This window comes from Falco rusticolus, chromosome 3 (genome assembly GCF_015220075.1).
Source record: "Falco rusticolus isolate bFalRus1 chromosome 3, bFalRus1.pri, whole genome shotgun sequence".
In the NCBI taxonomy this organism is placed as follows: domain Eukaryota; kingdom Metazoa; phylum Chordata; class Aves; order Falconiformes; family Falconidae; genus Falco; species Falco rusticolus.
The window spans coordinates 27,417,464-27,561,642 of record NC_051189.1 but is presented as its reverse complement, the minus strand read 5'-3'; the positions used below and the strand labels follow the sequence as shown (position 1 = coordinate 27,561,642).

The 144,179-nt window shown below is 44.4% G+C and overlaps 1 protein-coding gene across 4 annotated transcripts; it reads left to right on the top strand.

Moving 5' to 3' along the window:
- Window positions 1-65,307: 65,307 nt before the first annotated feature.
- Window positions 65,308-136,919, top strand: GRHL2 (grainyhead like transcription factor 2). Of its 4 annotated transcripts, none has more exons than XM_037381674.1 (16): window positions 65,308-65,754; window positions 78,745-78,934; window positions 81,867-81,934; window positions 83,500-83,884; window positions 87,298-87,350; window positions 90,910-91,066; window positions 93,566-93,677; window positions 99,180-99,274; window positions 108,254-108,412; window positions 113,940-114,027; window positions 114,115-114,254; window positions 116,453-116,484; window positions 117,958-118,052; window positions 123,775-123,860; window positions 131,132-131,196; window positions 132,423-136,919. In XM_037381674.1, the coding sequence occupies exons 1-16, from the start codon at window positions 65,330-65,332 to the stop codon at window positions 132,535-132,537; spliced, it is 2,265 nt and encodes a 754-aa protein (XP_037237571.1). In that variant the 5' UTR covers window positions 65,308-65,329; the 3' UTR covers window positions 132,538-136,919. The 4 variants fall into 4 exon arrangements, with proteins under 4 accessions (XP_037237571.1, XP_037237574.1, XP_037237573.1 ...); XM_037381677.1 differs by having other exon boundaries at window positions 90,913-91,066; window positions 132,423-132,537; XM_037381676.1 differs by having other exon boundaries at window positions 114,118-114,254; window positions 132,423-132,537.
- Window positions 136,920-144,179: the final 7,260 nt, after the last annotated feature.

Genomic DNA, 144,179 nt, shown 5'->3' with positions numbered 1-144,179 from the left:
GTGCACAGTTGATTTCCACGTTCTGTACTTACTGATCGTTCTTACAGCCAGCATTTACAGAACTTGGCAAAGGCTGTTAGGGTGAGTGTTCTGGCTGAATCTGAGTTTGTGCTACAGAGAGGCATTCTTCAGTCACTTTGTTGTCCCAGCTGATTAACCGTGAGGTAGCAGTGCTCCCCGACTGCATGTTCCCTAGCATCCTTACAGTGTGTAAAGGTTCTTCCTTTCCTCAAGCAGAGGTTTTACGTCAGACAAGACAGCAGAACCTCGGTAATCAATCTGCTGCTAATTTGGTGGGAAATTATCTGGTGAACTACTCTGAGAATTAATGTGATTCTAATTTTGTACCTTAGCTTTATTAACCTTTGGCTGTGGAGTCTGTGTACTGTGAAGTCTTGTGTGTCCAGACCAGCTGGACATCCTTACCAGTGCATTTGGGAATAAATGCATTTTGCAAAATGTTAAACTTAACCCAGAGGTTCCTAAGTGAGCTCGTTAATTACAATGGCAGAATTCCAGCGGCTTGGCACCAGCCCCCCAGAACTGAGCGTGCAGCTGTCCTCATGAGAGTGTCGCTGGCCTCAGCCAGCCATAAAAGGACAAGTGCTGTGTAAGGTCACACACGCAGCTTTCCCAGCAGCTTGCCATCTTTATCTGCAGCATGCTCTATTGCACTCCTGGGCCTAATTTGCTGAGCTGATTGCTTAATGTGCCGTGCTCTATGGGAGGTTTGAGACACATAAAAAGGGACTGTGACAGGTCTAAACGCGCTGTCATTGCTGACCTCTTGTAAGCAGCACACAGGCTACAGGATGGCAGTGACACAACCACCACGCAGCCACGGGTTACAGCCATCATGGATCTGCTCCTCAATCAAACACGCTTCAGCGAGGCCTGAGACAAGGAACAGCAGGTGGGAACCCCTGAAGGCACCCAGACTTCGTGGAGCTGGGGCAGCCACAAATGGCTGGCGGTGATTTAGCCTGTCCAGCAAAGATGTCGCAGCTCTGTAAAGACCTCACTTCACTTGTGGGCTGGTGAGCCTTCTGGAGCCTGCAGTGTCAAGTCTCCCTATTAAGATACTCAGCATTTACGTAAAGGCTTCCTGAAATAATGGGTAACAAATGGAAATCAAGCATACATTTGAAAAGGCTCACTAATATTAGTTTCTACAAACGAGCAAGTATTTTTGTATGTAAGAGTGAAATAGGTATAAAATGTTCTATTTTAATGTAAGGGAGATCACACGGTTCCTGCTTATGGAATAATAAGATCGTTTAACCATGGACTAGTTTGGCATGTTTGTGAACTACATAAAAGAGATGTTTTAGCATGTCCTTATAGGGTATGAATGAGGATAGCGTATTTGTAAAACCTTTTACAACCCTATAGTTCTAGTAATACTGTAACATAAATATAGTACCTAGTATGAGAAGCTGCATTTTGGGAAAGTGAGCCACCATATATGGTCTACAAATGCATAAGCAAATTTTATACTTTTTCAAAATCATCGAAGCATGTATTTGGGTAGATTAAAGAGAAATCTGATGTCATTTAGTTACTGCTATGGTTGTGATACAAGAACTACTAAGGATCTGGCTTTGTTAGGGTAGGATTGAGCTTGTATCTTCCTGGTTTATACTGTGAAAGCATATGGCGTGTCCTATCACAATTCTAGTAACAGTCCCGTCACTATTTAAAAGGATGAACTAACTAAAAGTTCAAGCCTAGACATCAGGAAGCGCTGGGGTCCTGCAGAAGATACTGGGAGGTACTCTGGACCTGAGGCCCTGACAGGAATGGCTCCCTCAGGCTTGCACTGTTTACTGAAAGTCATTTCACCGAACTCTGCAGCTGGATGATTGATTCTCCAAAGGGGGATTCTTTTGGTCACATTAACTTAGCAACGGGGAGGTACACTGAGATATATATGCTGAACAATAAATACGTTACAGCGGGATATTGAATTTTCTACCAACTTGGCACCTCATCCAGATTTCCTGCCAGAAACTTAATACACTGTAAAAACTGCAAAGTTTGGAAGTTCAGAGAAATCTGTGTTTTATGCTGGTTTCCAAACTTACTGAAGCCTGTTAACAGTGTGCAGGAGTTATAATCTGGGCAGCTTACATCTGGAGTGAAGTGTTTGCCTTGGCTATATTTTTGGCACAGCGTATACGGCCATCAAAGACAGAGGAGAAGAGACAGAGAGCAGGCTATTTACATGACATCTGAGAAGTTAACAAATGCAGTTAGCTGACAGCATGAAATACCTGCACGCTAATTTCCAAAGCTAGTAGTACAAATTTCAAAGCACTAAAATGAGCATGCAGTGCTCAAGACTGACATAATTCAACCTCACTGCTTCCATGGCTTGTTTATCACTTATGGTGGAGATGGAACATAACTACATCTACATGACAGCAGTACCCTGAAGCCCCAGCTGCTTGCTTCCCTCCCACTGGGACACACACTGAACATTGCTGAATATCTGGCTCCTGACTATGCGCGTGCATCTCTAGTCTGAGTTATGTACTGTTTTGATTCTTGCTAGCTGCCCTAGTGAGAAGTGAGGTACAATTCAATGTCTTGCTTTTATTAAAATATCAGAGGTCAAAACTGGTATTTGTTTCAGTTGCCAACATTTATTTCCAGTCATAATTTCTGGTCAGCTTTGACCTTATTTTGGTTAGTCTGTCAAACTGAGGTTGTAACTTTATCAAAAAAGCTGAATGCTGCCAAACCAGCTAATCAGAAAATTTGGAAAGAACGCCACAGACCTCCTGGCTGGCTACGCAGTAGCAGGCTATGGGTCAGATCAGCACAACTCACCAATAATGTTTTGTGCCAATAAACTAGCCTTCACATAGCCTGTGGGCTGTTCGGTAACATGGCACCTCTCACCCCAGTTAGGCTTGAAGGTTCTCATGGAGTTATTCAAACACATTAATGAATCAGAAGCCCTTTCATTTAAGCCGGGGGAGCAGGATCCCTTTGCCATGGGTGTGGGACAAACACAAGGTGAAGGTCAGCTCCTGCCCCACAGGTACTACATTTGAATGAGCCAAAGGTGAGAACAGAAGTAAGTGAGGCAAGTCCTACAGGTGGAAGTTCCTCATTGCTGCCAGTTCAGGCTTCTGGGCACTGCACAGCAATGCCTAACATTGGAGCTCCGGTCCTTTATTGATTCACTCTGTAAAAAAGAAGAGTAAGAAATAGTTTATTTTACTAGAAATTATAACCTATGTGTCTGAGAGACACAGAAAGCCACCACTAAATACGTTGGCATGCAGGAATTGCTACAGCTGACCAGAAATTATATCTTGTGGGTCCAAGAAAGCATCAGCACATTATCAGTTCAAACTTCAGGTTAAATCCTCGCAGGCCTTTCTTTCAGTGAGCCATGGCAGAAACATGAGTGCTGCTGAATCTCACTGCAAACAGAAGTAAAGCAGAAAGACTCACTCTGCTTAGACAGCCGATCTATGGGACCTCAACTGGAGCAGCAGTTTCTTCTGGAAGCCTTGTGGTCTACTCAGTTTCATGCTACAGTGGAAATGGTCTTCCCACCAGACACTCCCAGAGAAATTTCTTGTGCTATTGGATAGGCAAGATAGGAAATCTCAGGAGCTCTCTCCACAGTGTGTTACTGATTTGTCATGGGAACTGCATGGTAACATGATTATATGAATTTCTATGAAAGGAAACTGGTTGTTACATTGTTGTGGATATAGGATTATTAAGATCTTCATTGTATGCCCTATGAAGCATATTTGGATTACCTTCCCATAGCTGACTGAATCTGTTCTTGAAACCCGAGCAGTGTTTTCTTGTGCATCATAACTGAACATAAGAGAAAACCTGCAGCTCACTAAAATCTTGGGTTTCAGGGCTTGAAATTGTTGCTGTGTTTATGGGAAAAATCAATCCCAGATGCCAAACCCATACAAGCAAATGTTTCCACCATCTGCTGTGTCTCCTCTCCACCCTGCTGGCCCTTATAGAGAGCCCACTCCAGAGGTTTTCCAGAGCTCTGCTATCATTTTCAGTTTGTCAGTCTCTAATTTCACTCAAACTGAAAATTATTTTCTTCTTATCCATCCATACAAGGCAGTCTCCCAAAAAACACAGCTTAGTCACTTCCCAAACCTAAGTTTTCCAGAGACAAAAAGCAGCTCATTTTCATTGCTTCGGTATTTGCTCCTCACTGAAAGAAACCAGGACAATCAGAGGCTGCGATTTTCCTGACTGTCCAGATAAAATGCTTCCCTGCTGGAGCTCTCCAATACCCATATATCTCGAGTGAACTCCAAAACTACAGCAGAAATATTAAAATAGAAACAAATGAAAACCACAACTAAAGACATGTAACAAAGAATGGAAGGGAAGCGTTCTTTCGGTATAAATTTAGTCAAAAGTCCTCAAAATAAATGGCTTGAGGCGTAAGGAAAATGGGATGTAACAGCTACCGTCTCTTCCTGCTTCTTGCTGGAGACAGCAGAGCGTGACTGGGTGTAAGAAAGCCATGCACTGTCAACTATGAACTGCATATTTGTTAGCTCCGGGGAATTGCTTGCTGTGCAGACAGACGGAAACTGTGTGATGCGGATGCAAATGCCATGAGTCTGAAAAGAGAGAGGCTAGAGCGGAGATGGGGCATGTGGCTGCAGTGGCAGCGGCGGCAGCGCTGGCAGAAGCGAGCCGAGCTCCCAGCAGGTGGTGGTCTCTGACAGCGCAGGGGAAGGAGCTCCTCAACTACTGTGGCTCAGAGAAAGGGAAATCCCTGCTGGAGTCCGATTTATTTATTGGTGGAAAAGAAGCGGGATGGATTGGCCTACATTTCTAAGACTACTGCTGTGGGCTTGCAGTGGGTGAAAGCTGGCTTCCCTGATAGAAGTCAAATGTCCTGGGGGGTCAAGTCGCCGAGACCACTGCAAACTGAAAATAAAAGGCATCGTTGTATGAATTACAGTGATCTCTTGTATTTTGGAGAGGCGATTTTTTTTTTTTTCCAATAGCAGAAAGTACTGGATTCTTCATGCCCACTTTAGGTTTGCAAACATCCAACATCTCACAGACTGCAAAATTACCCACCCTGCTCATGCACATGAAGAACACGAGCCCCCCAAGCCAGTGAGAAAAAGTGGCATGGCCAGCTATCAAAAAGGCAGAAGTGTGGTCTGGCTGCAGGCTGAGCTCCTGATGCTCAGTCACTGAACAACACTAAGCTGTACAGCTCCCTGCCTCTGTCACTCCAGTTTCACTTGGACTACTATGGCATTGATCTTTACACGTCCAGGGCTCCTGTCGTCATGATAGGGACAGTACCACAGACATGAACCCCATCCAACCGAAACAAGACAACTGTGGTCTAGATGCACTTTAATGCACATGCACAAGGGGTGGAATGATGGTTGCACAGCCAACCTCCATGTTCGGCAGTGGTTTATGTGGCTTTGTGACCTTAACGTTAACTTCTGTGAATGTTTAACTGCCCGGGCTTTTAGATGGAAAACAAATCCACCATATGGCCTCGCATCTACACCTGTACGGATTATGAGCGGGACTGAAACATCTCCTGTACGATACCCTCCTCTGCTTGAGCAGAGGGTGTAACCGCCCCTGAGCTGACGGCACTGAGCTGCCACTCTGTGAACTATCACTAAGGGCAGTTATGCACACAAGCCACATGGAGTGATGTGAGGCAATACATTGACAACACACTGGCAACCTGCAGCGCAGCCACAAGCAGCACTGGCAGGCAGTCTCCTTTACCCACGGTGGTCCTACGTTGGAATGTAATGTATCTCCAAGGATTTTAGCCGCCAAATTCTAAAAAGCCTCCACTGAGAAGAGTATTTTCTACAGCTTTTGATGTTGTAATAGTTTGGGCTAAAGTTACATTGCTGGCTTCTGGCCAAACTCATGCCTCAATGTATGGAGTCGCTCTAGTTTGTACAGATTTGTGTTGTGACGGCTCAGAATGACTGTATATGATTTTAACATGGGCAAGAACAAGTGTTTCACCACTAACCGGTTCTGGTCCTGGCTGAACTATTTTTAGGAAAATATCAAGCTGAAAAGCAGCCTGAAGGCAGGCAAGTGGTATGAAAAAATTCAAAGAAATTAAGTTTGGCAGGGAAATGGGGCAGAGCAGCCCTCTCCCTACACCCCAGCATCTGCAAGCTCTGAAATAACACCGGGGTGCATCTGGCTGTTATGAAATCAATAGAGTGCAAGAAAGTACTTTCTCCTATCAGACGTAAATTTGCCTTTGCAGTTTTAAAATTTCCTCTGATCTTTTGGTTGGTTTTTGGTTTGTTTGTTTTGTTTCTGGTTTTGGTGGGGGTTTTTTTTGTTGTTGTTTGTTTGTTTTTTTCCCCCAGTTCCCAATTTTCCCTTACTAAATTCTCCAGGAAGATCTTAATTTCGGGGAGGGGGGAGGCCGATCTGCCTCTCGCCTGAATGAACCACAGCAGGCCGCTCTGCCAGCCCGCCTCAGCACAACCTGGCACCACTTACCCGAGGAAGCACGTTTGTGCTCTTTCCCTTCGTTGGGTTTACTACCCCTTTGCTCCCGGTCCCTCTTCTCCCTCCCTGTGCTCAGCCCTTGCCGGCCCTAACCCGAGGCTCCCTCACAAACAGGGTATGCGCGGTGAGCACGGCTCCCGCAACGCCCCTGCGCGGCGGCGGGCCCCGGGCCCCGGGCGGCGGCGGGGGCCATTTTGCCGCCGGCGGCGTGTGCCGCGCTGCCCGCCGCGAGATGGCGGCCTTGCGCCGCCGCCGGCCCCGCCGCGCGGGGGTGCTTGGGGTGAGCGGCGGGGGGGAGGCGGGCGTAGTACCGCAAACCGGGTCGCTCGCTCGACCTCGCGTCCCAGCCTAGAGTCACCCGGGGCAAAGGAATCACCGCGGGTGGCTGGGGAGTGGGGGGGCGGCCGCAGGGACGCGCTGCGGGCGGTGTGGCGAACATGGCGGCCCGGCGGCACGGCTGCGGCTGGCGCTCGCCGCCAAAGCCTGGGCGCTTCGCAGGCGGCTCCCGAGCTCTGTGCAGCCTCCCTGGAGCTGAGGCTTGAGAAGTGCCAGGAAATGGCTTCGTCTAGGTGGAGGGGAGCTCCTGAGGCACGACACTGCGCAAAGCCAGGGTGGGCCTCGTGCTGCCTTCATGGGGTAGTGCCTCAGCGGCCTCCTCGGTCCTGCATTTCCCTGGCAGCGTGGCCCACAGAGTCCAACTGCGAGTCAGAAGCTTTGAGATCTGTTTGTATTTATGTTTTGCCTAAACCAAGCCATTTTCCTCAGCCTCGCCCTTCATCGGAGGCAGTAAGAAGCAGCAGCCTCTGAGGCTGCCAGGCCCGGCCGGACCTGGTGTGCTGCGGATGCCCTTCCTGAGGGAGAGAGGGGCTTGGTGGCTGGCTCTCCAGGGCTGGCCTCCCCTTCCAGACAGCTGGGCCAGCAGCCTCCAACTCAGCCACCCTGGACCATCCTCTTACACAGCTAGTAGAAATAGTTTGTCCATTAAAAACATTAATCTTCATGAAAATTGTGTGACTCGGGCCAAGTGTCGCCTTTTTCCATGAAAAATAAAACCACATTTTTGTTTCACATGATTTTTTGAAGTGGATTGGTTTTAGCCTACATACCCTACATTCTTTCCTCATGTATCTACTGAACTACAGTTGCCCTCACCTCCCTGACTTTTCTCTGAATAAAATACTCGCTTTACTCCAATGTACTGCCGCTTGCTTTTCCTGCTCTGTGCATAAATTACTTTCCCATAATTGTCTTTCTAGACTCGTAGCTTGAATCTGCAGGTGCTGAATCTTCTCTGAATGGTACCAAGTGGCATCATTCCTGCTGACAGCAGTTCAGGAGGCAAATAAGCCCATGGCTGGTCACAGGATTAAAACCAGAGCAAAAAAAGGCCCCGAATAGTGTGAAGCAGGGGTTACTGTCTTTTGGGAAATCTGAAGGGCAGGTACCATCAACTGCAGGAGTGAGCTACTGCCAACTAGTTATGTATTTTGTGTACCTGCGCAGTGGTTTGGCTGTGGAAAGAGCTGAGTCAGCAGTGTAGATTCAAGCTGTCAGTCAAAAGCAATTCCATTTGAGAGGTGGGAGAGGCTGTGTCTTGAGTCCTCTGAACATCTGAGACAGATGTTGCCAAATGTAGCTAAATTTGAGAGTATTTCTGCCTTTCTGAAAAGTGCAGCTGTTTGTAAATGCTGTAGAGAGTTGCAGGTTTGGGAATAGTGATCAGAAGAGAGTTTTGGAGTTGGACGATTCATGGTAGTCTGCGGGGCACTTGGCCAAAAGAACACTTTAAAAAATGTAGCCTAGTAGCTAATAATCCATCTAATTTAGTAACTACTGAGAGCAATGAAGCATCCTCGTTTTTTATACAGAGCTAGTGCCAAAAATAGTCTTTTGTAAGGTCATAATTTACTTCTATATTGCTGTCAGAAGAGATAGAGGTGTGATAATGGAGTGAGTTCTGCTGCAGCCAGCCTATCAATCCTTTACTGGCCGAACCTGGCTGTTTTCTCTGCAGCAGTAGTGTTTCATTGGAAGTTCGTTCTTCCAAGTGTGCAAGTACATTTTTATTCCTTCATTTAGAAATGAGATGAGAGAGCAGTGGATGATGACAGCCACAGTATCACCTATGAAAAGGGCATGATTTCAGGTCAAAAGCCTCTTGTAAACATGTCCCCTTGGTAAAATGGGCTAGTGAACACTTAGGCAACTGTTTATTGGGTGGAGACATAGATGAGTGCCTCCTTTTGTCAGAGATTGATTCCTTCCAAAGTCTTAGAAAAAGAACTGCCATAATAATTATCACCAGTTCAATTTTCTGTTGTTTTTTTACACAAAAAGTATTACATAGAAAACAGCTCCGGTGTGGGCTATAATGCAACAGTATGCAGAGCATTTATGGAGGTGTGGGCTAACAGCTCTGAAGGAAATTATACGTAAACTGCTGTGAACAAAAGTCTCAGAATAGCCCGTGTCCAAAATAGAATTGTTTCCCCTGAATGTATCAGTATCATACTGTACAGCATGTTACCCTACATTAGTAAACACATATATGTATGCATTTTTTTAGAAAGACTACATACATATAAAGTTGCACAAATTTAAATCAAGAGTAACCAATTCTGTTCGGTTTGGCAGGAGGAGTGTATGGAAGTGATGGGTTGGGTCCTGCCCTTGGGTCACAGCAGCCCCCTGGAACGCTACAGGCTTGGGGCAGAGCGGCTGGGAAGCTGCCTGGTGGGAAAGGACCTGGGGGTGCTGGCTGACAGCCAGATGAACATGGGACAGCAGTGGCCAAGAAGTTGGCCAAGAAGGCCAGTAGCATCCTGGCCTGTATCAGAAAGAGTGTGGCCAGCAGGACAAGGGAGGTGATTGTCCCCCTGTACTCGGCACTGGTGAGGCCGCACCTCGAATGCTGTGTTCAGTTTTGTGCCCCTCGCTTCAGGAGGGACGTTGAGGTGCTGGAGCGTGTCCAGAGAAGGGCAACGGGGCTGGTGAAGGGTCTGGAGCACAGGTCTTGTGAGGAGCAGCTGAGGGAACTGGGGTGGTTTAGTCTGGAGAGGAGGAGGCTCGGGGGGGACCTCATTGCTCTCTACAACTGCTTGACAGGAGGCTGTAGGCAGGCAGGGGTGGGTCTCCCAGATAACAAGTGACAGGACAAGAGGAAACAGCCTCAAGCTATGCCAGGTTGGAGGTTTATATTGGATATTGGGAAGAATTTCTTCACAGAGAGGGTGGTCAAGCATTGGAATAGGCTGTGCAGGGAGGTGGTTGAGTCACCATCCCTGGAGGTGTTTAAAAAACACATAGATGCGGTGCTTAGCAACAGTGGTTTAGCGATGGACTTGGTAGTGCTGGGTTAATGGTTGGACTTGATCTCAATGGTCTTTTCCAACCTAAATGATTCTATGATTCTGTGATTCAGGATGAGCAAACAGAAGAGGCTTAGTGTTGGCAATCATTTGTCTGTTCATTTGGCAAAAAAAGGGTGCCCTTGATTATGGACATTGGTAATTAATGTCAGTATGAGTTGTTATAAAGCTCCAGCATCCCATTCCCTCTGACTGCTTTTCACTGAGGGCTGACATATGGTGGATGAAATAATGAGTTGTATTTTAAAACCAGCTCCCAACCCACTGAAGTCCAAAGCAGTTAGAGGAGACACCAATAGTTTGTGCACCTGGAAGGATCGTTAAGCAAAATGTTTTCAAGTGAAAGGCTCAAAAAGAGTGAGGAGCTCCAGCATACTTGGCAAGGATGAGGGGAGCAGTGGCTCTAGAAGGAGGAGGGTGCTTTCTCTCTGCTTCTACCTTCTCTCCGTTCCTGTTGCATTAATTCCAGATTATTGCTCACTGGCCTCTAGAGCAGATCTGCAGCACCACCAAGTCCTTTCCAGTTGAGGCCTTTTTGGAGGAGAGGATGCTTGGCTAAATCTGTTCCAGTCCTGAAAACACATCCGTCACACAGGCTCGGGTGACCTGTTAACATCCAGCACACAAGCACAGGTGACATGACTCCTATGGCCATGACAAGATTGTTGGGTGGGATAGAGAGTGCCAGCTAAAGCAAAGGATCTCAGGAGATGGGCAAGGTCATCCAACTCTGTCACGGAGAGGGGAACATTGTGTAAACATCTTTTCTCCTGCACTTACAAAGAGCAGAAAATTAGAAATCTTGCCCCCATAGGCCACCATGCTGCTCCTTTTTTTTTTTCTTTTTTTTTTTTTTTTTTTTCTGGCAGGCATTACCTGTAGGTGTGAGCATGAGCTTCCCACAGGATGTGTTTTCTGGCAGCTGTTCCCTATGTGGTGCTCTGAGAGGGGAAAGAAACCTTTACTTACACGTACTTTCAAGTAATCTTATGGGTAGTCCAGTTATACGTCTGCAAGGATTATAACGGTAGTTGCATGCTTAAATCACAAAGCACTTTTTATAAAGGAAATGATACATTATCCCCATTTTAGGTGCCTCGGTTGTTTTTGTACTAGTCAACAAAACATGCCCAGGCTCGCTGTTGAGCACAGAGGCTGACTGGCATGGAGCAGCCTGTGTTCACTGTGTTTCCCTCCAAAGCGGAGTGGCTGCCTTCTGCATGTCTGCTGGGGATGGCCTTGGGTTGTGCTGACTCCTGAGCCGTGCAGGGAATTGTCTGGGACACTGCCAGCTGGCTTCAGCGAAACTGATGCCAAGGATTATGTCAACAGTTTATAGAGGATTGAATTCCAATGCCCTGGAACATCCCCTGGCAGGGTTTAATTTATATGATAGACCTAGCCAGAGAAAGACTAAATGCTTTTCCCAAAGTCATGTATGTTTTGAGCCTTAATCTTGGGAGATCCCTTGGAAGATACAGTTCTCTGGGCCACAGTACACTAAATATGTCACAGTTCTTGTGTCTACGCCTAGACTTTAACATAGAGAGGTACTGTCACATGGAAATGCATTTTTTGTGTTTTTTCCTGAGTCTTTTCCCAGCTCAGGAACATGCAGCAAGCAAAATAAACTTTTGGGAATGAAAGCAGCGGAATTATACCAGGGCTAAATTAGGTTGTTGTATGAACCACCTTTTAGAAAAAGGGGTTTGCTGAACTCTCCTGGGGCAGTATATACCTTTGTCTTTAACACCTAAGCTCCAAGGCTTAAAACCAGGCATGAAACACACAATTTGAAGCACACTGGAAGAGTGTCTTCCCATATTTAGCTAAGTTAATTTAAAATTCCATTTAATGCCATTTCTAATTTCTAGCCCAATAAACCAAGACACTTTATTGCTATTGTGACATAAAGCTCTTGGGTATCTGTTTTACTAGTACCTTTCAGTGGGAGTCAGAGTGCTCGAAACTGGATTATGATGCAATGTAGATGCCTTACCTCCAGAAAGCAATCCAAAATACCTTCTCTTCAGCACAGCCTAAATATAAAGCACCTATATTTCCTAGCTCCCTAGGCATGCAGAAAACGAAGGGAATGCACTGAGAAAGTAGGCACATGCAAATTCCCTCAAAATCTAGACTTTAAGCATGAAGAAACCTGAAATCCACCAGTTTCTAGCCTGTTTTTGCCTGTACACGTATCTCTGAGTTCACTGCAAAGCACTGTAGCTGCTATCGCAAGAATGTGACCCTTACTGGTGGCAGTTCTGCTTGCCACTGGGAATAAGGATAATGGCTGGCATGCTTGCTTAGCATTGGGAAGCACCTGGATCCAATCTCTTCTCAGCCTGAAGGCATTCAAACCCACAGTTTTCATTATGATTTATATTCTCTAACCACCAGTACTGGGGGTGGCAAAAGCAGAGCTGGGCTCAGACAGGAAGGCAGATCTGGAGCAGGAAGAGAGAAAGCCTGAGGGGATATGTAGGTGGGTGGAGGAAAGCCTGGATTATGATCATGCTGAGGAGGGGGAACTGAGAGGTAGTCTTCCATTTTGTGGGCAAGTGCTCTCCAGTCACTAAATTATCATGTAACAGGGTGATGGTCATCTCTGCCTTCTCCTTTGGCTGTTTTGGGAAAAGTAGTGCTCAGATCAGCCAAGTGTCTCCTTTAGGAGAAGACTCCGAACTTCAAGAAGGCAAAGAGGTACAGGAAAGAGGAGAGGGTCAGGATCTCAGGCTGCGCCTTGTAATCCTTGCCTAGCGCATGGGAGCACTGCATCACCTGTGGAGACACCCTGTTCCCTCCACTGACCTTGCCAGGGGCCTGCCTAACTCTGATGCTGTCAGTCGCTGTGGTAGCCCTGGGCACACATACTTTAGGGGATGCACTGTCTGTGGTAGGTGCTGAAAACTGACCTCCCAAGCTTCCCTGTGCCCCCAGTCCTGCCATGCAGTCTTCTCATGACAGCCAAGGTGCACAGCCAGGGCCCCTCTTACAGGGCATTAATGACACAGTAGGAACAGGGGCTGGCACTCTGTGCCCTGAAGCTTCTGTCAGCTGCGGTGGTAATATTCGTTGCGTTTCCACAGCACCAAGAGAAGAGTATGCTGCTTTCCAAGTAATACGCGGTGGTGGTTCAGCTGAGATCTTCAGCTCACAACTGACCCCTTGGAGAACAGAAGACCCTGTCTGCTCTGGTATTACCCCAGCCGGCAGCTGTTGACTCTCTCTCCTGACATGGGTCAGAGGTCTAGAGCTAGTTTAATTTAATTTTAATTAAAGGTGTAGACTTTGTGTAATTGCTGGAAAAATTAATGAATGTCTTAAGACATTATGTTGTTTTCTGACTTTATTTGCCTTCCCCTTCCACACACAAGCATGTACATGCTCACACAAAGGCCCAGATCCAGGTCCTCAGTGAGCCTGCACCTGACTAGCTATGTCCAGCTTTGGGCTGAAGAAATCCTGAAGGATAGCAATTCCACTGAAATGTCTCTACCAAGCCCTCAGAGCAGTGAACAACACACAATACCATCTCTCTGTGGATGCTCCAGAAAAACATTGACTGAAATTTTTTGGTCATGACTTGTGCCCTTGTGTATGTTGGGACAGTGCCCAAGTCCATGCATGCTCTATCCTGATTCGAGTTACAGAGAGGCTCCAACAGAAATGACAGATAACATCATCTTCTTGAGAACTTCTGTCAGGTGTTATTCCCCATTCAGATTTGCAGATGTGTTTATGTGTTTGGTGCTGCTGCAAGTTGGTTGATTTATTATACTTATTGTGGTATCTGTCTTTTTAATTGAGTGTTAAAAGGCAAGCAAGATTAGATTAAGCTAGAAATTACTGGAGGGTGATTTTCTGAACTTAAGGTAAATTAATAAGCATATGGTTGATGGTTCTAATGGCAAGTAGGACTTCTTTTTTGTCTCTTTTTCTCTGTCATCAGTGCAATCAGCATACTGGATTCTGTTTCTCATCTATGGGTGTGTTACTGGAAGGGTGCATAGGATGGTCAGGACACTCAGTGTGGTGTCTTTGTATTGGTTTAGGTGTGCAAACTGTGGCTGAGCATAAGATAAAAGAGTTGGTACAACAAAAGAAAAACGGCAATTAGTTTCTTCTGTATGGAAACACCACCCCTGGAAGACTCTTTGCATCCAGTAATTCAGTTTCATGGGTTTTACTTGAAGAAATGATCTTTCATAAATCTCAGTCTTGTACTTCTGGCTAGTTTGTGCTTGATCAATCATTGAATGAATCCATGGGGAACATAGTGCCACATTTAAAAAAAAGGTCTAGAGAGAGCTGGAGTAACAAACAATTTACAGCATTCACAAGAATGGAGAACAATCATTAAACAGCCGTGCGAAGAACACAGGGGCCCACAGCTTTGGAGTACTGTTGAGTGCTTAGTCTATGCACATCAGCTGAACCCAAATAATCCTTTGCCCCAATGACACAGGTTGTTTTCTGCTTCTTCCAAGCTTTCAGAACATCAGTGACACCAGCAGCCAGAGCCCGTTTGCTACCCTTACCTATGTACATATGAAAAAACGCTGCTGGTGGATCCCTGTGCACTTTGGGCTCCTTGCTACCCCATGGCCCAATCCCACTTTACCATCCAGATGGGATTTTGGTGAGAAGCTGCCTCTAAACCTGCTCTGCACCTGCAGGGGTTCTGATTCCCTCTGCCTTTTGTCTTGCTGTGGACAAAATCACCCAGTCATTAAAAACAAACCTGCTGGGAATATTCATAGGCTGTGGTATCTGAAGATATGGGCCAAGTCTACAGTGCAAGTACAGCTAATCCTGCTGCAGGGTAGGCAGTGGGCTGGCTGATTTCCTGAGGCTCCTGCCAACTCTTTCTTCTGTGGCCTTCTGGTCAGATAGAAGATCATTTCTAGGGGAAAAAACACTGCTCTGTGGTTATGACCATAATGATGGTCAGACAGAAGGATGCTAGTTCATCCAGCAAAGTGTAGGACAAGAAGTATCCCAGATGCAGCTTGCAGCAACCAGAGATTCGGGTCTAGCTGGTTTAGTTAATGAAATTATGCCAATTTATACCAGCTGAGAATCTGGTCTCTGAAGTTTTCATCTGTATTAAGTCCTCAAGGACGGGATATATTCTGGGAAGGGCACGTTCTCTACTCGAGCAGTGGTAGCAAGCCAGAGTGATCTGATTGGCCTCAGACCACAGCCATGTTTTCTTCTCCAAAAGGTTTTTGTCCACATGCTGGATTCCATTTTTCTATCTTTTTGAATGAAAACATGTTCTTTTTCCTTGCCACCAAATTGTGTACTGGGAGAAACTCTATTGCTATGGTCAGCATAGACTGGATATCACTAACTGAAATGAAGGCCATAGGTTGGAGCCTAGCATCCGGGGTGGCCATCATGTGACAAGAGGCTTCTTGGAAAGTACAGAGCTAAGTGAGATTTGGCCATAAAACATTTTCTTATATAGGAAGGCAGCTTGACAGCTTGCCTTGGCAAAGCCAGAGGCAGGAGGAGTGGGACTCTGGACACTCCACACTGTTATCCATCCTTTCTCAATCTACCCAAGCTGACATGTAAAAATATGAGTTTTGTGATAACTTTATTCTCATGCTCTTTTCTCTTTGCAAGGTCATTCCCAGCATATTAACTAGCTGTTTAACGAACTCCTTTTTCTCTGAAATGCCAAGCTGTGAAAATGTTGAGAAAAACAGAACTGTCCCTTGCTGCCATACACAGTATCTTCTGGGGCAAGATCCTCTTACAAATCTAGCACCTAGGAGTCATAGTTTATATGGAGTGACTAAGTCCTGGTTGCCGAGGGACTAAACCAAATTGAAATAAAAGTGAGGGAGCTCTCAAGATGTTTTAGATGAACCTTTGTAGAGATGAATGCATTTTTATGTTCTTTTGCTAAAAGTCATAGTCAAAATGTCAATAGTTTTGGGACTGTTTGTTCATTGTTTCATTTAAAAGCTCGTTAACTGAGGTGGATTTCAGTGCAGTTGTTTAAAGATAAATGTTGTTAAAGAAACCTAGAGCCAATTATTTTATTATAAGCTCTCCTAGTGTTATTGTCCTGCCTTATTTGAAGTCTGCATGTTCTGCCTCATTATCGTTTGTCATTATCTGAAGAGAACACCGTGAGTGATATGTCAGCTCTACTTAACAAAGTGTGAAGAGAAACCAGTATTTGGGCAAAATCACTTTTATATTTCTTTACCACTTGGCTGTGAGGGAGCCAGTACATTACTTTCATGGCAGGAAGGAAAATAATCTCTTCGCAATGTGTTTAAGTTTGCTTTATAAATAAAATGCTTATAGATTACCCAATATCAAAAGTGTTCAAAGGTTCTACTCTATTTTGTGATAATTATAAAATTCAAGCTTATAAAAAGATTAGGTAAGAATTGTCTTGTATTTTTTATTGTTACTGTTGATGTTCACTGAATGTTAGAAGGGTTTGCACTCATGGAAAGTCCTGTCAGTTTAGGAAACAGCAGCTGGATAAATACTTGTAGGCTGGTTTTGAAGGACTAATCAGTCTTAAACTGCCCTCCCTAGGCATGTTGCGTTCCACTGTAGGCCCCTGGGGAAGAGCACTGCAATCTGCAGAATACACACATAGCTTGAGACTAAGAAACTGTATGAGTGGGGTGAAGGGATGTCATTGCACCACTCTGCTTCCTGCAGGGGACCTGGCTCCAGCAGCAGTCAGGAGGTGCCTGGAAGCAGGCCCATTGCGGTTTCTCCACCAGCAGCTGGTGGGAGAAGCGGAGAAGCTGGCACTATGGTGTTGGTAAGTGAGGGGCAGGTGCCTGAGTCAGTGCTCACTGCGTTGCCTGTCTGCACACAAAGCTTTGCGCAGGCAGTGCTGCCCCGAGCGGCTGCAGGCACTAAGAAGGCTGGGGTAAGACATGCTTGGCAAGAAAGACAGTAGCTGCCTTCTCCCTTGTTCTGCTTTCCTGGTCCTCTGCTTTTCTGGCCCGGTTGTTGGGAGACTGTGCTGGCCACTTAGCTTTCTTACAGAATCATAGAACCATTTAGGTAGGAAAAAAGCCTTAAAATCATTGAGTCCAACTGCTAATCTAGCACTTGCAAGTCCACCACTAAATTGTATCCCTAAGTATCACATCTACACATCTTTTAAATACCTCCAAAGATGGTGATTCCACCACGTCCCTGGGCAGCCTGTTCCAATGCTTGACCACCCTCTCAGTGAAGAAATTCTTCCTAATATCCAATCTAAGCCTCTCCTGGCACAACTTGAGGCCGTTTCCTTTTGTCCTGTCACTTGTTACTTGGGAAAAGAGACCAACACCCACAATTTCCACATTTTAGTCTATTGAACTTTTCATGAGAGCCACTTGCTCCATCGGCTGGCCTGCCCTCTTGTTGTAGTATGGCAGTATCTTCCCAAATTGTTGCAGGGATTTGGAGCAGCGGTGGGAAGAACAAACCCATCGTGTTCCAGTGAGGATTTCACTGCCTCCCTCACCGTTTCAGAGGGGCCAAGCTGGCTTCAGAGCAACAGAGCCTGAAGGTTGAGTTAAAGATGTGAATATCTCACCAAAATCCTTACCTGATACAGGACACCAAGACCTGCTCCCTGAGGTAAAGGGGACACAGTCTGCAAGGTGATCTTGTGTCCACTGGAGAAGATCTCACACTGTGCCCAAAGACCTCCTCGCACACTCCCTTCAGCAGCTCTTGATCCCTCTCCTCTTGCTGGAGAAGGGAACAGGCTGGCAGCTGGGACAAGGCTTTCGGGCTGGCTTTGGCAAGGAGAAAAGGCCAGAGCAGAATGGGGCTCGGGTCAAGAGTGTATTGGAAAGCTGGGCCCACATTTGCACTCTTGGGGCAATGGGGTAACATGGGTAACAACAATCACTCCTCCCACACCACTACCCAGCTTGTGGGGCACACAGGGTTTGGCTGTCTGGGCTGCACCCTTTACTGAAGCACCCAACCCCAGGCTCCTCTGGCCCAGGGGAAGCTGGTGGTGTATTAACTGCTGGTGCCCACCATCTTGGCACCCCTTGCTGCTGGTGTGTAACACATGGCTGCGTGCCCGAGGGGCAGAGAGAGGAGGGTGTCCCTGGGTTACGTGCTGCACCGGTGCCGTGCTGCTGTGCAGAGCTGGCTGTGTGCGTGGTGCATCTGCCAGGTGCATGCTCACAAGGAAGCTGCTCCCAGCGAGCTGCAGATCATTAAACCCTCCTCCACGTCTGCAGCTCATCTGCTTACATGCCCTAATCAATAGACACCATCCTTTCCTTAAGCATCAACAAGTTGATACAGAGCCTCCTTGCTCGCTGAACCCAGCACACATGCTATACAGGCATGCTCTTGCTTGGCACGGGGTTTACACAAGAACTTTCCCACGCTGTCTGCTTCCAAACACAGTATGTGGAAAGCAAACCATATCTGCGCACCCCCACGCTCCTCAGAAACAGCGTGTCTCTGCAACGGAAGTGCACCGTGGAGGTTACAATGAAGATGCAGCCGTGGCCCTGGTGGAGAAGAGCAATGCTTCACCTGCGGTGATATCTTCTCTGGGACAGTGGCCAAATGGTACAGAGAATGTTAAATTTACATCGTGCACCTAATCAAGAGCCTGTCAACTGAAGAGGTCATGTCCTCCTAGGCCAGTTAGAGAACAGTTTATGGAGTATGAAGAAAGATAATCCTTTTAATTGTCTTTCTTTTAATAATTGTTAGCGTTTCATCTCTATCTAAGATATTTGACTAAGCCCCTCAGGCTCCGAGTTTCATGAGGCAACAGGTTCTATCAGGAAAGATGCACAGTCCGTGCTCCATGGGAGAGCTTCATGGGAGAGCTCATGACTTTACTCTCTGTTTTGTTCCTTCTGTTTTAGGCTGCCAGTGTGGACTCCACCTGCAATGTCACAGACACAGAGCAAAATACAGGGAGGAGTTGAGCACCAACTCTCTTCTCTTTTTTCCCCTCCTGCTTATGCATTAGGTATGTGAATCAGCTGGACACAAAAACTATGCTGAAGGAAAGAGACAGGAGATAGCTGGAAATGGGATGAAATACAACATGAATTTGCTAAGGGTAGATCATGCCAAATTAACATGGTGCCTCCCTTTTATAAGATAACTGACCTTTTCAGACAAGGCAAATGCAGTAAATTTGTACTAGGAGATTTAAATAAACCAAATAGATTATTTCTTGTACTGGAGAAACGCAAATTTTAAGATCATGAAAGCACTAACAAACAGAAAGATCATGATGGCTTATGATAGAATGGGAACAAACATGCCAGAAGCAATTACTGGTGGAATTCCTCCAAGACTGGACTTGGAATGGACCTCATTTAATGTCTGATTCCCAGCTGTCGCACCAGAAGTCAAAAGGAGACAATGACATTAACTGATGACACAGTGTTGAGTACTGTCTGTAATGGGGCAAATGAGGTGCTACCTACAGAAATCTTGTTGGTTTGAGCAGTCAGCAATGGAGGTTAGGAATGGAAATGAGGTGAAATGTAATAGTGCAGAGCATAGGGCCTGGTCTGAGAACTTCCAGCAAGAAGCCCTGCCATCAGCTAGATAGATGCTCTTCAGCTGTGACTACAGGGGTGAGGGTGGGGAAGATCTATGCATGTATTAGTCCAGGGCAGTTCAAACTCGGCTGCAACCAAGACTTGGGACACTTCCCCTCACTTCATAGGTTGTGACAGTAACAGCTGTGGGTAGGCCTTTGCTGACCACACCACGTCACCTCTTGCACGAATACACTTGCAAGAGGACAGGCTGCCCTGAGAGCACTCCTTTTCCCTGTGGCTGGACATGACAGCAGCTCCAGCTTCTGTTGGATGCTCCTTCTCCCTGTAATAATGAGGCAGGAACTCCAGCCATGCACTGCGAGAAGGTACTGCATTTTCCTGATTCCTTCTCCGATGCACAGGGGTAGAGCAAGAGCTATGGGCTCTAAGCTGGCTGCTGGTGAAGATGTTCAGATCTTGGGCACCATTTGCTACAAACCCAGCCATTTAGCATGGGGAGAAGAGAACTGACTGAATGGGAGTGTGCTGTGCTGGATCTGGTGCACAAGCTGCATCACGCTCCATTAGTCAGTCACAGCATGACTATGAGCCACTGGTACGCAGGGAGCGTAGCTCAAGTGCATATAAAATGTAAGACTGACCAGCAGAGCAAGGGCAGGTTTAATGCCCTGGTGCAGGGCTCTTTTGAGTGTCGTCTGGAAAGATGAGTTGGCCTTGCATTCACAAGGGATTTGTTGAAGGTGCGGAGAAGGGTGTCGCAAATGGACGGGGGCTGGAAAAGCCTATGTTATAAGAAGAGATCGAAGTGTCAGGCTTGTTTCAGCTAGCAGGTCGAGGTGAAGGGGCATATGGCTGCTGCCCATCAAAGGGTCTGGATGGAGGTGAGGCAAGACCAAAGGTAAAAGACAGAGCTGCCCATGCATAAATCAGGACAGTGGATTAGCAGATGTGGTGCCCCATAGGCTTGATTTCTAACAGTATGGGGTGAGCGACCTAACATGTTTTAAATGGTGCTTGATTTTTTTATGAGCGTTTGTATTATGCATTTACTATGACGACTGACAACAGGGCTCAGGGCAAAGGTCCCTTCCTGTCATATATCTTCTAGTTCTTTGTGAGTTGCTGTTACTTCCAGCTGGGCATGTTTTGAAGATGTGAAATTTCAAGCAGTCAATCAAAGCTTACAGCTGTCCTTGTATACATATGAGAAATATTCCTGTCTTCCTGAAACACCCAAGTCCCTGGAGTATCACAATGGCAAGGAGGAAACGATGCATCTCCTGCTTTAGTGTCACTGAAGGAGCCATGTGGCCGCTGGTTCATAAATCCTATCCAGTCTTCAGCCAGTGCTGTTTCCTGGGTACATATACATACGCATGTTCATCCGCAGGGCTGAGAATGGCCCAGCAGACACTGGGATACCATACCAGCAGTAACACTGCATTGAAGTAATAGGAAAAATAACATGCTGTGTGTTTTTTCATACCAATACTTGCACATACTCACGCTGGTGCTTCTGAAGTCTCATTTCTATGCTTCTGAAGTCTCATTCTATGATTTTGGCCAGTGTATGCATGTATCTTTGTTCACATGTATTTATATGTATAGGCATCCAAAATGAGTGCAGGGGTAGCGAGGAGATCATAGAATCATAGAATCACAGAATGGTTTGAGTTAGAAGAGACCTCTAAAGATCATCTAGTCAAACTCCTCTGCCATAGGCAGGGACATCTTTCACTAGGTCAGGTTGCTCAAAGCCCCATCCAACCAGGCCTTGAACACCTGGGTGTTTAGGTTCAAATGTAGATATACTAATTTTACATGTCTGCACCACAGGACATGATAATTTCAAAGGCGATCATGCTTCTCCTTCTGGAGAGACCACTGGGAAGATGTTGTTGTAGTTAAATTGCAGACATTAGGACAGTGTAGCCCAGAAGGACATTTCCATGCTTCCTTGGCAATGTCCCTTGTGACACCAGGGCAGCCCGTAGGTCCAGTCCACCTCAGAGATAAACAGGTGATCCAGAAGGATGATGGAAATCAGTGTCCAAAGACCAGGGCAGGAGGGGCTGTTGTGATAGGGGAACTCCTGCGTGACTATATCTTTGCAGGTATTAGTAAGACCCAGCTTTCAAGTGAAGCTGTCACATCCACAGTTCCTGTGACACATGATTACACCAGCAACAAAAAAATACTCCATTGTTTTATTTAAGGAGCCTCCTCAGGCTGTACCCATACTTGGCAATTTAATTGTATTGGCACAGCTACCTACAGTTGTAGATGGACAGCTTGTAGTGTGTACAAAGTAGAGATCCTTTTCCCCAGAGGCAGCATCAGTTTTCCCAACCCTTCCCACACAAAGGGGAGTATCTCTATTGCTCTGGTCCAGCCGCTTGTACAGCTGCCAGACACATCTCTGTGAGTACCCAGTCCTTGCCGTGCTGTGCCGAAACGAAGACGAAATGTAACCAAAGACACTTGCCTCAGTGAGATGAGTTTAGATTTAATGTTCATGAACTTTCAGATGTGCTGAAGCTATAAAGCTTCTACAATTAACAAAATAAACTCATGTAGTAGATTTAAACTGCTTATGTAGATTCAATCCTTTTTCTAAGATGGATGGGCCTTGTATTGCTCACTAAATCCATTTGTGAGAAAGGCCTAGAGATGCCTGAAATTTTGCCTTGATAGTACCATTTCTGGTTAGTTATCCCTTGCCAAATATATAGCTTTTAATTTGAAATGTTTTATCCTAAATGTTGGCTTTTGTATGATTTCAAAAAAGAAAATAGTTAAATTGAATTATTGAACTATTTTTCAGCAAAGCTAGAGAAAAGCACATGTTTTCTGGCTCTGGGAAATTATTGGAAACTGCAGAGCCTGCTATCGGTGGGAAGAAAAAAGATGAAAGGAAAGAAGTCACATTTCCTTAAGGCACATTAAAAAATTGCTCAGTTACCAAATTTTGGAAAAAATGAAGGTAAATAACTTTTCCACCCCTCCTCTTGTCTTTCTTGGTAGCGCTTCAACTTTTTTGGCTGAAATTATAAACTCCAGATAAGTAGAAAAGTGAATGAAACTGCCTGAGGCAGCATAGAAAAATTTCAGCCCAAAGAGGCAGAGGCTGGCAGGGCTGTAAGGGAGCCATGTAGGAGGAAGTGTGGAGCAGCCTCTAATGAGAAGGTGCTACCAGCACTGCTTATCATGCACGTGCATCTGGGTGTGTGCACGTGCGCTCACCTGTGTGTGCACGCTGCAAAGCTCACTTGTGCTCTTGTGAGAATAGCTATGAGGCCAAAGCTGGGATTAGCCCAGATCGGGCAAAACACAAGAACATTGTTTACATAGCTTAATTATTTTTCTAACGCTTTATGGAGTCTCTCAGCTGGGAAGGGCATTTTCAGCTAATGGAAGTTTGCAACACACAGTAAATGTGTGACTTGTTTCTATGAAATTTTAGCTAAGAAACACAGAAAGCTGCCAGGTAAAGAGAGGAAAGATATGATGAGAAACACTTTCTGAAACCCTCTTCAGGGACAGGAGCTGTATGAAGCAGCAGTGCATAGCTCAGGTCTTTATTATTTAAGTTCAGCAGAACACAGTTTGATAACTGCAATCCCCAGTTTCTTCTAGCACATAATAAAACCCTTCTCCCCCGACACGCAGCCAAATAAATGCCCATTTATCTCCTTTTTCTGCTGCTGGAGGTCTTCAGGCTGCCTCCACACAACTCCTACGCAGACTGCAGAGAATATTTACAAGCAGGCTCTCTCTTACATGTCTTAGTACATGCACAGCACTTGTTTCATTGAGCGTAGGAGGTTTCTACTTTTGCATTAGTAACTTCCAATAAGCTTTGCTCTATCTCACACTGTATCATAGTTTTTATGTGTTGTGGACAGTCTAGAATGATAACAGGGATGTAACTGCAAAATGGCTTCAGACTTCCCATTCTAAAGGACTAAAAGGAACTGTCTGCTTTTCATCCTATTTTTTCCATGGAGGCTTCCAGTAGCACTGCAATTGGACAACTGTTGGATCAGAACGGTCCATTTATAGTGCCCTGACTCTCACACCGACCAGGGCCATATATCTCAGAGCTGACTGTGGGAACTGCTAGGCCATACGTATAATTTCTTAACACCCCAACAAGTGAGTGGGGAGCTTTAACTATTAAGTCTGAGAATGCATTTGCTAGGAAGGGTTTTTTGGTGCATGAGACATTAAATTTCTATTCAAGAGACCCATTATTTTTTGTCTGGACCACAGATTGCCAAAAAACTTCAGGGAATTCACTTTTGCTGCCTCTTAGTTTTCCATTTGTAAAATTCCCTGTCTCACTGGGTCACTGGGATGTATTGGGATATCGAAGCGATTGTGTCCATATAGCTCCCAAAAAGTTGTTAGGCTGCCAAGAGGAAACTCCACAATGTTATGTCCCTTGGTAGGGCTTGGTGTGGCAGGCAGGAGTACCCAGGGCACATTCTGGTTGTGTTTGCAGACTGCAGTTACTTAGATTTATAGCTCCATCAAAATGGGCTTAGGTGACAGATTTAGCCACACTGTTATGTATATATGGGCTTTGATTAGAACTCAAAGTGATTAGGTGGAAGATTATCTTTCCATGCCCAGGGGAGTCTGGGCCTCTTCACAGAAGCAACCTCTGTAGCTGGTTGTGACGCAATGCTCCTCCCATGTGCAGACTCACTCACGTTTTACATAGGCCTCTGGAATCAGTGTTAAATGTGACGATTTATGGCCACTGCTCAGCCAGCCTGGACTCCTTGAGTGGATGAGTGACCTTGAGCTAGTGGATTTTGGACTCTCTTGCCAGTTCCTTGAACTGTCCCCCAGATAAAGTTTATTGTGAGTATCTGTCTTACCCAATCCAAAGGCAGGAAAAGGTGTTTAGCTAACTAACTGCAAGATATTCTCTACGTTTTTTTTGATGCTTGACTGAAGTAAAATATGACCTTAAAAGCATCAGTAAATACTGCAGCTTTCATGTAAACACATCAGATACACATCTGCTATTTCTTTGTTCTTTACTGATAATAAAGAAGTTGTAGAAGGAAGGCATGTGCATACCTTCCGCTGTGTGGGCTCCCTTCAGCAGTGGCCTTTTCCTACCAAGAAGTCTTTCGGGGAGCTTCCTGTGAAGGAAGAAAACAGGGCAAAGGAGTCTGGAGAAGCTGAGTGCTGCTCTTGCTTTTGCCAGGAATGTCTCCTCTTTATGAAGTCCTTGGGAACAGATCGTACCTGATGCTATGTGCTTCCAGGGTGCAGAGGATGCTGGCAGTGTTTGCAGGTAGGACTGCCCTAAGAGCAGTCATTGCTGTACAGGGATGCTGAGCTGTGCTTCCTCCAAGGAGATTTTGGGTTCAGTCACTCAAACTAAGCAAGGTGCTGGCTGCTCTTCAAGCAGAAGTCATTTTAGGCAGAGAACATGGGTGGGGAGGCTGAAAATAATTTCTTTCCTGTCTTTCTTACACATGGGGTTGCACAGATCCCAGTGACCCCTGCACAGCCTGCCTGTTCTGAACTTGTCCTGTGCCTCCTCATAGCCCTGCCTTGGGATTTTGCAGGATGGGGGACACATAGCTTGAATCTTCTACAGCACACTTCTGAAGGAAGCATGTCTGGGGACAGCAATCCACCATTGAAGAAGTGCTGTGTAATCATACACTCATAATAAGCCTAGGCAAAAGGAAAAGCACTAACTAGTTACCTTCCTCGGTAAAATAAGCTCTATCATAAAAAAGCCATGAGGCTGCGTATATTATACCTGAAAACTCTGAGAACTCATCTAGGGAAAAGGCCAAAGCCCACCAAGTCCAACACGTTGCACTCATAGAAGTTACAACAGGTGCAAAATTAAATTCTATGTCCTGGTCTCAAAGTATTCATTGCACTTTGAAGGAAGCAGGATAAACACGATGTTCTGCAGGATAATCCCAAATGTGGTAGTGGAATGTCAGTCAAAGGCTCTGCATCCTGGAGAAACGGTGGAGTAGGAAGGACAAGGATTAGGCAGATTCCCAAGCTGGTGCCTCATATATCTTTTAATTTTTACCCTAGAACTAAACACTAGATCAAAGATGGCATCAGCTGTTGATAAATCAGTGTCTCTAACATCACCAAAGCTCACGCTTTCAGGCAGACCACATGGCTGAGATGGCAAATGGGCAGCCTCCACTGAATCACTGTAGGGTTTGTCCTCAGGGTGCCGCATGGATACATAACCACAGCGGTCCTGATCCTCAGCAGCTTGAGATCCAGGCCTCAGTTCATGACCTAGCAGCCAATGCAGAGTGCTGTGGAGTGGCGTAACAAAAACACTGCCTGTGGAGAGTGCACCCATGAATGTGAAACTCAAACAACCTCTTGACCCACAATCCACCTATGGTTCAATCCACTCCACTCAATCAGATAGAAACCGCTTGCAGCTATGCAAATAGTCCATCCTACCTGTCTTGTTGGCCTTCCCTCTGCCTGACCTAATTAGTGTGGTGAGTAAATAGAAGAATGAGGTCAAATACAGGGCTAGATTTTCCTTGAAATGGGTCCAGATATGGCCAGGCCACTCGATACCGTGGTATCCAAAGAGCCTGCTGTGGGAGCAAGAGCTGCAACAGCTGCCCATGCAGAGGCCAGATGAGCCACAGTGGGGTGGCAGAGTTGTCAGCCCCTGAAACTTTGGGATGAGGGTTGAAATAAACAAAATACTATCTGTATCCACTGATCTGTATACCAGTATTTCCCCTGTTTGAGCTCTGGACTTGTGCTCACGCATTCCTTTGCTTCAGATGCATTTCCAGGGCAAATTACAACAGTATCTGACATGGTAGGTGCTTTTTAATACGGCATCAGGAGCCAGGTGATTTTTTTTTTAAGTATTAAGTCAAGACAGTCTGCTAGGGAGGCAGGCAAGCCTGGTCAAGTTCTCACATACTCCTCTATGGTATGAAGCCAAACTGTGAAGTTTTCCAAGTATTTTAATGAGCGTGTTTCAGACTTTTTTATTAACTTTTAATGCCTCTTTCTTTTGGCAGTTCCAACTGCTATGCTACAGGAAAGGCCAAGCCACCCTCCAGTGCTGTTCCAGATAAATAGGCCTTAACCACAAATTAACATGTACATCTTGTACTGCTTCTGAAGTTGAAGGCCCCATGGTCTGCCTGAGAATTGCTGTTTGCAGTTTCAGGTTGTGATTTTGCTGTGTGAAGCCCCAGCCAGCTGAGGTTCTAGCAGAAAGCGCTCCTTCCTTGATGCCCAGGCACTGTTGTCAGCTTGGAGGGAGATACAGGAACTGCAGCATCATTTGTTGGGCTTGCTTGTAAAGATTTTGGGGGCAGACTCCACTTTTGTGGGCTGGGCAGCAGGATGGGGCAGGAAAGGGGCTCATCAGAGGAGCAACTTGGAGGATGGGAGAGAAACACTAAGGGTCTGCCCTGCTCTGAGCCCTCTGCACATGCTGTTGCTGTAGCTCCAGAGGAGAATGATGCTCGATGTGCTGCATCTCTGGGCCTCCACTTGCTTTCTGAGCAACTCTTTCTTCCTTACTCTGCCAGTTTGCTTTTGGATTAAGAGGTAGGAGAAGGATTCAGCAGTCTTGAAGGTGGAAGGTGTCCATAAAACACTGCCTTGCTTCTTTCAGAGATTTGTTTCCAGATCCCCTTTGGGGGCAAACTTCAAAATTGGGATCAGCATTTCTATTTCTCTATAAAAGAGCTTGTTCTGATCCAGGCCTTTAATCACTCCCTTTTTACCTAGAAAGCAATAAGGATATAACATCTACCTCCCCAGAATGCCCCCGAGCCAGACCTCTAGACATGATTTCAACAAGTTCTTCCAACAGAGACGGGCCAGGCTGGAACTGCTGGAACTACACACATCCTCTTAAGTCTTCTGTTACTTTGCCAAATCTAGGAGATTTCCAGTTATGAACAAACTGGACACATATAAATGCAGTTGAAAGACTTTGTTGTCACCTATTGGCTTGACCCTAATCTCCTCTACCTGGCTTCACCCAGTGGAATGGCACGTGACTCTTGGGTTTAGCTAAGAAACCTAACTGCAGTGAAGCAAAAAAAAACATGCAAAGAAGCAGCTTTGTCCATTACATAGCATGTAGACAATAAATCTGGATTTACATAGAAAAATATATGCATTTGAACATATGCTGTGATACAGATAAAGTAACGCAAACTTTGCAGATGTAATTACCAGTATAAAGTGCTTATTCTGCTACAATCCTTTTCCATGTTGGAGAAAAGACATCCTTTTTCTGTGATCACTTTATCTGCTTAAGGCTTACACTACTTCAGTAAAGAAAACTACCTGCTTACCTGAGATGGCTGCAGTGACATCAAGTTTGTGAGCAGGATTTAGGAACAGTTTTTTATGTTAATCCAGTCCACGCACCGCTGGGGCCAACAAAATGCTCCTGTGGATTCTCACAGTAACAGTATAAATATCGACAGGACCCTTCCCCAGGCGGTACAGGCTCTGTGTGGGAAGTGCTGACACCTGAAGTAACTCTTGCCCCACGAAGCCTCCTGCTTTGGAGAGCTGCTTGGCAGCAGTGCAGTGCCAGCCACTTCTGGCGTGGCCCTAGAGGGAAAGCTGGCTTATGGCCAGGAACCTACCACATTTCAGAAACCTGTTCCTTCTCAGTGCCTACCCACAGATGCTGGACTTACTTTGGATTCAGACCAGCATAACTGAAAGGCAGCAGGGATCCACTACAATTTCAGTCTCCTCATGGCTATGTCTTAGAAAGTCTTCTCTTGGTACTCTGCACATGACAAACACCAAACGAAATGGATGTTCTTGATGTTTGCTCTTTTCTTTCTGCTAGCGTATGATGGAGTGGCACAAAAATTAAAAGCTACCTCAAGATGTGTGTGGCAATCAGGAGAGGTTCCTGAAGACTGGATGTCACTTCTATCTTCAAGAAGAGCAAGAAGGACCCAAGGAACTACGGGCTGTTCAGCCTCACCTTGATCACTGGGATGGTGATGGAGCAACTAATCCCTGAAACTACTTTCAGACACACGAAGAACAAGAAGGTGATTTGGAGTGGTCTGCATGGATTTATGAAGGGGAAATCATGCTTAACCAACATGGTAGCCTTCCACAATGATGCAAATTTGCAGATGACATGAAACTGGGAGGAGCGGCTGATGCCCCAGGTGGTTGTGCTGCCATTCAGAGGCACACAGGCAGGATGGAGAAGTGGGTCAGAGGGAAAGTTCTGAAGTTCAACAAGGAGAACAGGCAAGCCCTGCCCCTGGGGAGAAATCCCATGCACTAGTACATACTGGGGGCCAACCAGCAGGAAAGCAGCTTAGCAGAGAAGGACCTGGGGGTCCTGGTGGACCCCAGGGACCAAGGTGACCAGCAGTCAGTAATGCATCCACACAAATGCAAAGAAGCCGGTGTGTCCTGGGCTGTATTAGGCAGAGTGTTGCACTCATAAGAAAACCCATTTGTACTGTGCAGCTGGTTCAACACAGGCATGTTGCACAGAGAGGCCGTGGCATCTCCATCCTTGGAGACATTCACACTCCAGCTGGACATAGCCTTGAGCAGCCTGCTCTGGCTGACCCTGCAAGAGCAAGGATTGGGCTGGACAGTCTCCAGTGGTGGCTGTCAGCCTCAGTTGTGCTGACTCTGATCCTGTCCCATAAGGGCCTCCCATAAGGTGTTCCCCTGGTCACTGTGGTCACAGATCTGCCCCCAGTGAGGTGCAAATCTTACCCAGTTTCCACATGTGCAGAGAGGAATGTAAGAAGATGTCAGTGCAGAAGTGTTTGCTTGCTGTGTTTTATCTTAGCATGTGTTGTGCAATTAACAAAACTGTCAAGGGATTTTGCAGTGGCATCCCTGAAAGCCTTGGAAAGGTTTGCTTTTTATATGTTTCTGGATTCTCTTGAAAAATTAATCCTTTTTCCTGCATATTCAAAGCTCTGATAGATGATACAGATGTAGACATAAGTATGGATGGTCATCATGTTTTCCATTCACTTGCCAACATACATGCATGCAAGTCTTACAGTAGTTCCTTGTACTGGCAGTCATTCGACCCCACTCGCTAAACTTCGTGCTTACGTGACTGAAGCTGCCTTGAATGTTTCACCTCTGACTTCAGGGTTTGAGGTCTTCTACGGGTTCTCTCCTTACCTGTCCCATGTCCTAGTACCTCTGTGCTACAATTACATCTATACTGGCTACATTTCTCCAAGCCTGGTGAAACACACCACTCGCCAGGCTCCTGGTCAGCCCGATGGCTTTCTGTGTATGCGTTCCTCGCTTTTACAGCCACAGCTTACTGCCAGTCCCCACCAGTGCCGGTTCACCGGCCGGACATTCCTAGGATTCAGACATTCATTGCTGCTGTCTCTTCTCCCTGGTATTTCAAAAGACTTTTCCAGCTACATTTGAGTTTTATCAGTTCCCAGGTCATTATATTTTTCAGGTTAGCTCTTTTCTAGTGCTGATCTCTGGGTGCCCACTGAGAGTAAAATCCCTTGTAGACTCCTTCAGCCACGCTAGGGCTCCTGAGCCAGCAGTGTGTGGGGCTCAGCCCCTGCTGCAGCTCCTCCCTTAGGTTTATACAGCTCTGATACCCGCAGATTTACTGGGCTGGTGTCCTGGCTGTGCTGGGCAATGGGCTCAGTGGTTGTGTGGCTGTGTAGCTGCCCTTCCAGCCCAAGGATGCACTTGCCAAGGAGAAAGGTGACTTTGGGCAATGCCATTGCCACACACCCCTACAAGGCACGCAACCCTGCTCACCCCTGGTCTTATAAATGCAAACACAGATGTGGGACCTGCTGATACCTCCTCTTCATAGTCCTTTTCTCATCTGTCCTTGTGACAGCTTTTGTCTCAGCTTCTATTTGAGTTAATGTTTAAAGCAGGGATTTTATTTTTTTTTTTGCCTGAGCAAACTGCAGGGATGCCTGGCCAGCCACAGGCACAGCAACCCTCCGGCCAGTGCAGTGGGATGGCACTGTTAGCAGGAGAGACAGATGAGGTTGCCACACTTGCTGTTTTGTAAGGTGCCTCTGCCTAATGAGAATTAATTACAACATTGATATTAGATTTTTTCCCACCAATTAGCTGCTTTTGAAATGTTAGCACAAAGTTACAAAGCATTATAGCAACACTGAGAATATAAACTGCAGCACTTGTTTCAAAAGGATTAAAACTCGATAGAAGAAGCACTACACAGAGCACAGAAAATGAAACAGTAGAAAGTGGAGATACATGAACTTTGTGCCACTTCCTGCAAATTGATCGTGGTGGCGTAGGTTAGATAGACATGACAAAAAATTACCACCTAGTTAAATATTTTACCAATATTAAAACTCGTAAACCATTTTATCTTATAGGTCTTTATGTCTGTTACCTTTGTCTTTATCCTTGTATATTTCTATAATCAGAATTTTCTAGCTTTATTCTATTGGTTAATAGACTACATCTACTTTAATTAAAGCAATGCAAGCCTATTGCGTCAGTATTATATTCAGAAATATAATTCATTGTGATATTGCAGTTGTATGACTCTTGCTGTCTTCTTTGCATCATCCCTGCTGTCATCCAGGCAGAGACCATGGAAGTTTGTTTCCATATTTAGCTAAATCCAACAGGGAGGGCCGGCTCAGTATTTCTGCATGTGGCACAGGGCTGAACATGTATGGTTGTCTTTGTAATGTCATATGCATTATTATAATTTTTAACATAATTTAAACTGCTTTACAAAACTCTCATGATAACACTTGGATTTGCCATATAATTTGTCTAGGGCTTGAAGCTGAAAGGACAATTGCGACAGATACATCTTAGTGAGTTTTTATCATCTTGCATAGGTCATCTGGTTTCTACTCAGGTCTCTCTCTCGTTTTCTTTTTTTAAAAATAATTTTCATTGTTTCAGCAGTTCTCACTATGTACCACTGCTTTGTTCTGCTCTGCCAATAAAAACCTCAGTGAATTCAAGCAACTTAGTGAGGTGCTCTTAATGCTTTTCTAAGTATTTCTCCAAACTGATCTTTAAAGAGCTTTTAAGACTTTCCAGCAATGGATTTCAAACTGACTAGATGTAGCCTTGGTTTGCCCTCAGGCTGCTTTCCCGGAGCACTTCTTTTTGTTACATTTTCCAGTCCCAAGGGATTTCTCTTGAACTTCTGAAAAGGTTTGCTGAAGTGTCTCTAATTTCTTTCCCCATTCCATTCAGCATGCCTGCATATGGCATTTCCCTTTTACTGGTTTTATGGATACCAAGCTTTTTATTAACTACTCCTGATCTCATCTCCCAGTTTCTTAATTCCTCATCATCTGCTCTCAGTAATTGGGATCTTGCTTAAGAAACTATCTTTTTTCCATCAGCCAGAGATGCGAAGTAAGTGTTAATATCTTCTTTGCCCTTTTCGTTTCTCTCTGACTATTTTTTTAACAGCCTTAAGAAAGAAAATGCCTTCTCTGTCCTCCTTCCTTTTTTGCTGTTTGTGCTCTTTCAGATGATCCAGGCTGATCTAAATATAGTGAAATATATCAGTGTCTCCCCCATCAAGCATGTTCAGCTGTAACTGAAATGTGGTTTTGCTCCACTGCCTTCTAAATGTGCAAGCGCATCAGCAGGGACTGCTTGCACAAGGTTTCTGAGCTCGTACCCTTGAATGAAATCAGCAGTAGCTGAATGCAAACCCGGCGCAAAGGCCTGGCTCTGTAGGTAATCTCGGTTCTGACTAAAAGTGGATGCCTTGCGCTTTGCTATGCCAGAGCAGCCCCCTCCGTGGAGTATGAGCACCCCCGGCTCCACTTGTGAAAATAGCTAGCACTGTCACACATGCTGGCAGAGTAAGGAGCTTTGACTCATTTTTGCGAAAAACAATGTCCGTGTGTGAATTCTGTATTTTTGTTGCAATGCTCACTTGCTTAAGCTGTTGCTTGATCCACATTTCAGATCTCATTGGCTGATGATTACTAGACTCTGCAATTAGAGGTTGACTGAAAGCAAATCCTAAAGTGTTTGGACTTGTTTCTCAACATGTCATGTTAAGATTAGCTCCTGGTTTAGCGTGATGCAGTCAGCTTTGGACACTTGTCATTGCTCTAGCAGATGCTACTGGAGCTTTTTAACTCTCACAGAAAGAAGGCGGACACTTTTTAATGGGATTTGCACAAACATTTCTTGGTGTATCTTGGTTGTGGGTCCTAAAGGCCTGTCAGCCGCTGAAAATGACTGGTCTTTTCTGCCTTTGTACTAAAATTATTATTTGAAGCAGGAAAACAGCTGACAGAGATGCTTGCTCTGGCCCTGGCAGCCTGAGGGGGTCAGCAAGAGCAGCACACGGATGTGGTGAGGCCTTTCCAGGTCTTGCGCTGGTTTAGGCTGGGATGGAGTTCATTTTCTTCATAGTAGCATGTATGGGGCTGTTCTGGATTTGTGCTGGGATCAGTGCTGATAACACAGGGATGGTTTCGTTGCTGCTGAGCAGGGCTTACCCAGAGCCAAGGGCTTTTCTGCTCCTCACCCCACCCCACCAGCGAGTGGGCTGGGGGCACAAGGAGCTGGGAGGGGACACAGCCGGGACAGCTGACCCCAACTGACCAAAGGGATATCCCGTACCATGACACCGTGCTCAGCATATAGAGCTGGGGGAAGAAGGAGGAAGGGGGGGACGTTCGGTGTGATGGTGTTTGTCTTCCCCTGTAACCGCCATGTGTGATGGAGCCCTGCTCTCCTGGGGGTGGCCAAACACCTGCCTGCCCATGGGGAGGGGTGAATGCATTCCTTGTTTTGCTTTGCTTGCACACGGTTTTTGCTTTACCTATGAAGCTGCCTTTATCTGGACCCATGAGTTTTCTCACTTCTGCTCTTGTGATTCTCTCCCCCATCCCACTGGAGGGAGGGAGTGAGCGGCTGTGTGGGGCCTAGTTGCCAGCTGGGGATAAATCATGACAGGTCTCCAGCCAGCTCAGGTAAAGCTGGCTGAGATTTTTCTGCATGGTGCTTGTGAGACCAGAGCAACCAAGAACTCCTCAAAAGTGCTTTGCCAGACTTCAACTTTCTTCCTTGCTCTTGCCAGCTGTTTCATTTCTCTGGGCTAAGAAACCTGGGAGCCTGCAGGGCTTTAGGCACAGCCACCAACCCAGAACAGGCAGGCAGGCAGCTGCTGAGGACCAGGTCATCTCCACTTATACCTACAAACTGCAGGTTCTGTCACTATCTGTGCTCTCCCTTGAGAGCCAAACCATGATTATTACCTGCAATCAGTCCTATAGGAGCACAACAATCAAAATAAACCTGAATCGCCTAACTGTTGTGTCGTGCCTTGATGCTGCAAAGACTGCTTTGATTAACCTCTGTGGCTTTGCTTTTCCCAAAAAGATTAAAGCTGTCATCTTTTGCACCAGGACTGGATGCCGTAGCAGCAAACACCCTGTTTGGAAGTACAACCTCTGCAGGCAGAAGACCCTTTTTTGCTATGTGTGAGATTATCAGCATGGTAGAAAAATAAATTTTCCTTATGTGTGTGTCACCTCCTCCTAAAATGTAGGTGGCTGTGGAAGTCAGGTTCCCCTACTTCTCTCACTTGTAATGCTATAGGCACCCCTTTTCAATGATGCCTATGTATCTGCTTTGCATAGGGCCCCAGCTGGAGCCAGTGGAAAAGTGGAGGATGCCCACATACTGCCATTGATAACCCATCTATTCCCAGTGTGTAGCCCTGTGCTTGATTTGTAACTCCCTAATTAAACCCTGCTGTGAACCTGGAATTGCTTTTCCTCTGGGCTCTCCTGTAGTGCTCCAGCCCTGCACACAGATATGCCCCACAGAGATCAGTGAAATTATTCTCTTAACTGCTTGTGTCAGAAAAAACCAGTATTGCTACGGCTTTAGAAACAGAGGCATAAAAAAGTGCACGTAGGCTGTGTGGTGTCAGGACTGGGGCCCAAGCAGAGACGGCAGTAAGTGTTCACATAGTCTTGGCTCAAGCCGAAAGCACCCTCCCAGGTGCTGTCCGGGCAGAGCTGGGGGTGGCCTGAGCAGGGGTCCATGTGGCACGGGTGCTTACTCCATCAAGCCAAATAGCTTCCCCTGTAATTTTTTTTGAGTAATGTGCTTTGTATTGTCACCTGAGTAGTCTTCGAAGAACAATTTCCAAGTTGTTGGGCTTTTGAAGAGCCAGCCCCATTTCCTTTGGGTGACATCTCACCAGCGGGGCCGAGGGTCACCGCCTTGGACGAAGGTACACCATCGGCCAAAACCATGGGCTATCATTGCCGTTGATCCAGGATTCTGAGAGAAATATTGTATGCAGTGATGTGTGAGCGTGTGCGTGGGCATGTGTCTGTGTGTCTGGCTGTTTATCTGCCTGTCATCCCCTGCTAAAGCTGTGAAGCCACTGGCTGATTCAATCAGATGTCACACATATCATTAACTCCCTATTAGTTTCACAAAAATAAGGGAGTAGAGGAAGGAAAGGGATTTTAAAAAATCCCAGACTCTGGAAAAAGTGGTCACAGGAGCTTGTAATGTGTCACTCACCAGAGGGTATGCATAGCGTAGTGGTTTTCAAAATGTTCGTGCTGCAGAAAAGCCTCCAGTTGGCACTTACTCATTGCTGGAAGCCAGATCAGTCATGAACAACACAAAACCCCACAGGAAATCGGGTCCGCTGCTTTTGAACGGCTTATAGCCTGGCTGGGTTTTGGTGGATTTTTCACAGGCACATGGAGGGCCATGTCTCATGCCAAGCTGCAGCAGCGATGTGAGGATGTCTCAAGGGAAAGGTGCTAAAACTGTGTGCTCTTCCCAGGGCGAGCACTCCAGTGCCTGGCTTAAGTGTCTTCTTGGAAACAGCTAACCCTTTCCACTAGTACTGCCTAAGTCTCAATGCACACTAGAGGCAGATACCCAAAGGACAATTTCAGCTTAAAATGGTTGAAAGTTGGCAATGGTTATCAGGAGCAGAGAGGAGCAGGTGACACTGGGGAGTTATCAGATGACCTGAACATTAGCCGGTGCTGCAATAGGCTCTGGAGTGGTGGCTTGGAGGGAGCCTGGCACTGGGAAAGAGCAGAGCTGTGCAGGGCACTGCATCCAGGCTGTTCACACAAGCAGGCATCGGATGGGAAACTGGGGATGCCTCTGTTACTACTAGTAAATACAATAGTACTGGGTCTGCTTTCTGGCTTGGGGATGGGCCGTTCAGCACAGCTCCTGTCCATATGGTGAGGTCCCCTCCCGTCCCCCAGAAAGGGTGGCCTCATCGATCCCACTCTCCCCTGCCTGGATCTGGGCCCTGGTAGGGAGAGGACAGGACAGATCCACATCAGGGAGTCCGCAGTATGAAATTATACCCTATTGAAAATACATGGCCAGGGCTGAGTCCTTGCCCTGGCTCTCTTCTGCTTGCCAGCAGCTGTCCAGAGGGACACCCATGCCATGCCTCCTCCACGTTGCAAACCCTAGCCATGGCCACCTGTCCTCTGAGGTCTTGTGCCAAAATTAAGCCCTTTGGCACAAAAGATTGGGAGGAAAAACAAGGAGAGCAAGTGCTGCCAGAGGCAAGCAGGAGAGAGAGAAAGCTGCCATAGGTGCGTGTCTCTCTGCTGGGCTGCGGGGTCAGCTGCTTCATCAGGGGCATGGCAACCCACATGCCATTGCAGGGGGAGCTGGGGAAGGGGAGAGGTCTCCCAGGGGTGGGAGAGAGTGGGCACCATGCTGCAACACACAAAATCCCGTTCTGCATGATAAGGCCTGAGGAAAATTGGCAAGCGCGATGGGGCCGGAGTTAAAATGTGCGAGTAGTGGAGGGAGGGGGACTTAAGCAATTATCTGGGGCATGAAGCAATGCAAAAATATTTCCAGAGAAGCCCTGACACACTATGTGCTGCTAAGGTGCTTCCTCACGCATGCCGTGGCTCTGAGCAAGGTCTGCCTGCTGCATTGTGCCAGGCAAGGCAGCTGGTGTGCCCGGAGAGGCAGGCAGCAGGCAGCTGCTGCCAGCTTTTACCCGGAGATCACCCCGCTGCCCGTGACGTTACAGCAACCCGCAGAGGTCCCATGCTTTGCTCACTAGAAGTGGTTTCAGTAGTGGGACGTGAGATCTCACCTTGCTTCCTGGTGCCGAAAATACATTTGAAGACTTAAAATCCTGGCAGGCTTTGTGTATCTTTATATGCAAATAGCAGTGATTAATTTGACACCAAACATGCCACGGTCCCGTGGCCTATCAGCCTGCGCTCGCAGGAGAAGGGGTGGAGATACACAGCACTTGGGTAGCTGACGCTCATCCAATTCACACAACATGCTGCAGCCAAAGTCATCCTCCTCACCTCCGTCAGAGTCCAGAGCTGAAAAAAGTAACGTATTTTTATTGTTGGGAGGCCCGTGTTACTTGGCAGCAACTGCAAGCTCCCTGTCCCCTTGCCAAGAGGAGCTTTGCAAACAAACGCCAGCCCTCCCGGGATAATGCTAACAACTAACATATTATTTGAAGATCAGACATGGAGATGGAAGAGGCTGGTGGGTGAAGGAGCCTCCAGCACCCTGGACAAATGGGTGGGGAGCAAAGGCAAGAAGTGCGTTAGTGCATTTCAAACCAGACTAAACCCGGAAACTCAGTATGCTCTGGACCATCAAGACCAGGTAGGAGTGTGCGAAAGCAAGGAAAAAGGGACATTTGAAAGTCACTTCGGTACTGAAAAATCTCAGTTAAATGCCAGCGGCATTTCTAAGCAGCCTTGGGCAGAAGTACGGAAGAAAGCAGTGACACTTGCAGCGTGCACCTAAAATACAGGCAGAGCTAAGTGACAGAACTCACACTGGGAACAAGGGGAAATAAGGCTTCTGGAGCAAAGGCAGAGGCAGATGTGGGTGAGCCAGCTAGAAAAAAACATCTAGTTGTTCTAGGTGATTATTCACATGAGCATCATTCATGAGTTCACACATTCGGCATGACTGAAGAACACTGCAACTAAAAAGGAGGCATGTGTACACAGTCCTCTTTAATCAGATGCAGCTACCTGACGTATCATGTCTGATAACCGGCCGCAGCATGATGACCGCAAATTTAGACGTGTAACTGCTCATCCCTCAACATCTGGGAAAGAATGACCTGAAAGATAAAATCCATGATGGAAGATGCAGAGTCAGAGTCTGATTTGAATTTATGACTAGATGGCACCGGCAGTGCAAGAGTTCTCACCCGTGACGCTGCTGTTCAAGACAAAACTGAAAACAAGTCTGCTCGGCTTGCTGCAGGCTGGAGTTAAATTCACTGGTGATGTACAGATTTGCAGAGGCAGGCCCTCTGAGTCTTCTCTCTTGACTGCAAGAAATGGACTCCCCATTAGTGTGCTGGTGGCTGAGCCCCACTTCAACACCAAACGTTCCCTGTGGCATCTCTAGCAGTGGTCAGCAGGGCTGGGAGCTGCTGATGGGCAAAATCCCTTCAAGGGTGAGGATGATACGGGCAAAGCTATCCATAAAGAAAGAATAAAGCCTTTGAAGTTGTGGGAAAGAGCCGACAGGTGCTTTTTATAACATCTCATGAGGTGGCTTTTATGACTTCCATTGCTCCATGGGAGATAAGGACCCAGCTGAAGACTTTATCCAACTGCCTCTGGCTCGAGCTCAGCTGGGGAGAGGGTGGCCGGAGTGTCACATCCTCATCACTCCCATCACACGGAGGCTGAGAGCAGGATGGAGCAGGAGCTGTACTGGCTGCTGCTAGTAACTCAGATGCAGGCTCTTTCCATGACTATGGGAGAAGTCTGTGATAAGTGCATTTTCTCATTTGACAGCAACTCAAATCAAATTTCACCACCCTTTTACCTTGAGCGATTTAGTCATCCTGAAGTGTTGTGCTACCAAAACCTGCTGCCAGCAGCCAGCTCCTCCCCCACTTCCCAGTGAGGAGAAACACATTCCTGCCTTGTGTTCCCCTAAAAATGATCATTTCTCCATCATTGGCTAAATCTATTCAGAGATGCCGTTTTCATCATCACAAACAGAGCACTATAGCAGTGAGGGGACAGGAGTGGGTGAGGCTGGATCAAGGGGCTCCTGCAGAGGCTTCAGGACAGTGAGATGGTGCTGAGGACCAGCCCCAAGCAGGGCTGAAATGCGAGCCTGGCTGGACAACTGGGAATCACAACAGCTTGGCCCTTTCTTCCAGTACCTCAACGGGGGACATGAGGCAGGGAACCACCCTATCAGCAGCAGGAGACGGGCATGTCTGCAGCTCATGGAGGTGGCACCTGATGTAAGAGCTCCCTGGGGCGGCTGTGCAGTGGTTATGCAATGACTCTGGAGAGCCTTCTGTAACCACAGATATGTTGGACTAACTACAGAAGTTTGATTTACACCATCTGTGGATCAGACCCAACTTATTCAACAAGCTCCAAAATACTCGGTTGCGGCACTGCTAGTAATAAAAGTGACTAGTATCCGTGTCTTTCACAGTGTGAGCTTAAAACAAGGGTGGTGAGAGATTTTACAGCTTTCATAGAATCATTTAGGTTGGAAAAGACCTTTGAGATCATCCAGTCCAACTGTTAACCTGGCACTGCCAAATCCACCTCTAAACCATGTCTCTAAGTGCCACATCTACATGTCTTTTAAACACCTCCAGGGATGGTGACTCAACCACTTCCCTGGGCAGCCTGTTCCACTGCTTGACAACCCTTTTGGTGAAGAAAGTTTTTGTAATATCCAACCTGGCATAGCTTGAGGCTGTTTCCTCTTGTCCTGTCACTTGTTATCTGGGAGACCCACCCCTGCCTGCCTACAGCCTCCTGTCAAGCAGTTGTAGAGAGCAATGAGGTCCCCCCCTGAGCCTCCTCCTCTCCAGACTAAACCACCCCAGGTCCCTCAGCTGCTCCTCACAAGACCTGTGCTCCAGACCCTTCACCAGCTCTGTCGCCCTTCTCTGGACACGCTCCAGCACCTCAACGTCCCTCCTGAAGCGAGGGGCACAAAACTGAACACAGCATTCGAGGTGCGGCCTCACCAGTGCCGAGTACAGGGGGACAATCACCTCCCTTGTCCTGCTGGCCACACTCTTTCTGATACAGGCCAGGATGCTACTGGCCTTCTTGGCCAACTTCTGGGCCACTGCTGTCCCATGCCCAGCCGGCTGTCAGCCAGCACCCCCAGGTCCTTTCCCACCAGGCAGCTTCCCAGCCGCTCTGCCCCAAGCCTGTAGCGTTCCAGGGGGCTGCTGTGACCCAAGGGCAGGACCCGGCACTGAGCCTGGTTGAACCTCCTACAACTGGCCTCAGTCCATCGGCCCAGCCTGTCCAGATCCCTCTGCAGAGCCTCCTGCCCCCCAGCAGAGCAACACTCCCAACCAGCTCGGTGTCATCTGCAAACTTACTGAGGGTGCACTCGATCCCCTTGTCCAGATTGTTGACAAAGATATTAAACAGAACTGGCCCCAATACTGAGCCTTGGGGAACGGCACTTCAAATTGCTTCTGTGCACTCATAAATAAGCGTCAGGTATAACATTAATGGTTTGGGGCTTTGTTTTTACACAATCATAAAGTTGTAACTTATGGCACTGCAGTCCTTTCTTCCAGGATATCCCAGCATTCTGGCTAGGCTCCTGGGGAAAGAGAAAGAAGGGTTGAAAAGATTATTTACAAAACCTGTCTGAAAAGATCTGACATCTCACTAAGGATTTTTGAATCGATAGAACATGAAGTAAAATCAAATGGGAAATGTCTTGCACTTAAAGAAAAACACTCCTTTAAATAAAAAAATACAGTCTGTGAATGTGGGAAAAAAAATTAATATTCTGGAAGTGACATGCTTAGCTTATTTCAGTTCTTAGCAGGACATTTCCCAGGGGCAGAATGGTGAATTTCCTTTTGACTCCCTGCTTCATTCAGCCTGTCACAGAGAGCATTTGTAAAGTCCACAAGAGTTTTCACAACATATTAGCGATAAATGGAATTGAAATGTTCTCTGGTTCATAGGTCCTAAGGCTAGATTTACACAGCAGCATCTGAGGAAGTGGAGGAGTGGACTATGGAGATGTTCACCAGCATTGCATTACCATTGGCTTTGGAGTGGAGACCGAACCTGATAATCCTGTATTTCATGTTTTGTGGGGTGTCTAGCGACATCAGATGCTCCTGATTTATTTCCTAATAACTGTCGTCACATAACTGTCTTTTGCAACCCTGTCTTGGCATTGGGGTTTGGTAGGTTACACAGAATGAGGTTGGAAGTGCTTGAAGAACAAGGCTCTGTAAAGAAACACACTCCGATGCTCCTCCTCAAAGTGTTTACTGTCTCTTGCATTGGCTAACCTGTGCAAAACCACCTGGCCTCAAAAGTTAGACGTCCTGGGCAAGTGTCTCCTTCAAGTGAGTGCAACGAGCTATTCCAAGACCAGATTAAACTACTTCCCAAACCCGAAGTGGTGCACAGGACTTCAAATATCACTCCTACCTGTGAAGGCTGCCCATAAAGGCAACCATCCCCTGCTGTCGTTTCAGAGATAATTGCACATATGGAGGGAGATTTTATTTAAATGTCTGCCATGACTTCTTTTAGCCATTGAAGGAAACGGGCTGGGACTTGTTCAGCTGTCTGCTCTGGCTTCGTAGGAGGCTTTCATCCTGTGCTGCTCAAATAAGAAAAACTATGAGATCACTGGTTGCTAAACACTTGACGTGATTTCCCAAGGTTTGCCTCTATGGCAAGTACTCTGGGTAATTTGGGTAGTGTTGACAGAAGCCCTGAATATGACCCAAAGCATTTGGTGATTATTTTTTCCTGCTGGCTCTAACAGCAAAGCACTAAGAAATTCACCCCCCCGCTTCTGGACAGAGACACTGTTATGCTGCTAATGGTTCACACACAAATACACCTTAATATCACAAAAGCCTTCCTGCTGGCCATGCTGCTCTATTGCTCCTCTCCCTGCATTAAGGCTGGGATGGGACAGGATGGGACAGAGTGAGATTTCTGGACAGGGTCATGTAACATTCTTGCTACCAGCCCAAGCCTAATTGTGCTCTATTTCTTTAGCAACCACAACTTCAGTAGCCTACGAATAGGCCAGACCCACACCCCTAGTTCTTGGGTCAGCTCCACCTTTAAACCTTTTTAGGTTACTATTTTTAGCTTAAGTTTTGAAACATTTCAGGTTGCATTTTACTGGCATATTCCAAGACCAGAGTGGTGAGATCTTTTAAAAATGCATACATCATTTATTTTTCCTTTGTGACAAGGACAAAGGGAGTCTTTTCATTAAAAAATCTATATGGCTGAGTCTCTGGAGCATCTGGTATTTGTATTCAAAGACAGCACTGTATTAAACTTTCCTGTATGTCTTATTATGTAGTAGATTATCATAATTGTGCTCTCTTTATAAAGTCAAAAGTTGAAGTAAAGGGAGGAAAATGATGTTACCTGTTGTTTTATGAGAACCACCAAGTCTCCTGACAGCAGGAAGCATTTTTCCCATGGCTGCCATCCAGCAGCATGTGCCAGTGAGCTCACGCTGGCATGGGCCTGAACCAACAGCAGTCTCCCCACCGTTCTTGGGGGCAGGACTCCAAATCTTGCTCATAAATACTGAAAGACTCCCATGGACTTCTGCACTTGTTGAGTAGGAAGCGTTCACGAGAGCAACTAGAGAAGCCACAGCGAAGATGGTTTGGAAGACCCTGGAGAGGTGATAGGAAGGGAAAATAAAGCATTGGGTGGCAGTTATCAGAACTGGAAATACCTGTGAACTTGCTTTTCCATTTTGATGATCTGGAAGGTACAGGTATTATTCTGTGATATTTGTGATCCAAGTTATAGTGTCACATACATTGCTCAGAAGGAAAAGCATTGTTACTATATTTCATGATGATATAGTAAGAATTATCAGTTACTGATCTACTTAGAAAATATTGGATTGATTATTACTTTTGTGCAATGCAAAGGTTGTGTTTGTCTGTGCCCTTTGTGTAATGCTTGCAGTGGGGAGAAGAAGGAAGAAATTAGTATGGTGACAGTGCTAATCCCCAGTACTTTTCCTTTATTCTTACAAAAAGCAGTCCCAAGCAGCACTGCTACTACCATGACCTACACAAATCTCAAAATAAGATGGGTCTCATTAGCTTCCCTTAGACATCATGAGCGCCGCGCATGCCTTTGAAGGAAAACCCAGGGATCCGCCACTTTGAAAGGAAGCTCAGGCTGAAGTTATACTAAAGCAGTGTGTCTGTCCTGGGATTTTGTTTTCAATTAAGTCATTGCGGAAATTGGCAAAAAGCAGCCACGAGGGGTGGAGCTGCATAAGAACCTATCTGTGTGTTTGCTTGGGTGTGAGGACTCATGTTTGCTCTTCATCTCACAGAACTGAAAAGATTTAATAAACTATGTATGTCACTCAAAGGAACAAAACCTTTACAATCTAAATTCTTCCATCATAAAATATTCCTTGGGAAGGCATTACTCCTTCATGCTGATCTTTCTGCAGTCTGAAGGAGAGATTAAATACTACAGTGACTATCCAAGGGATGCTTCTTATCCTTCGTAACTTTTGTTATCTTTGGCAGGGAAAGATCCCCTCAGCTGTGATGGCTGCAGTTTATTTTCCACAAAGGCTTGCCATCACTAGCTGGGCTGCAGTCAAACAGTGCACTGTTTGCTTTGTCCCAACCAGTCTTAGGTAAGTCAGGTTCTTTATATCAGGATTTAATCCCTGGTGACACCAGATCAGCTTTGTTGAATACAGATAGTTTCCTTATTATGTTTCTCTTTTTCTACTGCTAGTATGCAATTAGGCCTATATGAGAGCTACCTTATTCACTGAAATAAAATAGCTAAAGCTGCAGAAGACCCAGTATGATGCTCTCCAAGTGCCCTGGAAAAGAAGTGACAACTCAAAAGTTAGGAGATGCCAAAATGGAAGTTGCTCAAGCAAGAGGTCTGGAGGGGCACATGTGCCCCACTGAGCCCTGGCTCTGGGTGGTCCTGGCAGGGTCTCCCAACTAAGACACATCCCTGAGCCACCAGGGCCCTTGTTGTCACTGTTCCTCCGGGGGGATCTCTTCCAGTTACTCACTTCTCACCTGGTTAGATGCCATCCTTTCTTTACCACCTGAAATATGTCAAAGTCCGTTTGTACCCCATTGTCCTTGTACCAACGCTGCCCTTTAATTTAAATCATGTTTGTTTCCGGGTAGTTACTTCCTTGAAGTGCTAGTACCTTCTTGCCGCCTTTGCTTTCTGTGCTGAACAACTCTGGGACACCCCTCCTAGGGCAGAATGAGGCAGATCATGCCCGTGCGGTCTCACCACTCCCTTCTGCAGTGGCCTCAGCACTGCTTTCACTGGCTGGAGACGCCTTCCTGCAGCAGTGCAGCAGTACAGCAGTGGTTTTCTCATTGCCGTGCTGTTGGGAAAGCAAGCTAGGTGGCCTCTCTGCTTGTCTGCCTGCTCCATGTGACGGTCTCCCACATCTTGTACTAATGCAGCACTAAGACATCCACTTACTGTTATTCCAGTTTTCCAGTTTCTTGTTCTCTCACCCAAAGTGACTAGTTCTACAACCTCCCCAGGAATGTGGTAGAGTCCCCATCACAACAGGTTTTCAATATGCAATGGGACAGGGTGCTAGATAATCTCATCTAGGCTTCCTTTCCTGTGAAAGGCTGGACCAGATGATCTTTCAAGTTTCCTTCTATGATTCTGTGATTCTACCATTTGATACAGCATCCATCCATGGTCCAGCTTGCATCTGAGAAGTGACTTTCCTGCAGCGATGCAACTGATGGTAGTGTAACTGGTGTCAGTAATGTTGAGATGTCTTGGCAATCCAGCATGAGAGGAAGACAGAAAATGAGCCAGGAGGCCACCCAGTCATCGGTCTTGTCCAGACTGGGTCCCCACCACAGCACTCAGCCATCAGGAGCCCCTGTTCCTTACAGACCAGCCCCACTGCTTTTCCCTCTGTGTCTGTTATTTCTCAGTTCTTTCTAGTTCAAAAGTCCTAGTCCTTCCCATGCTCCCATGTCTGTTTTCAGTCTGCCCTGCTGTTACTGCTGTGTCCGGAGATCCCCTGCCCTTGCTCCAGTCTCATCCAAGCAGCCCAGTTCTCCCCATGCTTTGGTTCCCAGTCGCAGCCTGTCTGCCCACCTTCCCAGCCTCCAGCCCCCATCTTCCCTCTGTGTACTCCTTGTTGTGACCCACTCCTCTGCCCCAGCTCCAGAAAGTCTCCCTTGCAGGGCAGTTTGTCTTCAGAGGGGACTTCTGCCTCCAGGGTGGTCATCCCAGCAGGAGAGCTCTGGGAGAGGCAGAGGCATCTGATTTAGGCCACATGTAGCCTGGTGTGTGGTCAGTGTGGATGGAAACCCAGACATATTCAGCTCCTGACATCAGCAACACTACTGCTGAGCAAATATGAATTTCAAAGCAGTATTGTTTTTCCTTCTGCCTCTCCTGATGCCATGCTAACTTTCTGCATCTTTCTCTGAAGCATGGGAATGGCAGAAATGTTCATAAATATGAAAACAAAAATTAAACAAAGTAGTGTTCTTTTTCTCTATTCTTACTGCCACATTTTGGCTAAAAATTGCTTATTATTAGGTTATCAGCTTCAAGCTGGTAACTATTTCAGAAAATTCTTCCCAAATAGATTGAGCCTGGTGATGGGAAAGCTGAACCCAAGATCTCACAACGCAGTGTTTTGTGAATCCTTACTCTGGTAATAGCAGGTGACATCAGTGAGACCTATGGTTGTATGAAACGATCCACAGAACTATCTCTTCACCTGCTCTTTTCACCTGCCCAGAGAAGCTCATAAAGAGCTGCTAGGTGCAGTAATCTGTTTGCAACATGCTGTGAGGATGGAGAAGCCTGTAAGTGTCCAGCATTGCTCCATTCAGCTATTACAGTCCGGGTAGAGGGAGAAGGTCTGCTAGAAACAGCAGTGGCCACTGTGGGTTCAGTTATGAATCATGGGAGGGACCTTTCTTTATTTGGTGACTCAGTACTATGGTGACAAAAGCTCCACAAACACTTCACAGAGAATAAGGCCACGTGTTTTCCGTTCCTCCTCACGCAGTGTGGTGCTGCCTCGGAATAACCTATGGTGATGAATTCCTTTGAGCTGGTCCTTTTCTTATGTTGCTCTCCTGGAATATCCTTTGCTGGGATGAAAGACTACTTCAGATGCCATTTATGACCCATTTTATCTAATGGACTCTTTATTGGTAGCTACCAGTGAACAAGAGAGCCCTTGTCACGCTCTCCAGAGTCCCCACTCTCCATGTCCCCAGAGCCTGAAGTACTACCAGCCTTTTGTACAGAACCCAAATAGCAGGTGGAGTCATCCTGCCCCTTAACATGCAATGGGTCATTCCTTGTAAGCTTCATTCGGTGATGGCTGGAAGCCCCTTCAAAAGAGTGTGTGCTTCCAAAAGGTGTGTTTAATCACCATGACCGCACTGCTGAAGTGGGAAGGCTGCCTCCCAAACCATCCTCTCCTTAGTTTCATCCCTCCGGGTGTCCATTTAGAAAGGCATTTGGTACAATAGCTATTCTTCCAGTCTTTCCAAGTTCTTCATATCACATTTGTTCCCGAGTCACCTTTAATTGATGCCACTCTCTCATGTTTACATTTCTGTCTAAAGTGCTTTCTATAGCGGAAAGCAGCACCAAACTGAAAGGCTGAATTCTTTGTTCACAGAAAGCATTTAAGAAAGTGAAAGGTGAGGCAAAACTCTTATCACAAGACCACCACTGGTACTGCACTTTCTCTTCTACCTTAATGAGTCTGGTCTCCCTGGGAGCATGAAATTTCCCATTCCCCAGGACCAGAAGAGCACATCACTCAGCAGTAACCATGGCTCAGCTTATCCATGCAGCTCCCCTTGCCATCAACAAGAGATGCTCCCAGAACTTCCAGTCTTCCTGAAATCAGGGAAGCTCTTTCCACTTACTTCAAGCGATGGGGCGCTCAAGCCTGCATGGGGACACAAAAGCTAGAAGTGGGCAGAAAGCTGCAGGAAGGAGGAGAGTTCTTCGCTTGGCTGCGAGGCATTTGTGCTTATGCAGCACGACTATGCAGCATGAGTGTGACCACGGAGTCTGATGGAAGCATTGCTCGGTATGTGCAGGTTGCTCCCATGCTCAGCAGGGCCAAAGCAACATCAGGACTGTATGGAACAGAAAGCATTGCTATACCAATGGGAAACCCCCCAGTCCCCCACATCTTGAACACTGCATGCAGTTCCTGTCCTCCAGGCCCAAAGGAGAGGTGATCGGAGGTGTTACAAAGTCAAAATGGCCATGGTAGGAAGACACACCAAAATGTGCAGGACTCTGCAGGATGTAGCGTCAGCAGTAAATGGGAGACAGAAGGAACAGTTTGCCCACTGTTTCACACAGTACCATAGATGCCAAATGCCAAAATCAGAAATGTGATTTATAACAAAGATTATCTGAAGTATCTCATAACTTCTGGGGCTCCTGGCTGCATAACATTATGGAGGTCAAAAGTACACAGGGGTTCAAACAGTGATCAGACAGCTCCATGAAATGAAGTGTTGACTCAGAGGTGTGAAATGCAGAGATGTCGATGCAAGCTTCAGCTGAGGAAGTCAGAGACAGAACAAGGGATGCTTGGAAGGGGAAGAGCACTGCTCACTCCTTCTCAAATTGCCGGGGGCAGGGGCTCCCAGAGATGTGCAGTGCAGTGTATGAGCCGCTGGTCCAACCCAGGACAGGTAACTGCATCTTCCTACGCAGTGGTTGTGGGGGAAGGGGCTTGTCACATATTTCTCAGCACTTTCTGAGAAAGGGCTGTATTTTTGCTTTGGTTCGGTCCACAGTGCAAAGATGTCTCTGTGCTACACTACAGAGTGCTCGCTTGTAGCTTGTGAGAGTTTGTGAGAATAAATACAAACCTTGTTATTGTGTCAGCTAGTAGTCAGGCTTAATGACCATTATTGACCCATACACTGTTGAGCAAAGAGTCTCATCTTAATGAAGGTCATACTAAATAACAGTGTACAAATAATGCTTAATGACTCAAAGTGATGCTGGGTTCTTTAAGATCAAGGAAAATGGTCTCTAATTATACTTGGATTTCTTCTTCAAATGACATCAACTAGTACACTAAGGATAAAGTCCTTTTGGCCAGGGAAGCCATTTATAAGTAAAAGTCCCATGATCTTTATTAAAAATACAAAATACGTTGTCATCTTAGTGAAATAAGGTTCAAGGGAATTACCGTGTGATCTAAGTAAATATATAATAGCATACATGTTTATAATAGCAGTACTTACCATTGGTGTCCCTCATGGTTAATAGCACAGGACTCAGTAAGCCAACTCCACAGGTGAAAGTACAGACACCAGGAAAGAGTACGTGGCTTCTCCCAAGTCACACAATAGTTCAACTGTCTAAGTGGAAATACAGAAGCCTGTTCACGAATGGGAATAAAACACAAAAAGAATGAGCAAATCTTTCTGTTTCTAAAAGAGAAGAGTCGCCTGCTGTAGTTAAAAAAAAAATAAATATCAAACCTCTTAAAAACACCTGCAAAGTCCCTGACTGTCTAGATAATTTATACCAGATTCCCTCTAGGGACTGGATGTTGGGAGGGGCTGATGCAAGAATCTTCCCGAACTGCTGCAGGAGCTGGAAATGGGGCCATGTGCCACAGATAGACTGGTTTCATTCGATACACTCATGAGGCTTGGATCCTTGCTAATGGCAGAGTTGGAGTTGAGGGTAACTGCACATAAATTGTTTAACCATTTCTAAATGAATCGATGTAGGGTTTCCCCACTTTACACTTATACCATGTCAAGCGAGCTTCTCAGCTCTGCTATACGCTGCAGCGCCTGTGCTGTGCTGCCGCTGGGTAGCAACGCACACACAATCCTTCCAGACCATTCCTGAGCCATGCTGGCCACCTGTCTGCATAACTTTTAGACAGACACACACTTCTCAGATCGGCTCTACCCTGTCTCAGCTTTTCCCTTCTTTTTTTTATCTCCCATGACACTGTAATCATACTGAATTTTCCATTATTGAGATTCTCAGGGAAGATCAAAACTCTCCTCTCTCCAGGCAAGGAAAAAAAGGGGCAGCTGCTGCTCACAGCCCTTTCTCAGCTCCTCTTCTCTTCCACTATTTACTTTACTTCTTTACCTTGCAAAGAGCTCAACGTCTTGGAGCCTGGGCTAAGCCCAGCCCTTTTGTGCCCTGCAGTCATCACCGCATCTTTAAGGGAAAACTGATTCCCAGGAATGCTGTGCATGCACATACCTATCTGGGCGCTGCACCCACACCTGCCCACCAGGTAACCCAGAGCCCGCTGGCCCTCGCAGCTGCATTCCAGCCGGCAGAGCCATTACTCGCTAATTGTTACCTGTCAAACAGGTAAACGAAGCTCTTGGGCCAAGTCCAAACAAGCATATATTCCCACGAAATCCTAAACCAGCAAACCTTTGACCTTTCTGCAGTCCCACTGATAATTTTCTTCACTGGGACTGATTTCGAAGTATGATGATATCTTTGACGGACGGAAAAAAGTGGCATGTTTGGCTATTGTTTATTGTGACGAAGCTTTCTTGTACATGTTAATACCTGCAGGAGAGCAGAGGATTACCAAAACAGGAGAGCAGAGCAGGCAGCCCAATAAACACAGCGTAGCTCATATTTCCCATATCACACGAGCGGGGTGGCTTTCCAAGATCTTGGCGGTGCAGTGCTGATCCAAAAGCAGTTTGTGGATGGTGAGGAATTAATATGCAAAACCTCCTGAGGCTGAAAAAGTCAGTGTACAAGGTAGCCCAGAGCCATCTGGTAGGGCTGGAACTGGCATTTCCTCTGCATTTCACCCCGTTCAGACTTGCTCCACCAAGCGTAACAGGATCAGCTCCTGTGAAGCAGGAGGGTCTCTGCACACAGCCATAGGCAGCAGCCTGTTACTGGGCTGTGAAGACTGCTGGCTTTGTCCCCTTTAACCCTTTCTGAACAGGCCAGCAAGGCAAAGTGGCTCTGCTCCATCATAAAGCTCGATCTTCCTGGCTAATCGTACAGAGAAGACATTGCCCCACAGAAGCATGCACGGATAGGCGGCCTGCTCTAACTATAACTTCTGTAAGATTTCATATGCTTCTACATCAGAATGCAATAAAATAAAATACGGCTTTATTGAAAACAATACAGCTTTAAATATTTGAATAATAGCTAAAATAGCACAGATGTCCCTACTTCACTATGACCCTCCTCCTGGCAAGCTCTCTGGCTTGGACTGTAAGTGCTTTAGGGTGAGGACCATGGTACCTACACATTCTCACCGCCCGTGATACGATCTGTCGACACTTGTGATTCAGTAACATGATTCAGTCCCATCATAGCTTTACCCTAGGTGTTGTGTTGAGTCTCCCAGCCGTCAGAGATGCCAACCTACAGAAGAGGGGAGAGTAAATGGTATAAACCAGATCGTTATGGATAATAACAGAAACATGATCCCCCCCAGCAAGATGGTAATCTTTCTCCACAAGGGCTTGCAGATAGCCTCCATGGTAAGCTTGATTTTGACCTGTCTCTCACCTTAGCTTTACCCCAGTTAAACCAGTCTTCTGTAGAGCTCTCAGATGTCACCTTAGACATTGAATTTTATTTTGGAATAAACAATTTTTAATTTTTTTAATAGGTAGTTGTTGTTTTTTTATTTTGGGATAGGTGAGTTTTATTTTGGAAGTTTTTTGGAAGTTACCTGGAGAAAGCAGTTGTTAGACCATTCGCAAAGCAAACTGGCTTTTATACTTTGACAAAGTATTTAAGTTTTATATTTAAAGAAGCATTAATTTTTAACTTAACGGAAGCTCCAGACTGAGGTTTGGCACTTTTCTTTAGAAGAGGCTAGTGCTTTAAGCTGATTTTTAGGGGTGTTTAGCTGACATGAGATCAGATACGCTTGCAGAACTTCAGCTCAGTCCAGCACCCTCTCTAAATGCTGAAGGACTACCTCAGAAACCAAGAAATCCTGGGATTTACAGCTCAGCTTCCAGGTTTCACGGAGCTGATCACAGCTTTGGGCTCCTGCAGACCCAACGTGCCATGCACAGATTCCTACAGGAATTGGAAACTTCGTCAGCCCCTTCACCTTTTTTTCTCTTTGCTGTGTAGAAAACACTAAAAGAGAAAGGATAACCTGCAAGGGGATGAAGAAGTAACTTTCTCCAGCAGGCTGCCAGGCCTTTCCAGACCTGCCTGTCTCCCAGCCTGCTGAGAAGCGTAAGTGGTAGGTGGTGGAACAATTGGCTGAATTTCTTTATAGGAGGAACAAGTACAGAAGAAGTCTTTCTCCTCCTGTCTTCTCCTCTCATACACAGCCTACGGGAACTCTGCAGAGCTCCTCAGCAATACAGGAACTGACCAGACACAGCATCTGGAGATCATTATGTGGATGACTGCCAGAGCCTACTCTACACTCTGAGACGGCTGGACTGTTTGCAGTCTGCTGACACTCACCTGCATTATCTGGGGTGCCCCTGTGACAGGACCATTTTCCGAAGTGGAGCCCATGGACCAACAACCATTATCAAACTTTGACTTTAAACGGAAGTTGTGAAGAAGCAGTTGGTGTTGGCCCCTCTACCTCCCGCCTGGCAGCAAGAGATACCCCAAGCTTAGCAGGGAGCAGAAGGGAAAAAGGGGCCGTTTCGATTTGGCCAGGAAGAAGGACAAATGTTTTCTCTTGTGGCTCCCTAGAGCAGGCAGCATCTCGGCAGCGGCAACCTGCCCACCAGGCCAGAGTCCTCTTGAGATTCCTCTCAAAAGCTGATCGAGCAAACAGTGGTCCCTTCACAAGCTCTGTTCAGCTGAATATACTTGATTTGGGATTCTTCCCCCTTTTCACCTCACAGTGAGGTTAAACAGATGTCTTTATCTGCTCCTAGATCCTTGCCAGGCTGCAGCATGGAACGTCTTTCAGCTTGCAGCACTGTCATTGAATTCCCATGCTGCATCAGTCGCCACACTGACCAGCTTCCACTGGGTATCATCCTAGTGTTACTGTCCAGCAGTATCTGAAACCATCAGTAACAGTACCCACAGGTATTTTGCTTAAGATGAAAGGGAAGTTATCTTAAAAGATGACTAAAAAAGGGTGTCTGTTTAAGAACTATCACATAAAAACTGACAGCTGCGTTACTAATACCCACCTAGAAGCAGCTGGAAATAATTTGGCCAGAAAACACTGATTTTTCCTGTATCTCTCATTCCTGTTTTGACAAACATTTACTGAACGAAGAGCAAGGTTTCAGGAATCTGTTGCTCCACATAGGTTATTAAGATTCCTGGAGCACCTGGGGTTGTGGGGCTGCCCTGCAAGCTGGCTTTGTCCATGGCAGAGCTGACTGTCCAGGGCTGTCGTGTCTGCTCTCTCTACAGGATTTTTGAGAATGGGCCAGAATAGCTCAAAGTTTGACTTTTCTTTTTCAGACTTGTAGAACTTCTGTGTCTGAAAGTCTGTTAACTTTTCCCAACAGGCTACGTGATCAAATGGGATATTAGCTCTGCTGGCAAACCTTACCTCTCCCCACAGCATCACTTTACAACAACATGGCTACTAATGGAGGATGTACTTGCTATAATTAGCTCTTACTGGGGAGATCATGGATGGTTTCGTTTTTTCTCAACAGCTGGAGAAGAGAGTTGATTGACTGGAGGGTTGAGACAACTGGACTAAGAGTGCCTGTGGACTGATCACCAGAAGAGCTGACTACAACCACCAGCTCACCCAGTCTCAGGCCACTGCCTGTGACCACGGGCTTCTTACAGTATCCCACTTCTGACTCCAGCTTCAGCAAAACTGCGTTACTCAGAGAGCTGGTGACAGGGAAGGAAAGTTTTCTGGCTTCTGTTATGTTCAGAAGTGAACCATCGTGGCATTGCTACTCCATGTGATGTTTAATACTGGTTAGTTTAATCAAGAGGGTGTGCAATAGTTTAAAGCTGTGTTTACACTTGTTTCGGGTTTGGAAAAGCAAATGTAGGGAAAAGAAGAAAACATTTAACTCTCCAGTGTTACAAAACCTTCTTAAATGAAGAAATAAATAAGGGATTCTCACAAACGAATGCAACACGATTGAGAAAAATACGTGCGCCTAATCAAACAAAGCCCTGATAAGTTTAGTGGTGTCAGTGATGCATCAGTGACACCCATTCCTACAATTTTGCATGTTTCTTTCTTTTTCTAAAGGCCAACCTCTTAGATTCATATGACAGAAGTGTATTATTTAAATCTCTGATTCTTATGTTTCATTTGTACACCAGGGAAAGGCTTGAGAGGGAAATACCAGGACACTGACAGACAGATGAAACCTCTATTTTTTAAATGTCATGATTCTAAAACACAATGCAAGAAAGGAGGTGCCACCACCTGTACGCATTCACTTCAGAGTCTAAAGCAGGGTTTGAAGCTCAGGGCCTCCAGAGTGTGTTCTGTCATCTGCTGCAAACATGGCATGAAAGAGGCAGAAAGTAAGATAACAAGATTTGTGCATTTGTTAAAAAGAAAAAAGAGCTCAGTTCTCAAATGCCTGTATCTTTGCTGCGACTCAGAACACAGCAAGCCACCTAGACAGCAGTATCTTGTGGCATTGCTGTGCACGTTAGCAGAGCCTGCTACAGCGCTGGCACTATCTGTATCTTCCCATCATCACACTGTCGTCCACAAGAGGAGCTTCATTGCCCGTATCAGGGGCAAGAATTGATTGCATGGGCTGGGCTGCCTGCTTGCCTGCTCTCAGTGTGAGACAGCTGGGAGTAGGGCACTCCAGCTCCCAGCCACTAATTGGCCGCTAATCCCGTGCACTAAGATTCCCACACACCATGAGGGCTTTCTTTGGTGACTTTTCAATTAGCATCATAACACCCCAAGCTTTGAATGCTTTGTGTGTATTTATCTTTTCTTCCAATTGTCAGGGCCAACAGACATAAATTAAACCAATTTAAGAGGATCTTTGTGCCTATTATTAGGCAGCTATTAGCCTAAACTGACAGTATCCTCTCCCAGCTGAGAGTTACGACACATTTATGTCAACCTGGGTATGACTGACTTGTATCCTTTCACAGAAAATGTGAGAAATCATGTAGGTACTGCTACAAAACCGGAATTCACTTCCGCATGTACAGGAGAAATGCCTGCCCTTACTACACCAACGTGTCATGTCTAGAGTGTCCAGATGACACGGGCCTGCTGAACAAAGGAGGGCAAAATCAGCATGTCCCTCCCAGACTGAACAGGGGCTGTACGCAGTGAATGTTAAGGGAACTTTAGGAGAAGAGCTGGCATGTGGCATGGGGAGAAGAGCCTGCTAAGAAATTGTGTTTGATTCTTCTTCTAGAACCAGAGGTGAGGGCTGAGGAACCTGCTGCAGCCCTTGGCATTATGCAGGTAGTAGCATCCACCTACAAACAGACTGAATTCAATCCTATAGGGTCTGATCAGCAGCTCACAAAATCAGAAAGATTCTCAGTGGACTTCACCACAGGATCAGGCTTTCTGAAAAAGCAGTACGGTGCTTGCTTCAAAGGAGAAAATGACACTTGGGGCTTAGTGAGACCTAAAGCCAGAGGCTGCAGACTTGCTAGGAAAGTGACTGGTCAATAAAGTGCAGGTCAAGCAGTTTCCTGGACACAAAGGCAATGACTACACGTATATGTAATGAAAAATTCCAACTCCTTCACACTGCCATCAATAATACGTATGGGCTGATACAAGCAAGCATACAGCCGGGCTGCCAGTGGCTACTGTCTCATGGCTCTTAGAATTTTAACTGCTGTATTGTCATATTACATATCCAGCTCTCAGTTCACCCAGTTCCATTGTCATTGCCACCAAACTCTACCCACCAGAGGCAACAGCTGCTGCTGGTGGTGCAATTCTCTGCATTAACAGGCATTCTCTGAGCGAGCAGGGGCAGTTCAAAGCACCCTCCTCAGGCTCAAAAGGTTCTCCCCATTATAGTGTGATTGGTTGTTTACACTGAGGTAATTGGTGTGTGTACAATTGGCCCTGTTTACACTGAAGATTTTCAGATATCCTTGGTCTCCCTTCCCCCTCCCTGCCCCGAGGGAAGCTCTGGAACCCCAAGGGAACAGCACAGATGAAGGGGAAATACAACCCCCTTCCCTGCCCCCTATCTTGCAAGGCTGGTTTTGGAGGGTCAAAGCATCGAATTTAATCCTAAGCACCTACTGTCTAAAGCTAACAGAATTTAAGCGCTAGCCAGCTGTAAAGTCACTTCCAAAGCAAAGAACAGAGATGCAGTGCAAAGGACAACTCGAATGACTGATACTCATCATAATGCTGTCCGTAAAACCCAGGCACACCAGCTTCTACATATAAATCTTTAGAAGAAAATACGGTAATTTCACCCGTGACTTATAAAATACCTTCTTGATCAAATAGCTGCACTCATCCATGCATTTCAATGAATTCGGAAGCTTCACTGGGTCTACAGTGATGCTGATGCTGTGGATTGTCTGGCACTTGCAGAAATTCACCACCACTACTCCAGCCACTGGAGGTGGCTGAAAGGTTCAAGAAACAGATATTGCCAGAGCTGCCGGTGATGCCACACCTCTCTAAGACTGGAGATGTCATGTGAGCCAGCCATGTGTGAGACTCCACGAGAACTGGGCTGTGCAAATGCTGTAATTAATTCCCCATGCTTACACCTGGAAGGCTTTCATTCACCCTGAACAGAAAAGACTGCTTTGCATGCTATTTCACAATCACTAACTCAAAGCTGAAACCAGGCTGCTGCCAAAAGAGGTGGGCCTGCCCTACAACTACCATCCCTTTCCTTCTGTTGTTTCCAGCACTCCCGCAGTTTGGTAATGGAGTTTTAGGGGGCCAAACCAGCCTACTTACTTGCCTGAAAACTAAACCTATTAAAAAAAACCAAACCAAACCAGTTTTCAGGAAGATGAAAGAGCAAGGCTGCTGCTGTGACACAAGAGGGCAGAAATGCATGACCTAGGATAAGAAAGAGAGAAAGCCCCTTTGGGCAGCTACGTGCTTTTCTACTAAGCCAACCAGTGGTGACTCTAATGTGTTTATCTGTTAGGAATCTCAACAAAATATGCTTTATTCAATTTCACTGTAAGAAGAAGGGTTGAAGCATGCAGTTATCCCTCCTTGCCTTACAAATAAGATGCCAGGAGAGCCACGGGGACAGGACCTTCTGACATTCTCTTGTGTCCTGCTGTTTACTCAAGTTGCTGCCTGCTCATTGCTGTGACCTTGGGGATACCACAGGAATCCCTGCTACAGGATTACTTCCTCCTCCAGTGCGTTGTGCTACCAAGCTCAGCGTCCACCACCTGTACTTCACACACACACGTAAGACATATCAAGAGTTATAAAACTGATGAGAATGGACTCCACTCTGCCGTAGGTAAGACCTGTCCTTAAAGCCAACTATGATATGGCATCATCAGTTGTCCTGCGTAGATACTGATGTCAGCTTAAAGTTAGTGCAATATTTAAAATTCAGCCTATGCTGCACATAGGTTGAACCAATTAGCTCTGATAAAATGAGACGTTTGGGTTTTAAATCCTACATTTCAAATGCAGTTTGTCTATTTCGCGAGTGCAATTCACCCTGAATTGTTTTCCCCCTGTAAACTACTTTCACCTTTGCTAGCAATTTAAACAAAAAAAAAAAATTGGCAAGGCTAAACTGAAAGGCATCTTGCACTCCGTAAGTACTGCCTGGGAGCCCAGAGGAGGGCTGAGGGATTCTGCTGGGCAGCAGGTTTAACGAGCAGTTAGGCATGATGATGTTTCACAGGTTAAGAATCCACAAGGCGCTCAACACTCCAGCACAAGTTTGTCAAAACATGTAATCCCTGCCTGTACAGTTTAAAAATAAATGTATTCTAAACTGGGGAACTCACTGGTTTCACTGGGAATGCAAGAGTACTTTCCAGGAGTCAGGCTGGAGCAGTCAGCAAACCACCAGCCTGAGATCTGGGCAAGGGGTAATAAATCCCTGGCTCTGCAGAGATTCCTCACATAACCTTTGGCAAGTCTGTTGCTCAAAAACCTCACGTATAAAATGGAGAGGCGCTGCACCTACCTCCCCATGTCTGCCTCGTGCACCTCCTTTGAAAGCCTCACAGGTCAGGAACTGTCTCTGGCAGATGGTGTCTGGGCTGTGAGAGCTTGAGCAACTTCTCCACGATACCAAATGTCTCTGCTTTGGGGCTAGGAGACTGCAGGGTGTCAGTCTGGCCTGCCTCTCAGGCAGGTTTCCTGAACCTTTGAACGTGTCCTCCTGCACCTAGTTCACTCTGGAATGACACAGCTCAAGTCTATGATTTTGCCTTTCTCCCCAGGCACATTAACTGTGGTATTGATTATGCAGAGAAGTGATTTATACCCCCAATGATGGTTTGCCTTTCCCTGAGAAGTCCTCCTACTTAGAGCAAAGTTTATGGTAAAATAAGGAGCAACATACACATCTCGCCCCCACCCTTCCCCTCAGGGCTATTGCTCATATGTGGGAGCTAGAGAAAAAAGCAGTGAAGAAATGTAAATGTAGATCTGCCTGCTTTGCCCCTCACACCCAAACACTCCATATAAACAAACAGCCATCTCCAGGTACTGTTTTCAAGCCAGAGACAAGCAAATACTCAGCATCTCTGTCCTGAAGCCACATAAAACTTCTTCACTGCAGAATACTTTCACCTTGCTTCTTCCTGAAGCTAAGATTTCCACTTACTTGGGAAAAAGGAAAAGAAACAAAAATGCAAGGGAAAAGTACAGATGTTGTAAATCTTTTTATTCTGAGAGATTTGGTTTCTGTACTGAAACAAAGGAAGCAAAATCTGCAGTGCAGCTCCTATTTACACAGTGTCTAAGGCATGACACGGTAAGAAGTTTCTGCATCCTGAATGAAATGAGAAAACACGGATGTTTTGTCTGATCCTTCTCTTAACGAAGGGACTCAAGAGAAACAAAGGTAGGGTTATAAAAGCAGCATATACCACAGCCATGGAACACAGCTAAAGGAGCTGGAATTACATAGTAACTCCAATCTGCATTTAAAAACAATGAAAAAAATCAATACTGGATTAGGCAGTGTAATAATGCACTCAGGCAATAGAGATATTGCAAAAGAAAAATGAGGTGTAAAGGAACTTGGAACCAGACTGTCAAAGTGGTGCACTGAAAGCCCAATTCCTGGGTCTGGCTATCCCACAAGGGCAGAACAAGATAGAGTAGTTATCACATCTCCTGGACTGTCAGGGAAGCCCTTCCAGCAGCAGAGGAATAGCAAAATCTACTTTCACAGCAGTCTGAGTAGAGATAAAGCAGGCTTGTAGGTGCATGCAGGGCATGTGCATTGTATAAACATGGTATCACTGAGATGGTGAACCAGCAGGATGAGGGAAATGATCATCCCCCTGTACTCGGCACTGGTGAGGCCACACCTTGAATACTGTGTTCAGTTTTGTGCCCCTCACTTCAGGAGGGACGTTGAGGTGCTGGAGCGTGTCCAGAGAAGGGCAACGGGGCTGGTGAAGGGTCTGGAGCACAGGTCTTGTGAGGAGCAGCTGAGGGAACTGGGGTGGTTTAGTCTGGAGGGGAGGAGGCTCAGGGGGGACTTTATTGCTCTCTGCAGCTGCCTGAGAGGAGGCTGTAGGCAGGTGGGGGCAGGTGTCTTCTCCCAGATAATAAGCGACAGGATGAGAGGAAATGGCTTCAAGTTGTGCCAGGGGAGGTTTAAATTGGATATTAGAAAAAAATATCTTCACTGAAAGGGTGGTCAAACACTGGAACAGGCTGCCCAGGGACATGGTGGAATCACCACCCCTGGAGGTGTTTAAAAAAACGTGTAGATGTGGTGCTTAGCGACATGGTTTACTGGTGGACTTGGTAGTCCTGGGCTAACACTTGGACCTGATGTTCTCAAAAGTTTTTTCCAACCTAAAGGATTCTATGATTCTGATAGAACAGGTTGATGAAGCCACTGCAGGGGATCTAGAAATGGGGTCTTCCCCAAGCCACGAACAAACTGATCTTGAAGATCCTGAAGAACCAAACCCAGGCACTAAGAAAGGCCAAAGATTATGTCAACAAGCTGTGGTCTTACATTGCACCAAAAGCTTAATGGAGTATATTATATACTGCCTTTATGTTTATAAACGAAACCAGTTGGAGACTTTCTTCTGAAATACTTCTCTATTTCAAAAGAGAACAGCGACAAATAGAAAGTGACACCGCTACACCTGTCTGTAAAGGTACTAAATGCAAAGCTGACAAAGCTTAAACAGAAACACAGAGACACAGGGTCTAGTGACCTTTCCATAGAACAAGGCGGTCCAGATATCTCCTGGCTCCAACACTGGTTCCTTTTGTGCCACCAGACAATCCTCTTTGTCCTCTGCCCTTCAAATAAAGTAACTGCCTGCTCCTGAGAGCAGCCACAAGGACAAATGAACAACAACCCAGGGGCTATCAACCCCACCTCTTACTCAGCATATTCTGAAAGCAGCTTTTTCCATTTGCTGTTATTTCTTAAATACCTCGCTATCTGACTATAGTATTGACCTATTTTGATGGAAAATTGTATTGATTTTCAGTGAACAGGATGATCCTTCTACAGGTTTGTTTCCCAATTCCTGCTACTCCGATTGGAAAGTATTTCTGTGGATTCCTTGGGCTGCATTTCCTGAGTGTGGGAAAATTAAATAAGGAATCGTTTATATGCCATCCTTCATCTTCTGCATGCTGGAACACTTACACCTATTTTAGGACAGACAGTTGGAACAAAAAGACACATTCGTCACTGGTTTTAGAATGCTTATTATTGCAGAGCAGCATTTTAGACCCATGGCACTTCTATATTTTTTTTTAACTCTCAACATGCTTATAACCAATGCAAAGACTTTTGAAGCTCTTAGGTTTTCCACACTGATCACATCCCTGTTTCAGTTTCCTTTAAAATGGTGCTCTACAAGTTAATGGTTCAAGAACTGACTGACGAAAGCTGGGAGCAGCAGCCTCAGTGCAAATACAGACTTGGCTCTTCCCACTTGCCAGTTGAGAGCACTCCAGTCTGGGCCTCCATGGAACTTAGAGAAGGCCAACCTACCTCCCCCTGGGCACTCACTGCAGTACCGAGAACAACCATCAGCTCATTTTGTACAACTGAGGGGAATCAGTGTTATCAGGTGGAAAAGAAAGAGGAAAAGAGAAAAGAGAAAAAAAAGGAAAGATAAAAGAAAAAAAGAGAAAAAAAATATTTTTGAGAAAAAGTTGGTTTTAAACTACTACTGGCAATTAAAAAAAAAAGTTCTAGTAATTAAAGAAGAGAAGGCTATATAGGTATCAGGACAATTTTCTTCTTACATTCCCCGGGAACAGTTCACAACCTAAATGAACTAACAGCATTTTACTTCACCCCAAAATAGTTCAAATGAGGATTACTCAAAATGCATCTAAGAATTTGCAGTTTTGTTCTATGACGATGCAAAAATCCCACTGATTAACATGGGAAGCTGGACAAAGCTTTAGGAAGATGCACTTAGCATTTTTCTCACAGGTCAGGTTATTTAGGTTCTCTAGCTCTGCCCCATAATGACATCACACAATTCTAATGTCAACTTAATTAACATATTTCCAGAGTCCTGAATCCCACATGACCTTAAATTGTCTTTCAGAAATGCCTTATTCTTTTTCACACTATGGTTTTACACTAAAAGCAAAATTACCGTCATTAGGTGACCTAACTGTATTTTCCCAATGTTTCAAAATGCTTGAGTGAATCACTAAAAACCACTATCACGTAGATCAAAGCATCCACAGAAAAACTATCATTCTATATTAAATTCTACTGAATTGGTTCCAAAACTGTGAGTAATCTTTATGAAATGGATTGGTACTTTTTGATGTCTGCTAATCAAATATGAACCTAATATTACAATCTCTTGTCAGACTTTGCTGCCTTCTTAGCTGTCTTAATGCCTCAATCCTGAAAGGATTTCCACGCTGTGAGCTATTTTCATCACCAAAAATGACTTGTCCTGTTTTAAGCTGAAACAACACTGTGCACCACACTGCAGACATACAGGATAGTCATGTTTTAACTTTGACATCTTTCAGAACCATGAGTTCTACATTCATAATGAGCAAAACAAAAATAAATAAAGTCCCTCCTTTTTTTTCTTGCATGTTTTCATACTGCTTTGATGAATCTAAAAGAAATGCAAATTAGCATTTCAAATAGAAAGTGCCACGCTGGGCTCCACACCTTACCCTGTGGCCAGGAAATACTTGATATTCCATGGTCCTCCAGACTGCTGAATTGCTGCTGTCATACATGTGGAGGCACCTGAGAGCTCGAGGTTGTTAAAGGGTTCCCAGCAGACCTGTCCGGGGAGCACAAATTGCAGTTTCCAGGGAGCACGACAAGAAATAGATCAGTATTTGCCATTAATCACAAAGTCTTCTGTTCTGATAGGACTTTTATAGTTTCGTTGTGAAGCACTAGAAGTAAACTGTGAACAGGGTCCTGGTTACTTAGAATTACTTTCTTAAAGTTAACAGTGTAGAGTAATTCATTCTTAGATCATAAGAATGATCTATTTGGGGTATAGGCAGGTTACACTGAAATCTTTTAAGCTTAGTTTGATGTACATGACGGCTTCATTGAAGTCAGTTGAGGATCAAGGTCTGCCCAAATTCCAATAAATAGGGTTTCATACAGAAGACAACTACAAAGGAAAGGCTATGGGGAGGATTAACAGTAAATGTTGCATATCACAAAATTAGTAGGTAGGTGGTTGTCTTTGAACTTACTGTGAGAGTGCATTTCATATCAACAGCCACCAATGACATAGAAAAACACAAATAAAAATCATGTGGTAATCATTGCCTACTGAAAACAGTTGTTTTCAAACAGCTGCTCTCTCACTGAACTGCTTTACAACACTGTTTTGATATAAATATCTAACATCTTTTATCACATAGACTTCTTTTAACGGTTTTCAGGAAAGATATTTTAGGTACTTAGTGCAATTAGCAAGCCTAGTTAAGCCTTATTTGTACACTCTTATTTCCTTTACCCAGTGCTGGCAAGTCCAAACAACATTGATGCTAGCTGCTATGGAGTAAATAGCATAAACATGAGGTAAAGCTTTAGACAGTTGAATTCTATGCTGAATCCTTACACCACCACAAAAAACTATCAGTTGCTGTGTAAGCAAAGAAGCAAGCACAGCATGAAAAATGGTAGTTTATGATTTTAATTTTTTTCTGTGCACTCCAAAGACAAGTCCTAGATTTTAAATAATGTATTGCATGACTATTTCAGTTTTGCTTTACACAGCCTTTACTCTACAGGAAGCGAGACTGGTCTGGCCAGAAATAACATTAGCTGATTTTTCAATGACTAACAGATTAGTTTATAATAATCTTGTAGATCATGAAGAATGAACATCAGCCTGGGTTAGGTAGGACTTGTTTGACCTGCTCAGCTAGAGGTGGACTCCGACACTTTCAATTGGATTCCAGTCTGCAGTCTGAAGCAAAAGGCTCATCTAGAAAATGATAAGCCCTATGCCTACCTACCTAGTTAAAATAATTTTCAGGGTGCATTTTACCATCTAAGCAAGTCCCAACTAAATAACAGTTGTAATCTCCAACAACCGTAAGAGTTTATTACTGTATTTTCCACTTAATATTCCTAACTTTGACCTTGGAACACCACCTAAGACGGTGAGCAGTAATTCAGTCTTCTGACTACCTCATTCTAAGAGAATGTCTCCTGAGAGCAGGCTGCTAAAGGCAGTTTTGTATTTGACCCAGTATTAGAACAACAAACTCCATTTCAGTTTGAGTTACAGTTTGGGTTTGGTCCAGGACTGCAGATGGCATCAAACGCAGTTTTCTTTCTTGTAAAAATCACACATCAGCAGCATTTCTACCTTGGGGAAGGTGGCATTTTCAAAAGCGCTCATCACTGATCTTCCTCTCCTTCTTCCTATACATTTCATACAGGAAAAAACAGGGGGAAAAATTACATCCAAATGTTTCTCATAATTGAAAAATTTAAAAAGAGAAAGAGGATACCCAAATTGGTGTTAATCCTATTGATGGTACTCAAACAGGCAATCTTTTCAGATCTCAAAAGTTTATTTCAGCATAATAAATATTTGGGAAAGAAACCTTATCATTTCTGCAGTTAACAGGGGTCTCCACTAACTGAAACTGTTACAGCTGTTTCTACCACTGTTTCTACAAAACAAGTCACCATATCTCATAGTATTGTGCCTGAGAGGCTCAGTTTGTTTCAAGAATACATAGTAATTCTGTACTCAAAATGACTGCATTATTTGCAATTAATATGCTGCTCTGTTTCTCTTCTGTGCTTCATAGAATAGGACCATAGAATTATTTAGGTTGGAAAAGACCTTTGAGATCATCAAGTCTGACCGTTAACTCAGGACTGCCAAGTCCACCACTAAACCTAAGCACCACATCTATGCATTTTTTAAACACCTCCAGAGTTGGTGATGCCACCTGCTCCCTGGACAGCCTGTTCCAATGCTTCACCACCCTTTCAGTGAAGAAATGTTTCCTAATATCCAATTTAAACCTCCCCTGACATACCTTGAGGCCATCTCCTCTTGTCCTGTTGTTTGTTATCTGGGAGAAGAGACCAATCCCCACCTGCCTACAGCCTCCTCTCAAGTAGTTGTAGGGAGCAGTAAGGTCTCTCCCAAGTCTCCTCCCTTCCAGGCTAAACAACCCCAGTCCCCTCAGCTGCTCCTCACAAGACCTGTGCTCCAGACCCTTCACCAGCCCCGCTGCCCTTCTCTGGACACACTCCAGCACCTCAACGTCCCTCTTGAAATGAGGGGCCCGAAACTGAACAGAGTATTTGAGGTATGGTCAAAGGCCTTTATGAAGCCTTATGGCTTCCCCAGAATGTATGATATAAAATAATGGATACAAGTATTGTTATGAATAATAGCCTACAAGCTGAATACCAGTATTAGTTATTCAATATGCAGGCCACATTAGCAACTTCTGATTTGACTTACAGATTGTATAATAATGTTTCTTTCCCGTGACCAGTGAATGGTAAAAGAGAACAGCTAACTAATATCTCGTGCTCAATCAAAGCATCATTGATCTAGCTAAAGTATTTTGCTCATTCTGTTTAGTTAAAGTGACAGAAAACTTAATTGGGGTATGTTTAAGCTGACTTAAAAGTGATTTATATGTAATTGGCTTAATTTGGTTAGTTACTATGAATACAGATAAGGCCTGACACCCAGTAATAGATATTTGTGCCCAATTGCAATCCGATAATAGCAAAGACTTTTACAGAGTCAAGTTTGATTTCAGCTTTAGGAATAAGTGAAAGAAGAAGAAAATCAGGCCCCAGTTCACAATATTACATGGTGTGTGTGTATATATATATACCTGTATACATATATATTTGGTTATACAAATACATATTTCTGTGAATATCCCTTCTACTACTTTCCCCTCTCATGCAAAATCAAATGTAGGAAATGGAAAAATGCCTTCACCTAAGACAGTATAAATTTGATGGTTCTGGCATCATTCAGCTAATCCTCTTGCAAAGATCACTAAGTAATATAATGGTCTGCCCCACATAATGGTGCATTCTTTACACATACAGCACTATTTGTACAGCAAAGGTTATCAGCAGTCAAGATGGATGCCTAGTATAGGAAGATGTCTCCAGGACAGGCGGTAGCAGGAAGAATTGGTGGGGTCCTGGCCTGTCTGTGATTGAGGGATGGAGACTGAGAAGGGGTAAGAGTAAATGCAAGTCTCTCTGCAACCCTTCCACTCCCTATTCCCAAAATGACCCAGTGGGGGGAAGATGCCCTCTTCCTCATCTTCCCCAACAGGGGCAAAGCTGCTGTTCATGCAGTCCTGGTAAGCTCACTTGGTCTTCGGGTAAAGTATGCAGTAGGGTGCACTGGACTGAAGGGTGACAGACTGATGCCACAGCCCTCTATTCACTTCGCCGCTGAGTAACCGTGCCTTCCTCAATAAATATCCCGTGCCAGCTTTCCCATTTTCTCTCCAGTTTCCCCCTGCTGACAAAACAGATCCTTCAACCCACCCCCTCAGCTCAGCTGTTAGCTCTCCGATCCATGCAGTGCATGTCACCACTTCACCCTTCTGCCGTGAGATGCCTTCCACACCAAGACGTTCACCGTCTTCAAACCTGGCTGGTCCCAACCGTGGGTAAGGTCAAAGAAAAAAAAAACCAAAAAAAACCCCCAAACCAAACACAAAAGCAAAAGATGCCTGAAACTCAACAAAAAACTTTACAGAAAGTGTCCTACAAAAGCTGCCACCTCTTGGGGCACCACCCAACGACAGCCACAGGCCAGCCGCGGCTGCCCGCTGCAGCCGGGGGCTTTTGAGCACGGATTCTCCTTCCCGCCGGCCGCCCGGCGGATGAGGGAGGCCGGCGGGCGGGCGGTGAGGCGGGCGGGCGGTGAGGCGGGCCGCTGCGGAGCCCCGCAGGCGAGGGGCCTCGCCTCAGCCTCAGCGGCCGCCGCGCAAGGCACCAACGGTCCTGCGCCGCGCCTCGCCTCAGCGCGCCTCGCCTGCCGAGCGCGGCCGGCCCGCGGCGGGGCGAGGGGGTTTGACGGCGGAGCGGCCCCGCCGCCTCAGCGCCGGCTGCCAGCGCCGGCTGCCCCCTCCTGCCGCCCCCTCCTGCCTTCCCCTCGGCGGCGGCGGCCCCCGCGGCTGCCTCCCGGCGCGGCGCGGGCGCGAGGTGCGTTACCTGGAGCTCGGCGGCAGCCTTACCTGTGCGCGCCTCTTCCAATGGCAGCGCACCTGCCGGGCCGCGCCGCCCAATCAGCTGGCGGCTCGTCCCTCTGCCCCGCTCCTTTAGTGAAAGAATCCAGCGCCGCTCGGGAAAGTTACCTGTGCGCGCCCGGCCCGGCCGCTCTCTGCGCCGCGCCGTGCCGTGCCGTGCCGTGCCTCGCCGGCGCCCCAGCCCCAGCCCTGCCGCTCCCCACATGCGAGGGGGAGGGGGCTCTACCTGTTCTACCTCGGCGGCTGGCTGCGGAGCCGGGAGAGGGGGGGAAGGAAAGCAGAATTACCAGTAGCTCTGGTTCTGCCGTCCCGGGCGTTCACACACACCTTCACCTGCACAGACCTGAAAGTCCAGTTCCGCCAGGGAGACGGAGGCACCGGGAAAAGGGGAGAGAGTTCATTGGATCAAACATGTCACAAGAGACGGACAAGTAAGTGATCGCAGGCACGCCGCTGCTCCCGCTGTGCGGGGCTGGCCGGCCCGTCTGGCTGGTTGTGCTTGCCCCTCTGCGGTGGCGGACGCGGACCTGCCGGGACGGCGCTTTTCCCTCCGCAAAGCGACGCCGGAGCGGGCGGCACAGCAACTCCCACAGCGCCCCAGGACAAGGCTGCGGCTCGCCGCCCCCCGCCTCTCTTTCCATCTGGTTGTGGGGTTGCGCGATTGCTTTTTCGATACCCCTTTTAGTTTAGGTTTGGATGTGTTTTGTTTTGCTTGTTCTTTTTTTTTTTTTTTTTCTTCCCCCCCGCCTCACCTCGAGGGTCGCTTTTCGGGAGGGGGAGCCCTCCTCGCCCTAGAAGAGCGGAGCGGCCTCCGCCCGCCGAAGGCCCCGGACGAAAAGTGCTTCTTGGCTTTTGTATTAGCGCAACAAAGGGCTTTTATCGCGGCGGACACGGCCATATTCCTCCCCTCGGCTGGCGCCGGGCGGGCAGGGCAGGGGGCCCGCGGCGCCCCGGGCCCGTCCAGCGGGCGGCGGGAGGAAGGGCCCGGCCCGGCCGGGTGCTCCCCAGCTTCGGCCGCCCCAGACACTGCGTGCGGCGCCTGGAGCCTCGGCGTCCTGACCTTGTTTTCCCGGCGGGCCCGTGGCTGCCCGGAGACCGACGTCTCAGCCCGGGGTTAAAAAGTAACTTTCCCAGTAGCGACGTCGGAGGCGGCGGAAGCGGCCCGCTCGCTCCGGCCCGGGCCCGCCGCAGCCCCTATCCCGCTCGGGCGGGTGCACGGTGTCGGGGGCCGCAGGCCGCGGCGGCCCGGCCCGGCCCTGGCGGCAGCGAGGCATACAGGGCAGCCAGCCCCGGGGCGGGCGAGGCCGGGGGAAGAGCTGCGGCGAAGTAGGGGGCCCCCCTTTGCCTTCCGGAGGCGTCGGGGGTCGCTGGCCGTGGTGCCGGGCCCACCCGGGGCATGCAGCAGGACCGAGCCGGAGCCAGGGCTGGGCGGGCGCGGGGCCCGTCGCGGGGTGAGAGAGGCGCCGGGGCTGTCGTTTGGCGCGCAGGCCGCGGCTTGCTCTTCTGCCGCCCCAGCGAGCGTCCGGTTCCGCCAGCGCTTCGTGCCGATCGGCCCGAAACCAGGGGCTGCCCTTATTTGCCCCCTTCCCCGGCCCGCCGCCCCGTGGGGTAAAGCCGCTGCCTGCGTGCCCGCGATGGCAGCTTGGCGTGAGGGCCGGGGCCTGGCAGGGAGCGTGGCGGCGGCCTGTTCCTGTGCGGCGCCCAGGAGCCGCCCTGAGGCAGCCAGGCGGGAAGGCCATTTTACCTTGCTCGGGTTATTAGTGTTTCTGCAGGAGGCGGCTGGGGAGAGTAACGGGGCACGGAAGATGGAGGGCGGGAGGCTGCAGAGGCCAAGCAGGAGGCAGCAGTTTTGTTTTACAGCTGTTGCGGTGCAGGTAGGAGCGCCCCAGCCATGAGCGTAGTCTCAGCTACGCATGGTGCTGCTCAGATGCAAGCCCTTGTTGGGCTCCCCAGGAACCTTTGTGGCAAAGGAGTTGGAGAGGAGGAGCCTGGTGTTGGAGACATCTGGTTGAGAGAGGCTCGGTGACAGCCTGCCTGTCAAGGAGTGAAAGAAAGAGATTATCCGACAAAAGAAAACAGCAGGGTTGGCTGCCCTGATAGGGAAGAGGTGGAACGGTTCAGAGGAGAAAAACTTTACAAATAATTTTACTCCCGGACTTTTCAAACATCAGCCATCGGTAGGATAGTGCAAAGGTAGTTACTGACGTGAAGTTAAACTGACTGTGGTAGGAGTTGGGAAGAAAGTGGAGTTTGGGAATTCATCCGAGGTGGGATGGGAACTAATGCCTTAAGCGGCCAGATAAGAGCAGTAAATGATTTAAGGGCAGAGCCCGGAGGGGTTGCCAGTGATGCAGGTGGGAGCAGCTGAAACAGCCATTGAGCTGGGAGGGGAGCACGATTAACTGCAAAAGAGCTGAGAGCTAGCAAAGGGTCAGAAACTAGGCTGCAGCGGATCAAGCGCAGTTAACGGGGGGGGGGGGGGGGGGGGGGGGGGGGAAGAGAGAAAGAGCAACTTCGTACCACAGTCAGCTTTGAAACAGAAAAACAACGCAGTGGAAACCAAACTCATGTACGAAACTAGGGTACAAGTGATTCCCCTCTGGGTCTAGGATGCTACTAAGCTACAGGACTAACATTCCTTCCCAACAGGAACAGTATGGCATAGGTATAAGCTACTGAGACTGGAGCAGTAACGCGCTTCATCCCCTGCTCTGTGTAGTGCTGCGGCTGTTACCGCTGTGAGGCATGTAAGAGCACTGCAGAGCACGTACCCTCATGTAACAGCACTTCCCCCGTTGCAGGTATGCCTGTGATCTCTTTCTGGTTAAGGTGTTTAGAAAATTCATAGGGGGTAGCTAAGAGTTTGAAAAGGGAATAAAAAGAAATCTGCTGGGCTCTCTATACAAAAGTGTAACATGAGAAGACAAGTACATTTGTTTTCAGAAAAGATGACCAGGTGGAATGAGATATTAGACTTGGGGGGAGTGTGCATGGGAAGTTTTTTTTTTTGTTGGTTTTTTTTTTTTTTTTGTCTTTAATTGTATCCAATTAAAACCTAATCCAGAGAGTACAATATTATTCTCCTCCACATGGCCTTTCTTTTACTTAAAAACAGATCTTCCCTACAGGCAAGACTGGAGAGGGAAGCTCATTATTTTGAGGTCAGTTAATTTGTCAGTGTCATCGGACATGTTTTTGTGGGGTTTGTGCTAGTAAAGTGCCAATGTAGAGGACTAAGCAGCTGAGGGGATATAGAAAGCATGGAAAAAAATATCTTCCTATTTCATCCTCTGGTGGGATTTGCTGGGTGTTCTGGAGAGGTGGTACACCCTGCTGCGCAGTGGCTCTGCAGAGCTGCCTGCAGTGTCCCTCTTTGAAGGGAGGAGCAGGGACAGGGGTGCTACTTTGCACCATCAGCTGTGAGGGGGGAAGGCGGACAGTCAGATGAAAATGCTGAAGAACAAGTTGTTTGATTCTAATGCTGAGGGTCTTGGAAGGGGAGGTTATCCTTACAATAGTGTGCATATCTTCCTGTCTTTCCCTTTAGTCTTTCTGCCTAAGCTGGGTCTTACCTGCTTGCTTCCACAAACTCCTTGGTCAGAAGAGATAAGGCATGATTTCACCTGCATTTTTCAGAGGTAGTGCCAACTTAGGCACTCCTGCCTCCATTCCACCCTCTCAGCTGTGTCAGTGGAGCTGTTTGTGCAGCCAGAGAACTAGCTGAGGGGAGTGTTGAGAGTAGCGTGATCTCCTCTTGGAGGTTATTTTTAACATCCATTTTTCATTGGTCTGGGCTCTTCATATGCAGAGAGGTTGCAAGAAAATGGCAGGTGTTAAAGAAAGAACTGTTGGAAGTAGAACCTCTGCAGAAGGAAATGTGTGTCCCTGCCTTGCTGTGGATGTTTTGGAGGTCCATGCAGCTGTTTCAGTTACCATCCATTCCCAGAGCCACCATGAGGGGACCCTAGGGGCTGAGCAGAGGCCGGAAGGGCATAATCCCCTTTGCAGGATGTAAAGATGGTTCCAGTGTTCACTTCTGCATTTATAGGCTGAATAATTGTTCTTATGGTAGTGTACAGAAAAAAATTACCACCACAGAACTTCAGATTAATTGCTGTAGTGCATTAGTGGAGCTAATTGGTGACCTGAATACTTGTGAGACTTAACAGGGGTTTAGAGGTTGCCTGGATGAGGAAGAGCAATTGTACAACCACTTGGGATCTGCCTGGTAAATGCCATAGTTGTCCCTGCCACTGCTGGTGTTGTGCGAAGTCGTGAGTCCTACATAGACTGGGACCGCAGCAGCATGAAGAGGCGGCTTGGTAGCAGGCCGAAGGGTGCTGGTGCTGTGGCTCTTGCTAGCTGGCCAGCCACGTGACTGCCTGCCAGTCAGGCTGGTCAGGCTCCCAACATCCCCAGTATGTGCAAGAGCTGCTCGGGACACCAGGTGTATGGGGCTGGGGCGTGCTCAGACTGACCACATTAAGGAGGACTTGGGGCAGCCTGGGTCTGCAGCTGAGCATGTGCTTGTGGGTAAATAACTGAGGGGAGAGCGAGCCTGGTGGGAATGGGTTCAGACCTGCTCCTGTGTGTCGGTGGAGGCATGTTCACATCCAGCATACTACTTGGTACCGTCTGTGGCAGAAGTTGATCTTGGACTCTTCACAGAGTAATTTTGCCCTGGTTTCCTATTTCTTCCTCAGTGTGTAAATGCAGATGTCTTGCCTTTGTGCTGTTTAACTTAAGCATCTAGTACTATAACAGCAAAGGACATTTATAGTTTACAGTGTGATTCTGTGAATTGTTCTTGATTTTTCTTTTGGAGGGCCAAACATGTTTCCCATCAGCAGATGCCGAGTGGCAATTAGGTCACAGGCTACTTTTTTTTTTCTTCTCACCCCCACCCCCACTCCTCCACTGCTGAGTGCCTGGATAGGGTATCCACTGAGATGATTTTTCCAAAGTGTTACTCATCTTGGAATGAGAGGAGAAACAGGAATTGGAGGTGTTTAGTGCTTGCTCTTTGCAAATGTCAGATGTGCTGTCATGAACAAGCGTCAGATGTGCTGTCATGAATGATCCCTGGAAAACCATCTCTGTGCAAAGAAGATGGAAAATTGGTATGCAGAACCGCATAGAACTTGCAACCATAAGTTTAACTGAGAGAGGTAAGGGTATCAAATGGTTACGTCTCACTGTTAACACTGCTGTCTCTCTGGTGCTGAAGTCTTAAGACCAGACTGAAGATCAAAGCAGAACAGGAGGGAGGGGATTTTCCCTGGTCACTTGATTGTAATGGTCGTGTAACCTCTTCCCTGTGGAAGGGTCAGCAGGAACATCATCGTTCTCTTTCTGGCAGGGACATCTGAAGGGGAAACAATATTACACCAGTTGACATTTGTTGTCAAATATTTTCACAAATATTAATCCAGTGCGGTCTGCTGATTGGTTACCTTAAATTTTTTTTTCCCCATGGTTATGGAGCAGCCAGTTAAGCTGCCCTTTTTTTTGTACATGTGCACACACACAAAATAGCACTTTCAAATGCTGATCTAGGAATTCATCCTGAGATGAATCTTCATTAGCTTTTAAATCAGTGATTAGGACAGTAGTAGCTAATTAAAAGAAGATAATTAAGTATTACAGATACTGATGTATACTGGGACACTGTCCTATTCTTGAATAGCACTAACTTTGCAAAGAAGAGAACTGTTGCTTACGAAATATTTAACTAAGGAAACCATATTAAGTGCATGTGAACAGTGCAGAAGTCAAATATTGCAACATACCTGTAGCTTGAGAATATGTCTCCAACTCTGAAGATTACCTGTGTCTGTAGATTTGTTAATTTTACTCATAGTGGGAGATAATGATATTTTTGTATTTTAGTTTTGTAAAGTATATTTTTGGTGTTGTATGCTTTTTAAAAATACTTTTGGGAAGTCTTACCTTCCAGGATTGCCCAGCTGTTGAATTCGTGTTCTCCTTCTGACTGTGTGAAAGATTTCATATTCTGAAGAAACAGCAATCAGTGCTATCAGTGCAGTAGCTATTCCGTTTCCATTTACTCTGTGGAAGCAATGAATGAACAAGAGCCACAGGGCCAAGGGTCAGGTTAAAATGCAGCAGGTCTGGGAAGCCTTGTCATGACCTGTTTTTAATTTTAAAGCCTACTGCTGGCTGTTCCAAGTCAGCTGAAACAACCTTGGGTGCTGGCATGCTGAAAGTACACTTCTTAGCAAAACAGACCATAGCCTGGTATGAAGCTGCTAAGTAATTGCTAATTCTGATCAACTGTGTTAGCTACTGCAGTAATGTTGTGAACTCCAGAGTATCCTCGTTTTTTTGAGATGTCAGAGGTTTTTTACAAATACGTTGAAACCTGCTTTATTTTGAGACTGTTTCCTGCTTTGTTTAAAAAAAAAAAAAAAGCAACAGGCTCAGTGCACTAATAACAAAAGATTGTCTGGTAGAAATAATATTTAATTAAAAGTGAAACAAAAAAAGTCTCTGAAATCATAGTATAAAAAGTCTGTCTCGGTGAGTAATTGCTTACTTGAACCTGAGTAGGCATTTATGTATTTAATCCTTGTGTCAGATTTCTTTTTTGTGCTTCCACTTTGACATACACAGTAATACTTTTTTGTCAATGTTAATGAATCACCTATTTGTTTTAATCTTTTTAATCACTATTACATGCTCAAGTTATTTTGGTTCTGAGTAAAAACAAATAAAACTTCTAGTAAGCATCTAACTGTTGAACTAGTCTGTTTTGCCATTCACTGTTTCAGCTCTCAATATATTATTTTACTTCCTCTCAGAGTGTTTTTTAAAGGTGAAATAATTTCTTTTAATCATTTAACATGTGTAATCTTGTTCAGATTTGTCTTGTGTTCAAAAAGAATAATTGTCCCAAAATTGCAAGAGTCCCAAACTGTGTTCATTAGTAGGTAAAATTACTCAGCCTCTTTAATGGGAGTTTTTCCCTTGGTATGGACTGCTGGCTGGGCCAGAGGGCATCTTATCTTCTTACTTCCTGGTGGTCTAAAAGCTTTGATTTTCCCTCACTATTGAGTCATTTGTATATTTATATGCTCACTGGATTGGGCTAAGTGTGTTTTGGAGACCTATTTGTGCTTCTGGGAATCATGTGATTGTTGGCTATGAAAGACAAAATACCAAGACACATGGGCCATAATTTTCCTGTTCGTTAAACATTTATGTTCCTTTGTAGTTTTAAGGGAACACTATTATCTAATTGAAACAACAATGTTGCTGACTTTTTAATTATACTTTTGGCAGTAAATCCTGAGGAATCTAAACTTTTTTTTAACTAAATAAATCAAAACCTGTAGCAAGTCACCCATGTTGTGTTTTGTTTTTTTTTTTTAAAAAAAAATAACTTGATGTCTAAGCAAAGCAGTATGCTGAGGGTAGTCAATTTGGGCTAACGTTAGAATTTTTAAAACAAATGGTTTCAAGCATTAGGTCTAGCTTTGATTTATACTTCTTTGTATAATGGGCACAGACAGAAATTTATGATCTGGAATCTAAAGTTTGTTAACTTACCCAGCTTCTGTGGGATCTGTTCTTAGCTGCTTTTTAAGTGGTCACAGTTGTTCAATTTGTGTCTGTGAATTCATATGTGTGTACATTAGTTGTAAGAAAAATTGCATGAACATCTGTTCTAGATCTGTTTTATAGTAGGCTTATAGCTGAACTGAGATTTGTGTAAGTGTAAAATAAACTTACAAAGGGCTTTAGAGCTACTGAAATGGATATAAATGATCCCACTCTGCCCTCCTTAGCTATGTACAAACTGAAGTGGAAGCTTCAGCTCTTGGATGTGGCTGGAGCACTCCTGTACCTTCTGTTATGCCAAATGAAATGTGAGCATTCTTCAACTTCCCCATTTCTTATTTTGCAATAGAGGAAAGACTAAGCAGGCAGGTGTTTTTTCCAAAGCATGTTGGGTCACAGCATACTTCAGCTGGGTTGCTGATCTGGACACTTGAGGGATCAGAAATCCAGGATGCAACATGGTGCATGGTGTACATGCAACGTAGAAGTGGTCCCTTTGGCTAGCATCTCATTTTAGAATTTGTGTTTCTCCCGGGGTTTCCAAATTGGAGATAGGTGCCCTGTGTACCTTCTTATCATCCAGCTAAAAAGGAGCTTATGATAAATATCCTATGGCCTTGATGTGCTCAGCTGGGAGCCAAGACAACATGACTGCCTTGCCTTTTCCAGTTATTTGACTGGTGCTAAAATTCTGTGTGCTTTTAGCAACTGTATGGACTGAAGCCTCCTGTCTCCTCTCCTGAAGGAACAGTTTGCAGAGGATGTGCACGGATGTGCTCGGTGCTATTGTCTCACAGGTGTAGGAACAGGCAGGCTCAGGCCTGGGCTGAAACCTGGGAACAGCGATTCCTTCTATTCTGCTGCTCACACACATTGCTTGCTGTGTTCTGATCAGGCACCTAGCCTTTGCAGAGAGCGGGAGGTCCTAATACTTATTGGGGACAAAGAAGTCTGCAGGGATGTGCATGGAGCAGCTCAATTCTTACAACTTTGCATTTGTTCTTTCAACTTTTTTTTTTTTTTAAAAAAAAAGTAAAAAAAAAAAATTTAAAAAAAACAATTGCCGTGCCCCCCCCAAAAAAACCCCAAAAAACCAAAACCAACCAAACCAAAACCCAAAAAAACCCCAACCAAAAATGAACCAAAAAAACCCCACCAAACCTAGACCACCAGGAAATGCCTGGGCTAGATGCCCACCTTGGCACTTTCACCAGTCTGCTTTGGATTTCAGGGGTGAGTTTCCTAGGCAAGGCAAAAGTTGGGGACGGGCAGGATGAGACTTTCTTCCCCACTAGCACTGACTGGATCTGGATGTAATATTATGAAGGGGAGTAGGATGCAGCTGCACTTGATGCAGCATGGCTGCATCAGTCTACTTTATGTTCAGTGACAAATTTAGCAGAGAGGTTGAGGGCTGCATGAACTTTGCAAATTCAACAGAAAGCTCTTGAATATCAAAATTGGCTGAGAGAGACTGGCAGACAGGACATCTTGATTCTGAATAAAAAGCAAGCTCTGGTCACAGAGCTGCAGTTTTCACCATGGTTTACAAATGTGTTAATGGGCATTTCTGGTTCTGTGTAAGCTGATTCACAAATTGCATCAAGTTGGGTGAGAATTTGCCTGTAGTATGATTTTATAGCCCCAAGTGCTGGCTGTTGAAAGTTCATTATCTCTAATCTGAGGAAGAGCTTGAAAGGCCAGCCCTTTCCATTCAGCTACTTTATTGTATTAAGTACAATGTACCTGTCTAACTTCTGTTTTTGTGCTGCAGTAATTGAAATGACTTGAGTGCAGTTTTGGACTTCTATCTCTGTTTACACACTACACTTATAGGTTTTATAAAATTCCATAATCTTAATTTTAAATAAGTTCAAAAATACCAGTTTACCGGATGCAGAAATCGCCATAACTGGTATAAATCTGAAAAACTTACGTATATCTTTTCTTACAAGGAAAGCACGCAAATCAGGTAAGATGGTACAAAGAAGAAAGTCTCTACTAAAGGATTGAGGGGGAAATAAAGAACTTGCAAAATAAAGACCGATTTAGTCTTGACATAAACACTCAGGTGTCGGGGCAGTATGGCTTCTAAGCTAGACCATTCTTCAGCAAATACCTTTCATCCTCACACACCTCTACATTAAGACACATAACCACCTACTATTGTTTAACATAAAACAGCTGCCACATTTTGCAGTCATTAGGAGATCAACTAATAGCTTGAAAGGAAACATGTATTTTTTAGACACAAAGCATCCTCAATTGTTAAGCTGTATTTCCATGGTAAAATAATGGTGTGCTTGCAGCTTGTACAGGCATGTCCCTGCTAGCGGTGTTCTGGTTAGTGCACATCCCAACTACCAGGCGGAGGGGTGGTGGGCTAGCTGGAGCGAGGAATAGGCAGGTCAGGGTTGGGCTTGTTCTCTGCTCCTCGGCAGGCTGTTTTAGATGTGCCTGGGTCAACAGCAGATATTTGCTGACACTGCCGGTCAGGTTGAATAGGAGTCTCCCACTTGCAATCTTGGTCGTCTTCCTTATGTGAGTGGTTCTCTGTGAATGTGGTCACTGATGGATTTGTAGCTTTTGATAAGATTTGTAGATGTGTTGCTAATTGCAGGCTCCAACTGAGGCTTTTCTCACAGGTGGGATGTTAAGAGCAGCTCTCTCCAGTGGGAATGCTCTTACCTTTCTTGCAGGTGTTGCCTTTTGTCTTCCCCATAGTCCAGATGCCACCAGAGTCACTCTGACAGCTGCCTGCTGTCATTGGTTACACAGCTGGAACAGCTGGGGGTGCCCTGGCATGGAAGGGTTCCTCACTAGTCCAGGGGAGCTTACCTGTGCAGAGCCTCGCTCAGGAGGTTGAGTTTTCTTGGCATATATTAAAATATAAAATATTTAACTCCTCTGGTTATGGGGGACTTTGCTACCCCGTTGTCATATTGGGCTGAAATGGTGCAGGAGGTTCAGCAGTCGTGGAGAAGGAAAGGGAATGCGTGCGCACGCACAAGTCTGATTTCTTAAGAGAAACCCTCCCTCCCATCCAAACGACCTTAATTAATAGAGGATTTTTCTTAAAGCAAGCGCAGTTGTTTTGGCTGACTGCTTTTGATATAATCTTTGAAATGATTGACTATGTTAAATCATGATAATTAGGTCTGACCATTAACCTCCCACAGAGCTGATTACAGGGATGGGGGTGATGAGGAAGTTTTTTATTTTTCTTAGTGCTATTGTTTCGGTCTGTTTGCAGAGTAAACACAATTAGTGTGTCAGTTGATTATGCTGCAGACCATCTCTCAAGCCAGAGGAGACAGATATTTAGTTTTTAAACATGAAAACCTGGGGTTTAGAGAAAATGTGCTCTGGGGAGATGTTGGGGAGGCTCTAGGTCTATGCACCTGTGCCTTTCCAGCCATCCCTACTGTTTACTCACAGAGTGGCTGCTCCTAGAGTGTTTATCCCCTCCAGCTTTTCCCCAACGCGGCTGTATAAAACACCTCTGAGGGACAGCACTTTCTTCGTGCCTTTAAGATAGCTGCGACTAAATTAGAGCAGCAGAGACTGACTCCTCCCCTCCAGCATTTCTGCAGACAAGCACAGCCCAGCTCTTAAAAGGTGTGTTTTTAAAGTGCACCTCACAGTCTGCCTGTAGTGCTCATAAACCAGTTATGACTATCGCATGGCTGTGAGCGCTCCGAGTAACAAAAGGCGGTTATTGATTGTAAGGGAAGATTGCTACAGGAAGGAGAGCGAGCAGCGTTACGTGCATTGCAATGGGCAGCTGCCCATGCGGTGAAACAGCCCAGGTTTAGCTGAAGGGGAGCTTTGTTGAGGAAAGGAGAATCCTCGCCTGGAATAATTGCCTCTGAGCCAGGGAGAACTGGCTGCTCCAGAGTGGGAACAGGCCCTCAGCTACCTCTGGCACAAACAGCGGGGCTGTTGCAAATCTGATTTGAGTCGCTAACAATAGGGTATTGAAAAGGCAAGCGGGCCTAGCAGCTCTCTGTCTTTCCCTGGGCTTCTAATTTATGCTTCAGCTTCACTTGTGAAGCAAACCTGTAACAACACAAATGTGTATGTAGAAACAAGGACGAAAATCTCTATGAGACAGCAAAAGGCCAGATAGAAAGGCCCTCAGAAAAGAAAGGAAGCATCTAAAAATCCAGATATTTTAGGTGAAAGGAAAATACAATCTGAACTATAATTGTTGGCTGTATTTTGTGATACAAAGCTATGAAATGCTCTTTTCCCCCACAGAGCTCGTAAAATTGTCCTCTGTGTACCAGATGGATTATTTTGTTTTTCATTAAATAAAGAAACTTGTAAACAGCGCTCTGTACCATAGAGATTATAATCTCCACCACCTCCCTCCTTTTCCTTAAACACCAGAGCACGCACCTTGCAGGTTGAGCTCAGGCAGCAGTGGAGCGCTGGGTGAAGCCCCGGCCTGCTGGTCACTGTGGCTTGGGGGCCAGGCAAGACACATTCCTGGCATCCAAGAGCATTTACTGTGTGGGTTCAGTTATGCTTTTATCAAATCCTATTTCTGAAATCAAATAAAAGGCTTGGTTGCACAGCGTTTGAATGTCACTCTCTGTGCAACAGGAGTAGTTGGTTGGGTTAGGTCTGTGGAGCTGCCACGGCTGCAGTTAGGGGGGAGCCAAAAGAGGAGGTGAATAATCAACAGGGTTTTATGTGGAAGATAGCAAGAAATATTCTATGAAGGTCACTGGGAATAACTGCTAGCTTTGCCAGTTAAGTCAGTATGTTCAGTTATTCTGCCATCTTTGCAGCTTTTAAATTTGTTAGGTGTAATGTGTTAAAGGTTTCATCGTGATCCTTGTAACTTGAGCCACGATTCTTGATGGTGCCCTTGCAACACCCACTAAGCAGCACACCCCTTGCTCCACAATTTCCCTGCCTAGTCTGTTTGCCTACTGTCTCGTGTAATAGGAATGCAACTTTTTTTTTTTTTTTGCGTGGCTCTTTTATCCATAAGTTTATTGAACATTTTACAAAAGCAGGTGCTATTATCTTCTATCTGTGTTTCCATTATACTGGAAATTTCAGCCATAGCTGTGGTGTAGCAGCTTCTCTTGTGATACACACAGGGACTGGTCAGTTTGTACCACTTTTAGGCTGGAGGAAACTGCTCTGCTGCAAATCCCACTTACTAATGGTCTTGTGTGTATTGCCATGGGTCTGTTAACTAGATGTGGTGAGTGATAAAGTGTGAATTCAGACCAAGTATGTTGACTTCTGCTCCATCCCCTGGATGCATTGCTCATGTCCTGTTACAGCAAACCTCTCTGAAATTACAGACAATTGCATTCCAAAAACAGAGAATAGCTCAATTATAAGGTGTATCCAGTTATTAAATACTGAACTACACTCTATTTAGGTGAACACTACATTAGTATCAGATACTTTTTCTTTCTTTTTTTCTTCATTCAGGTCTTCTTATAAAAACTGATTTCAGTTAAATGTATTTTTCCCTAATCAAGTGTACATCTAGCAAAAATACTGGGGCAAAGTGTTCTTATATTGTTACTTCCTTTTTTCCAAGAAGTTTTAAAATGTTTTGAATAGCTCTATCAGTATATGAGTAAAAATACATTTGAATTATTATGACAAGGTCTGCAGACATTTAATTTTTTTTCTGGTTAAGTAGTGAGGATACCTAATACTGATAAATATGTATGTCACCAAGTTTAATGCAGAGATGCTTACTTGATGTAATCGTATCACTTTCATTGAGCTATGTGATGTTCTTTAACATGCCTTGTGAATAAAGTAATCGCTTCTGGATCACCATTTTATTCTTCCTGTCTATGCAGTAACAAGCGACTTGTGGCCTTAGTGCCAAATGACACTTCATTCAACACCAGACGAGCCTACACCAGCGAAGATGAAGCCTGGAAGTCGTATTTGGAGAATCCCCTAACAGCAGCTACCAAGGCTATGATGAGCATAAATGGTGATGAGGACAGTGCTGCTGCTCTTGGCCTATTGTATGACTATTATAAAGTAGGTAACTCCACCATTATTTTTCCCTGCTGCACTAGCAGGGAACTGCTTTGAGGCATCAAAAGAGCCAGTTTTCAAAGACAGAAGTCACCGCCTCTTTTTTTTCCTCTCTGTTACTTGAATCAAGCACCCTTTCTGTTTTAGGAAGACTGTCTCAGGCTGTTCTGATGTGTTTTCCTGTATTAAATTTGCAATCATGATTTCTTTTTGAGGTTAACATTCTTGTTTTTCCCTTTCAAGAGCATTGGATGAATTAGCCCCCTTTTTATTTGTGCTCAGATACTTGCAGTATTCTTTAAAAAGTGGAAAAGGGGAAGCCTTGTCCACCTGTAGGCTTGTCTGCTTTTCGGATTCATTCCATACATGTTTCAGTTTGCTCTTTAACTGGAGTATCTCTCATCTGACAGTTTCCCATGTTTTTATTTGTATAATGATTGCAGTAGGCTGCATACAAACATACAGTGAGGTCTAGCCCTTGCACTGGGAGTTTGCAGTCTAAATAGAAAGGTGTGGGACAGAAATGGAGCTGGACATAACGACAGAGATCAAAGTGAATTAATAGGGAAGCACTGACACACAGTTTCAGTTTGTGCGGGTTGTAAGCCCAGGGCTTTACCTACCATTTTGATACCACCTTTCTTTTTCATATGTTTCGTAGTGTTTTAAGTGGAGCTATGTTCGAGATTTCTGCTGAAATCAGAGGAGAGTCCTACAGGGTGCATTTCTGTGTAATGTGGAAATTTCACTTTGAAACCCAGGCTGACCCCCTTGTACGCTGCAAATGGAATCAGTGTTGCCTACCAAGCACTAAAGTGTGAAATTGTTCATTTCGATTAAACTGTCTCAGTACTCCTGAAGCCACCTATGCCTCCATTGGACAGATGATCTTCTGTGAAAGCCAGCAGAACAATGCCAGCTCCCCTTGTAATTCATGAAGAAGTAGCAGGAATGGAAATCTAAAATTGGAACCCTTTACTTTTAGTATTTATTAGTATAAATGCTTTTAGAGAGTGCTCTTTTTTAGTCTATGCTACAGTCATTAAATGCGTGTTCAGGAGAAGGGGTTGTAGTCAAGAGGCCATATACTAACCTTATGGTTAAATATTGTTTTAATTTCTTTACTGATTATATTTCAAGAGATGTTCCTTGCTTTTGTGGGTTTTTTTTAGTAGAGAAAAGCTTTTCTGAACGAGAAAGAAAGGTCTTTTTCTTTACTTGACAGCGTTACCACAGTGCCAGAGTCTGCAAAGTTAATGTGGATTTGTAGAATTCAGGATGTGCATGAGCATCTGAAGTGTTGGCTTCTGTCTTAGTAATACCTTTGTATGTAGCAGGTCATTAATCTGCTGGATTTTAAAAATAAAATCAGAGAACAGCCCTTTTCCTTCTCAAAAGTATGTTCTAAGAGACACATCTATTCCTTATACCAGGCAGTTGCAAAAGACTTGGGGTTCAGATGGAATAAACTGTGTTAACCTCAAAGCCATGTCGAGCATTCAATCATAACTATTTCTGTCTTAAACTGGGAGAAAAGGGTAACTCTCGCTGATGCCCTCAGTCAGGAACTTAAAACCTAACTTAAACCTCTGTGCTGTAATGTGAAAGTGTAGAGGAGGACTTCCAGTGCACCAGACTCTCTTGAATTGCCCTTATTTATCATCTGGCTCATTCATTCTGTGTTCTGACATGCTGGCTGATGTTTTTTTAAGTACCTTTTCCACTCAACAGGAATTATTTGAACTTAACTTTTTTTTTTCCCTTGTAGTGATACTTATCTAAACATAGACACTACTTCAGGGATAAATATATGATATTAACAAGGGAATCAACATGTGCAAACTGTGGCTTGGATCCCACTTCTAAAATATATGCAAGAGGTTTTTTAACTAGCAGGATGCTTAATAGGGAAAGAGGATGCCTCTAAGAGAAGGAAAGGCTCTGACTCTGCTGCTGTCTTGCAGATACAGCTGATGTTAACTTGGCTACTCTAGTATTGTTTTCCTCCAAATTCAGATATTGATGTTTCTTTAAAGATAAAAGGCACCTCTTTAACCCATTCTTAGGTCTATTCTTGCTCTTTAATCCTGAGTTAACTGCTGTGATGGAGTGGATATACCTTCTTTTTTAAAAGATACAAGTTTTAGCTCTCAAATTGCTGGTTCAGCAAGAAAAGAAAAATACGGTTGTGGCAGCAACTTTGCCCTTGGTGATTTCATATCTATGCTGGTGTCAGGAAACTGGTATGTGGGAAGACAAGTCTTTTAAGTCACTTGGTGTCAATTCTGGAGTCTGTCGAGGGGCCAGATTTGACTGGATTTTTACTTCTCATGGCTTTCGTGAGAAGTATGATGCACTCAGCAAAGCAGAAGTCAGTTTTCTTTGATGACATGCCAGCATGCTCTGACCTGTCCCCATGCTAGGAAAGGGAAGGATCCACAAACTTCCCTTAGGTATGAGTCCTGCACCCTCCAGACTGCTCTATAATAGGAAGACTTAGCTGGTGCTTGTGGTTTGATTGAAAACTCTTTTCCTCTGAGCTAAAAGGGTCTCCATGCTGAGCTCATCAAAGCATCATTTCTTCCTTCTCATCTTTTATTATTCAGTGAAAAGTGTGTGTGTCTTTGAGAAGATAAGCTTTAATTTCGAGATTGGCCTAGCTTGATGTTCCAAAGATAAGGACATTTAGAAGAGTGCTTTGCTCCAGGCTGGTGTGCCCAAGGAGTAGAAAAGAAAACAATCCCTACATTTTTTTCCCTTTGGAAATCATCTTTCTGTCCATAATCAGTCTCCCAAAGCAAAACAGCTCCTGGCATATGTGAACTAGACCGACACTGATACGGTTACATTTTCTAGCTGTTGTAGTAGAACAGTCTGAAGCTGCAAATACCTGACAGTTGCATTTACCTGACCCCATGCCTGGTATTGTTCTCAGGTTCCCAGAGATAAAAGGCTGTTGTCTGTTAACAAAGTGAGTGATAATCAAGAAGACCAAGATAAAAGGTACAGTATTATTCAAAATCATACACCCAGCTACTAACAGTGTTGATCAGTTGTGAACTGAAGGAGCTATGATAGCCTGAGGGTTTATGGTTTTCTTCCAAAAGATAAAAGAATGAAGACTGTTTTGGGAAGCAAACTTTACTCCCTTTTAATTTATTAGAAAAATTGAACAGTATTATTAAACATGCAAATTGCAAAGTAGTAGAAAGTTTCATGATTTGTTTGTGTTTTGTTGTTTTGCTGCTGCTGAGATTAGTGAAACCAGATTATGCTGAGAGTTGGCTATTGGCTGCTTTTCTTTCAATTTACTACTTCTAGAGAAAAAAGTGAATAGTTTGGACTCAGTAACCTGATTTATACAGTTTTATTTAACATAACTTAGGGTGTGCCCAGAAGCAAATAAAGTAACTTTAAAATAGTTAGCTCAAAATGTTTTTCTCACTCATCTCAAATTTCAGCCTTCCTCTGTAGGCTAAAAGTGACTTGCAAGAGTCAGAAGAAGCTGACTCTTGCCTTCCTTAAGACTTGTGGGCAAGAGAGAGTGTCTATTTATGTAGAAAAAACTTAAGTTTTTACATGTACCTTCATGTAAAATTATAGGGGAGGGAAGCTACACAAGGTTTATTTCAATGTAGTGAATTTGGGACAGACTTAGATGGTCTCCACTAGCTGTGTAAGGTGAAAGTTTAAATAGGTAGTAGTATGAATTCACTGTTTCAAAATAGAATATGAAGCTTTTTTTGAGGTACAATTTTTCTTCTGCGAACACCAGAGAGATTCCTAAGTTGAGTGTGATTGACAAAACTGGCCTTCAGTAGAAAGCCAAGAGAGAGGAACTGTAATGTCAGAACATACCTCCTGGGTTGAAAACAAAGCAGTTTGTTACACCTACTAAAAGGTTTACAAGTTAATTTTATGTCACCGCAACTACTGTCAGCAGTCAAATTGCTTTCAACAGCAACCACGGGTAGATGTGGGAATGCTGCTGGAGGTTACCTTGCAGCCGCTATAGTTACTGATCTACTCTGACACAGTGGGACTCCCGGGCTTGCTCTTTCAGAAGAGCATTGGTACCAGAGTTACACAAACAGGAGTGGCCTGTCAACAGCCTGAAGGAGCATGCATCAGTGTATGAATTTTGCTGGTGATGTTTCGCCTATTTCACATGCAAATTATCTGCTGTGAGTAATCCATACCTTGCCTTACTCTTTATGCTTCTTTTGTGCTTAAAGGCTGTTGCACTGGTGGATTGATTTTGCATCCAAATTGTAAGCCAAGGCAAAAGCAACCCCAGATACCCAGAATTTATTGTAACAAGGCATACTGATTATAGGTGGAATCAAGTGTATTATCTCTCCCTAGTCGTTAAAGAGCTCTGGACTTCTCTGCTTGCCTCATGATGTCTTTTGCCTAGTATGTGTTAATGTACTACTTTTTGTGGCAATGGTTTACCAGAATTGAAGGATCTCCTTCCCTGCCATCTAAGAACATTAAGCTGTTTAAGGAAGAGATTTACTCTATCAGGACACTTATCAGTTCATAACACTTTTGGTTTTGTCTCACAGAAATTGTCTTAATACCACGGAAGCTCAGAGTAATTTAAGTGGGGGAGAGAACCGCGTGCAAGTCCTGAAGACGGTGCCGGTTAACCTTTCCTTGAACCAAGACCCTTTGGAGTCGTCCAAAAGGGAGTACAACACAAATGTGTCTGGGAGCTCAACGCCCATCACGGGGACTGGAGTGACTGTGGTTAAAGCAGAGGAGTTCACCCCTGTTTTTATGACCCCACAAGCACACTATGCAAGAGGAGAAAATGAGGAGCACCGAGGGGTTATCTTTGAGCCATACGAAGTGTCCAACATTGCTCCCCACACAAATTATCTCAAAGATGACCAGCGCAGTACTCCTGACAGTACATACAGCGACACCTTCAAAGACGGAGGAACAGAAGTAAGTTTTTCACCTTAAATTTGCATCTAAGAACTCAATAAAAAGCTGTAAACAAACTAAGGAGATCTGAGCTGTCCACAAGAGCCATCAGGATGGTGGTGCTTGTTTCGACAAATTCATCTCTGCTCCTTGCTGTGTTCCTCTCAGTCTGTGCTCTGATTATGAGCGAGCATCATGAGCAGTTTCAGAACACAGTTTTAAAGTTGTTTATTGGAAACTCTGAAAGTAAGAGATACAGATCTTTTGTCTTCTGGGATATTGTGTCAAGTAGAGGATAGTTGCCATTCTGAAAGAGGATTTGTTTTCTGTTAACAAGATCTGCCTTCAGACCTATTCATAACAGTAAGAAATAGCAGCCACTTTGTAACTGGGAAATTCTCAATGTTCTTCCTAAAGTGCAAATGAGCAGTGTCAGCCTCTGCTGCTAGATGAACCCAAGTAATTTATTCAGAAGCTGCCTGTTACACTAAGCTCTACTTTGTAACATGGGCAAGTCAGAAAAAGTAGCAGAATGAAGTGACTAGAGAGGAATGGAAAAGTTAACAGGCAAGGAAAGACCGAGGTGCGTGTATATGTAGGGAATGAGAAGAGAGACAAGGAGCTGCTACCTTGTAGCTATTTTACAGTTACACTGAGGCAAAGTAATTATACAGTCAGCTTTAATATGGTGAGTATCCTCTGGCTGCTTTTGCCTGCTGCAGAATAATGCAAACAAGCCAGAAAAGTAGAAAGGTAAAAATTATTTAAAGCCGACAGTACCTCTGCAAATAATTAGAGATACTAGGTGGTAAAACCTTTCTTTGGATTTTTCTCCTCCAACTCTATGGAATTGTAAATGTAACAAAAGTACAAGGCAAGCTACGTTAAGGCTGAGGACTCAATATATAAGAAATGTGCTGTGTGTTTGTGTATTATAGAAAAGTAAATTGTCTCCACACAAGCATCAAAGGTCAGGACATCTGGAGGTGAAATTCATTTTTAGATATAGAACACATTTTGGTCAACTAAATGAATAATTAATGAAGAAATCTAGCTTGCCATTGAAAAATCAGCAAGATCAAATCTTGGATTAGAAGCACTGCTCTGCATTATCAAATCACATCATTTCAGCTATTTTTCATTGTTACTGGTAAATGGCTCTTTATGTGAGTGGCTTTCCCTGGGGTACTGTAGTTGTGTGATTCCATTACGATGGCTTGTTCTGGGACGTGCTGTTGAGAGCTACCCGAACAGCCAGGCTGTGCCGTGCAAAGTGCTGAGGGATGTGCAAAGTTGTTTGACTTGAAGGTAAAGAGGGAATTTACATCTGTGTGTTGGCCTTGCATCCCAGACTCCATGTTATGGTAATTCTTGTCACAATGGTAATGTCTTTGCACCCCAGACTCCATGTTGTGGTAATTTCGTTACAATGGTCATATTTTGTTGCGTGTTTTTTAAAATGATTGGTTAATAACAGGGTATGATACTTGTCATCTAGGCTTTCTCTGCAGTCTGTGGAGAAAGAGGCAGTTCAAATCCAGTTGCCAAAAGTGGGTGGAATGGTTTGTCAGGTGTGCTTGTTCCTCTGCGTTTTCACCTCCCCTATTAAAAGTACAGGGAGACTGAACAACTAACTTTAACTGGGTCCCCATCTGTAGCTTTTGGGTGGGGTGTGTGCCACTGTTAATGGACTTCCAGCCCCAAATGCTCACATGCATGTGGCATGGGAGCAGGAAGAGTTATCCCTTCCTGCAACAGCCTCGCTCAACACTTAGCCTGCCTAGTTTTTTTTCCTCGGCTACCTGAATCCCAGACTGTGCATCACCCCTGTCATGCTCTGACTGCTTCTGCAGCCATGTGCTGTTTGGGTAGGGATAGCTGTATGAAGCAGATGTGGGGAGAGCATAAGGTAAAATGTCAGAACATACCAAAAGAGAAACTTGTGCTAAATTAGTGTTTAAAGTAGGAACACAGTTGTTCTTAGTGGTTTTCCTATGCACTTGGAGCAAATGGCTGGGTTTGGCTTCAGTAGATTTACTCTGATAGCTGCTTAATTTTTAAACAGATCATGAATACATTTTTAGAAATCGTTTCTAAATGTTTATTGAGTTACTTGGTCCTGTTATACTGAAGGCGTGCTGAGTTTTTATAGACCCCTTTGACAGTGGACACTTTGATCAATCACTTGCTACATTCTTTGGATACAACTTTAACAATTACATAAATATACCTTTCTCATCTCTTTCATATTCTTATTTATTAGTCCTTTACAGTACAGACAGAGTTTTTGAGGCTAGGTAAGCAAACTGAATGTTTTTTACAATGTCAGCCTCTAGCATGCATGTTGATGTGGGACCATCTTTATTGTAATACCCCTCGGATGTTAGATTTTTAGACTGTTTAGCTTATCTGTTCTGTTGCTCATGGGTCCTTGGCTTTTGATCTTCAGGAAATATTCCTAACTGGTACATAATACCTTTGCACTTAACTAGTATCTGACTGGATATTTGTTGTGGCACAGTTGTGCATAAGGTAGAATTAAAAACTGTTTCAAAATTGCTCAGCTTGACACTTCTGGAAACAAAACAGCTTTTAATTGCTAATTGATGATCACAAAAGAAATTCTGGAGATTAAATGTAATGATCCATCAGTGAATCAGAGAGATATCAGCAAAAAGTATGTTTCAGGCAGAAGGCAAGCCAAGAAGCAGCAGCAAAGCTTACACAGTAGAGTACAAATAGGCTCATTTGCTCAGGAAGACAGCACAAATCCTTGCTTAGCCTGTGCAAAATATTTCATTTTTTCAGAATCCCACCTCTTGATGTATTTTTTTTTTTTATAGATATGCTTTAATTTTTTAAAGAGTGACTGTAGTTCTTCTTTCATATGGTAAAGTGTGCATTTTGCTCAAACAGAATCTTATATTGAAGGTATACTACTTAGCCTACGTCACAACTCCTATTCAAAATAGACAGTATACCAATTTAAATTTTTGTCAGCATTTCATTGTAGGCCTTAAGGACAGCTGACCATACACATATTTTTAAATCAAGTAAAACAAAACAAGAAGTGAATTCTCTAGGAAAACTATGATTTCATTTGAAAATCGACTTTGAGATGGAGTACATTTTTACAGGCTTGTTTTAGACTCTACTAATGTGTAGGCAAGGAGTTCAGTAAGGCAGAAGATGTTTTTCAGCTGCATTCCTGTAGCAGTTAGGTTATGAAAACCGCAAAAAACTTGACATAAATGAATGATTCCTATCGGTTCTAGTGTAAAAACCATGTAGGGTCCACTCCAGTTTTTAGGGATTTTGAGTTTTAAATGGATGGCTTCTTCTGATGGGTCCTTAAATAAATATAATTCTACTTTTCTTGGTATTTACATTTTGATTGTATCAAACTATATTTAATTGTTGTTTTTATTTTTCAGAAGTATCGCAGTGTGTCAGTGGGGGCTGAAGAATATATTTACGAACAAACAAGGTATGGCGTAAGCTTTGAAATGTGTTGACTGGCATCACGTAGGAATGTATCAAGGAGAGGCTGCCTGTGTCCACTTCCCACTCTCCCTTTCATCACCTGGGGGCACCTGCAGGGTTCCTTGATACTTCCCAGCATCACTCTCCCCTGCTTCTGCACGTTAGCTTTCATATCTGATCAGCTTATGTCGTCATCTATTATCTTACCTCAGCATGGTTTTAAGTTAGTAATTCCTCTGAAGCCTGGAGATATGCAAGATTGAAACTGTTAAGAGAGGGCCCCCAGGTAACAGGGCATAGCTTTGACAGCCAGGTCATGGAAGATTTTCCCCACCTTTCAGGGTGGCAGGATGCACAGGTCATATGTCCAGGATGCTTGAACTGGCTCCACCAACATTATGGATTTCTCACCTTTATTTTCCCTACTGTTTTTTCCTAGTTACTCCTAGTAGGTTTTATGGGAAACCCTCTGTCTTTTTACACTGCTTGTTGTATTTCATGTTTACCTATAAAATAATGTAAATGACATATCTATTACAAATCATGTAAAAACCCCCTAAGAATTCCAAAAAGTGTTACTTTAAAAAAAAAAAAGTTTCAAAAAGTGAAGTTAGAAAGGAATAGTGTCCTCCCTAAGCACAGAAAAATGTGTGCATAGAACAGGCAAACACCGCAGAGTCCCTTTAACTAATAAAGACTGTGATCAGTAAAGCTTACAAGCCGATGCTTCATTTCATGCTTGTGAATAGTTCTGTTTATATCTGAGAGATTACCCTCACTTTAGAAGCAGGAACATGCCTACATATTTTTCCTGGAGTAGGCATATGACTGCTTCTGTAGTGGAGGTTCCTTACAGCTTGATCTTTTTTTCTGAGGAATATTAAAACAATCATTAACTCTAGTCAGCTCAAAACTGAGTCATTACATAGACAGTACATACGAAACAGATACTTAGCAAAGACTGCTCACTTACTACACTGGAGATATATATAGATATATATATATGTATTTTAAAAATTAAATCTTGAAACACTGGTATTGTTAACAATTCTCAGATGTTAAGTCCTTCATGCTATGGCCCAGGTCCACATTAGAATGAAACCTCCAAATACACATTAAGAAAAACAAAATGTTTTTTTCCTGGGAGTTACTTGGAAATTATAGGTACTCGGAAATGAAAACTTCAGATTGAAAAAAAAAAAAAAAAAAAAAAAAGAAAAAGTGGTGAATATGAAAGTAATTGGAAGCCTGGTGGAAGATCCTTTAATGACTACATGGGGCTTTAGTTAAGACTCATGGTGAGATTCAGAATAGTATTATAATCATCTGAGTGACTGCATTAAGTTTTAAGGGTAATAGTAATCTTCCTGCTACAGGGCACACTTTGATTGCCAGCTGGGAACAGGAAGAAAATTCCCAAGTGGTACCACAGAGAGACTGCAGAATTGGCCGGGTGCAGTGTGTCTGGGATTTACATTTTTGACATCTTTCTGAAACATACGGAATGCCAGGAAACAGAAGACCAGACCGTGGCAGACTGTAGGCAGCTCTGTTAAGACACTGTGTGTCTGACTGGTTCATCCTAAGCCCTTCTCAGCACACATCCTTGTTAAGCTTTCTGTCTGGTGGGAAATGTTGAGGTGCATCTCCCAGGGCACTCAGCATGCTTTGGCATGCGTCATGCAGCAGTCTTGCAGCATGCAGCCTGCAGTCCCTTCGTGTGACACTAAATCAGAGGATATGCCCCCACCAGTAATGGGAGGTCAATCCATAGGGCAAGCATATGCAGCAGGATGGATGCTGGGTCAGCAGCACCACTAATTCTACTCTTTTGGTCCGCTTAGATGGGGACATCCCACTTGCCAGTGTTGACAGAGCCTCTGTTCCCCTTGCACCCAGGACAGAGGGGCTGTGGCAGTGCACACTACGGTGGGTGGCCGTGGAGGGGACCACAGTCCCCTTGGCGCTGCCTTCCCACTGTGTGCAAGAGTCTTTGTGTTGGCAGCAACTGCACTGTTGGGAAATGCTGGTACTGCCATTGGTGGGTTGGATAGGTGTAGGTTAGTGATTGCTTTTTACTTACTTTTGCTTTGATTTGTAACTTTTAAACAACTAGAAAAACTGACTGGATTTCCATTTATAAGCTAGGAAACCCTGAGAAATTGTCTTCATTTGCTTGAATGATTGATACTAAACTGAATAATTGATGCCAAACTGTCTGAAATGTCTTCCTTTGGGTGGAAAGACAGTGGATTGCGTTATTTTTTTCTTCTGCCTTCTCTTCAAGTGGGGATTTAAATGTTATTAATATTCATGCATTTTAATGATTTTTTCCCCTTTTTCATTGCATAGTTAAAAAAGCTTTTGTCTTCCCCTTACTTCCATATTGCTTTGGCAGTGTTATGATGATTAAGTAGTTGCTTGAACTAGAAAGTTGAGGATACACTGTTGTTTTGGACCAACATATTCATCCTTTTGGTTCTACTTCAGCAGTGCTTTAAATACTTTGCTGAATTAGGACCTTTGTGAAAATGCTTCCCCCCTATCTCCAGTTTGTGAGGACATCTTGCAAGTGACTCCTTGCATTAAGCTTCCTGTGGTTGACCAAATGCAGTTTGAAGAGAAGATTTATTCTGCAAGGTTAACATTATTTTTCATTTAAGAGAATGTGAGGAGCTGCAGGCATTGTTTTTATTGGATTATTGTTCAAGCCCATTATTGGAGGATGTGACTGCAAGAGGCTCTGTGAGAATTGTGTTCAGCTAACAGTTCACTAGTCAATGGAGCTTTAACTTTTCATTGTTTGAGAACTGCTTTAAAGGTGGAAAGTTCTCCTATGAAGGAGGGTCTTTTCTAAAATCTGACTTCCAACACAAGAGCAAACTCTTTTTCTCTAATTTTTGTCTTTTTCTAAAGGGAGGTTACTTGATTGCAGATACAACTAAATGTAGGTATTTTTTTCTGTCTGATTAAGTGTGAAAAGAAAGCTTGTAAAAACCTTAATTGCATGTTGCCTTTGAACAAATGAACCTACTGTCCCTTCTGGTTGTATTCCTTCTCTGCACTGTGCTGAAAGTAGCAGCTGGACTTTCCATTGTCTTTGTCCATCTTTTGCAACAAGTTTTACTCTGGCTTTTTTTTGTGGGTTTTTTTTTTTGTTGTTGTTGTTTAATGTCTGCTTCTGTGACACTTTTAAGTTTAAATGTCTGTGGAGGTAGCTGATTTCCTGCAAATCACACTGAATTCCCTCCTGGTATTTGACACTCTCACTGTGGGGTATGTAGTCTTGTACTTCATGATGATTCTTTTTAGAGAAAGTAAAGATGTAGTCTTTGATCCAAGAGGCTTAAAGTCCAGATAGTTTTACGCTTGATTGCCAGATCTGATGAACTTGAAAAAAGAAAATTGCATTTTAAAATACCTGTGTGACCTTTCCTTGGAATTTTATTATTAACTTCTTATGCCTTGCTCATACAATGCATGAAATACATAATGAATGGGGACAAAGAGAAATGGAGAAAGTGATATGGATTTTATTGGTGTTTCTCTTCCTGTCTCTTCAGCAGCACTTTTCAGTATACGCTAGAAGCTACCAAATCTCTGCGTCAAAAGCAAGGGGAGGGGCCCATGACCTACTTGAACAAAGGACAGTTCTATGCCATCACCCTGAGCGAGACGGGTGACAACAAATGTTTCCGGCATCCCATCAGCAAAGTCCGGGTATAGTCTGTTTTCTTTCCTAGGTGGGAACGGAGCCCTGCAGATAAATGTAGTTGTGGTTGGCTGGCTTTTAATTACCTTTTTTCTTGTGGGAGAGGATAGAGCAAGCTTACTTTTTTTGCACAGTGAAAAGGTGGGAGAGTAATATCATTGGTGGTCTCAAATATTTTGGGGTACAATTTTTTCAAAGTGTGATCTTGATCTTATGAGTTAATTATATACATATCTGCCTCAATTTATGGTTTGACAGAATGGTAATTGCACAGATACTGCACTTGACATTGGTGAACTTATCATTGCACAATTAATGAAAAAAATCAAAGAACTGCTACGTCTATTGTGTTAGTCCATCTTCACTCACTTGTGCACTTCAGCAGCTACTTTCCAGTGCATTTTAGATAAAATGTGAAGAGTTGAAGCCATCCTTTGTGCCCTAAGATTTAAAACATGTACGTTGTATAAGTGGAGCTTTCACTTAATATCCACCCAGAAGTATGACAAAATGGATGATTTGCATCTTAGATTCTGCAGCTAGAACTGGAGCTTGGGTACTCAGCAACATCTGCCTGGTGAACAGGCCTCCTGATTTCCCTGGTAGTGTTTTTGAGTAAGCAAATCCTAACCCAGTAACCTTGGAATGAACAATGAGCCTCAGAGTTGCTGCCCTGCAAATTTCACCCTGAAGCTGGAAGGGCTGCATATGTATGAGGCTGCAAAAGTGTTTCCATCCAAATAAATGAAGTACTATAAAAATGTTGTGAGTTTAGTCAAAGGAACCAATGAAAGCCAACATGAGCAGTGAAGCAGACAACAACCTATATGTTTCTGTCGTACATGAAGTTTAGAGAGATTCTTTCTAAAGAGAGGCAATGATTTGTAAACCTGAACAGCAGTTAATTTTTAGCCTGGTTTCCTTTCCTAAGGACGTGAGGCTGATGATGCTGTTTTGTTGTTGGCCGAACTTGATGTAAGACTTCTCTGCTGCTGAAAAGTCTCTCTCCCTGCCAGCTACATGTTCCTTCTCTCTTTGTGGTGACAGCTTTAGCACTTACACAGCTGAAAGAGGAGGCAGAAGCTCACTGATCTGGCTGAAAACCAGTCCTCATAAGTTTCGTTCACTGCCCAGCCCCATGAGTTTTGAAGCTTGGCAACAAAAGGGTGGAAATTGTAAAGGAGAGAGGAAACCATTTCTTTTGGAGGATGTACAGTTTACAGAAGATTGTGAAACCACACACAACTTTCACGATCGTGTTCTGTTTGTCAGGCCCCCAGCCAAGCGACTGTTGAATTTATTGCCAATTCCATCCCAACCTGACAATGGCACAAGAGGTTTTGAACGTATTAAACCTCTACAAGTCCCATGTAAGTGGTTCATAGAGAAAAAAGATTAATGCTGTCCTCGGTGGAAAAGCTACAGGCTGCACTGCCAGTTCTGATTGATGCATCAGCTGGCCAGCTGTCACATACCTGATGACCAGCCAATGTGCATAAGCATAACTCAGGACTCATCCACGACCTACACTGCCTTGTGCCCACGCAGTACCTAGACACGGAAGACGCAGCGATGATGTTTGCCTTTTATAGATGGAATGGAGAAGGTCACAGAGCATGTGAAAGGTTGCGGTGATGACTGTGTGGAGGGACACAGACCATGAATCAATCGTGAACCAGTTCCTCAGCTTATGGAACAGCTTGATGGTGTTTTTTATGAGCTTAGTGACTTGGGGTTAAAGGAAGAATGGGAACAAAAGAGGGTATTTAAAAGTGAATTTTTGGTCTCTGTGATTTCTTTTCACTTCAGTTTACCTAGTATGAAAATTCTTTCATGGTTTTGTGTTTTTTGTTTTGCTTGCCTACAGCAGAGCTTTTTTAAAGAGCCTTAATTACCCATGTGAAGTTTTGCATGAATTTTCAATCTGTTTCCTTTGAATCACACAGTTTAACAAAGGGAATTCAGAACCTGAACTGAAAAGCTCAGGAAAACTCAGTAAATAGTCACACTGGGTTTGTCATTAAATACATGTATGCAAGCGTGCTGCTCCCGAGAAGGGTATTTGTACTATGTATGCTAAAACTGAAAATGTCCTGCCTTTAGCCAGTGAGCCTAAGCTCCGTAACAGTACATCCCTTTACAGTGTAATGTCATCTTCCAGAATGACACGGAATCTGCACTCCAACACTTGGACTGGACTTGGATCAGAATTGGAATTGGGAATCCTCTGACTTTGAAATGACCACTTTTTACTTAAGGCAACTTAAGACTTCTTAAATCTAAGAATATGATTGCATTTTATTTGGACTATCAAGAACATAATCCGAGGCCTTGCATTATTTTAAAACTACGTTTCTTCTGCCCTGAGTCTTTAATCTTTTACAGTCTGATTACTGGGGAAGGGTAGTGACTGGATCAGCATTAAAGGCATATGGGAGATTTTAATTTTTGTATTTCTGACTACTAATTATATTAACTAATGCAACTTCTGGTGTTGATTTTCTTAGAGCGTGGTCATGGTTGTTTTCAGTGAGGATAAAAACAGAGACGAACAGCTGAAATACTGGAAATACTGGCATTCTCGGCAACACACAGCTAAACAGAGGGTCCTTGACATTGGTGAGTGTAAGAAGATCTCCAGATGTTTTGGGGAAGGTTGCAGAATGTGGAAAGCTCTGTACCTTGCACAGGGGTGTGGTTGTATGTATTGACAATGGCTGCAAGGCTTGTACCACAGCTTTTAACAATGGCTCGTGCCTGCTAGGGCTTGGCTGTGGAAACTATGAAGCAGGATGGAGACCATGCAGAAGAAATGGTCCTCAGTAGTCACAAAGAAGAGCTGCTCCTTGCATGCGTGCTTAGTGGTTTTCCACCTTCTGCTGCTAGGAAGTCAAGGTCTGCACCTCCTCAGGAGTGGCAGAATGTTTGTTTCCTTTAGTTTTTCAAAGGCTGAGCACTCTTTGATCCAGTAACAATAGCAGCCCACGTAACAGTTATGTTAGCTAATCTGATGCGTAAAAGCAGCCTGAGTGTGAAGATGCCATAGTTATGGTGACAGCAAAGGAGTGCACAGAACTCCTACACCCCAGTTTTTGAGTCTTGGTGTCAGAGAGAAGTGAGGGAGAAGCGAAATCTGGTGTGCTGTCTTGAGAGACCTGTTCACCAGTCATCCCATCTAAGGTATTTACAAGCCCATTTCAGCGACAACTGCCCCATCCGCATGCTTGGGAGATTTTAGCAGAGGAAGAACACATACCTGATGCCAAGGAGCCTGAAGTTGAAATCTGTGGGAGTGTCTAGACATCAAGCACTTCTCCCCTCCCACGTGCAGTTTACACATGCAGCCATCTGCAGCGGATTCCAGTCAAAGGAGTCGGCAAGACCAAAGCAGACAAAGTCTATCTTGTTTTGACCGCCTGAGGGAACCAAACCATTGAATGGCAGGAATGAGAGGGGGCAGAGGGGGAAAAAAAAAGCAGGGTTACTTGGAGAGAGCACTGTAAGACTTCAGGGGTGATTGAACAGGGTGATCAGGCAATCAGTCCCCAAGCGGTCCTACTCATGCTGTGCCTTTCTACTTTCAAATGCTGCAGCCTCCACTGTGGTTAGCATTATGTAAAGTCAAGTGTATTTGGTCAAAGCAGCTTGTCCTGAATCTCCCTTCTGCCTCTCCTCTTACCATCATAGTTCTGGCTGAACTGTTTCCCCAACTTCTGGGTATTTTAAAAATTTTTTTTCCCCTTTGGAGTAGTTAAGGCAGTAAAACCTCCACCCCAGACCAAATGACTCCTATCATGACATGTTAAAAGAGCAAGTATGCCACGTCACAGCTATTTCTGAAGGCTGCCTGTTTTTTTGTGCTAGTCGCTACAAGCTTGCAGTGCTAATGCTCATACCTTTGAAGGTATGTGCTGAGGAGCTTGTTCCGATGCAGTGCCAACACCCTCCAACATACTGCACTGGTGGGGTACTGGCACATTTCAGGGCCCGTACTCGGAACGAGTCAGCTTATGATGCATATTCTGTTATGATGCATATTCTGTTATGATGCATATTCTGTTATGATGCATATTCTGTTATGATGCATATTCTGTAAAACAGTGCTGTGCAAAATGCAGTGCTGTGCATGTGCTGTCTGTTTATCTGTGTTAAAGTGAATGTCTTTTATGTTTCCATTAGTTTGAGATGAAGTAGGTCTGTGCTGACTTCTGAGGCACTCTGGCATGTGTTCTTTATTTGGACTGCAAACATGAGTGAAGCACAGTGTAGTAAGACTTACTGATAATAGCACTCCCTGTCAGATGTAAGAACTGTAAGGGCGCAGTTCACCTCTGTGTTCAGAAGGAAGACCTGGATGTTGCTTGGTAGTGTTTTCTTGAGAACAACTGAAACGCAGCCTTAGCTCTTACCAGGTGCAGTGTTTCTGAAGTACGTTTCATTTTCTTTGGGACTTACATTGTGGATATTGTGCTTATTAGGGCAGAATGGCTCCCAACCACATTTCCCATGAAGCTGCATTTAGCAAAATCTTCCAGTTTTATCATCAGATGATCTAACTGAGCAATGTCATCCAAATTTGAAGTTGGCCCTACTTTGAGTGGGAGTAGAGCGGGAGTTGAACGAGATAACCTTCAGGGGTCCCTTCCAACCTAAATTATTGTGTGGTTCTATGAAGATTTTCCTGTACATTAAAAATTAAGATCCTTGAAGAGCTCCCATAGAGGAATACTGAGTTAATGTCCAGGCCCTGTGTAGTTAACAGAGAGAATTAGGTGTCTATGAGGGAGACTAGCAAATGCCAGGGTACGCCATGGAGAACCATTTAAACAGGCAGTGAAAGAAGCTTGTTGAGGACAGGGGTGTGTATCAGGTTTGCCCCATCTTCAGAGGATGGTCTGGCAATCTGCTGGTAGCCCCACTTTTATTTTGGATTTCACTCCAACTATCAACAGTATATAAAGGGTTAATCATGTATTACGCTCTTTTAAAACTATCTGTGAATAGCCATAAATCTGTGTAACATACTCCATAGATGTTTATAATACTTAGTATTATTTTAACTTAATGTTTGTAGCGCATGTTTAACACCTGTGAATCCTTTTTAAGTGTTTAGGAACGCTTTTTTAATCTGGAGCGTGGCTTGGTCCTTAGCAGGCAAAGAATCAAATAAATTCAAGATGTTCCAGTTCTGGAGTCCAGCTATTCAGCCCTCAGACAGGGGTGACGACTCTGCTTGTGCTGCTCTCCCTGGTGGCACAGGTCTGTCTGTCTGCCTTCTGGCCTGCGATTATATTCTGGAGATAGAGGAAATAGAGTGAGTTCTTCCCCCACTGCAGACATGCAGGGGTCACAGCTTTAATTTGTTTTGTGTACTGGCTGGTGCACCTCCTGGGAGGAAGGATGGTTGAATGGATTAGATACTGTACTGGGTCTGAAGGTGCTTTGATATTAATAGGATAAGCATGTACTTACATGTAAGCAAGTCCTTAGTGCTTGAGGAATGAATCTGAGGACTTGACACTTACTAAGCAAGAAGGAAAGGTGTTTTCCAGAATTTAGGCTATGTGCTGTTATGGATTTCTCTGAAGGAGAGAGGCACTTCCATAGTTTTTAGCAGGAGTGAGGGGGAAAAAAAAAGGCTGACTTTTCCACAGTGCTGTGACATTGGATCACTAGCTTTTTCTTTTAAAATAATGTCAAATAAAGAGTACAGTGTTAGATTGCAGAAAATACTGATTATTTAGAATCAGTACCATAGTTTGACAAACACTGGAACATGTTGAAACATGGACATAGAGTGGGTGTGGAAGCTTTAGATTGGGATTATTTGTGCTCCAGAGGTTTGGCCATATGTTTTTGCAGGATATTTTGTATTATTTATGTGCACAACACAAAATCTACTACAATGGTAAGTAATGCATGCAAATTATTAGTGTTTAATGTTGAAATTTACCATTGTTTAATGTGCAGTTTACCTAAAAAAAAGAGGAAATAATTCCTGTGGAGCCATTTTCTAGCATGGTGAAGAACCCCAATTTTCTATTTCTGGTAACACATAGAAGCAGAAGAGGAGAAATTGTAGTCACACTAACAACTTTCAGATATCCTTGGATGTAAATACTTTCTTAATCCTTCTTTAATTATCTGTAAATTGAGGGAGTAGGATGCACTTTTGCTTTTAAAACAGCACGTCATATAGTCACTCCATGAGATTTGTGTATGGCAATTAAGGAAGCGGAGGCATGTGTTGGGGGAAGGGAAGGGTTGATGGGATGGGAGCTTCTGACAGCCTTTTAGGAGAAGAAAACATGTGTCTTTACAAGACATCTTGTTCATGTCTTTCCAAAGTGCACCTACACAGCATGCCCATATGCAGCAGTCAGTTGCACGAGGCACTTTCTGGTGAATCATAGATTTAAGGGGTGGGTGGATGTGTGCAGATGCATATTAAGCTACTTATGTGTCTTCTAATTTTTCTCATTTGCATTCCCACACTGAATTTAGATAGTGAAGCCAATGACTTCAGTTAGAGAGGAGATCTAAGTTCATGATGGGGATGAAAAACCCGCCTGCCTTCTCAAACAGTGTAACTTGCTGCATCACCAAATGTCTTGTGCTGTTCCTATGGTCAGAACAGTGAATTTTTACTGCATCCAAAATCATTCATGTATCCCAGGCACACAGTTTCAGTTGACCAGGGAAATGCCAGCATGCCTGCGTTTCAGATGAGAGAAAAGTATACTAATTGTATGTCTCAAATGTTACATAATTATCTTCGTGCAGCAATGGTTTTGTTATGAATTATTTTAAAACTATTATTACCTAGGAATTACTTTTTAGAAATCAGCTGTTTATTTTCAGAAGGGCAAAGGAAATTAATATTGAAACCATTTGGGTGTCTCATTTGTAGAATACAAAAACATCCTCTTTCTATAACTGATTACAAATCTAAGTATCAGTGTGCTTCTGATTCTTAGTGAGCATTAGATCGAGATCACTGCATGACATAATTTCAGCCCTCTGGCGCTGAGTCCAATTACAGCCCTCAGGGGATTCTATGGAAATGTATATGTCTCCGAGAGAGTTGATGCATTTGCAGGAACAATCTGGAAGTTCCTTTAATCAAGAAGATATTACCTCCTTACAAACCTGGTCTTTCTATCTGTCATCAAAATAAGAAAGTGTGTTAAATTGGCTGGCAAAGGGAGAGAAAAAGGGGGCTTGTTCCTCTTTGATTGTGAAGAAGTAGTTACCTGTTTTATGTGGTTTCCCACCCTTGTTTTTGGGGGAGGGTTGGGTCATCTTTGAAATTTGGACTTCCTCCCTCTTGCTTTGCATTCCTTCTGAAATGCTAGCTTATTGATAACAGTAACAGCCCTTTAGAAAGAAGTGAGAAGAGGGTGCAGATTTTGTAGTTGGACAATTTGAAAACACTTCATGTTTGTTTGTTCGCTATTTTAGTATCATTCACACTTTGAAGAAAGGGTCTTTGTGGTTTTATTTCTTTGTTTTGTGTGGTGCATTTTTTTTTTGTTGATTGGTTGAGGTTTGGGTTTATTTTTTTGGTTTTTTTGTGGTGTGGTTTTTTTTGTTTTGTTTTTTGTTTTTTAAGATAGAGATCCAGCATCCAGTGCAGTAATTTCTGGGAAAGCTGAAACATCTGGGCAAGAAATATACACTACTGGTTATTTCCTCCAATGATAACTCTTAGCCTTTTAGAAAGCTTCTTCAGGGTTTACTGTCATGTTGTTTGGTTATGTCAAGATTTGAACAGTCCCTTTAAATGTATCAATAGCTTTTAGTTAATTCTCCAGTTTTGGCCATTCCTTGGCCAAGCTAATGAATACACCCACTTATTCCTACTACGGTCACACCGATTCCTTCTTGAGAACAAGCAATATTTTGCAAGAACACTAGCTAGTGATGCACTATGCGTAAGACTCAAGCTGCAGTATATTACCTCTTTGCAATTAAGGTTATTAATTATTCAACATAAACAATACAAGAGGTAGTTTTGAGGCATTAGACAACTCAGCTGAAAAAGCAGAGGTACTACTAATTGTAAAAGCGGAAGTTCAAACCTTTTTCATGAGTCGTCTGTTTGTTTGTTATTTCTTACAGCTGATTACAAGGAGAGTTTTAATACCATTGGGAATATTGAAGAAATCGCGTTCAATGCCGTGTCCTTTACTTGGGATGTCAATGAGGAGGCAAAGGTGAGGAAAAGCCACACAGATGGTATGCCTTTATAACCATCTATCCTTATTCACTATACACTTCTCTCTGTTTTAACAAATAATAAGAAGTATAGGTGGAGGTGAGTGAGCTTGGTCTCTGCAAAGCCAGGCAGAGGGTGGTCTTTCACTGACCCCAAGGATTCTGACTGTCCGTAAAAGGCAAGATGGTATGTAACGGCTGTCGAGATGATAGTGCATTCACACCTGTATCACTGATAAATAGAGACATAGTTCTGAGGAAAGCCTGCAGGGCTCTCACAATGTAGTTTCTTACTTGTGGCCTCTCAGTGATTTTCCATTTAAAATATGCCCAGCCTGAGAAACATTAAAAGTTTTCTTCCTACTTGCAAAGTCAGTGTGGGACACAAGGTGTGAATGTTTTTTTTCACTAAATAAAGAATTTTCTACACTGTTAACATCTCCAATAATCAATATTCTGTAAGATAGACTATGCCTTCCTTTGTGTTGGTGCCATTATTTTTTACTACACGGACTGTCCCTGCAATTGGGTGTGAATGTATTTTTGAGAACTGGTGCAATCTTTCTTTTTTTTTTTTTCCAAATGATCAAATGCCCTGACATATGGGAATTTTGCGTTCAGGGATCTGACTGCTACAGTGAACCTATAAACCAGGGCAGCAGAGCACCTTAACAAGTTTCTTATAGATAAAGTTATCCAAAGGGTGGCAGAGTGTGTCAACTGCATAGAGTAGTGTAAGAGAAATGAAAAGCTGCTGGTAATTATAAGAAGTTATTCATCCCTGGAAAGCAAACAACAAGGGAAATAGAAATAGGTTGTGTAAAATGAGTGGGGGTAATGCAAGACTTGGGAATGTAGAAGTAATAGACAGCAAACACTATTGAGCTTAGTGAAGTTCTGATATTGTTTTCGTGTCAAATACAAATTGCCCGATGTTCAAGTAATGCTAAGGGTCTTTCAAATACAGAGACATCTTCATAGATGGTTCCCCGCTGCATTTCTAACAGAGTATTAGATAGATTGCCTTGAGCTAGTGAGTCCTGAGAGAGATTGCATTGAGCATGGAGTGGTAGCATTAACACTCACTGTCCTGACTTGCTGGCTGAAGGTGCTGAGATTTTTTAGCAAAAGGGGTTTTCGTCTCTGATGCACATTTTAAAGGGACAGTCTGCTAAAGAAAAGACAGTAGGTCTGGAAACTACCTAGCTCTTTCAAAAGCTACCCTTGGTAAACAAAGTTGTACTTGGCCCAGTCGCTAGTGGTGCTGTATTTACTCATGGAATGATTACATTATCACTGCCCCAGATATTCCCATATTATGCGATTCCATTTTAAAATACAGCAGTATGTTGTCCTCTGCAGTCACAACAGATGACCATTGTGTGCGTGTGATTGTTGTGCAATCAAATACAGCACATAGAGGTTTGGGATCTTTGACATGACTTTCCCAAAGACCTTTATAGAAGCACTACCAGGGCTAGAACATGGCAGCCTCATACCACTGGCAGCTACCGTCCCCGTTGCAAGGGCTGGCAGTTCTTTAATACCTTTGCATTTCCAGCTGCAAGCCAGACTTAGCCAAGACACCATGTTGGCCTAGGAGCAAGAAAGCCACATCCACTAATATCGGATGTTATCCTTGGCCATTTTGTTCTAATCTCACAGCATTCACATTGCTCTTCCCTTGGGTGCCAGAACATTAAGAACACAACTGTTGCAATGATAGCTGGAAATACAACATAGTATTTTTAAATAATGACTCTTTTGTTGTTGCTGGATTAACAGAGTGTCAGGAGTGAAATTGAAGAAAGCCATTTGTGTTTTTACAGGAAGTAGTCATTCAAATGCAAACTGGCTTATTTATTTTGGAGGATAGTTATCAAATATCTGATCTTTTAGGAGCTTGAACTGCAAATGTATTGATATTTTTACAAATATGTACAAATATTACAAAAGTAAGAGTATTCATAACATACTTTGGTATTGGGCTGTCAAGCATAGATCAGGTTGTACCTGAAAGCTTGTCACCATGCACTGTAGTGTTTCCCTCCGTGCACATGTGTACACGTCCCCACATGCTTGCTTCTGTTGGAGAGTCTTTATAAATAACCAGTTGTGCTGAGTCTGGGGATTCCCATAGGATGCCCCTGCGGTGTTTGAAAACTGTGGACTTGGAGGTACGTCACTGAAGGCTATTTTTTCTCCAGCAATTACCTCATCCAAAAGAGAGGAAGAATTTCAAGGCCTGATTACAGACTCTCTTTTCTTAAGCTTTTTGAACGATGAACTTTCAACTGGCTCCATTGTTTCTGCTCAGTGTTGTTTTCCCTTTTCACAACAATTTCAAGATTAAAACTTAACTTCACAGACACAAAGACCTTTCTCTTCCAAGTCACACAAAAGCAGCACAGAGTGGTTCTTTCCAGGGCCTTTGAGATGTGATGAAGCGCTTTACTGGCCCAGGAAGAAATAAAGGAAACAGACCAGTTGTTGGAAGTGCACAGGGGAGTGATCTTGAAAAATCAAACACAAGCAGAAATCACCTAGCCTTTTGGTCACTTAACCGAATATCCCTGTCTCTCCTGGGAGACTAAATCCTGCATCTAGGAAAACTTACGTGGACCATCAGATTTCTCACTTTCCTACTCCACCTGGAGGACAGCTGATTTAAAGCCAGATTTCTCCTCCCACACACAAGCAGAGCAGTACCCTCCTCCTGGAAGCCCGTCTGGATGAGGGTATAATAACAGCTCGGGTGTGACAGCCAGAATCTGCTTGCTAACAGTGAGCCTGCTAAGGGTTTGTAAGGCAGCATCTCAGTCGGATCTTATGTGGAAGAAACAGGCATTCAGAGAGTACAGGCAGACACCTCTGTAGCCTCAGTAATGTGAAGGGAACTGGGGTGCGGGCTCCAGCTCTATGCTCTCGATCCCTTGTCTTTTGACAGCTGCTTGGCAGAGCAAGTCGGTGGAAGAGAGAATCTTGTGCTGCATGTGTTGAGCTGTGGAATAATATCACCATTGCTTTCCATAGACTAAGGGAACAGCACCAAAGTCAGAAACACCACTCTGTTAGCATTTTCTCTGATGTATTTGCTCAACAGCAGCAGTCCCCTTGCCTTCTGGCAGAGCAGAGTTGGGCTCAGCACATCCTTACCTTTTCCTAAAGCAACATCCTTTTCTGCTGGGACCATTGTCTAGAGGTCACCGTGGGGCTTGTGGTTCAGAGCAGGACACAGAGAAATGAGGGGAATGGTCTACACCCATGTCAAACTCTTCCTTATACTTCCTTGAGACAAAGATAATTGTGCAATAAGGAAGCAGAGGTAGGAAGTGAAGAGTCCATCGTTGTTTCACTCCCATATTTACTTCTGTGTATAAATACGCAACGTTTATGGGCAAGGTGATTTGTTAGCTCCCTTTTGTTGAACCTTGGTGCTATGTTTGGTATTTTTAAGGGCGTTCTTTTAAAAAAAGGTGAGGAAACAAATAAAAATTAACCAGAACTGGCTGACTTTTTAACCATCTTTTAAAAGTCTTTTTTGATATGCTAGAAGGTAGTTAGTTGCCTTGCTGTTGCCCTACAGAAGATTTTGCTGCAACATCTGGCTGGTTGACAAAGTTCTACTGGAGGCTTTTGGACAGAGGGCTCAGTTTCAGTTTTGATAGACATAATCTGCCTGCTTGCAGTCTTATTGCTGACAGAAGTTAGTTTGCAAGAAAGATAATTAAGAACCAGAACTCTCCTGGTCAAAAGAGAATATCTTTGTCATAGATCATGCCAACTCTTTGAGAGAAGTCTTCTCTCTCATTAATACTTCACTAATTTAAAATGGTTAGGATGATGTTGCTTCTGAAGCAATACATTAATTTTATATTTTTATGGAAAGTACTTCTTAACCTTAAATTCAAAGGTGTGAAAAATGTCGCCTTAAAGCAGTCAAATATTACTTTTCAGTGATACCAAGAAATTACTGATTTCTGCTAAGCACTGCAACTTGGACGTGGGGTAAACAAACACGTTGGCAGATAATGTTATTCAGGCAGGTGCTGGCACATGATTTTTGGTGTGTACAGTAGTTGTGTGCTGTGCGGTTGTTGTGTATACTTGCGTGCAATCATTGTCCTGCTATATTTAACTGAAATGTAGATCTTTAATCCAAAGCATGCTGAAGCCTCTGGGAACCTTTCCAGTTATTTAATGAGTTTTGGCATAGCCCATACAGTAATAAGCTGTTTTCAATGAGTGAGTGATTTGCAGGATTAGGTTCTTGGGTACTGTGGGCTGAAGTGAGTTATGATTCCAGTGGGCACAACTGTAAAATCAAGCTTACAGAGCAGCGCAGCCTCTAGCAGTGGTTTGTATTGTGACAATCCATATTTCTTTAACATCACTAGTGATACTCAGGACAGGTTTTGGCTAGTATAAGAATTTTTTGCTCATAATTATTAATTTCCTTCCTAAGTTACACCACATTTCCTTTAATTAGGGAGGAAATTAACGTTTTCTCTACTCTTTTAAATTTAAAGGTTGGAGGAAAAGATACTTAATTTTGGGGAGTTATTACCAGAAATTATGTAGGATTAGACTTGGCAGCTGCTTTAATACACCCTATGTGTGTGTGTGTGTGCAAGTGTGCGTATGTATGTATGTATATATGCCAGGCATGCACACAGACAGGTATATATCAAAGAAGAGTTGACCTGTGGTAGCAAATAATGTTGAAATTTCAGTGTATACAAGTGGCTTGGTAAGTATGTGTCTGGGATTCAAGGCAAATGGCATTTTTATGTAGTTGCTGGGGTGTGGTGTGGGTTGAGGAAGCTTCAAAAGAGCAGTGTAAACATTTGCTGGAGACATTTGTATTGAAATAAAACAAAGGTCCTACCTTTGTATGGGATTTATAAGTTAACGGCTGGCAGGAGAAACTGTAAAACCACACTTTTTGTGTGTATGAGGGATGATGGGATTCATGTTAGTCATTTGAGAGACAAGTCATTTAACTCTTTGTTGTTATAGTCTGGAGGGATGAACCCTTCTAAAACAGAGTTTTGTAAAGACCCGTCACCCAGGCATACGTTGATTCTATGTGTTGCCAGTATTCAGTAGAGAAATCACTGTAAGTTTGTGATCTTGTGCTATAATGCACTTTTCCCTCTTTTCTGTCCTTGGCTCCTTCGGAGATGATGGGAGCCAGAAATGTAAATAGTAATAAAAGGCTTATATTAGAAGTTTCATAACTGTAGATGTTTAAAGTGTAGAAGTTGAGAGACTGCGGCAGGAGTCATGTTGGCTGGATTAAATGATAAAAGGGGAAATGGATTTCTGAACCTTGCTTTCTCTTAAGGCAGGTTACTTACTGTGTTTGTGTCTTGTACATCGCTAATTATGCTGCAGTATTTAACAAACAGTCAGTAATTCACATAATAACAGCTACACTGTGGAGGAACGCCTTCCCTGAAACAGAGTGCTTTTTTTAGACATGCTTTATAACATACAGAAGAGTTGTCGTTATCTTAGGCCACTTTTGAAGCTTTCTTAGGCACCAAATGCTTCTCCAAGTAAGTTTTTCATTGCCAATGGCATGCCTGAGCTGGAGTCTAGATGGTGCAACTCTGTCATGAGTTGCTATAATCTAAGAGATGTTGGCATTAAAAAAAAAAAAAAAGACATCACTGTAACGGCAACCCAGATGTATTCCTGATAGCAAAACATTGCTAAAATCCAGTTTGCACAGGGAAAAAAAACATTTGTAAATTAATTCAGGTACAGCCATAGTCACATCCATTAAATTAGTTCTAAGTCAAGTGTAGACAGCGCCCTGGGGAAAAAAAAGCAGTGATTTCCACTCCTGCTACTGTCATTTCTACTGAACTCTGCATTTTCTAACCATGTAACTCTACTATGGAAGAGACCAGTGCAAGGAGGTTCTTAAACCTGTGTGTCTTCCAAGAGAGGCAAAGCCGGATTTCATGTTTTCATGGCTCCCCATGGGGTTGTTTTGCTCCTTGCCTCACTGAGAGTGGGAGTACCTGCATTATGTACAGGAGCTGTAAAGGAGGGAAAGGTGAGGGTTGTAAAGGGCAAAGCAGGCAGTGCTTGGACAGGCAGACAAAATCACTGCTGCTCAGAGCAGGCAGCATTCCTCGGCCACTGCTCTGGGGAGGTGAAAGGTTTTCTGGTTAGAGCAAGGGCAGAGGCAAGGCGACTGTCCAGAAGGTTCCCCAGGTCCTGTTCACCACAGCAGCCTGCTGCACCATGGTGTTAAAACTGCTGCAGATCTTCAGTCACGTGGAGAAAAAAACTCCTAAAATCAACTCAAGTAGCAGAACTGATGCCCTCTTCCCCTTCTCTCTGCACTCCCCATGTTTTTCAAATCCAAAGTCAGTGTTGTGCTTTACAGGAAAGCTAATAGAAGATTGTGTGGAGACAAGGTTTTCCCAAAAAATAAGTCATCTGTGCTGATTCAAATCCATCTGTATATCTGGCGAGGTGCAAATTATATGACAGAAAGTAGTACACTTTATGTGCATGAACATACAGTCATTGCTCCTCTGAGAGATCCTGATGTATTACAGTGTCAGGGCAGGATATCGAATCTTACAGCATCAATCTATTATTCATGCTGAATAATCTGTTGTTGCTGTATGGGGACTCTTGAAATGATAAAGTCTGTCTTCCCCAGCCGCTCCTACTCTGCTCTGTTTCTGCAGGCAGCAGCAGAGATCACACACAGTGTATGTAGTTGATTAAGGTGGGACAAGATCTTTTTTTACTTCTCAGCTGAGTGTGCAGCAGAGGTGGTAGATGCACAGACTGCTGGGTGGGTGCAAAGCCTGCACGTCCAACCCTCAACATTTTAACGTGCAGTTTGGAAAATCCCAGTGCAGAAGTATGGGCTAAAATATAGCAAGTCCAGATTCTGTTTGATGCCAGACCTCATTCCACTGCTCTGTGTTCACACACACTTTAAGGTACTGCCCTGACACTGTAAAGGAGTCTGAAGGCACATGGAAATTCAGGCCGTCACATTTCAAAGGCATGTGCACCGGTATCCAGGCTTACCTTTGGAGCTGGAGACCAGGTTGTAATTTGAAACAGAAATAACACTATCAGCTTCAAAATCAGTTTCACCTAGGGCCCTTCCCCTCCCTCCCTCCTCTCCCCGCAGTTAAAGTTCAACTATTTCATTTGTAAATGCAGCTCAGCGATACAATCAGGAGCAGAAATGCAGAGGGGCCATTAGCTCAGTCAGGCAAACAAGCGACTCTGGCTCCCTCATAAAAAAACCCCGACTGTAATGTTAACTTCTGCCATTAAAGTACCCCCCCAGCCTTGCCGGAGCCCTTCCTTATTCTCAGCAGCATTTCTCCTAAGGATGCTGCATTCTGGTCACTCAGAACTGTGTCATTCGTGCTCTCCCTTCCCGAATGCTCCCAGACCCCAAGGGGCTGTTGGCCTCTGCCCTGCCCGGCAGGTGTGCACGAGGTTCGCTTGGGATCTCTTCATGAGGTCCGCTTGGGATCTCTTCCCGAGTGTGCTTGTTCTGCTGGAGCAGGTTTCACATCCTCATGGTTCAGGAAATAATGTACTGATGGTTTCTCTGACCTTTTCCTTAGCTCACAGTTTTGGGGTTTGGTTGGTTGATTTTTTTTTTAAAGTGAGGAAAAGTAAAAAAGTAGAATCTGGCTAATTCGTAATTGCCCCAAATTACTATGTCATGCACATATTCCTCACTGGGAGGAGTAATTGCATTTGTAATCCAGTTTCATCTCTCAAGTTTCAGGCACGCTGCCCTAACTGAATGCTATCAGTGATATTTCAGTTCACAATGCTTGCTCCGCATCAGAATAGTCCTGGGGAGACCTTTCTCCCAGGTCCTTTACAAACACGTGGCAGATGAGACACACCTTGTCCCATGGTACGGATGGAGATGAGAGGGCAGGAGATGACTAGTGGCTATCAACAGATGTAAGTGGGTATGGAAGGAGAGCATGAAGATGGTTTTCTGAAGTAAAGGCAGGCGGGCTGTGTGTGCGTGCTGGAAACTGAGGGCAATGTCAGGTTGCATGGATGCTACATCGCAAAGGGGACTTTTGAGAAGAGGTAGGGAATATTTCTATAAATGTTTGAGAAACTCCTTCCCAGCTTGAAAGACAGGGTGAAATGCATTTTTGAAATTGAACTAAGGTGGTGAGGGGAAGATCTGGGGTATCTCTTGATGGGGTGGAAGGAAGGGGTACTGCTGGTGAGAATGTGAAAAGAATTTGTAAAATAAAAAAGAGTAGGACTTGTCTTTGGCCACACTGAATTTAAATTGTGAGCTGTCAGAAGAACGAGCCAGACCAAAAGACAACTGGAAAGGACAATGCAAGATGATCTTGCTATGTCTATATTAACAAATAATGCGAACATACAGAGCAGGTTTGTAGTGTGAAACAAGTCAGGGCTAAAGACCTGACACCCACGAGGCACATTTTAGGTTTTATCTCAGATTATATTTAGTCAGCTCCCATGGACGGAGCAACCATTAGCAGCTGTAGTATGTGAGTTGTGCCCCTAGGGTACATCTTCTGGTCTGGCTTTTCCAAAAATAATCCGCCTCATGCACTCCGAGCTCTCTGGTGTGAACCAAAGCACGGTAAGTTGGGACAATCCAATGATTCACCTCAAATGTGAGCTCCTGAGCCAAACTGAAGCACCAATACGTGCTTTAAAAACTTGTCCTTCTTCCCAGCGTGGGCCGCATCTTTGCTGAACTCAGGATAGAAGTGGAGAATAAATGTATAAATTCCCAGAGTGTATGGAATGTACAAATGTATAAATTTCCACCTGAAATACAAACTTTTTTTTTACTTTTTTTTTTTCCGGGTGGGTGAGTGGGCATCTGCTTTTATTTTCCCATTTGTGGTCATGTGTTTCTGGAAGCTTATTAGTTGTTTGCACCACATTTTTAAAGTAATCTCTCTGGCACACAGATTTTCATCACAGTGAATTGCTTGAGCACAGACTTCTCCTCACAAAAAGGAGTGAAAGGGCTTCCTTTGATGATTCAGATTGATACCTACAGCTACAACAACCGCAGCAACAAACCCATCCACCGAGCCTACTGCCAGATCAAGGTTTTTTGTGACAAGGTAAGTGGAAAGCATAGTTACCATGGGTAGAGTAGTAACCTTGTTAGACAGTTTATTATTGGTGTATTTTAGACCTAATTAAGTGTTTTTTCTTTCCCTAAAAATTGTATTTTGTGGTAGAATTTGGACCAGCTATATCATATATTAACAGATTATCATGTAATTATTTTACTGCTTTGCAGCCTTTTTGGCCTTGATTCCTTAGCTTGTGAGCAGTAGTTGGACTGCTTAAGGACAGCATGTTAGAGATCATGATACAGGAATATCAAAAAAGTCATAGAAATTACAAACATGAAGATCCCTACTTGGAAGGTCAGTGCTGACCATAGGCTCATGCAAGTGCCAATCTGATGATGTTATCCCTTCTGGCTTTAACAGCCAGGATGGGGTAATGTGTGAGCCTTTGTGGAGAGGTGTCTGGGAGAGAAATGCACCTTTCAGTAAAGGCCTGCTAAGCTCTCTTACGATACAGTAGAAAACACCGAGTCCTAACAATACAGCTGATAGTTTTTCCCTCCCTGCTTGATTCCAAACCGTGCTTTTGGAAACCTCAGTGAGATTTTTATGTTGCTTGGATTTTCTTGTTAAAAGTAAACTGCAAAAATATGTTAGCCATTTTCATTTTGTAGTTCAGTAACTTTTTTTTTTTTTGGTGTTCATTCCCTCTTTTGCAAAATGTTGTTCTTCTACAATGTGTTTCCCTACTCCTTTGTGGTAACTGGTAAGATTTTTCAGCACCAAAACATAGATCATGTCTTAATGAGTCTGACAGTGCCATGGTCAGCTGTATATATTACCCAGTGGAAAGAGTTGCTCAGAAATGTTGTGTCAGTGATGATTCTTAGATGTGAGCATGACCATGTTTGAGTTGTGCTTAACACCTGACAGCCAATGACTTTGTCCCAGCTGGGAAAGATCTTCCAGGGGGGAGCTGATGACTGGATTCTAGTCAAGGTTCAGGGATTCAGGAGCCTACTTCTATTTAAGTGACTCGGAAATTTATCCAAATTAGTCTTGCAGTCTTACAGGTGGTAATAGAAAGGCAGAAGGCCGTGCCCCAGGCAATGCGTAGCATTAACTTTTTAATGGAAAGGGTAAGAGTTCAACTGTTCCAGGTCTCCATGCTGCTGCTCCTTCCTCTTTTTCAGTTCGTTCCCTTGTTGCTGTCTTGACAACAGGATCTTGAGGGCTAATAAGTCAGTTGTGTTAGTGGAGCAAAAACTTTGAAAGTAATGAATGTAAATGTATGCACTGAGGTCTTCTTGCAGTCAAAATGTTAGGCTTTTAACGGTAACTTTGAATGTCAAATATTTAGAGATTTCAAGCTACAGCTGGATGTTAAAAGCTCATTAAATATCAAAGTACAAGTCGTGTTCATCTACCTAGTTTTGAAAAGCAATTAGAAAAAAGGAAAAAAAGGAAGGAAATTCAGAGCACAAAGTCATCAAGGGTGACCTGTAGACAAAACTGGTGGATATTTTGAATAATACATGTTCATTGCATCTATTGGCTTAATTGGTACTTCAAATATTCAGACTAGAAAGCAGGAAATGAATGTTGAATCTTTTAATCAAAACTGTCTCAAAGTAGAAGAAAAGATCACAGGGATAGTTAAAGCGTTATGCACTTCAAAACTATATTGAAAATGGCAGCTGGAGGACTCAAGGGTATCAATAATGGGATATGTATCTGTATAATATAAATGTATCTCTACATACACGTACACAGAGCTTTTTAACTTAATTCAGGGCTGAAAATGACTTGAATGAATGAAAATTATTGAGGTCAATTCACATGACAGTTTGTGCTAATTAGCACTTGGAAAGAGACAGAGACCTGCTTGCCCCTTGCTTAGCGCTGCTGCATCTTTAACCAGCATCTGTTTGTCATGGTTCTTTTGTAAGTAAATAAATGGTTGGAGATTTTCCACTTGCTGGTGGCACTGGGAGAATGCATTGCACTCAGAGGCAGGTAGCTGGTGAGGCTGCATACCCACATCTTTCCAAGATGCCAAAAGAACGCTCTGGTGCTGGTTAAGGTGGTGCTAGATGGAGGGTCCTGGCTCAGTTTCTCTTCACGACTCGCACTGGTGACAAAGACAGGGTTTGCTGCCCATGTGGGAAAGACCATGAAGCTGAGACAGTTAATTGCCCACCTCTTTGTCATGTTCAATTAAAGATGTGTTATGGGGTCATTTAAAAAAACCAGCAAGCCTATTATATTTGTAACACCTTTTAAAAGTGTACCGTTATGTCCCAGCCTGACAACCCCAAAGAGAAGCTGATGAGAAAAGTGTCTGAAGTGTCTGATTTATTACAGTTGTCTGGATCAGGAGAACTGCAAAGTGAATTCCTCCTGCCTAAGTACTGAAATGTATCTTAGTTTGAAATGTGGAAGAAAAAGTGTTTCTGTGCCTGACAGTGTTCTTACAAACATTTTTTTCTGCAGTTATGGTGCCTTTTTAGTCGATGTGTTTGTGTATCAACTTAGATAAATCACAGGTAGATGTGTCCAGTTTTTAAGAAAAACATTTGCCGATAAATTAGTGTCCTCTAGCTGAAACACAGTATAGCTGCTGTGGAAATAGTATCCCTGAAGAACTAAAACTGCTTTTAGCTAAGTTGTATATATTATATATATATATTAGTATTTACTCAGGCAGTTGCTTCAATTTAGTATTAATTTACATATAAACTAGAGAGGAACACCAGCTCAGATCCAGTGTGTGCTTTGTGACATAAATGTATGGGGATAAAGGCTGCAAAGGTTCTAATTGTGTGCTTGCTCCCTGTTCTTTCTCCAATCTTTTGTCCATGTGTATTTTCCAGTAGGTAATCTTCAAAGCAACTGTTAAAGTGCACATCTTGTTTTCTCAGTGCTAATTCTCTCTGCCCTTGCAGTCTCTTTTATCATGTGCAGATCACTGATGCTGCATTATGATAAGAGAATATAATTTTTATTCCTTAAGTAGGTTGTCAGGGAAACTTGCCACCAGGCCTATTTATATTTATATATTGCAGGATGCTTTAGCCACTGAGTGTGAAGGAACTGGGGATTCAGAGGTATTTTAATTTTCTATATGTGATTAGCTTTGCTGAAAAGAAGCAGAAGCATTTGACTTGGCAGATACCATAACATTGCTCCAAAATCAAACAAATCAATCCAGTTCTCTTTACTCTGAAAAACTTCATGTTGTTTGGAATACATGCAGTTCCTGCCTTCTTGTCTTCAGTATGGATCATCATAGAGAAAATAGATTATCATAGGGTATTGAGCAACTCTAATTACCTATTAATCTTCAGCTTTAGAGAGAAGGCGGCTGAAGTCTATGGGCCTGTCCTGCCCTATGTGGAACGCTTTGGCCTTGAGCTAGAAACAGGTGTGCACATGAGCTGCATAACGGTGAAGGGAGTGGTCCTTACAACGGTAAGGGTTTTGCTAGGTTGGAGCTGGAATGCAAGACGTAAGATTAAATGAGTTGAAGACATGGAAAAAAAATATTTTGGATCAGCTGAAATTCATGGGCTGTGTTTTGCTAATCGTTAGTAGCAGAAGTACTTGTTGCATTTATACAAAGTACGGACATCAATGAAAAAATGAAAAACTCATTAAATTATTTGAAGGGTCAGAGCCTAATTTATAGTCCCCTATGAGAGGCTTATTTCTTCTTCTGCCTAAGGAGATATGCAAACTCTGATTGATTAGGTATGCATCAGATGGCTCAGCTGTGAAAACTGTCTGACAGAAATGCTCTGGTATGCAAAAAATTATTATGGTCCTACAACAATGACATACATCATGTAGGCTTGGCTGGCCCCTGCACTGTGCCATGTGGGATGTTCCTAGCTCAGAAGGGCTGGTAGGTAATTTTGTGGGTATCGTGGCTGCTGATTGTAAAGTGGCTGTGGCACAAATAAGCACTGGTGGGTGGGAATGGCTGCCCTGCTCAGAGATTCCCTGCATCCCAGAGGAATTTGGGGTGTCTTGCCTTGAATGAATGAAGACAAAGCTGTGAAGATTTACCAAGAAATATCAGTAAAATATACATTCTTTATTGCGTGTTAAAGGCTGACTCCTCCTCAGTTTCTGCTTTCCCAAGAGGAAGCTCATGCTTGCTGCTGTGCATGAAATTACTTTCATGGTTCATCCTGCTACCGGCAAGCAGCAGAGCGGCAGCAGCCAGCAGTAGGTAGGGCTGTGGCTGCCTGGCAGAGCTACTTTGTGCAGCACAGGGCTCTTAGGGATGTGCCTTCTGCAGGACAGTGGCCGTGAGCTGTATTTTTGCTCCTTTCTGCCAAAGGCCTTTAAAGATACAAACGTAGAACTAGAAACAATTTTGATAAGGGCGTGACTCTGAATCCCTTGGCTTCTGTGGTTGAGGTCAGTGACAACTGGATTGGGACCTGGGTCTGGAAGCAATGTTTCTGTTAAACACCTTCAGGTTTTTTAGAGAGCTGGTTCTTCCTCCACCTCTTTCAACCTCTGGAAGTCTATTGATGGGTTACAGCCAGGAGTACATCTTTCTTTGTATTCTTTTCAAGCTTGGTTCATTGGCTTATGTGTGAATTTTGCCATCTTGAATGGATATTTTTGACTTTCCTTACCTCCCTCCCCCCTTTCTTTTAAAGGCACTTCTAATTTTAATTTGGAAAAATGTTTAATTTTGCATGCTGACTGTCTGGGAGCATATGGAACTTTAATACCCATCACAACATGACTATTCATATTTATAAAGTAAATTAGGAGAACTTCAAAGGAGGTGTTGCTGCTTTTTATGTCAATAACAAGTTTTATTTTCTAAACTTGTTGAGAGTGTATTTACATAACAGAAGCCTGTAACTTCCCAGGAGTTCCTGGGGCCTAATAGGGCAGTGCTACATCGCTTTCCAGTTTCTGGAGGGCTTCTCCCTGTTTGAAATGCCTGTATTTGTCTGTAAGACCCCTTGCACTGTTGGCAAACTGTCAGCGTAGCCTTCTTGCACTGGCAAATCTCAAAGGCCTCTACAAAGCTGGCCACAGTGGAGCAATGCCACCCCCAGACGAGGTGGGTGGAGGAGAGTTTAGAGAAAAGCTTCGTACAGACATGATCTAAGACAACAGCAATCCTGCAGGTGTTTTACGTCAGTACATACGCAAAGTATTTGGCCTGAGCACTCCATCCATCGCAAAGGCACTGGGCTTAGGATGCTCTTTGTGCAAGCTGTGGTGGCAGCAGCCCTGCTACAGACTGCGCACTGCCTGAGCCGTCCATCCCGTCTCGTCCAAACCAGCATGTGGATGTGTTCCTCTTGGTGTCTCCCGTCCTGGGGGCTGCTGGATGTGCCAGCATGAGTTTCAGGCATGCATGGGTGATCATTCCAAAGTTGGCACATTCCTAACAATCTGGACAGATTTATCTGTTAGGGGATAACCAGTCTCTGTTCAGCATTACTGATGTGTCCATCACTGCAGTTCAGGCATCGGAGGGTGCAATGCTCACAGTGCTTGCTTTTTGGATGATATCTGTGGGTTGTCTTTTTTGCATCAGGGAGCAGAAAGGAAAATCCGAGATGAAGAGAGGAAGCAGAACAGAAAGAAAGGCAAAGGCCAGGCATCCCAAGCCTCGTGTAATAACTGTAAGTAAGACAGGCCTATCTGGTTTGGGGCTAAGTCACACTTAAGATGCCTCCTCTCAAAACCATGTTGCTTTGTGATCCTCCTAGCAGCCGAAGGGAAGTTAAGTGCACTCCCCCTGCAAAAAAAGAGCGATATCACCTTCTTCAAAACAATGGCTGACCTGGATTCCCAGCCGGTTCTCTTCATACCGGATGTTCACTTTGGAAACTTACAAAGGACTGGACAGGTAGGACATGATAATGGGACAAGCTGGTGCCCACCTGCCCTCTGACTGCCTGTGCTGTGAGGCAGGTCTTGGGAAAATAAATCACTGTTCCTGGAGTTGTTTGTTTCAGCTCTCATTTTGGTAAACGCAGCTCTTGGTGAGTCATTTAAAAAAACGCCTTTCAAGAGACAAGTGCCTTACCGAGTTCTGGGTGTGAAGAAGGAGTTTATGCTTCATTAACGTCTAACTAATTTGTGTTTGTTATGGTTTTGCCATTCTTTTGCTAGGAAGAAAGAGTGGAACAAATAGTAAAAAAATTTTGAAATGGGAAGGTTGGTTTATGGCTGAAAGAATCTGGTTTTGAATGCGCTATTTGGCTTGATGAAATGAAGTGCCACCTTGTGGTAGCAGAGATCCCCCTCCCTATGAAAAATGAAAACGAAGACCAAGCTCTTACACGTGGAAGGTCAGGAGTAGGCTCTCTAGACACCACTGCCCATTTTCTGTTGGCATCACCTAGAGATCTGGAAATTCGTTGAAAGAAAATTTTTTCACTCTATAAAGTAAAAATCTATCATGCTAATGTTAGTATTCAATATTGGAAATCATAACTGCTAGTAAATGTGAGGAATTCTGTGCTCTTTTTTAAGACATACTTTATTGCTTGCTGGGAAATTGCAAACCTGAATTGGAGGGTTAGCTGTGACAGTTTCTGGAATATAAATCTGTTATTTATTAACATCTCAGGGAGCAGAATGAAAACTTTATGTATGTCTTTATAAAGACAAATAGTAAATGGGGAAATTTTATATGCACCTTGCTGCAAAATATTAAAATAATGAAGATTAAGTGACACTAAGTGTTGGAACTGTCATTTATTTTAAAGCAGTGAGAACTGTGGTAGAGCAAAGCACAAAGAGCACAGACATTGCAATCGCAGCTGTCACTGACTTACTCTCCAAAACTGGAAAGACACCCACTCACATATCAATGCTGGGTACCTTCTGTCCTCATGGCTTTCAAAACCAGAATGTGGATTTGTCTCAAAACAGGAGAAGGTGGAAGCATTCCTTAGTATGTGTAATGCTATAAGTAATTTTCTAAACTAACTGGAAGATACCCCAGTTTGCTAGCTCATAGGCAACGTTCAGCCCTGTCCTTTGCTGCTTTATAGATTGCAGTATCGGCATTCTTGCTATCCTAAACTTTTCAATTGTTTTGTGAATTACTTAATATAAGAATTATTTATTATGACAAGAATTTATTATTTATGAATGTTTCATTAGGAAAGTGAAGGACACTTTCAGGTCCTGGTCATAGAATGAGTTACAGACCTCAGCTTTGCACACACAGAGCTCTGAGGTGTTTTCATTGTACAGGTTCAGAAGGGAAGGCTCTCAGCGAGAGCTGAGTGTGCTCTGAGTCTTGCCAGCACAAGTGCTGGAAACCTGCCTGAGATGCCTTGCTCTGCCCCAGCAGACCACAGGGCTCTGGTGCCCTGCCTTCGCCCCACGCTTGCACAGTAACTCAGCAGCTGCGGTGGTGGTACACTTGCTGGTGCTGACCTGCAGTGCAGGCACATCATGAGGAATTTGGCTGACTGTCCTGTAAAGCCTTTGACAACAGACTGTGATTATATATCTCTGCTGCTACTGTCAGCCATGCTTGCTGCTGTTGTAAATTTGGTCCCAGTGATGTGGGCTGTACTGACTTACACAAAACAATGGTCCGGACTTGAGTTTCTGCCCACAGCCTGTGCAAAAAAGTTCACCTGTACTATTAGTATTTGTATTTCCATTAGGCCTGTAGTTTAACGTTGGTCCTGATAGTTTGGTTAGATTTTCAGGCAGTATTAAGTACATACAAAAGCTTGTGAGTGTTGTGTCTTAAATCGTATTAGGGGTAATTTAGTCTAGTAGTGATCTGATTTAGAGGATTATAAAATAATCGGGGAAAATTATGTAAACTGGGGGAGAGGGCAGTGTCTGCCAAAGTGCTTTGATACATTTCTACTAGGTGGTATTCAACAGCAGTTTTTCTAAGCCACACCTTTTCCAGATCACAATTAGAACTAGAGATGTTTGTGTTTTATAGAAGGTGAAGGATTCTTAACATATGAAAAACTGCAAACCACTTGTTGTCTCTTCTCCCTTTTGAAGTTATTCTGTTAAGCAGGTGTCTGAGTTTTGGGAATAATTCATCTTTTTCCACCCTTCTAGGTTTACTATAATACAGATGATGAGAGAGAAGGGTAAGACATTTATTGTTTCACAAGCTTTGTAGTTAGCAGTTCAAATTTATAGAAAGCAGGCGCAAAACACGGAATCAGATAAACTGATCCCCTTTTCCCCCCTTCCCTCGTGTTCTCCCATGGTTAACAGTAGCGTTATGTGTATATAATATGTGGAACTGGTAGAGGGAGGTTTATTTTAGGGTAACTTTCTTTTCCTTCACATGAATTGGCTACTTTTCCTATCTGTTTTTTATTACATTTTCGAGCAAAACAGTTTAAAGAGCCATAAGGTTCAGTACAGGGACAGGACAACATATTTGATAATAAAGTGCCTTTTATACATAGAAGAGTTCTCAAATAATTTAAAAAACAGGATTTTTTTAATGAAGCACTGAACTTCACTGCATTGCTGAAAGCCGTTCAGCAGTGCATGTGTGGATGTGATGAATACAGGGACTGCAGAGAGAATGCCAAAGCACCAGAAATGCAGAAAGAGGATGGGAGATCCTGGGAAGGGGGAAGGTTGGAAATGGGAGCACCCCTGTCTTGCTTTGGAGGGATTGGAAGAATTGCAGAATGTCCCTAGAAGATTTAGAGATGTCCTGAAATAAGGACTTAAATATGCGTGGCTGAAGTTCAGCCAGTACTAACTGCAACGTGTGCAAGCCCCATACTTGTGTATGTTGCTTGAATCCCAAGTGAGCATCCTCAGATCTGAGGCTTCGGCGTAAGACAACAGCACTCATGTAAGCCTGCAAAAAGTGGCCAGTGGTAGGGAATGGCTGGGTACCTGCAGCTAACATTGACTTGAAAACGTGAGGCCTTTTTTGTTTCTTTTATGAAGCTAATGTTCTTCATAAGGCTCACAGTGGAATTTGAGAAGTGAAGGGGTTTATTGCACCAAGCACATTGGCTTCAGTCCTCCAAGACTGAAAGGAGTCACCGAGTCCTGCCAGAGCTACACCGAGGGGGGAGGTAGCCCTAGTGCCTTCAGCCCTTGGCTTCTCCAGCGAAGCGTGCTGCAGCTTTGGGCTGGATTCGGCCCAACGTGCTACTCCTTTTGAGCTTGCTGACTTGTACGGTCTCTGATTTTAGAAATATTGCCCGTGTTTCCTGAGGCTGTCTCCATGACCCCAAAGAGGAGGTGAATCAATGTGTAAAAGTGGGTTCAGCTCCTTACTTAGCTGTTTCTTCCTCCCCAACCCCCTTTCCTCAATATTTAAACAGTTAAAGGCCTTTGGGGTTTTCAAAATAGTATGTAACATTGGAGCTATTTTCCTGTCACCTGTCCCAGCCAGTCAGTCTGGGCAATTTGAGAGGCCTGGAGAGTTCAGATAAGCATCAAAAGCTAAATCCTTGCAGTTTCTGGTCTGTGATACTTGAGTAGATAGTGGGGTTTTTGCCAAAGTGAGTCATGACTGCTGCTGTTGTCTCCTCTCCTGCTGCGAGCCCAGTTTTACTGTGACACAGTCCCTGTTGTGTGTTTTCTAGTAGCAGTGTCCTGGTCAAAAGGATGTTCCGGCCTGTGGAGGAGGAGTTTGGTCCGTCTCCTTTGAAACAAATGAAAGAAGAAGGCCTAAAAAGAGGTAACAGTCAATTCTTAGCAGTTAAAAATAATACTGTGGGACTTGTGCCCTCAAGCTGGGAAGGGCTGGTGTGGCTTGGACCGAGTCTGTTGTTCGATGCTATTGCAAACATGGGGTGGATGGGAGAAGAGATCATTACACTGGCGCGTATACAAGGGGGCATTTTAACAAATGCTAGTAATGACTTAAGAGCAGAAAAGGGGGAAAAAATAAAAGACAAAAAAAAGAACTATGCTGTCTCAAGAAGGGATCAGGACATAAGTGTATATAAAATGTAAAAAAAGCTAGAAAGTTTCTTGATCCTTGGCCAGGCTACATAGTTCATAAATGTTCCAGTAGCAAATCTGTGGTTGTCTATTTTTAGCTTTTGCTCATCTTTTCTGTTCTGGCTGGGATCACAAGCAAGTATGCAAGATGCACTGGGTCAAATACAGAGACTTAAACAGGCAAGCTCTTCCTGACTGCAGACTTAGATTAGCCTGAATAAAATCTCAGCAATCTCCTGACCAATTAAAAATATAAGGCGTGAAGAGACATCTTTCAGCAGACCTGAATTGTTTAGGAGCTTGTTTCCCTTAATTGTTTTTACTGCCCTGGGTGAATATTATTACAGTTGTGTTTTGTGTGCTGTACCAACTCCTGTTTTCCAGTCTGCTACAGTGAAACTCGAGTTGAATGACATTGAAGCAATGGTTTAGGTAGAGCTGTTAAACTTTGCACTGAAGGTAAGGATGAACAGATGGTGGTTTTGTCCACAAAATCTGCTTTGTGTACAGTCACTTCCAGTGCAGTGCTGTAGGCGATAACTTCCTACACTGCCACAGTTAGACACCTTGCAGAATATTTGCCATTCTTTCAGTCACATGAGTTTTATCATGTAAGTTTATTGGAGACTCCAGGGGTTTGACCAACTTACATAACTCAAGCTTACAAATATTTAGAGGTTCACTGATCAGTTTGTTACAGAACAAAGCACCAAGGTACAGAAGTGGGCTCAATTGTTCTTAGCTGCACCATTTGTAAGATTCATTTGAGCTTTATAGAAACAACTTCCCATGAGCCTGCATTTGCGAAGTTTCTCTGTTGGGTAGGATGGTGTGCTTGAGCCAGGGGAAGCATAAAGATTACAGGATGGGGACTGATACCTTCCTGGAATAAATGTGAACATATTCTTCTTTTATGTAAATCTTCAGTTAATTATGTGAGGTTAGCAGTGACCACAGACTTGCATCTGGTTGACTGAAGGCTTTGACCAAATTCACATTATCAAGGGCTCCATCAAGCAGAAGGGGACAGCCACAAGAGCTACATAAAGAACTGTCATTTCCTGCAATTTCACCTGGGTTTTCCAGCTGGAAGCCTGGAAAGTTGTCTGCAAGGAGGTATTGGTTTGCTTTGATTATTCCTGTCCTTTGCTGTGGTAAGTTATTTTAATATCATCAAGGACTCACAACCATTTCAAGGGGAAGATTTGAAAGAAAAAAAATGTTTCTCAACTGGTGGCAAAACTATGTTAAGTAATTAAATCCAGGAGAAGCACGGAACCAGAGAAGCTGGAGGATGCTTTCTTCACATCCCCTTCCTGTTCAGTGTTTCTTGCAGCTTGGACTTACGCTGGCTGGAGGCCAAGTCTTTTCCAGTGTGGCCTTTGCACTGGTGAACTTCCTGCCATCGGGAACCCTGCATCTGGGACTGTGCTGATGGAGTGCAGCTCAGCTGAATCTGCCTATTTGACAATACTGTCTTTGCCACGGGAGCCACTGCGTATGAAAATGTTCTGCTGTTTTTCCTCGGTTTAGCCATACTAGAAGCTTTTTTTTCCTCCCAGGTTTATTTGGTATAGTAGAATCAATAATGCCTAGAGAGCAGGTATAGATGGGGCACTGGTGTAATGTCTGAGAGAGAACAGGTCTGATATGTGAAAGTATGCATTAAAAGCAATGGAATCCCAAGGTGGTTCACTATCAGAGTAGTGCAGGTGAGCAGCACCCAGTGAGGGGTCCAAGTCCAACTGAAGAACTGGAGTGGCGGCGTGTGGCCTCACCTCTGCCTGATGGAGCTAACTGTAATATTGTCCGGTGGATGCAAAAGTATTAAGGGGCAACCTTCAAGAGAACAGTTCTAAAGGGGTTTGCAGACCATCGCTAAAACAAGGTTCATATTCTCACACAGGTAGCTGTGTCTTTGTGGAGTATTCTTTCATCTCCTTGACCTCTAAGTGAGGTACAAGTACCCAACACAGAAATGTAAAGTACATTAAGCTGTATCAAGTGTGCAGTGCAGCTAGTTACTTGGCTAGACTTGTGGCCTTTTCCTGTTTTGACTTCTCAGTAAGAGTTTTCAAATCACTTTCCCTTTCAGATTTCTTAGAGAGTTTTCCATTAATTATAAAAACCGCAGCTGTGTTACAGATCAGGGAGATTTCCAGTCCTGTAGTTCTCAGCTTGAAGAAAGTCATATTTTTGTCTAGCTTTGTCTCTCAGGAAAGTCATGTTAAACTACCCTGAAACATTTTGGATTCATAACAGTCAGGGTTTTGTGATCCATCCCTGTGGAGGACAGCATTCACTCTGTCACTTAGAGAAACTGTGCCTGGGCAATTAGTGAAACTTCAAATGTAGGAAAGAAAAGCCAGGTCACAGCTACTAGCCTGCTTTCCTTGACTAAAATGTGCCACATCTCTATCAAGGCACCACTTTACAAAGACTGAAGTCATTGCTCATAGAGTGGCAGTCAGAGCATTGATAATGCCTGGGCTCAGACCTTTGTAGTGGCCCAAGTCTTGCTGTCCCATCCTGACCTTATTTTCATTTTTGCCACATGTCTGTTACTTGTCTTCTGCCTTGGCAGGTTTGCCAGTGGAAAGCCAAGCTGTTAATGCTTTCAAAAGAAGTATCTAACATTGTTCTGCGTTCACACTTAAATCCTCAGTTAAGTGGCCTGGCTTCCAAAAATCTCCCAGGTGCAACAACCTCCCTTGCCTTCAACAAGGGCTAGATTGCCACTCTGCAATTTTGTAAATCAGGGCTGTTTCTTAAATAATTAAAGATAAATTTATCACCCCCCTCTTTTGTAATTCTTTGCAATGTCTATTAGGGGCTACAGTTGGTTTCAGTGCTTGTAAGAAGGTTAAGAACTGAGGCCTGTTAGTGCAAATCTGAATTTATCTTTTAACTTCCAGATAAAAGTTGCCTGGTACAAGATTCCACCCCCTCTCAAAATACTGCAGTCGGTACTGTTAAAGTGAGCTCGTCTTGACGCCATGAACATGGTGACAGTAGGATCGGAGGGCATAAGTATGAGTTGTGTCACATCATCGGTCACGGCTTGGCATTCAGTGGCAGTGCTGCTGAGCCCAATGCAGAATTCGCAGCCCCTTTGCCTCCGCCCTGGCTGTGCCTCCTGCTGCGGGCCAGCTGGCCGCCTCTCCGCAGTTATGCAAGCACGAGGGCTTGTGGGGCTGCATTGTACGCTGAAGCAGGGACCTGATCTGTCTGAAGAACGACTCAGAAAAAAGGGTTGTTTTTTCACTCACATCTGCTGTTTAAGAGAGTTCATCATCCAGGACAATTCATTGAGACAGGCCGGAGTAACAGAGCATTAAGGGCAGGGGTGAGACAGGGGCTTCTTAAAGCATCACTGTCACCAGAAGTCAGTGCCCTTGTGAATCAAAAGCTGGGATTGTCACACCTATTGGGGGAAAGAAAAAACCAGCAAACCCCCATATGTTTACTAATCCTGGCCTTCTGTGTGTATAATAGTGATTCAAGTTCCCCGTTATCCTTGTAACGGATCCTTCATTCAGCATAACGTTGCCTGATGTGCCAAGCACAACGGAGAGATTTAAAGCTCAGCACTCAGATTGTATAGTGTCCCCAACTTTAACCTTGGACCAAGTGATTTTTTTGCTCTTTTCAGATACGTTTGTAATCTGAAATACATTTCAAATACATTTGTATTTGAAATCTGAAATACTTTCAAACACGTTTGTTAAGGCTGGCAGAGTTCCAGGTGTTTGAAAAGCCAGGAGTTACAGGACAGCCCTTTAGTCACAAGAAAAGAATTACTGAATTAATAGAAGTGTTAGTACAGGCAAAATAAGCACTTTGAACGAGTGCTTGCCCCATGCAAGTAAACATATTGGACCCACTGAAATTTAACTACTGATGTGGATTTTTTTTGTTCTCTTATATTCTAACAGTTATTGAGGTTGTGACTCAAAGTTATCTCAGCTTCTGAGTCCTTTAAAAGGACACTCTCAGGCAGGTCCCAAAGAATTACCAGAATGTAGGTGAAAAGAATGTGACTGCATGCTTGTGGTAGCAGATTTGTGACTCATACTTCTGAATTAAAAAAAGATCACCATTGTCCAGTGTGTCTGGTTTGTAGACCAAGACAGGGGACTGATCTGCCTATGTTTCAAATCTTTTTTCAATCATTTCAAAACCTGGGCAAAGAAGCTACAATTCTCTGCAAATAGGCCTGAGTACCCTGCTACAGTCTTGACCTGAGAATTAGCTTCCAAATAATTGCTTCTGTACGAAAACCAGATACCTGTTGGTTCAAGTTGGTTGCAAGTCATTTATTGAACTACTGGTGAAGATATCTTTTGGACCACAGGAATTAGCAGTTTCAAAAGATACCGATACCTTTTTCTGTCTCCCCCCCCTCCCCCCCCCCCCCAAAAAAAAAGATGATTACTGATGTAGTTTGTCACACAGACACAAAGTACCTAACACTGTGTGTGTCTTTGTACCTAACGTGCAGCACTGCTATTTGAAAAGGCATTTTATTTAGGGAACCAAATTAATTGTGGAACATCTTATTTAACCTGCAACTTCGATAAAAGCCATGTGAGATTACGCCTAAAACACTTCTTTAGTGTTTGTGTTTGTTTGCTTTGTAGCTGTCTGCTTTGCTTTTGCCATGTAACAGCAAGTTTTCTCCTTTAACCTGTACAAGTCAGAGAGGGGAGAACAAGAGCTAGAGAGGGCAGGGCACTGCACCTGTGAACCACTAAGACCTGGCAGGACATCTGAGGGGGTAAGGAGGAGACTTTCAGGAGCACAAATGGCATTTGTGTACCTGAGCAGGAGCGGGCTCACAGCACAGCCGGTAGGCACGCATTTACCTTATGAATGTCTCCCCTGTAAAGTCTCGAATGACTTTGGACTTGTTCTTTCCAGTGTTTATTTTCAGACTGGCCAGGCCCATTTGCAGTCATCCATGTGGTCATGTCAGAAGGAGCTATTCCTTTTCCTTGTCATTGATTTTAAAGGCTCAGCTAAAGGCAAACCAGACTTGCCTTTTCTAAATGTCCTTTCCCAGTCTTTTGGATGAAGCCTGGAGAGGTGCAAGCTGAGACACAGGGTTAGGAAGACCTAGTTTTGTGTTTTGTCCTGTGACGCAGGAACAGGGCCCCAGTGCTTTTTAGCTTATCTTATTTCAGTAAATGAAGGTTTAAGTTCTGGAAGATATAGATTCCTCACATTAAATTTGCTGAATTTTCTTTGTGGGTTTTCAAAGCAACTATGATGTGTCTTCCATGTTTAGATCACTGATGATATCAAGAGTACATATTTTTTTAAGTGCAAACCATCTTCAGCACTTCATTTTATCTGTCACGGATTAATATTTGTTTTTCTATTCAGTGTGGGCTGTTTTGTCTGTTCAATTGACTGAACCTGCTCCAAGTTTGACTTTTTTTTTTTTTCTGTTTCAGTGCTTTTGTATGTGAGGAAGGAGACAGATGAGGTGTTTGATGCTTTGATGCTGAAATCACCCACAGTAAAGGGGTTGATGGAAGCGGTAAGTATCTGATGTCCCCATATTGTTTGTCTGTCTTGGCAAGAAAATCTTGAGGCTTTCAATGTCTTTATCGAGATAAAACATAATATAAAGATGAATTTATTCTCAAATACATTTAAAGCATTTTATAAAGGCTTTCTGGAGTACGCCTCTGAAATGCTGGCATGTTCCAAATGCAGTGCTGTCAGCAGGTTGCTGGGATAAATAGTGTCACAGAGCCGAATTATTGGAGGCCTAAGCCTTGAGAAATGGTGGTAATTAACCAGTGTTAGGGAAGCAGGGCTCCATTTTCTGAAATGCTTTTTTCTGAACTGATGATTCACAGCCTGCTGAATCTTCTCCTGTAACGCTCATTGGTGTGTTCGGAGCCATCTTTTAAAGAAGAGGCCCAAGGATGCACTGTTTCCGTGTGAATTTCATATGGCTTTTGCGTAGTTGCTGTTCTTGCACGAGGCAGTTGCTGAGCCAATGCAGGCTAGTCATTCATACCTCCTGTCTCAAATTCCTTCTCTAGCCCTCACTCCTAGAGTGACCTACATACCAGCCTGCCTCCTTGATGCTTTTTTGACTTGAGTTTTGGCTTGTTACCCATTAGCTGTGGTCATGAGTGGCTGTTTCTGCATTTAATCCTGTTTATATGGGCTGATGGCTAGTAGATGTGTGAAATCTGGTAAGGGAAGAGTCAAGAAGCAGCCATGTGTCTCACTGCTTTGATGGGAGGACTAATGTGAGACTGACATATGGGATGAAGAGTTGATTTCCACCTTGGTTACATGTAGGATAGAAGATGGGAATGGATGAAAGTGTCCTTAGAGAGCTCAGCTGAGTGCTAGAAGTGTGTCTGTTCATACTCTCATAAAACTGTCACAGTGTCTTATTACACGTACTGGAAATGTCAAATATGGTAAAGGTTGAGTTACTAGGTCAGTATTTGACCAGCAGCAAAAGGCAAAAGGATTTGTGGGTTGGTGAAGTTGTTTAAAGCACCTATTCAGATCAGGGTATCTCTGAGGAGAGACAGCTGCTGGGTTCTAAGGATGTCCTAACTGTGCTTGTGCCGATACTGTTTGTTAGCTGTGACTGCAGCTCAGTTGTTAGGACACACACGTGTCATAAAAAACAGGCTTTGCTTGAAGAGGCTGCAGTCTGATTCTTGATAAGCTGTAACATGATTTCATCTTGTCTTTGTATGGAAATTAAAAGTATGCTATAGTCCTTCAAGCTAACGTGACTCTTTTTTTCTCCAGTAGTCTGTGCCTCTCCATGCCTGTTCTCCAGCCACTGTGTAACATAAAAACAAAGCTGGTGCAGAGACAGGAAAGGTTTCTGCATACCTCTGTCAGCGCAGCTGCTGACTTGGTGGCATGTTTTTGGCACCAGAGAAATCTGATCTGTTGTAAAATGTCCCAGTTCACTGGAAGGAACATATCGAGAAAATTTTAATTTGCTTTGGTGGAATATTGTGGATAAATCAATGCCAAAAACCTGTCAAACTGCATATTCTTAAATACTCTTTACTACAGTTGTTTCAGCAAATCATGTAATTTTGTAATTAAGCAAATCCTAAATGCTTAATTCTAAACTCAGTACCAAGAACTTAGAAACTGAGGCTCTGAAAATTGTAGAGCCCCAGATCTGAAAGATAACACCAATGATCCTGAATCGTACCCTCTTCTCTGTTTATGGATTTTACTTGTTTGTTTGTTAATCACTGTTCCTGGTCTGTGGCTTTCTCCTAACTTCCCATGATTAATGAGATTGTTTTCTCAGATACTATGTTTATTTTATTTGCTTGTGTACCCCCATTCCAAATGAACAGTTAGATTCCATCTCAGACTTCTTTCTTCTGGCAAATATCTGCAGGTCTCAGGTTTCAGAGATACAGCACATCTCAGAAAGTGATGCAAATGCTTGATTTTTAAGATGTTTGTATCCTACACTAGTCGGTCTTGATCAACAGAAAATAGTGAAACGATTGCCCGTCACAAAACATGACACGTGGTGACTGGCCAGCTCTAAATCCTGCTTTCAGCCCCATCCAAAGTTAGTCCAAAGACCCCAGTCTTAGATTTTGCGGAATCACATATTTATTCAAATTACAGAAGGCAATCTAAATTAGGAAATTCAAGCATCTCCCAAAGTTTTCTAAAATTAAAAAGTAACAGGTGAGCTCAATAGAGTTCACTTAGACCAAAGGTCATTAGATACCCATCTATGCTGTGTCCTTCCAATCAATGTAGGGTTGGTATTTCCATAGAAAGAAGTTGACAAAAATGCTTTCTTATGTGCCTCCACCAGCCCAGATGTTGCCCTTTCTGTCTCCCTGATTGCAGCAGAGAAAGCATTTCTGGTGGCTTGTGCAGTCAGGTATGTGCCACAGACAAACTTGCCATGTCAGGGGACTGTTATTTCAGTGCCACTCTGAAGACTGTCCCACTGTTCAGGCATCCTAAGGGAAGGAAAGAATTCTTTGCTCAGCAGATTGAAAAATAGGCAATGGGGGTGATAAAGGAAAATATTTGTCCAGATAAAGGTATCTTTTTAAAATTTATTGTAGCCTGCTTGAGGTCAGATAAGAAATCTTTTTGTTTTATATAGAAGTTGGCAGTAGTGGTGTTCCCCCTGAATTGGCAACAAATGTTTTTCAGAAGTGGGAGTGCAGTGAGATGCCCTAGCAGATGCTGGCTCTTGGCTTTCTCAGATTCTGCCGCAGGACTTAGCACATTTTCTCTCAAGACTTGTTTTCTGAGCCTGTGAGGGGGAGGCTGTCCATACCCTCACTTCAAGCCTTGCTTCTACAGCTTGCTGTTTGGTATAATTGGTTGAATCCTTAGGGGCTCCTGAGAAATGTGCTTATTCAGTCAGCTGGAAGTCTTTTGCAAAGCTCACTAATCCCTGCATGTTATATAAATCCTACACCTGTCGTAGTGTCATCGTTTAACCCCAGCCAGCAACTAAGTACCGCACGGCCACTCACTTGCTCCCCCTGCCCTGGTGGGATGGGGAGGAGAATCAGCAAAAAGATGAGACCCATAGGCTGAGATAAGAACAATTCAATAAATGAAGTAAAGCTAATGATGATGGTGATGAAGAAGAAGAATAAAAGGAAGATAACAAAAAGAGAGAGAGGAATAAAACCCAAGAAGATGAAGAAGAAAAAGAAGCTAACAAAGAGAGAGAGGAATAAACCCCAAGAAAAACAAGTGTTGCCCAATACAGTTGCTCACCACCCGCTGACCAATGCCCAGCCAGTCCCCCAGCAGCGAGCGGGGGCTCCTAGCCAACTCCCCCCACTTTACACTGAACATGAGTTCTATGGTATTGGACATCCCTGTGGCTAGTTCGGGTCAGCTGTCCTGGCTCTGCTCCCTCCCGGCTTCTTGTGCATCTCCTTGTTAACAGAGCATGGGAAACTGAAAAGCTCTTGACTTAGGGTAAGCTCTACTTAGCAACAACTAAAACACCAGTGTGTTATCAACATTGTTCTCATACTAAATCCAAAACACAGCACTGCACCAGCTACTAGGAAGAAAATTAACTCTATCCTTGCTGAAACGAGGACACATAGGCAATGTGATTCACAAGGCTTTCTTAGCCCTGCATCTCATAGCTTTCATAGGAAGTGGTGTCCCAGAGGCCCAAACCACTCTGAGCAACATTTGGAATGTGTGTTAGGTATCCCAAATATCCTAGGGAAGTTTAATGCTGGAATGTGCAGAACGCTGTGTATTAGCTGCCATTAAACCTCCTTGGCACAGGAATGTTTCTCCATTTGTTTATTTGCATGGAGTCAGTGAAAAGTGTCTTCAAGTACTGATCTTCATAATATCATTATATGATTCTAATATCATTAGGTTTCAGTGTTAACAACCAGAGAGGTGTTACGAAGGATTTTTTCAACAATCTGATGAAATGGAACCATTTTTATTATTGTGTTCCATGAAAGCTTAAATTTAGGGGTACAACAAAACCACAGATATAACAGATTGCTTATCTGACGTTCTGTTCATGGCAAGCAAAGCCAGAGGGCTAGCAAGAATACAAGGAGAACATGGAAGTTTCTCTGAGAACTTCTCTAAGGCAGTCAAGATTTGCCCAGAGGAGTCGCCAGCCTCACGTCTGGCAGCTGCCCTCCATGGGCAGCACAGGATGAGGCATGGAAGGAAGGGGGAGTTGGAAAGATGGTGGTAGACAAGGGTGGAGTGTGAGTGAGAGGCAAGATGTGAGTACCTGCACAAGTGCTTCTGGCCAGAGGTAGGTGATTCCTTCTACTGGCTATCCTGCCCATGGATCCTCCCTTGGATTTATGCACACAGGTTGGGTCAGGCATTTACAAAGGCAAGGTGGGGCAGCCTGTCACATCTGTGATGGAGAGTAGCTGGAATAGGTTATCCCACACAGAGTTATGGCAAATCCTGGGTTCAAATCACCCTTGTTCTGCCCTGTTTGGAGCAAAGACTTGAACTTGCTCCAAATAAGCTGAGTATGTTATGGAACGTCTTTGCAGGATGCTTTTCCACCCTGTGTATGCAGTTACATAGCTTTCCACAGGATACACAGAGCCTTTTGGATAGGCTACATAGAGCTCAGAGTGAAAAAGATTGGCTTGATAGTCCAGTGGTGAGGATGCTTGTGTGAGATACAAGACAAGTGGGGTGAAGCCGTCTTTCATAAATGTAGTAAAAAAAAAAAAAGAACACACTCTTCCCCACAGCAGGAAGGGTGTGACCACAGCATACAAGCTTGCACATCCTTTTTGCTGAATTAGGCCTCTGCCAAGGCAGGTGAGAACACGGAACCAGGACTACCATCAGTATCTCCAGCACCATATTCAAAAGGGCAGTGAAACATGCTGATGCAAGTAAAACTGAAGTAGCAAATACAGCCCACAATTTAATTTATATTTTGTTCTCTGCTAGGTGCAAAACTTTGCGGGGTGGATGGGTCTAGTGTGTCTTATCAGTTACTCTTCATTTACAACCTCCCCTTTCTGTTAGCCACAGATGTACTCTGTGGTCAGAGGAAACGGATTACAGTGTAAAAGAAGCTTTATTAGTTCTCCAAAATCTTGGAGTTACGCTATACTTTTTAAGTACAAAATTGTGTCATAGGTAAGATGGCAATTCTACAAGTATAGATGATGTAGGCAAATATAGGCTAATTAATTCTTTCTTTTAGAGAATCCTGGGTCTCTGAACGGGAGCTGTGCTTGGGATTCAACCTGTGGCTGTTTGAATCTGTCCTTGGTGCTGAGTTTATCCAGTGCTTGCTTTCCCTTTTCTATTTCATTATAATTGCTTTAATTTACTTCTCTAAGATATCACTTTTTCTCAAACAAAGTCTGAACAGAAACACAAAGAAAGGTTTTTACAGCGACTGATGTTTGGCAGTCTTTAAATGGGTATTTAATTGTGCATTTCGGTTCTCTAATGTGGAAGATAAATACTCAGCTATTTAGCTGCAACTTCATTTCACCTGGGAAGAGCAAGAAGCTTACTTTGGTTGGCAGCAGAGTACCACAGAACATAATCACTGACAAAACGCCATTTTTCTGTAATTATTTTGCCTTTTGGGACAACCCTCTTCTAAAGTATGAGCTATGAGATGTGTTCCCTCAAAGAAGAGTCATAGTTTGGAAAGGAAAGCTGGCTCAGACAGAGGTCTCAGGGACACCGTCTCCATGAGCACACCACAGGCTCGCTGCAGAACAGACATCCAAAATAGTTACCAATACACTGCTGCAAAGCAATGCCAAAGCATCCCAGTGAAGTGCTTGTTTAGTATTGGTAATTTGTCAGCTAAGTAGTCCTTCCTTCAAAACTTTTCCTCTATTTTCTGCTTTATCATTTTGAGTAGCTGGCACGAGGTTTGTTTTAGAAGTTCTTTACCTTGCTAACACACTCCTCTGTGACATTCAGATGATGTTTTGTGAGCCAAATCGTGTTCTCATTTTGCCACCCTGGTAATTAGACTGAGTCACCTCCCCAATGATATAGAAGCTTCCTAATCCTGTGTGTAGCATGTTTGCAGCCTTCCCCCAATGAAAGGTACCTTGCAGATACTTTTCAGACAAAAGAAGTACCATAGATTCATAGAATGGTTTGGGTTGGAAGGGACCTTAAAGATCATCTAGTTCAACCCCCCTGCCATGGGCAGGGACACCTTCCACAGACCAGGCTGCTCAAAGCCCCATCCAGCCTGGCCTGGAGCACTGCCAGGGATGGAGCATCCACAACTTCTCTGGGAAACCTGTTCCAGTGTCTCACCACCCTCACAGTAAAGAATTTCTTCCTAATATCTAATCTGAATCTACCCTCTTTCAGTTTAAAGCCATTACTCCTCATCCTGTCACTACCTGCCCTTGTAAAAAGCCCCTCCCCAGCTTCCCTTAGGCCCCTTCAGGTACTGGAAGGCAGCTGCAAGGTCTCCCCAGACCCTTCTCCAGGCTGAACAACCCCAACTCTCCCAGCCTGTCCTCATACAAGAGGGGCTCCAGCCCTCTGACCATCGTCATGGCCCTCCTCTGGGCTCGCTCCAACAGGTCCATGTCCTTATGCTGGGGGCCCCAGGGCTGGATGCAGCACTGCAGGGGGGTCTCACAAGGATGGAGTAGAGGGGCAGAATCACTTCCCTTGACCTGCTGGCCACACTTCCTTTGATGCAGCCCTGATTCAGTTGGCTTTCTGAGGTAGAAGCGCATGTTGTTGGGCCATGTTGAGGTTTTTGTCCACCAAGGACTGTGGATGGTCCTGTTAGCTTAACAAACCTTGAAATGCTATTGAGGAATAGAAATGTGCGTATTTTTTTTGTGGATCCATCAATCTATCAGCTCCTGTTGTGTTGCTACTCATCTGCCTTCTGCCTGGTGGAAGCCTTTGCTTCCGCAAACCCAGAAAATTAGAAAAAGAAATGGCAGAAAGGCAGCTGCTCAGATTGAAATTCCCTGGTAAAATCTGAAGCTGGGAAGAGTTGTTGACTCCTTGAGCAGAGTAGTAGGAGATGGTGAGGCAGTTTTGATGACTCACACCCTATGAAAACTATAGTCTCCAACTTCCTGGATGGAAATGGCTGTGGGTTTTTGATCGATATGTATAGAATTATTCACCCCTAAATAATCCTTAAATGAAGTTACGGTATGGTTGCGAGTGACTTTTCTGTATAGCTATCCTGTCAAAGTTTGCAGAGGTAGTGTTTTAATGCCTTATGTAAATAGAGAGGTGATATTTTCATATTTCTTATTAATGATAATTCTTTTATTTTTATGATTTCAGATCTCTGAGAAATATGGGCTTCCAGTTGAAAAGATTGCAAAACTTTATAAAAAGAGCAAAAAGGGGTAAGTAAACTAACTAACTAGGGGTTATTGCAGGATCTTTAGGAGCACTCAGAGATCCCAACTATGCTTGGAGCCTCATGGTGTTGGGCAATATAAACACTTGTATGAGACATGCCTATGTGCTTGAAATCTTAATATTTACAGAGACAGCAAGGGGTGGCAGAAGGGAAAACATGATTCTCCAGCATGTCTGACCAGTATTCACATGCTTACTGTGAAGAAACAGAGTTTGTGTTTGGAAAATGTATTGGGATAAAGTGTGTTTTATAGACTGTATGCTTAATAGCATTGTGGAGTGCTAGCATGGGAGAGGTGCAGCCTTTGCTGTGAATGTGGTGTGGAATTTCCCTGCAGTGTTAAGAAAGAAGTAGGCCACTCTCCGAATCTGAAAGGCAGGCAGGCAGCGTTTGCTGCAGGGGTTTCAGCTGAGTAAATTTAGACATGAGCATCACAGCTCTGATTTTAGAATAGCTAGGCTACTACTCCTTGCTATAAATCTAAATCTCTCTACTTTAACTTTTTTTTTTACTTCTAAATAACTACAATATTGTGGTGTTATAATTTTAAATCAATAATTTATTTTCAGCTGTAACTACGGCATTGTTGTGTGTGGGGATTTCTTTAGCTTTTGAGAAGACAGGTGAAACTTCTCATGTTTTGCTTCTTTCTAACGCTGTTTGCAAGTGATACGTTTGTTGGAAGAAACACCCTAAGTTAACGTGCAAGGAAAGCACTTGTACACATTTCTAATACTTGTTGATATTCTCACGTCTAAGCTGAGCTCTAGGCCTGTGAGCTGTGTGCAAAGCACAAATTACACTGCTCCCCGGTGCTAGCAACTCACACCACAGAGGTGCAGCAGTTCACACGGCATGGCTGAGGAGCAGCACGCGGGTACACCTGAGGGAGCCAACCCCGGGCAGGGGAAACCCCAGCTAGCTGGGTCTGCCAGGGATCTGTGTGCAGCTCACCTCGTCGGCAGCTTCAGCAGGTTAACGTCCCAGCACTGGATGGGATGTCTCTTGCCTTAACTACTTTGGCAAGGCGCAGCCTCTAATCCAAAGACTGTAAAGGACTATGGGGCACATCTTGGTGATGATTCCCACTGTTGTCCCTGTACTGGCATGTGCTGGAGTCTGGTTTTGCATTGTAGTGAAGTGAGCACATGCAGTGGAGCTTTCAGTGTCCTGGTGTGTGAAAATAATAATTTTTGCCTTTGTCGCCAGTATCCTGGTAAACATGGATGACAACATTATTGAGCACTACTCCAATGAGGACACATTCATCCTGCACATGGAGAGCATGGTCGAAGGCTTCAAGATCACACTGACAGAGATCTAGCCTCAGACAGAGCCTTTTTGTAAGGAACCACAGCATTTCATCCTGCTTGGAAAGCAGAGGATTCCCCGGGAACTTGACAGACATTGATCAGAGAAACTGTTACAAGACTGCTTTGAGAATACTGTCCATTCTGCACATGTGCACCCACTGCATATAGACTTGGGTTTGTCAAGCACAAGGCCACCGATGTTAACCTGGTCCCTTATTTATTGTTCCCCACTCTCTACTGTACAAGCAGTTACCAGCCCCCAGATTTGTAACCAGATGTCCCACTGCAAATGTGAAATGCAGCATTTTAATCCATACTTCAGTGTGGATAAGCTCATTCTAAAACAAGTTATGGAACCATGCTGGTCTAGTTTCAGAAATCTGGTGTAAATCACTTTACCGGTAGTTCTCTGTCATTGCTAAAAAATTGGTGCAGTGCTAAAGATGGGGAAAGTGGCTGACAGTTCACCTGCTCAGACGGATCCATATCTCTCTATAGTGTATAGTCTTGCCAAATACCTCTGGTAGTTCTCAGCATGTAGCAATGAGGACTTGTAAGTAAGGCATTCAGCTACAAATGTCACTTGTAAGTAAATGGTAAAGAAACCATTTTAACCTTGTATATAATGTTTATAATATGCAATAATATATTTTAACTACTGTATGTGGGCATGTTTACTGCCACTATGTTTTTGTATGTATTGGGTTTAGGGTTTAACAGAATCTTTCCTAGAGGATTAGATTGCTGCGATCTGTTAAGGAGTGTGTACTGAGAAGCTGATAACTGTACCTGTGCTCATATGCTCCACCCTTGCCCACCCAATTTTATACCGAAATATTGGAGCAAACCACGCTGCAGGGTCTGGAGTGCTCTGGTGCAATGGGGCCCACCTTAGGTACCCGAGTCCCAGCTGTAGATACCTGAGTGTCCCATCCAGCTGTCAGCAAATCCAAGAGGCACCATGTGTCTGCTGCCTGGTGTGCCTAGAGGTACAGAAGGGACTTCTGCCTGTTCTGTTAATGAAGTGGAGGCTCTCAAAGTGGGCTTTTCTCAAGCCCATGGAGGGAAAGGTGCTTTCCGCAGCAGCCTGCTCATTAAAACATTCCTCTAGATTGTAAGAAACAGGATTTAAAACTCTTCTTAAGGGTACTTGCTCTTCTATCTCCATTGAATGATTCTGTTTTGATTCCTAGGGCAGTTGGGTGCAGTATAAACCCGGGCTTGATGGAAATATTTTATCGAAACTGGAACAATTTTACCAGTGGAGACTGAATATCCCACAACTGAGGTGTGGAGACAGGTCTCTCTTATAAGGGCTGGATCTGAACCCAAGCTGAACTACGTTTTCCCATCAAATTCCACCCCTGTCTCATGAATTCTGTGAAGAGAGTCACACAGGATAAAATCACCCCAGGAAAGGGTTTCAAGGCCTGAATGTCCCTGGCACATCCAAACCCAGCACCTTTCCTCTCCAGTTCCTCTGGCTATCGGTGAGAGCTCCTCACTCAGCATACAACCCTGTGAGTTTAGCTGCAAGCATTTTATCTTCTATGCACTGTACGTGGATTCCATGTGACAGACAGAAACATGGGTCCTTTCCTACCTGCAACCTTTAGAGTTTCTTTTTTTTTTTTCCTTCTGAAATAGTTTTTTCATTTAGTCACAGAATCTTTATTTGGTTGTTAATGGTGTAAAGAAATACTGCCTAGTTTAACAGGCCTTATTCTGTAGTAGTGTTTTGAGCTGTGTGGAGCTATTTACATTCAAGCAAAGTAGCTGGGATAGCTGACCAGTCTGATTTGGTCATATTTTTGCATGAATTGTCCTGCAACTCTTGCACACTTTCTTAACTTCATTAGCAATAGCATCACATTAAAATCTGTACTTCAAATAGAAATGTTGGGTACCTGTCAAAGTTTCTGTGGGACCAGAACCTATAAAAGGTTCAGACCATTAGCGTCAGGGCTAACATAGCCAGAATCCTCTTACATCTGCAAAACAAAGTGTCTGTTCTGTTGCGCTCCCTCCCTCTTCCTTTGTCATGTGCTCTTTCTCCTTCTGATGCAGAATTTTGTAGTAATTCCCTTATCTTTTTATAAATACGTACTCCAGCAAAGATGCCTTTGCTACCCTGCTCGAGAGCAGACATCTGGGGAATACAGGGGATTTTTTTTGCGATTCAGTTTGTTTCTGCTTGGCTCAGGCTGAGATAAAAAGTCTGTGCTGACTTAGCCCAGATACTTTTTCCCTAAAGAAAAAAGGGGACAGTTTTAGCAGGTGGCATTAGGAACTGTCACACAGGACTGGTGAGCAGTGGTGTTCTTGTATTTCTCTGTTGTTTGACGGTGTTTGGGATCCTAAGGATATTAGCTGGGGTCTCTCAATTGGTTGTGTTATCTGGGCAGAAGCTGCAGGTGAAGCGTAGGAGTAAATGTACACGGGAGTTGAGCCCTGGTTCTGCCCCCAACAAGCCTGCCATCCAAGCTCTCTTATCTGGAGTTCCTGTGGCACCTGGGGCTGGCGTGGATTGAGGACAGTGAGAATTTGGGGTTCACAGAGAATGACAGGTGGTGGGAGGGACAGTCCTGGGCTGCTGGGGTGCAACATGTGCTGCACCAGCACTCAGGTTAACGGGACATTCTTGTCTTATGTATGAGCTGGGTTCTGTTGGGTGCTGCAGCATCCTACGCCAAGGAGCAGTGTAGGATCAGTGAGACGTGCCAGACTCTAGGAAATACTGGGGCTTAAGGAGCTATCTTTCCATTGCCATTTTAGGAGCTTTCAGTCAGGCACTGTCCAGGGAAGGAAAGTTACTTCCAGGATTAACTGAAAGCTTTTCTAAATACATCTTGAAGTGTGTGAATTCCTGATATAAGAGAGCTGATACTCCTGCCTTTAGTTCCTTCTTACCATCTCAATGAAGCTAGCAGGGTTGAGGAAGATAAGTAGGATTTACCCTGATGGTAAGGTTGTTTTAAAACATCAGTGAGATCTAGTTAAGGTTGATCTCCCTTAACTTCATCTGCCAGGGTCTGAGGGCTTTGTTTCTCTGCTCCAGATGCAGGTGCATCGCAAGCACCTAGGACATCACAAAGAACACGTCACCACCCTGCACCCCTTTAGTTGTACTTGCAGCACCAGCTGCTGGAGGAGCACTGAACCTTGGATGCTGGTCGTGGCAAGCTACAAGCTGTCAGGGTTCACCTTGTTGGTCAAAACCAAGCTATCAAAGTGATGGGGAAGGGCCAGTACAAGTAATGCAAACTTCTGAAGCAGTGGCCTGCCTCATGCCCTGCTTGATTCAAAGGTCTTGAGGAGTACGAAGTGCTTGCACATTTAAAATACACGTTGCTTTTGTTTCGTGAAAAATACCAATTCATGCTGGATCTTCCAAACGTTATGAGTTAAATGGAAGTGAGATTGGGCTACTGTTCAGCAGGGGACAGGAATAGCTGCCTTGCCTGCTCTTGTCTCTGTGGCTGTGGTTGTTTATTTAAAGGAACAAAGCTTTCATTTCCTTGCCTTCTTCAAGACAGCAGTCTTGAATCTTAACTAGTGCAGCCTGAAAGGTGGCTTGCTGCTCAGCTGATTTTCCCTATGACAAATTAGAGCAGTGCTGTGTCTGTAGATGTTGTGTTTCAAAAGACCCTTGACAGAGGTGTGCAAAAGGAGACTAGGCTTCTAAGCTCTAGTTTTGGTTCCCACTACAGATTTGGCACTACGTCCGTCCATTTGATGTTATATTATGAAACCCCCAAATCTCAAATTTTAGTTTCTTTCTACACAGTCAGATGCTGATATCCCCAAAATAAAGTGCATCCTTGCAGTGAAGCTTTGTTAATGTACCGTGATATTGCCTTCAAGACATTGTGGAGGATTTTTACCATTGAATATAAACCACAAAGAAAAGAACTTCCCCGCGCCCCCACCGCCCCACCCCCCCCACGCCGTGTGTCCTCTCTCATGAAGTTTTTTGTCAGTGAATTCAGAGATCAAGTGTCTGTCTTGTATATTTTCCTCTTTCAGGCTATGAATTGTTTAAATGTTGTAAATTAATTCAAACAGTTAGTAAAAACTAAACTGTCCAGCTGTCAGACATCCTGTATATTGATTGATATGAAACTGGAAAGGAGTATCTTAGGACTTTTAAAATGTAAAGCTTATGAAATGTTTATATGCTCTTCCATTTCCTATGAATTGAGACAAGATACAAACAAGAATGTTTGTGCCAAAGTTTGTGACAAGCCCTTTTTCCGGCAAACAAGGAAACTCTATGTATAAATAGTGTGCTTTTATATTAAGAAAATAGCTCATGTAACTTAATAGTGTTGCAACTGGGAGAGGGGTTTGATAAACTGTAAATACAGCTATTTTATTTTTTGTACATTTTTAAGAAGGAAAAAATAAATATTCCTATGTATGAGATAATATTTCTGTTGCTGCAGTGTGTATTACTACATATTGGGGATTGAGTTCCTGCTTCTGAGCCCAGAAAGCTTTTCAAAAAGAAGAAAACAGAAATTCATTCTACCGAGAAAACAAGAGCAGAGACTGAAAAGAATAGTTATCACCGAAACATGGGTTTGATGACTGGCCTGGAGAGAGCAGTGGATAATGTCTACCTGGACTTCAGTGGTCTTTGACACTGTCTCCCATAAGATCCTCACAGAGAAGCTGTTGGTCTACAGGCTGGATGAGCAGACAGTGAGGTGAACTGAAAACTGGCTGAACAGCTGGGCCCAGAGAGTGGTGATCAGTGGCATAAAGTCTAGCTGGAGGCCAGTGACCAGCAGTGTACCCCAGGGGTCAATACCAGGTCCAGTCCTGTGCAACACCTTCATTAATGTTCTGCATGATGGGGCACAACCTACTCTCAGCAAGCTCGCTGATGACACCAAACTGGGAGGAGTGGCTGATAGTGGCTGACCAGAGGGTCATGCTGCCACCCAGAGGAACCTCAACAGGCTGGAGAAATGGGCCAACAGGAACACTATGAAGTTCAGCGAGGGGAAGTACAACGTCTCATGTCTGTGAAGGAACAACCCCAGGCACCAGTATATGCTGGGGCCACCCAGGTGGAAAGCAGCTCTGCAGAAAAGGACCCCCAGGTTGAACCAATGTGCCCTTACGGCAAAGGCGGCTGATGGTATCCTGGGCTGCATTACACCAAGCATTGCCTGCAGGCCGAGGGAGGTGATCTTTATTCAATGCTGGGGAGGCTACACCTGGGGTCCTGTGCCCAGTTCTGGGCTCTGCAGTACAAGAGAGACATGAATATACTGGAGAGAGTCCAACGAAGAGCTGCTAACCTAATGAAGGGATGCAACACCTCTCCGGTTCAGCCTGGAGAAGAGAAGGCTCCAGAGAGATAATACCAGTGTGTACAGATACCCGAAGGCAGGGTGCAAAAAGGACAGAGCCAGGCCCTTTTCAGTGGTGCCCAGTGACAGGACCAGAGGCAATGGGCACACACTGAAATGCAGGAGGTTCCCTCTGAACATCAGGAAACACTTTTTTACGTGAGGTGACCAAGCACTGGCACAGGTTGCCCAGGGAGGTTGTCAAGTCACCATTCTTGGAGATATTTAAAAGCTGCTGGACACAGTCCTGGGCAACCAGTTCGAGGTGGCCCTGCTTGAGCAAGGGGTTGGACCAGATGACCTCCAGAGGGCTTTTCCAAGCTCAACACTTCTGTGATTGTGTGACATGGGGTGTCCTGGGAACCCAGCTGGAAGCACTGGCACTAACATCTTTGTGAGTCCAGGGCACCTGGGGTGAGATCCTTTCCGCACCTGCTCCAGCTGTGCCTTGCATGCACCAGAGCACTGAAGCATACCTGGCCATGCATCTTGCAGTAAAACATTTTCACCAACCATTTTATTCTCCACCATTTGACTTATCCTTTCAAACAAGAATCCAGGAGATGAGAACATCTAAGTAAGTGGGAAATCGCTTGGGAACACATTTGCCTCAGTGAAAGGAGGCTGCCCAAGGAGCGGTGGGGCAGCCTTGTCTTACTACAGCATGGAGAAGTTCAGCGCTCCTGCCGAGGGCAAGTCCTGAGTGGGACAAGCTGCCATGCAAGAGCCAGCCCCTGAGACCTCTCTTGTGTCAAGCAGAGACCACGCCTGGGCAATGAGGAAGGAAGTGAATTCACCTGAAATGTCTTGGCTAGCAGAATGTAGACTTCGAGAGCCCAGCTTCCTCCAGCCCTTCCCCATCCCCTTCCTCGCAAAACTCCTCCAGTTGTGTCTAGCTCTAAGAGTCTTTTCACAGCCATCAAAGGGTTTAAAAAAAGGCTTTCCCCGCGTGCTTGGCATTTTCTAATAATTTTGAAAAGTATTTGTCACCTGTTTGTTATACAGCAGGAGAGCCAGGTGCTGAGCACTCCATAGCTTGGTGACTATGAGTGACTAACCAAGAGCAGAAGAGGTCTTCCCAGATCCACTGAAAACCACAGAGACCTGTACCCCTACCACCACATGCTGTTTGCCCTGATGATGGTCTTCAGTGCAGCCTGTGTTCCACCACCAGCCTGTCTGCAGTCAGCACCATACAGCAGAAACCAAAAGTTGTATGTATAAAATAATGCTCCGTGTGTGTGTGTGTAGATATATATTTAATGGCAATTGTGGGACTGGCTGCAGCTTGCTGGTGCTGGTGAGCTCGCAGCCCAAGGTGCTGCCCCTGCCACTGTGGCTCCCCAGTCCAGCAGGTTTTGAGGAGTTTCTTGGGGGCTTTTCCAGGCCCCAGGAATGCTATCTGGATGAGGAGTGTGGGGTCAGCCAGGACTAGCTCCCGTGGGGGTCTTTAAAGTAATCACTTTTCCTGGGCACTGCCTGTGATGGATGTTTAACTGTGTTTTGTAGGAAGCCATTTTACTGAGTGGCTTTTAAAATGTGCATGCTTCAACAGCCGAGGGGGTGGAAGCGCCCTGTCTGCGAGGCCGTGGAGGAACAAGGAAAAGCATGTCAGCTAATGGGAACTGCTGCACCCACAGCGTGCTCAAAGGCTGGGCTGTTTCTGGTGTGGCCGAGAGCTTACAGAATCACAAATCACAGAGTGGCTGGGGTCGAAGGGACCTCTGGAGATCAGCTGGTCCAACCCCCTGCTCAGGCAGGCTCACTCAGAGCAGGTTGCACAGGATCACATCCAGGCGGGTTTGAATGTCTCCAGAGAAGGAGACCCCACACCCTCTCTGGGCAGCCTGTCCCAGTGCTGTCACCCTCAGAGCAAAGAGGTTTTTCCTCCTGTTCAGGTGGAACCTCCTGTGTTGCAGTTTGTGTCCGTTGCCCCTTATCCTGTCACTGGGCACCACTGAAAAGAGCCTGCCCTGTCCTCCTGACACTCGTCCTTCAGGTGTTTGTATGCATTGATAAGATCCCTTCTCAGTCTTCCCTTCCCCAGGCTGAACAGGCACAGCTCCCTCAGCCTTTCCTCATCAGGGAGATGATCCAGTCCCCTCACCATCTTCATAGCCCCCCGCTGGGCCCTCTCCAGTAGTTCCCTGGCTCTCCTGAACTGGGGAGCCCAGAACTGGACGCAGCACTCAGATGTGGCCTCACCAGGGCAGAGCAGAGGGGGAGGATCACCTCCCTCAACCTGCTGGTCACTCTTCTAATGCACCGCAGGATCCCTTTGGCCTTCTTGGCCATGAGGACACACTGCTGGCCCATGGGCAACTTGCTGTCCTCCAGAACTCCCAGGTCTTTCTCCACGGAGCTGCCTCCCAGAAGGTCAGCTCCAGCCTGTGCTGGTGCGTGGAGTTTTTCCTCCTCAGGTGCAGGACTTTACACTTGCCTTTGTGGAACTTCAATAGCAGGGTGATTCACGAAGGTCTTTTAAGAAAAACTGAGCAGCTTCTAGGAGAGGGAAGCAAAACAGCCCTCCTCTAGCTCTTGACTGCATCTTTAGGTGACTCAATAGGACAGCAAAGCTGTGCTTTTCAACACCTTCCCAAGCTCTCGGCTCAATTTGCGCTGCTGAAACCAGTGCTAGGATCCAGAGCGTGCTCTTTCCCAGACAGGGCCATATCCAGGGCTCACAAGTCAATCAGCCTCAGGGTCACAGCTCCCCTCCTCCCCGAGGTGGTGGGAGGGACAGTCCCTGGCTGCTGGGGTGCCACAGGTGCCGGAGTGCCTGGCGGTGGCCATCACCTGAAGCCAGGCTCTGCCTGGAGTCAGTACACATCCCTGCCTGGGCACAGAAGCCCTGGCCTCTGCACAGTGAGATATGGGCCAGCAAAGGTGGCAAGTGGAGGGTTTTAGCATCCCTATGCAAATAAGCAGCTCATTACAGCCCTGCCTTTTTTACACCTTAATGCTAAATCATATTATGGCCCTAATGGAGTGGTGAGGAGAATGTATATCACAGAGTCTGGCACGCTGGAAGCTGGTGTCACAGAGCTGGTTTGGAGGTGCTCTGAGCACACAGGGTACTTGGATGATAGAACTGATGCTCTACCCAGGCTCCAGCCTGCTTCAAGCCTGTATTAATGTGCAGCTCCACAAGTAGGCTGGGTGTTTTTTTTCACTCTCGAGGAAATAGGCACTGGTTTCAGTTACCTTCCAGCAGGATTTAAACTACTTTTATCACCCTGGTGCTAATCCCAGCTCCACATTTAACCTAGGTAAAAGTTTGAGGAGCTTAAGAAGCATGCACAGGGGTACGAGCCAGCCACCGCCAGAGCCCAGCAGAGGCTGGCAGGAGCCCCTGCTGCTCCATGAGCCATGCCTTGGAGCCACTAACCACAGCTACCACACTCTGCGGTCCCTCCCCACATCCTGACAGCACTGACGATGTGCTAGTCGTTCGGGGATAAAAAAAAAATGCCCTAAACCTGGAGAGGGATTTATCTATGGCAGGGAAAGCTCCCATCAGCCAGCTAAGCTGGCCTTTGCCACTCTGGAGCAGCAGGGCACTCAGCCTTGTGATGCCCTCCCTTTGCTTTGATAAACCGCTCGGTGTTATCTCGCCCCATAAAGTCACTGCTGACTTTAGTGGCTGGAGGAAAAACTGTATTAGCAGTGGAGAGCCCAGCTGTCTGCAATGTGCCAGCGCAGTGCCCACACACGGCTTAAGCCCTTGCTAAGCCCTCCAAAGTGGCTTGCCTGGCTGCTGCCTCTTTGCCTTTGGTGGTGAGCAGGCTGGGGCTGAGGACAGCAGGCAAAGGCTTCTCCAAGGTCTGCCCTCCACACCGTGGGGCTACCTGAGGCTTTAAGGCTCCGCTGTGAAGGGAGTAACAGCACGCGGCACATCACAGCTAGCTGCAGCAGAATGTTTATTAGTAGGAAAGAACATTCAGGGGATTTCAGTAGGAGAATTTGTTTGAACCATTGGTATCCACCATACATTGGTTTTCATCAAGATTGATCAAGGTTACATATTTATATAAGAAAACAAAATAATTCATATTTAGGTGCGATCAGTAATTCCAGTATGAAAAAGCACCATGTCACAAAACAGTTTACAATACAAAAGTCTTCAAAATCTAACATTTAAAAACAATATTTGTTCAACGGTAATAACAATACAGTAAAAAAATTCTTATTTCCCTTCAAACAATACTGCTTATATATTTTGGCACTGAAAAAGAAACTATCACAAATGCGCCTTTTTAACCACACAATGCTGTTTTGTGAGTGTCTATATAACAAGGGAAACCATGCTTTTAAAGTCAGTCATTTTTCCAGGTGCAGTTTATACTGCTTTCTCCGTTAAAAAGAAAAAAAAACCTAAAAGACAAAAAACTCCTAAGCTGCAGCATGTCTTGTATTTTGGCCCAGGACACAATCTGGAGAAGCATCTCTCTCAGACTCAATTTGTTGAGTAAGTCAGCACTGCCTGAAAGGCCGGATCCAAGCCCCTCTTCACTCTCCAAACCCAACAAGAAACGTAGACCTAAGCCCCCCCAAACGGTCCTGTCTTTTAGGGACTGACCCCAAGTTCTTGCTGTATTAAGCAGCCCAATAAGATTTTGACCCCAAACTTGCCGCTCAGGGTCTCCTTTTCCTTAATTGCTTCATTCCTCCAAGTTTTAGTTAATTAATTTTGAAGTCATTTGCACAAATGGTCTTAAAATATGAACCCATCGGTTTTGTCATGGTATAGCCAGCAGTCCCAAGGAACGCTGAGTGTGCATGCAGTGAGCTCAGGGGTAAGGAAGCCTGACCAGGGGCCAGCCGTGTGCCCCGCGTTAGGGGACCCTGCTCCCAAGTCTCCTCCTGGGGCTGGGACTGACACACAGCGGGAGTGGGAAGCTTGAGTCTGAGAGAGGGAAAGACAGAAAACTAGACTTTTCAGGAAGAATTACTTTCCACTCACAACTGACCCCTATTAAAACAAGAATGCAGGTATTGTGCTCCGGGTGAAACGCCGGTGCCTATGTGCAGCTATGACGGCCCTTGAAAAAGACTGATTCTAGTGAACATGCAGTCCTTGGTGCTATCTCTAAAAGCTGAACAATAACCAAAAGAAAAAAAATCATTTTAAATAGTTTTTACATCTTACATCAAAGATGTCACTACAAAAACACAATAGTATCACACACTAATTAGAACAGTCTTAAAAATGCAAACCAATGCTGGTAAGACTCCCGTACATTCTGCATATCATATATACAGAAGAGAACAGCTTCTCAAGAAGAGAGGACAGCTGCAGAGAGATAATCTTCTGGGTTTTTTCTGAGTACATTGCATAATACAAATACATCATCAGCATAAGAAAACTTTACTCTGACACTAAGAGCTCGAAAAAGGTCCTAACTGGAAGTTAATAGCAGGGGGAATGGTGCACGTGCTGGGGGGCGCAAAACACAGACACAACCCTCCGCCAAATTCTCTGTTTCCTCTGATGGCCCGATCGATCGTCTACTTCCATGCTACTGGGTAGGTTTAACACGTCGCTCTGCAAAGCTCCCAAAGCCTGCAACAGCACAGGGCCAAATCCCCAGGGCAGCAGCGCACCTCCCGGCAGCCTTTCCATGGGGCTTTGCCTGGCTGAGAACTGTCTGGAGACTCAGAATATCACCAGATGAGCTTACAATAGAACTGGGGAGAAAAATCAGCACACCACGATAGCTACAGGCAACTACACACAAGACACTAGCAATTCTAGACAGTCATAAGAAAAATATGTGGACCAAATTCATTTAATTCATAGTCATCCCTCTCCTTTCTGACTTGTAAAAATCTTCCTCAGGATATGCAAATTTGCTTACAAAGCATTCATCTAGAGAGGTACCTAATTTTGCCAAGACACAGGATATGCTGAACTCCGTGCTGCTGCAGTTAGTCTGCCTGCGCTAACTTGTTTAAGGTTAGATTTGGTATCCCTACTGTATGCTGCAATGTAGAACCAGTCTGATTCAGAGATGAGAAAGTTCTCCCTGTGGAATGGTCGTGGACTTAAACGGGAACTGGACACTTGGATCCGTTCAGCTTTTGGCCATGGTTTAGCTCAATTTCTTAGTGTCTACATCAAAAATATCTGCCCAAATTTACACAAAAAAATTGTCACGGTTTGACCCCAGCTGGCCACTAAGCCCCACACAGCTGCTCCCTCACTCCCCCACCAGTGGGATGGGGAAGAAAATCAGAAGAGTAAAAGTGAGAAAGGTCTTTTCCAACCTAAAAGGTTCTATCATTCTATGAAA

Coding starts and splice junctions, on each gene's coding strand:
- GRHL2 (XM_037381674.1), top strand. CDS start 65,330: ATGGCAGCGCACCTGCCGGGCCGCGCCGCCCAATCAGCTGGCGGCTCG. Junction 81,935..83,499: donor CAAGAAGACCAAGATAAAAG/GTACAGTATTAT, acceptor TTTGTCTCACAG/AAATTGTCTTAATACCACGG. Junction 131,197..132,422: donor TATAAAAAGAGCAAAAAGGG/GTAAGTAAACTA, acceptor CTTTGTCGCCAG/TATCCTGGTAAACATGGATG.